Source organism: Brassica napus, unplaced genomic scaffold (genome assembly GCF_020379485.1).
Source record: "Brassica napus cultivar Da-Ae unplaced genomic scaffold, Da-Ae ScsIHWf_3070;HRSCAF=3881, whole genome shotgun sequence".
NCBI lineage: Eukaryota > Viridiplantae > Streptophyta > Magnoliopsida > Brassicales > Brassicaceae > Brassica > Brassica napus.
In genome coordinates, this window is record NW_026016306.1 from 10,959 (window position 1) to 132,173 (window position 121,215).

A 121,215-nucleotide genomic window follows, 5' to 3' on the forward strand; every position below is an offset into this window, starting at 1 on the left:
TTTTAAATTTTTATTTTGTTTTGCAGTTTAAAATGTAGTAAGATATAATAAAGTTTTATTCCAAAATATATTTTACAGTAGAAATGGAATAAGATTGACAAGGTTCTAATATATACCTAATTAAAAAAAAACAAAAAAGTATAATGCCAAAATATGGTACTTACCTCTTAAACAAAGCACATAAGCGATGAATGATCTGTTAATCAACACAAGGCCCAAGATGGTGGATCTGGTGTGGTGCCACTAACTAACTCAAGCTAGTAGTTGTAGGTTTTAGCTCCCCGCATACATATGTATGTGTATAACAATGCTTTCACATTATAATAAGATTTCGTCCCAAAATTCAGACTATGTTCTACACACATGCCTAACTGATTATTTTTTTCATTTTCGCATTTCTCTTGTAACTATAATTTTTTTTCTAACACTGGATATATTATGATATTACAAACTTAGTGAAATATTACAGACGATTTTACCGCCGACAATTCTACCTGCCTTATAAAAATTCACGTTTGACTGCATCACCTAAACCGCCTTATCGGATCCACTCTTGACAGTACTCCTTGCGCCATGCTGCAAATCTCTTGTAAGTTGTTTCTCCATTAATTCGCATAATTCTGTGTTTTCCGGGAATTGAAACTTAAAACAAATCCATTTATTCAATCAGAAATAACTATTCCAACCAGCGACTGCGTTGATAAACAAAATTGCATTTATTTTAAGTTAGTACTATTAGCTTAGCTATGCGTTTCTAAAAAACTACAGTTAATAAGATAAGCCAATAAGGATACACATTAAACCAATGATTAAGATTTTGGGAAAATTGTTTTTTTTTTATGCCAAAAAGATGATAACTATGTTCCATTAGAATAATTTCTATTTTATACCACTTTTACCTCTAATGCTCTTTAGTATTTTCGAAAATAAATAATTTTACAAACTAAAAAAAATTGGAAAAATAGTAACTTCCGATGAAAAATCCATATGAATTTAGTGGTATTTTTTTCTAGTTCTAGAAATGTTTAAATCATAATTTTAAATTATGTTCTACATAAAGTAGAATTGACATTCTACGAAGTAGATGAAACCATTTTTTGCATTGAATCTACTACGTTTAGAATATGTGATCTACGTAAATAATAGTACTCTAAAAATATTTAGAATACTCATTTTGCGGTTAACCTATCGCTCTAAAATTTCTAGAAATCAGAATCTACAGATTACTATAAATCTAAAACTTGTAGAAATCGAAATCTACATATTACTATAATTCTAAAAACTTGTAGAAAACGAATTCTACTGATTTACTGTAAAAATCAAAATCTACACATTACTATAACTCTAAAAACCTATAGAAACCAAGTTCTACAAATTTACTTTATTCTACGGATAAGAATATTCAATTCCAAAAAATATGGAAAGAAAATATTTGGAAATATTCAGTTTCCATATATGAGAAATTGATTTTTCAGAAAAAAATAAAAAAAATCATGGGAAATAAATTGTAGGTTTAGGATTTTTTATTTGAGGATTTTTAATGTTCTCTTTTATTTTAATTACTTTAATTATTTATTATATTTTAATATTTACAATTGTTTTGTTAATTGTAATTTCGAATTTATAATTGAATTTGAGGACATTATTGCCATTTTGAATATAATTAGCAATAAAATGACAAGTATCAATTCGATGGTTGATCTGAAACCTTTCAAAACCATATGGAAGATAAATATCAAAATAAATTCAACTGTGGAAACAATACTGTTCACGTTTTTCAAGAACGTGTTCGGTGAAAAAAAAAGTTTTTGTGCCATAATTTGTTTAGTGTCCTATCCGATCAACCCATGATATATTAATTATAGTTTAGTTCCACAAATTTTAATAAAACTTGATCCGGTCCATCAGAAAGAAATTATATAATAACAATAAAAAGTATTTTATATGTATAACTAAAATGATCAAATATACAAAAACAATTGTCGACAATATTTACACATAAACTCACCATGCGCAAGACGCATGTCTTATCCTAGTTGATTACTATTTCTAACCCATTGTGATAACTCATGAGTAAGACATTTCGATCACAACAACTGTCAATATTCATGCTTTAATTTAGAAGCCTAAAGAGTTTTTCTTAGGTTCACCCATAACATAATAGTCAATAAAATTTTGCCAAGTTATATTATGCTTTGTAACAAAAAATACCAAAAAAAATTTAATGTCGTTAACGCCGTCAGAAAAATCCTAAATCCTAAATATTAAACCCAAAATCTTAGGTAAATCATAAATCTTTGGATAAACCATAAACTTTTGAATAAAACCTAAATTCAAAATCCTTAGGTAAATCCTCAACCCTTGGGTAAATCCTAAACCCTTGGGTAAACTCTAAACCCTAGGATTTAAGAGTTTACCCTAAGGGTTTAGGGTTTACCCAAGAGTTTAGGATTTACCTAAAAGTTTAGTATTTAAAATTTAGAGTTTATGATTTTTCTGGCGACGTTAGCAACGTTATTTTTTTACTTTTTTAACAGTTACTATTATTCTTTTTTTTATTTTTTTACTTTTTTAATTTCAAAAATATAATACGAGTTGCCAATTTTTTGTAGGCTATTATGTTTGGAGTGAACCTCTAAGAGGTGAATCTAAGAAAAAATCAAGACAAAAAGGTATACTGATACAACCTGTCCTGGCTTAATATCATCCCACTCCTGCTTTTACATATTTAAGTAATGGTAAAATAAATTAAAATTTTATATTTGGAAATAAAATTAATATTATATATTTTAAAATATTATAATATATTGGTTTGTGATAATGTTGTCGAGGTATCATCATTAATTTTCACTATTTTTGATTTGTTTAGTATTTTCACTATTTTTAATTTTCACAAGTTTGTTTTTAAAAAACATATTTCTACATCATATAAGAAAAAAAAGTAAAAATTAGTGAAACTAAATATTCGTTAAATTTCGTAAAACATAAATTTTAGAAAATTGTAGTTTTTATAAATATTTTATATTTCTTTCTTAATGTAATACTCTTATAAGTAATTTTATATATGAAATTATTAAAATTATATATTAACATAATAACTATATAAATTATATATTTACAACTCTCTATTTATTTTGTAGATATACTTCTATTTCTATTTAAAAATAACGGAGAGGAGCAGATATCAGATTATAAAATGTTTAGTATTTGTGAGTTGTTTCGTTTTTAATTGATATTGATTTTTAATATTTGTTTAGCTCCTATAATTTACGGATATCCAGATTTTTTAGATCGAATCAAATCAGATAACGAATCAAATCAAATTTTAAGGATAAAAAATGTCCACCCCTAATCATTGTAGTTCAAAATTCAAATCCTTGTAAGCCATTCTGGTCTAAACACATGCTGTTGATACAAAAGAAATATTGGGGGGTTTGCCAAAAATGACTCAAAACTTGATTTTGAATACAAAAGTGTACAATAAATTCAATCAAATGCAAAAATAACTCAAAAGCCTAGTGAAATTACAACAGCCCCCTTATGAACAAACAATAAACATGTATTCAATTTTACCATTATAACCCTCCGTTAGAGAAGACTTCTTTGTAAGTCTTCTCTACGATGACTTCTTTATAAGTTTTCTCGTTCAGTAGATCTTAAAAATAATTTTATAAAAAATATTTTGATAGGTAAAAAAATTGAAATCATGTATTTGTTTTTTGTCAGCAAAATTGAAATCATGTAATAATAAACATTTTTCAATGGTGTAAATTTAGTTCATTTGAAATTGAATTATTTTCAACATAGATGAGTGAATGTATCTTCACTCATGAGTTATTGGTTTAGAGTTTGGTAACAAATGTTATATTATTGTATGTATCTTTAGGGTTAGATACCGAAATCTTACCTTAATTTTTTTCTTTTTCAAATTGACTTATATAAGTTTAGTAACTATCTAATAACTTGATTTATACACTTTCTAAATTTTTTTTTTTAAGTTTAAGAACATATTTTTGCATAGTTAATTGATTTTAGGGTCTGGAAAACTCACAGAAGACTTAAAAAGAAGTCTTCAGGCACATCTCGCCTAAATTTTAGTAGAATTTATGGTTTCCGCCTAAATTTTGGAATAATTTAGGTTTCCCGCCTAAATCAAAGTCTTCATAGGTCTTCCATAAGTCTTCCAGTAGTCTTCCATAAGTTTTCCAGGAGTCTTTCATAGGTCTTCTAGGAGTCTTCTAGAGAAAGTCTTCTCATGGATTAGATCTTAAAAATAATTTAATTTTTTTATAAAAAATATTATCATGGGTTAAAATTTGAAATCATAATAAATATTTTTCAATGATGTAAATTTAGTTCATCTGAAATTGAATTATTTTCAACATAGATGAGTGATTGTATATTGGCTCATGAGTCATTGGTTTAGGGTTTGGTAACATATGTTATAGTACTATATGTATCTTTAGGGTTAGATTCTGAAATATTTCCCTCATTTGTTTTTTCAAATTGACCTATATATGCTTAGTAATTATCAAATAACTTGATTTAAACACTTTTTAAGTTTTTTTTTTAAGTTTAAGAAAGTATTTTTTGCATAGTTAATTGATTTTAGGGTCTCGAAGACTCACAGAAAACTTTAAAAGAAGTCTTCAGACACATCCCACCTAAATTTTAGTAAAATTTATGGTTTCCGCCTAAATTTTGGAATAATTTAGGTTTCTCGCCTAAATCAAAGTCTTCATAAGTCTTCCAGGAGTCTTCCATAAGTCTTCCAGTAGTCTTCCATAAGTTTTCCAGGAGTCTTTCATAGGTCTTCTAGGAGTCTTCTAGAGAAAGTCTTCTCATAGATTAGATCTTAAAAATAATTTAAAATTTTTATAAAAAATATTTTCATGGGTTAAAATTTGAAATCATAATAAATATTTTTCAATGATGTAAATTTATTTCATCTGAAATTGAATTATTTTCAACATAGATGAGTGATTGTATATTGGCTCATTAGTCATTGGTTTAGGGTTTGGTAACATATGTTATAGTATTGTATGTATCTTTAGGGTTAGATTCTGAAATATTTCCTTCATTTTTTTTTTCAAATTGACCAATATATGTTTAGTAATTATCAAATAACTTGATTTAAACACTTTTTAAGTTTTTTTTTTAAGTTTAAGAAAGTATTTTTTGCATAGTTAATTGATTTTAGGGTCTCGAAGACTCACAGAAAACTTTAAAAGAAGTCTTCAGACACATCCCACCTAAATTTTAGTAAAATTTATGGTTTCCGCCTAAATTTTGGAATAATTTAGGTTTCTTCCTTAAATCAAAGTCTTCCATAAGTTTTCCAGGAGTCTTCCATAAGTCTTCGATGAGTCTTCCATAAGTCTTCTAGAAAAAGTCTTCTCATGGATTAGATCTTAAAAATAATTTAAATTTTTTATAAAAAATATTTTCATGGATTAAAATTTGTAATCATGTAATAATAAACATTTCTCAATGATGTAAATTTAGTTTATCTGAAATTGAATTATTTTCAACATAGATGAGTAAATGCAGATTGGTTCATGAGTCATTGGTTTAGGGTTTGGTAACATATATTATAGTATTGTTGGTATCTTTAGGGTTAGATTTGAAATCTTATCTTCATTTTTTTCCATTATCAAAGTCTTCCGTAAGTCTTCCAGAAGTCTTGTGGATCGAAAATATTTAACCTAATTGGAATTTTTGTCTCAGTATATAAAGAAAATTTACACATTCTCTTTCTTCCTCTCAAATAACTACAACAAAAATGTAATGTTTCTCACTACCAAACTCTTCAACATCTCTTTAATCTATTTGAGCATCAAATCACCAAACTTTATATTTATTTCTCATTTTTTTCTTATGTCTTCTCACTAATTTATATTTTTTTTACAGATTTTTCCTTACATGATTCTCATCTTTCACTCTTTCAAAGGTAGATAAATTTTGGATATGAATTTGTGTGTGTTTATATGTTAGATTCTAAAAAGCTATAAATTCAACATAGTGTGACTGTTTTGTTTATTTTGTAAGCATAAAATTTTCATTTTTAAAGTTTTTCTTTATTTTGAAGTCATTTGAATGTTTTTGAATTTGCAGGTTTTTTCCAGATCTGAGAGACTTTGAAAGACTTCTCAGATAACTCTCGGAAGACTCACGGAAGACTTCTCAGAAGCCTTCTTAAAAAGTCTTCTAATGCATTTTATGCTAGAAGACTTCCCACGAAGTCTTCCAGAATCTTCTGCCTAAAGTGGTATAAATTTTGGATATGTATTTTGTGTATTTTATATATTAGATTTTTAAAAAATTATAGATCCAACCTAATGTGACTGTTATGTTTATTATCTAAAAATTTATTTTTGAATTGTTCTCTATTTTGAAGTGATTTGAATACTTTTTTTGAATATGCAGATTTTTCAGATCTGAGATAGATTTTGAAAGACTTTTGGAATAATTCTTGGAAGACTCTCGGAAGACTCTCGAAAGATTCTCGGGAGACTCTCGGAAGACTTTCAAAAGACTCTCGGAAGACTCACGAAAGACTCTCTGAAGACTCTCTGAAGACTTCTTGGAAAATTTTCTAATGTATTTTATGTTAGAAGACTTCGTGGGAAGTCTTCAGAAAGTCTTCCAAATTCTTCTGCCTAAAGGAGTCCAAATTTATCTATGTTGAGGAATAATATCTAGCTGTGTAATAATTTTTTTATGGTGTTTTTATGATTTGTCTGTGTAATATTTAGTTGTGAATTATTTTGTAAACTTTAAGAGATGTTAATAAAAAAATGCTAAATATGTTCATGTTTTGCAAAAAATGGTTAACTTCATTAAAGTTATTGATGCAACATACCAAAAATATTTTAATTATATACCCACACATAACAAAACACAACAACAAAAAAACTTAGTAAAATTTGCTAAAACTAAGAAAAGTCTTCTAAAAAAACCTTAGTCAAATTCACAAAAGATCAAAATTGAATTTAAAGCGAAAGTTAAAATTTTAAATCTCATGGACGTTAAAAATTGTATCTTATGAGGAAGACAACACAAACATAACACATCAACTTAATAAAACAAAATCATTGGAGAAGATGAAGTCTTCTCCAAGTCATCTATGAGGAAGATTTACAGAAGACTTCTCCGTTTAGCTAGAAACATTATTAAACATCAATGTTTGTAACTTCATAATTATCACCAATTAAGTTATAAATTTGACTCAGTAACCCCAATATTGACTAATAAACATGAATTAGCAAGAAGATATTAAATATTCATTTTAATTTTGGATAAATTTGAAGTTTAATAAAAATTTACGTAGAAGATTTCTTTTGAAGTCTTCTATGGAAGACTTCAAAAGAAGTCTACTCTGTGTAGACTTCGAAAAAAGTCTTCTATTTAGGTTATTTTTACAATTGCAAATTTACGAAGGAAGACTTCTTAAAAAGTCTACTCTACAGTACAGAAGACATCTTCGAAAGTCTTCCTTTATAAATATTGACTTACATTTGAAACTGAAATTTTTTTCGAAATTCCCAGAGAAGACTTTTTCGAATAAACATGTTACTTTTGAATTTGACCGAAATTAGTCATAATTTTGACTTTTTGTAGAAGACTTATAGGGAAGTCTACCTGGAGAATACTTCAAAAGAAGTCTTCTCTAAGTCTTCCGGAAGTCTTTTCAATATTGCAAGAAGTTTGCTAGATTACTTTTGCAATTGTTTATATTTGACTTTTTGAAAGAAGATGTCAGATGACTTATTTAGAAGTTTTCTCTCACGGGCAATGGTTTGACCAAAACCCATAATTGATATTAAATGTTTTATTATTATTTTTTAATTGCAAAAGTAACCACGTAGACATCTTCCGGCATTGAGAAGACTTAGAGAAAATTTTCAGAAGGCTTCTACAAAAAGTCAAATTTCTGACCAACTTCGGTCAAATTTAAAAGTAACTTGTTTATCCGAAGAAGTTTCTCTGGGAATTTCGAAATCTTTTATTTATAAAGAAAAGTTAGAAGACTTCTCTACAAGTCTTCTATTAAAAACACACAAATGGTCAATTGCAAAAATAATCTATGCATTGACTAGAAGACTTCTAAAGAAAATATAATGTAGTTCGCGATTTCATACCTTGAATTCGTGAGATGACTTGGATGGTTTCTCCAATCACCCAGAACTTCACCACAACAGTTACGTACTCGTTAATCACCAAGAATCATGAGCTTTATGAACCTTACATAATGTGTAATCAAAATCTTCAGTTTTTTGATGAAATTTGAAAGAAAGTGTAAGATATGTGGTTTGTGTGGATAGGAAATGAGAAAGGATGAGAAAAAAATCGAAACTTTAAGGCTTTAACACTCTCAATTTGGTAGTTCATGGTTAGGTGGAGATGCTGGAAGGTGTCGGCTTTTAGGGGTTGGTGGTTGGATCGATTTTGTTTCGCATGTGACTTTACCTTGATAGCAACAAAAGGCGAGGAATGATGCTCTTCCCAAATCTGGTGTTGTGTCGTATGGATTATGTTGTCTGCTCCTTTGCTTGTCGGTGGCGGTTTAGATCCATGGCTTCTCCTCTGGGAAGAGAGGCAGAGGTTAGTAGACTCAGCCCGTCTATGGGGTGCCTTAGAACGGAGGTCTTCTCAGGCTCCGTCAGTGAAAGGTACAACGAGTTTTAGAAACTTGATGTCGTATATGGCTTCTCTGTTATAGGCTCCTCGTCCTTCCTTTCATGTTCTTCTCTTTGTTGGGCTTTGGTGTTAAATGTTTGAAACTTATTTCACTGCCATAGGACAACTAATATTTGTAAAGAATAATAAGAACATAAATTAAAATTACAATATTGAAATATTACAATACCGAAATAAAAGAATAAAGAAGAATTGCAGAGTCGAAATGGTTAATCTTTTTCCTTAAATATTTAAACACCCCGTCGTATGACAGTTTCATAACGTTCAGATTCCCAGGATACAACTGCAGCATTGTTTTTGTTTACAATCAACGAAAAACAGAATCTATCGAACATAATTTTGTGTTGTAGTCTCAGACACAAATAAAAGAAATAGTAGCATAACTACTCTGAGTGGAAGAATCTTTTGTTTCTGCGTTGTTCGTATATCTTTTCTATAATGCTAGCAAGACTTTTTATAAAAAAATAATGAGAAGCACAAGATTCTATTTTCAACACAAAAATGAAATTTTCGTGGTGCACTAATGGAGTCTTTAATTCTTGTCAATTATTATGTGAATTTATTCCACATTTTGACCAAGAAATTAAAGGGTAAATTTTTTTTATTGTTTGACCAATTCAAACTAAATATAAGTTAATGAACATATATTTTATTACTCAAAACTTGTATTATTGGTTTATACATTTTGATTGATTTAGAAATCCATACAGTATTTATAAATCCAAGGAAAATATATAAATTTTCAAATTCTCTCGGATTAGTATTTATAAATCCGAAGTTTTTCCCTCGGATTTGAGCATTTGCATTTTTAACAAAGAAATCCATGCAAATCCATTCAAATCCATTATGAAATCAAATATATTAGTAAATATGTATGATTGAATAACACTTTATTTGAATTAGCATTTATGAATCATTAAACGAATAACACATGATTTCAATACATATTTTAAAATCATAGAACCAATAACACTAGATTTAGTTTGGATTTTCAAATCCATCAAAATACACCAACCAATAATCCCCATGTATATTTGGTCCAACTAACAAATCAAAAAACCCAAATCCAAGTTCAAATATCCAATGTGTATATTTGCTACTTTATACCAGTTTCTCAAATCACCCACATTAAACCTCCATTTCTCATTCAAATAAAACTTCATTTTTGACATATGAATACACTATTCATAATGTTCAAAAAATAGTTCCAACAATCCTCCACATGAATAGAAATGACTCTAGACACTAGACAACTCGATAGACTTGACCTCCTAGACAAGACTCGACAGAACTCAACTAAGGACTTTTGAAAGTACAAATGAGAAATCTACTGCATGATGAGTTGGTGGCAATTTTTTAGCCTTGAACCAAACATTGTTAATAGCTATCGGATTTCTCGGCCAGGAGGTGGCCATGATGTCTTGAACCTTCTGGGCTTTGGTGTAAACCTAGACAATAGCTATAACACAGCTTCATTTTCTCACAGAACTAGGTTCTCTATAGTGTTCGTTTTGGCCGTGAACAGTCCTGGTTAATCATGAGTGAACTTTACAACATTTCCTTTATTCTCCTAGAAACGGCCCCATTTCACACTCACAAGGTGATTTGCCATTAGTTTTGTTTAGAGGAGTATCATGTACTACTCCATTCATATTTCAAAACAATTGAAACAAATCATTAAAAGCTAATGCTTATCTTTTATTCCTTACATGTATCACTGTTTAATCATCATTGGTACAATGTCTTGGGCAGATTTAGTTTAACTTAGTTGTCTCTTTGAACCTATTTCTTGGAATCTCCAGTCAGTTAGGTAGAGTTACCGCCAAACCTCATCTTGATTCACAGGTTACCCATTCTTTTAGATGATATAACAATTTGATCTCATGACACGCCTTTAATAAAATGATTATAGGTTGTCATCACAGTGAACATAATCTCTTGAGATTATTCGAGATCATTTGTCTAATGATTTTTGTCATTTTTTTTCGAGATACAATTAACCATTATACACAAAATTTAAATGTACGACACTAGTATTTTTTTCGGAAAAAAAAAACACATTATGATAATTATCACTAAGTTCATTTGGCTTCTTGCCAATAATTTTATATGGTAAGCAAAGCTTCCCCTACATTTTTTGAAATAACTCAAAATATGCATATTTGCATTTAACATCTCTTAAGAGTTTAGAAAGTTAATTTACAACTCCTTTAGATTTAGATGAATAAAAAGCAATTTCGAAAATTATTACAACTTTCTTATAAAATATATTTCACTCTTAGAAATTCACATTTTACATAAAACTATTTTCATAGTTCTCTCAAGTTGATCAATAAATCCAACTTATATGAAAATATACATATCATTATAAGAAATTATTTTTGCCATCAAAACTATTATATGATTATTCTCAACCATATTGATTTTATAAACTATAATATACATGTCAGTTTTAATCATATTAGTCCGAAAATTCTCACTGTTTTTGCATGTTCAATTTTTTTACGAATTGCATTTAAGCATTATTTGTTTTTGGCTAATATTGGTGCAGCTTTATCGTGCTTAGTCTCGTAATAAGACTGGACTGTTCATTAGTTTATATTATTGTTTAAAATCTTGATTTGTCTGGTAGTCAATTTTTTTTTGATTAACCAGATTTATTGTCTTCTTACGAGACCAAGAGCGATAAAGCTGCACCAATATTAGCCAAAAACGAATAATGCTAATAATCAATAAATCATGCAAATCACAAACCAAAATTACGTAAGTGCATGAGAATTATTTAAAATAATTCAACGGATCCTGCAAAAAAAAAATGTTAGCGCAAGAACACAAGCTTTACACAATATCAAAACTGGCTGGAGAAAGCAAGAACACAAGCTTTACACAATATCAAAACTGGCTGGAGAAAGCACACATCCAGATTCTGTTTCGAGACTGTCGATTAACATGTTCTTAAAAATAAAACTTTTGGCAAATACTAGTATTGTCAGTGCAAAAGCATAAACAATATTTAAAGATTTAAGAGTATATAAATCTTATTTCACAATAATAGGACAACTGATATTTGTAAAGAATAATAAGAACATAAATTAAAATTACAGTACCAAAATATAAGAATAAAGAAGAATTGCAGAGTCGAGATGATTAGTCTCTTTCTTCACAACATCCAACTCCTTTGGCAGCCACACTTCGAACTTTCAAATAATGTAGTCGATCCTACAGTAATTGTTGATCTTAGTCACTTGGAGCTCTTCGCCCTCCTTAAAAATCCTCTTCGGTAACTCCTTAGACATATCTACAAACCATGAAAAATTGTTAGTTCAACATGTTAAAGACTTAAGGTACTTAATCGTGATGTATAAGATGTTTAACAACTCGTAAAACAAATTTACTTTAAGAAACATGACAAATCGTTTTTAAAATTCTAGGTTAAGTAGAAGAAAACTTCGAATTCGTTTTAGATGAAAATCAATAGATGTAATTGAATACTTTGTGTGAAGAAAGGTGAGATTTTGACGAAATCGATGGAAGAATACTTCGTAATTCGATTAGACCCGTCCGACGAAGAGGAAGAACACTTCGATTTTGTTGTATCTTCAGTGAGATCGAAGAGGAGGATGACGAAGACGAGAGTAGATACTACGTGCAGATGAAACACCGACGAAGAACAAGGTTTCTCTCCGTTTAACCCTAAATCGCCATGGAAGAGCCACGACTCTACGATGGAGAAAACGAGGAGAAAAAGAAATTAGGGTTGCATGATGGCCGCGCTTCCCTTTTGTCTATTTTAAACTTTTTGTTTTTTTTTTTTACTTTTTAATATTTTAACATTTAAAATCTTTTATAAAAATTATAATTTATCTTTATTTTTAAATTAAGGGTAGTATATAGCATTTGCAGGAATCAAAATCCTATTTTCCTAAAACATCTTCTAAAAATTCTATTGTGATAAATTCAAGTTCAAAGTGTCCAATTTTTTTTAATTTTCCTTTAATTTTAAGCCATTGAGGCTTTTGGCTCCCGTGCTTTTCTCAAAGCTTTCAAAAGCCTTTCAACCTTCAACTGTTTCAGTTTTACCTTGAGATTTTTGTTTTTTCTCAAAGCCTCTAAACGAGATCTTTTGATAGCTTTGAGAATCTTTTTTTTTTCCTTAATTTTAAGTTTTTCTTTTCAACAAGTTAAACACTTGAACCGGATAAAATATTTAACAAAACTAAAATAAAATCCAAAAAAATCAAAAAAAATCTAGATAAATTTAATATTTTTTACTGTCTAAAAATGAATAATTTTATAATAAATTAATAAACTATATTTGTTGATAATTTTGACTGATCTTTTTGCTTAGAGGTTAGAACTACCCAAAATATTTTATAGACTTGCCATAAATAAAAAGTAGATTGAAAAAAATAGGTAATACATTTTGGAAATGAATCATAAATATATATTTATAACATTCAGCACTTTTAAATTTTTTGATGTTAATCAAGCTTTTAACTTCTTTTTTTAAGTAATAGCTACATTCTTTAAAAGTAAAATATCTACAGCTAAAATTCTAAAGCGACAATTTGGAACGAGCAACTTAGTAATTTTTATGAACGTAGTAGAATAAGTATGTTTTATTGAAATGGAAGAAAAATATGAAGTTTCGAAAATCCGAATTATTCATCTGCCATAAAATTACAAGTTCACATTTTATAAAAAAAAAAAAGTTGATTTAAAGCTCTCGGATTGTTTTAAAAAAATTATTAATGACTTAGAATAGGTTTGAAGCATCTCAATAGTTGATGTCTCTTAATAAAATATCTAAGATCAAAACAATTAGGAAGCCGTACTCATCGTTCTTTATTATTTAAATATCATAAACCCAACGGCAATGATGGTCCCACATGCCGAGAATTAAAATATCAAATCGCCTTTAGGATTGTTTCCTTATTTAAAGTCTAAAACCTATTCAACTCAAATCAGAAGAGAACACAGTACAGAGAAACACAGTGAGAAGACTCTCTAAACGATCCCGTTGAATCATGGATGCTTTTGATGCGATTCCTGATCCTGTGGTCATCGACATTCTGAACAAAGTCCGTGACGTCAAAACGCTGATACGATGTCGTTCCGTCTCGAAACGATTCAACTCGCTGGCCACTGAGTCAGGCTCGCTCCTTCTCCAACTCGATCAGATCGGAGAATCCGACTCCGAGAAAGATTCAACGATCACCAGCTTCTTCCGTTCACTGTTCAAATCCGTCAACGGTCTCTTCCCAATCTTCTCCAAACCCGCTAAACCGGCAAGAATCCTGACTCCGGTTCAGATTCTCGCCGGGTTTAACCGGATCCGGAACCTGGATGTGGAGTTTGACGGCGGAGATTTCAAGCTGGAGAAAGGCGCCGCTGTTAAGTGGAAGGCGGAGTTCGGAGAGAGTCTCAAGAGCTGCGTCATCGTCGCATTCCGTTCAGCGACGGTGAACACTTCAGCAATCGACGGCGACGCGGAGACCGATTCAGAGTTCGTCTCTAGTTTAAAGACGCGCGTGGTGTGGACGATCAGCGCGTTGATGGCGGCGTCCACGCGCCACTACCAGATGAGAGATTTGGTGAAGGAGCACAAGGAGATGGAGAAGTTGACCGTGCGCGACAGAGATGGGGAAGGTACGGTGGTGATGGACGCGGCGGGGATGAAAGAATACAGAGAGACGGAGGCGCGTGGGGATGAGAAAGTGTCGCGGGAACGCACGGTGGTTCCCAACGTGAGGATGAGTATGAGAAACGCGCCGTCGCTGAAGCTGGAGAGCGGGATTTGTTTAGAAGCGGCGACGCTCGTTGTCGTAAGGCTGCCGAGTGGTGTGGCTTCCGATGCCGACGATGCTGAGCTGGCGACGGGGGCGTTCGGTGATTGTATGTACGGAGAAGCCGTTGCGGCTTTGCTCAAGCGTAGGAGAAATGTGTTAGAGATGAATTCTTTTTAGCTTAATGGGCTTTCGTTTATCCGGCCTTTTAATGTATTTTTTGAACACACCGTACAAACCCATCTGTACTTGCTGTGGCGTACGATCAAATTATTACACTGATAGAATATGATTGTCACGTTAAATGCGTCTCAGTAGAGTACAACTACAGACAATGGTTATATTTAAGGCGTGGGTGTTATTACATGATGGAATCAACGCAAGCAATTAATAATCACGCAGATTGCGATGAGAGTCGAGAGTCAAAGTATATTGGATCCGGTTTAACCCCACTGAGGCCCGTTAGAAACGGTACACGAGGAAAAATAATTTAAATTACATATCGGACTTTCGTGAACAATAAATGTGTATATTTATCATAACAAAACATTGTTTGATATACTAACCATTGGTGGTATCATCACTAACTGATCAAACGGATGGTTATTTTTTATTTATCGGATTGTTATTTGATTATGTCACTAATACAACTTCTTAATCAAAAATTAATACCCCTATTATGAAGCAAAACAAGAATGTGGTCCTAGCTACATGACAAATATTTGTGCTAAACAGATTAAATATCTCATATATAAATATTAGAGAGTGGACTATAGCCTATAGGTGTGAATGATGCTTCAATCCAAAACTTTGATTGCATTTTAAAAGTGTTAAGCAATACAATTTACATAATTATCAGGCTTCCTCTTGTCTCACTTGCCATGGTGTTTGTCTCAGTTAAGCCTATGTATACAAAATACTTATTCAATTTACCTATAATTAAAATATGTTTCATTGTTATTTTACAAAGAAAAAAGAGAAGAGAAGTTCGTGAAAAAGGAGTAAAATGTATATTGCCTAACTTTTTCGAATGGGCTGTTAGTGCCAAAGGCCAACCCTACCCACATGATCTCAACAGTGTCGATCTCAGGAGTACAACTAAATCAAACATTATCTTCATCTAATTAACTTATAATTCCTGAAAATTAGAAAACAATATGTTTCTTTGTATAATTGTTTTTCTTCAGGATTTGATACTTAATTGTTAGATAAAAGTTGGTTTTCTAGTGCTAAAGGCCTACATCTACGGCTCTACGTTTTGTTTTTTTTTTTTTTTTTTTTTTTTTTTGCTAAATGGTAAATATCATTGCAATAATGAAGGTTTGGTTACATGTTAGTGCAACCACAATCTGCTTTTCAGCTATTCTGAAAGTTTAGAGGTGCAAAAAAGTTTAAAAAAACCTTTAAACTCCAAAGAAGTTATGTTCAAGTCTTAACCAAAACAATGGAAGCTCTGAACATAATACCAAACTAGAACAAAAGACTAACAATTGAAGTCCCCCTCCAAGCCTTCTCGTAGTACTGGAGCAACCAGAGGTAACAAGAGTAAAGCCATAAGAGAATATAGTCAGGTCTCAAAGAAGTGGCTCCAAGCAGGCATCGACGGTAACGGCTGGCTCCCATCCCGGAGCTCCGCTGGAGGAGGACGCTAACCAACAAAACTTAATTAAGCTTTCTCGGCACTTGCTAACATGTAGACCCGACTTCGACACCATTTGAAGATGAAGCAAAGGTGATGCAACTTATCATGATAACAAGACCTAACTTTTCTTTTCATCCTTTAAATTATTTGATTGTTGGGGCCTGTTAGTTTATATTGATTTTTTCCCAAGTGCATTACATTTTTCAACAAATCTATAGTGCACCTGATGAACGCAATTAGCGCATCATTGGTAAACTTAAGTGAACTAAAGTAAAAGCGGGGAATCGAGCAGGCCTATTTACCCATTTCATGTGAATTATGATGACAACAATCGAGTTTCATCATTACTCAAACTGGTGACGGCCAAGAACTCGATCTACAAAGAGAAAAAAAAAACATTTTGTTTTGGATAACACGTTAGTAAAATAAGTATATTATTGTTATTATTATTATTATCTAATACAATCTACAAGAACTTGCAACGATTGTTAGAGTTCAATAGATAATTTGCAACATGTATACATGTTTTAGTTCGGCTATGCATAATGCCCTGACAATTAAAGCAAGAGTTTCATGAAAAATGCATACTGAATTAAAGATGGAACCCGAGCTACAATCGAAAGCCGAGAAGACACACGTTACACAACATAAACTGTGAATATTCAGTTAAGGACGGATTATGTTGCGTGAGAAGCATGACACTAAATCAATATATTGTGTGTAGAGAAAAGTTTAGGAGATTACTTCCTTGTTTTATACGTAATCTAATTGTGAAAAGTAATGAAGAACAAGACCCAAAAAAACGCAAGTCTCTTAATCAATAAATAAAACTTATCTAAATCATGCAACAAATGTCAAACGTAACTGCATTAAGAGCAGAAGCCTCTAAACATCAAGTGAGAGAGATAGAGAGAAAGCAGAAATAACGTGCGACGTTTGGTAACGTTCCAGGTTGAGGATTAGAGAGCTACATAAAGAATTTTATTGAAAATTTTGTGGTTAAGTTCACTCTAAAATGGTTTAAAAGACTAGCTTAAAGTTTTTCTATTTTGTGGTTATGTGAAAAAAATTCTATCTCTAAACAAATACCATTGGACTTATTTGTTGTTGAGTTGAAGTTTGATTTGAAACTTATCATAAAATTTTCGATAATTTAAATGTTGAGATTGCAGAATACTAGAAAAACAAAACTGTTTAAAAAGGAACCACAGTTTTTTCCTAGTTTTCCGAACTTTTTTATTCGCAATGATTTTATTTCCCATTGTGAAACTATTATATCAAATAATTCATGTCCCATGCCACAATAATTTTAGCATGAACTATTCCAATTTCTTCATCACATCATCCTCATATCACATCATTCACATCCCTAAAAAGAGTTTGCACTCCTGCATTTCATTGTCATTTGGTGCTATAGTTTGGTGATATAGTTAGAAGATAGTTTAAACTGGGAGATAGCAAATGAAAATTGATAAGTGTGTGGTTGAAGATAAATAACAACAAAGGGAAGTGTGACCACACAGCTTGTGCCTACCATTGGATTAAGAAACAAGCCTCGTGCCCTTCCATTCTTTTCCTTTTTTCCCTCTTTATACTATTGTCTTTCTATTTAATATATTCATAAAATATCATGATTCTATATTGAATTTGCAAAAGTAAAGTCCACGAAACCTTTCCAACTTTAATTGTTAGAGCATTCGACTATAACCCATCATCACCCTTGTCACATTCACATGCTATTCTTTTTCCTTCTACTAATGTTAATTAACTATTTTCATCTATGAATGTACATGTACACACACAATAAAAAATCGCCAGAAAAAAACACTTTGAAATCTAATTGTGGATTTATTTATTATGGCCAGTATATTCCTCTTTTTTGGTAATTAAGATTTTTTTGGTAATTAAGATTTTCCTTTAAAATCTAGACTGGTATCTATTACATGAGTTCAATGGTGACCACATATTGATGTCACATTTTGTTTTAAGTCATCAAACAAACCCATCAATAAGCATAAATCTCAAAGTGAAATGATGAACAAATGTATGAAGAAGAAGTGGTAAGGACCATTGAATGTTTGAAAGTGAATGATTCAGTCAAGAAGCTTCTTGTTTACGATGTAATAAAGTTGTAATGAACCCATTTCACTCCTTTGACCCCATCACTACTTCTTCTTCTTGTTTGTCCACCAATTTAACATCAATTTTTATTTTTAATACCAGCATTTTACAACGACTTTTGGTATTGCACCACCCATTTTGCTTTCACTAGAAAAGGGTTTGAATAAAAAATAAAGATTTTTTTTCCTACAAGCAAAAAGCATATAGAAGCTGTCATCAGCACAGGAATTTTAAAGCCTAAAAAGAAACCTTTATAAATCCAAACATAAAAAGCTGAACTCTGCCATTGAGAGATCGATCCAAAAACCAAACAGCAAGAAAGCAAAAGCAGACAAGAAAAACAAAGAGATGATCAAAAGCAGAGATGGAAGCAGAAGATCATCTACTTCAAGCTACCCTGCAGATTTGTTGGTTTGTTTCCCTTCAAGAGCCCACTTAGCTCTTACACCTAAATCCATTTGTAGCCCATCTCGTCCCTCCATCTCCATCTCCACCACCAACCATCATCCCCACCACCGTCGCCAGCTCAGCAAACTCTCCAGCGGCGGTGGAAGAGGACATGGGAGTCCTGCTTTGTGGGCTAAACAAGCAAGCAGTAAGAACATGGGCGGTGAGGAAATAGCCGAACCAACTTCACCTAAAGTCACTTGCGCCGGTCAGATCAAAGTCCGGCCAAGAAAACGCGGCGGGAAAGGAAAGAACTGGCAAACGGTGATGGAGGAGATAGAGAGGATACATAGCAATAAATCTAAGAGCAAGTTTCTTGGTTTATTGACTTGTCTAAAGAACATCAAGTTCGACTTCAGGTGTTTTGGTGATTTCAGACATGCTGATGTCATCACTAGCGACGACGATGAAGAAGACGAAGATGATGATGAAGAAGAGAATACAAAGAATGTTTTCTCCAAATGGTTTATGGTTTTACAAGAGGAAGAGAGTAAGAGCGACGACGACAAGAACATCAAGAAGTGCGTCGTTGATGAAAACGCAGACGCAGAACCGGCGGTTCCACCGTCGAACGCGCTTTTGCTAATGAGGTGTAGATCGGCTCCGGCGAAGAGTTTGTTAGAAGAGAGAATGCAAGTGAAAACAGAGCAAGATACCAAAGAAGAAGAGGTTGGTGTGAAGAAAAATAAGAAGGATTTGAGATCACTAATGGAGGAAGAGAAGATGGAGTTAGTGTTGATGAGATACGATACCGATTATTACAGACTCTCTTCAGACATAGCTAAGGAAACTTGGGTTGTCGGAGGAGTTCAAGATCCTCTGTCTCGGAGTCGTAGCTGGAAAAGCTAGTTTTTGCCAGTTCTATTGTTACTCACAGTTAATCATCGTATTTTTAAAATATGATTAAGCTTTTTTACTATTATTTTCATTATATGTTAATTAATTTTGATTTTTTTTTGGGGTTTCTTGAATTTCCAGGGTAACTCAAATATTGTGTTTTTCTTTTCATCACGACGTTTATAATGTAATGCTGAAAATATGTACATGCTTTTATATTATGTTTACGTAACTCTATGGCTGCAACTGGAATGACATTTTTTGGAATAAAATCATTTGGAATGGATCATTCCATGGGATTCCATGAATTAGTTACCAGTTATTATGAATGTTTTCCAAAATCAATTCCACTTATTCCATTTTTGGAATGGAACAAAAAAATAAATCCTTTGTAAAAGTCATTCCTTTTATTCATGATTCTAAACCTCTGTGAATGAATGGAATGTGTGGAATCTTTATTCCATTTATAATTTCAGTTTTTATTCCATTTTTAACATCATTCCAATTTTTTCTATTCCATAAAAAATCATTCCTTTTATTCCTAACATTCCAATTAGGAATAACCAGTTGCATCCTATGTTTTATAGACAATTTTTTGTATATGGTGTTTGATCATACGTTAGGTGCATATACCATTGAAGAGGTCAATAAATGGACCATATTATAGGTAATCATATGATAAAATTATATTCAAATGACGTCGTCCAATTATAATGGACAATAATCGAGATATGTAATTTACTAATTTTCAATTAGCGACACAACTTCAAGTTTCTTCTTGCTGATAATTAATGACATCAACTGACTAACCAACGTGAGCCATGATTATGCGAGTTTCCTCGAGTTAATGGAGAAAAACACATCATGATTAGTAGAAGTCAAGAGCAGACGAATATTCACAAGAAACAAACCTATATGAACAGTGTAAAATGTCTATAAACAAATTCTCCTTCATCATCGTCTTTGTTCGTTTTGCGATAGTACTAGCAGGATACGTTTCCGACCCTAATTAGCAAAACAAGTCGAACACAATCCAATCCGAACCGATTCCTTTAAAACCGGACATTTTCATAAATAATTTAAACTTGAAAATATGAACAACTTATGAAAATAATGGGCCAAGGCCCATATAAATGGCCTATATCACACAATTGTCGTCAGTTTTATACACACGTCAGCAGTGGAATTTTCATTACAACATCTTTTGACCATTTCCACGCGCCACCGTGAGCGACCACGTGTCGACGTCATTGACTGTTTGCTTCTCACCGTCAACATTGATCATTCACATCGCAAGTTTTATGTTTTCCGTTACGAAGAAGAAAACCCTCAAAAACCCAAAAACCAGATTAAAGAAACGAGTAATCGAGAAACAAAAAAAGATCGGGGCTTTGTAGAGAAGATGAAGGCAGAGACGGTGACACTGATTCTGGTGAATCTAGCCGGAATTATGGAGAGAGCCGACGAGTCTCTGCTCCCAGGTGTATACAAAGAGGTCGGTGCAGCTCTCCACACGGATCCAACCGGGCTCGGGTCGTTGACACTGTTGCGATCCATGGTTCAAGCCGTTTGCTATCCATTAGCTGCTTACATGTCCATGCGGCATAACCGAGCTCACGTCATTGCTCTCGGTGCTTTCCTCTGGTCCGCTGCTACTTTCCTTGTCGCTTTCTCTTCCACTTTCTTCCAGGTTCTGTCTTTTTGTCTGATCCATTTGTGTTTGGGCTTAGTGAGACACGTTATGAGTTTAACTCTTGTGTCATGTCTGATCTAACAGGTAGCAGTGTCGAGAGCTTTAAATGGGATTGGTCTTGCTTTGGTGGCTCCAGCGATTCAGTCCCTTGTTGCTGACTCAACGGACGATGCTAACCGTGGGACTGCTTTTGGATGGTTACAGCTAACAGCAAACCTCGGTTCAATCATAGGCGGGCTTTGCTCTGTTTTGATAGCTCCATTAACCTTCATGGGTGTACCTGGTTGGAGAGTTGCTTTCCATATCGTAGGTGTGATCAGCGTTATAGTTGGTGTGTTAGTCAGACTTTTCGCCAATGACCCTCACTTTGTGAAGGATGGTGTTAATGTTCAACGAGTTTCAAGAAAACCTTTTTGCTCAGAGGTTAAGGATTTGGTCAGGGAAAGTGGTACTGTTGTAAAGATCCCTTCTTTTCAGATCATTGTTGCTCAGGGAGTGACCGGGTCGTTTCCTTGGTCTGCTCTATCTTTTGCACCCATGTGGTTGGAGCTTATCGGGTTCTCGCACGGGGAAACTGCAGTCTTGATGGGTTTATTCGTGGCTGCGTCTTCTCTTGGTGGGTTATTTGGTGGCAAAATGGGAGATTATCTGTCGACACGTCTTCCTAACTCAGGAAGAATCATTCTTGCACAGATTAGCTCAGCTTCAGCGATCCCGCTCGCTGCTATTCTCTTGTTGTTTTTACCTGACGATCCATCTGCTGGTGCGATCCATGGTGTGGTCTTAGTGCTATTGGGACTGTTTGTTTCTTGGAATGCTCCTGCTACCAACAAGTAAACACACACTCTTTTCTCGCTACTACGCTTTGAATACTTGTAACTTGTAAGTAACACTCTCTTCTATACTGGCAGCCCGATCTTTGCTGAGATTGTTCCAGAGAAGTCAAGAACAAGCGTCTACGCGTTAGACAAATCGTTCGAGTCCATCTTGTCATCGTTCGCTCCCCCTGTAGTTGGAATCCTGGCACAGCATGTCTATGGTTATAAACCAATCCCTCAAGGGTCATCAAGGTCAGCAGAGATAGCAACAGATAGAGAGAATGCAGCTTCGTTAGCAAAAGCTCTTTATACATCTATAGGCATCCCAATGGCGGCTTGCTGCTTCATCTACTCCTTTCTATACCGTACTTATCCTCTAGACAGAGAACGTGCTCGGATGGAGGCTTTTATAGATTCTGAGATGCGTGAACTGCTTCCGGAAAATTCAAATATAGATATCGAGTTTTCACAAGAAACCTAGTAGATAATAACATTTGCAAAATAGCTTTACAAGAGGTTTCAATATTATGTTCTTTACAATGTTAATAACTTTATACAGCAGAAAGATTGTGAGCTTATCTGCTGGGTTTTGTGGCGGAGAGCATTATGAATAGCCCGTTTCTAACACGAGTGAAGCCAACGAGTCCACCGGCTTTGCAGAGATCTTCAAGCTCACGTTCACTTAGAAAGATGTGAGAACCTGAGTATCTCATTAGTTCCTATCACCAGAATGCATAATCAGCCACGGAACACACCAACGATTGAATATTTTAAGGCTTAGAAGTAACACACACCTGGCGAAGATTCTTCAAGAAAGGGATAAAGCTGAAAGGGCCATCATAGATGAAGGTGGTGGCAACAAATACTCCACCAGGTCTAAGAACACGGCTTATCTCAGCAACCTAAAAGATCCAAAGGGAACATAAACATTGTTTTTTGCTAAATGTTTGAATTAAGATAAAAGGCTTTTACAGCTGAGGATGGCGAAGGCCAGCAATGCAAAGCAGCACCAGCATGGACTGCGTCGACTGAACCCGAAAGAAAAGGGAGTCTAGCTATGTCTGCTCGGACCAGAACAACTTTCCTAAACAAAAAAACATTACATCTGGTTTCGCAAGACAGTAATGGAAGAAAAAGGTTATAAGTACAAACTCTTTGTTAGTAAGGTTTTCTTCTTGGTTTAAGAAGTCATAGCACTGTTTTAGCATATTCTCCGAGTAATCAAGGGCGATCACCCGAGAAAAGAGCTCGCTTCTAGCGAATAGTCTCGAGAACATCCCACTTCCGCAACTGGCGTCAATGATATTGCCGCCAAAAACAGGCTTCAGGTAGTCTTTAGCCATTTCAAACTGTGAAATACAATGTTAACCATCATGAGCATATAACAAACTAACAAGTCCTTTTCGAAAAGGTGAGAGTTCTTCTCCGCCTCACCTCTTTCTCTGGTCCTGGAAAACCACCCCATATGAAGTTCTGACGCCAACCCCTCTCGTAAAGGAAGGAAACTAACGGAGTCCTATAAATCAACAACAACACCAAAGAGACTCAGTTAGAAAATAGTATAAGACTTAGAGCCTAACATTGAATCATACGGTCAACCTGAATATCTCGGTTGAAAGAGGCATTGGTTCAGTGTACTGGTTGCTTCCACTAGCAACAGCCAAATCAAGATGCGTCTCGTTACCAGAGTAACTCTTTTTACATGTATTGCATTGTAACTGAGTACTACCAGAGGCGGCAGATCCTCTGCAGCCAATATAACACAAACCTTCTCAATAACACTGAACATTATTTAAAACTTCTAAGTGAAGAGTAATGACTCTCACACTAATCCATTAGGTTTGCTAATCAATGCTAAGGAGTTATAGCATATGGGGCAAGCTAGAATGTCCTTCTCCTTCTCCACAACAGAATCCACCTGCACACCAAATCAAATCGCATCATCAAACAGATTCCTTCATCAAAAGTGGAGAGGAGTTTAGAGAGGAACGGAAGCGTAGTACACTCGAGTTCGTCTCGACGGAGATGGAGGCCGCTGATCTGGGAACGAAAACAGCGACTCTTCGAGCGGTGTACTTGAAGGAAGGTAAACGGGAACCAATCGAGAGAATCGCCGGCGTAAATCGACCGGGAACAACCGTCATCGGCATTTTCAAACCTCCGTGGCTACCTGTTGAGCACGAAGCTTCGCTAACAGAACCACAAAAAAAAAAAGTTATGAATCGAAATTTGAAATTAATCGAAATTATGTAAAAGAAAAGGCCCAATAGTCTATTAAACAAGCCCAAACAAATTTAGTTTAGGCCCATAAAGGTTTTTTATATTATTTGCATAATTGTAAGGATCAAGCAATCTTTTGAATCCGTTGTAACGTTTAAACAAAGGATCTCTCTCGCGATTTAAATATTTGTTACGAATAATCAGGGTCATGAATTGCGGATAGAGATGGCAAAAGAAGAACCTGCCCGCGGGCCAGACCCGTGTGAACTTGCTTCGGGTCGGGATTGGGTTCTAAGACACAGGCCCGAATTTTAAGCGGGCCTTGCGGGTAAGGCTTGTGCGGTTTTGGGCCAGACGCGGGATTGGCTTGATGTGTACCGCGGGACGCGCGGGGCTCCGCCAAAGACGATCTCCTCCAGCTCGATCGGTGAGAGAGATGGCGATTGGAAAGCCGATCTCTTCTAGCTCTCACCGTGAGAGAAATGGCTTCTCCTCTTCTTTGATCCGTCACTAAGCTCCACTTCTCTATGCATGTTCTTCATCTTCTCGTTTGATCCATCTCTCATCTCTTCGCTGTTTCAGCTTAATTCTTTTCTTTTGAGCCACGATTCAAGAACTAAGGGCCTTTTGATGTTGCTGATGAACATCAATGCATTCAGGTAAGGATAAAGTTTTCGATTACATGTTCTTTTGCTCATTACCGTGATTTAATTTGTAAGGACAGATAAAAATTCATTCCCTAATTCTTTATTGTGGATTACATGATCTTCAGTGAAAGAAGAACAAGATATTGGGTCTGTTTTGTCTCTAATCAACCGGCTACACAATGACCAATCGTGTAAGTTGTCCTGTCTCATTGTTATCTCTTATCAAACAGCTTCTTATCGAGAATATATGGATAATAGTTTCAAATTAAAGGATAAAATTTCGGCTTTTTTTTTAATGACCCTTTTATCCTTAGTTTCAAATTGTAGCATTTGGTGAGCTAATAAAAACGTGACAGCACGTGATCTCTGCTTTAAGAAAACGTTGGCAAAAGTCTTTATGATGGCTTTCACATGGTGTTGTGTCAGAGTAAAGAATAACCTAGTGCTTTCTTATTATTCTTTACCCCCCCAAACATACCATCATCAATTATTTTAAATTTTTCTGCTAATTATATATAATTTGAAAGTAAAATTTGTTAACCTTCATTTGACACTTGTTAAAATTCCCCAAGCGTTACATTCGATTTCTGTAAAAGTAAGCATATAAAACAGATTAAATCTGTCTCACTTTATCCGCTCTGTTGTGGATCAGAAATGTTTTGGTTAAATTAATGTTCATTTTGCAAATTATTCACAAATTTTACATAGTACAATTGTCAATAATAGCACATTTTGAAGTTTATGTCTCAAAAATAGCACTAGAAAGAGAAAGTCACAAAATGACATTCATTAAAGGGTAAAATATCCCTAATACCCTTGGTTTAAAATTAAATAAACAAACAAAAATAAATATAAATAAATAAAATGAAAATGAAAAAAAGAATTTTTTTTTTTATAGTTTCAGATTATATGTTTTCAGATTCGAAATTTTTATAATTTTTTTTTCAAATTTTTTTTTTCAAATTTTCTTTTTATAATTTAAAAATACTTTTTGAAACTTTTTAAAAAAATTTGTGCTATCCTAGTCTTTTTCTCTTTTACATATTATCATTAAAGTTAGAGTAAAAAAAAAATTTCTGTGTTATATTTTTTTTAGAAAAATCTTTTAATAGTATAAATTATATCTTATAAAGGTAAAATAATTATTTGCTAAAATAGAAATATTTTAGTTAGTGTATATATATATATATTATATTTATAAATTAGATATAATAAAAAGAAACAAATTATATAGATTTTACATTAATGATCATCGATAATAGTTCGAAATATACAAATGTGCATATATAAAAGATTGAAATATTAGGATCTACATTTTGTTTCATGGCAAAGTCTAAAACGGGACCGCGGATTTTGAATCAAATTAAACAACACAGCCTTAGGAAGAAGCTTCCAGATCAAGCGAGACCGTGAGTGGATCAAAGAAAAAGGGCAAAACCGTCATTTCACAGAGAAGTGAGAAAGAAGTTCAAGGGGGGTTGTGAAGAAAGAGAGAAGTAAAGCGTAATCTTCTTCTTCTTCTTCCTCTTCGTCTTCTTCATTTCTTCTCGAGAAATTAAAAAAAAAAAGCATCAGCCTTTAGATTCTGCTAAAAAAAACAATATGGAGAGAACCACTCCAGTGAGAAAGCCACACACATCCACCGCAGATCTACTCACTTGGTCGGAAGTTCCGCCGTCGGATTCTCCTTCCTCCGCCGCTCGCTCCGCCGTTCGATCCCACCAGGTACTCAAAGCTCATCACTTTCTATTACCCTCTTCTCTTGTTTTTTTCGGTTTTGTCTCTTATGGGTTTTGTCTGTTGTGTGTAGCCATCTGATGGGGTTAGCAAAGTTGTCTTTGGAGGTCAAGTCACTGATGAAGAAGTTGAGAGCTTGAACAAAAGGTTACAAAGTTTCCTCCTTTATCATTTGGTTTCTAATTTGATTTCTTGGCAAATTTAGTTTCTAATTTTGTGTCTAGAGTGACCCAATCATTTGAGTCTACCTTGGATTCATCTTGGGGATGTGCCTTGTTTAATGGATTCTTGATGATTTGCATTGTATAGATTCATCAATAATATTAATAGTAGATTTAGCAATGTAATGAAGTAATTTTAAAAATAAACTAGATTTTGGGGATTATTTACAGTTTGGGAAATTTTATTTAAAATAGTTATAAAAGTATTAATAACTCTATTTATATTTGTTTTGAAGTTCTTTTTTTTTTTAAATTAAAAGCTCTAATTTTGACCATATATCTAAAAATTTTAGTTCTGGACAGTGATTTATGTAAATATTTTTGAAAAATTCTTAATATTTGGACTATGGCACTGAGATTCATTGCATAGATACATAGGTTGGAGAGATGATGTCAAACTTATGAAACTGTTGTTTATCTTGGATCAGGAAGCCTTGCTCAGAACATAAGATGAAGGAGATAACTGGAAGTGGGATCTTTACTCGTAACCAAGAAGATGATGCTTCAGAGCTCTCTAGTGCTCCAGGTGGAAGGGTATATCAGGTATTATTAATCACCTTCTTTTAGAATCATGAGATGTTCTGTAATGTGTAACACTTTTATTTTAAACCTCTTTTTCAGCAAGCACTTAGTGGTATAAGCCATATATCATTTGGTGAAGAGGAGGACTTGTCTCCTAAAAAGCCTATTACTCTACCTGAGGTTGCTAAACAGCGAGAGCTAAGTGGGACAATGGAGAGCGAATCAGCTTCTAATCTTAAGAAGCAGCTCTCTGATGCTAAGTACAAAGAGATCAGTGGACAGAACATCTTCGCACCACCACCTGAGATCAAACCTCGGTCCGGAGCAACTCGTGCTTTAGCTCTTAAGGACAATTTCAACCTCGGAGCTGAATCTCAAACCGTAAGAACTTGACATCTCTAAGCAACTCTTGATATTGTTGTATATAGTTTAATTGAGAATTTTTATGTTCACTAGTCTGGTGAAGAAGACTCTTCTGTGAAGACAGCGAAGAAGATTTATGACAAGAAGTTTGCAGAGCTCTCAGGGAATGATATATTCAAGGGAGATGGTACATCATCTTGTGGCGAAAAGCAGCTGAGTGAAGCCAAGCTAAAGGAGATAGGAGGGAACAACATATTCGCAGATGGGAAGGTGGAGTCTAGAGACTATCTAGGCGGTGTCCGTAAACCACCAGGTGGTGAGACAAGCATTGCTCTCGTTTAGAATCCTCTTGACTCTTTTTTAAAACAGTGATTTATCGGTGTGTGTTCTTGTTGGTATCTCTCATACGCTTTCAGGTCAAAAGTGTGATTTGTATTATGCAGTTTCGTTGGTTTATTTTGGTTATGGTGATATAATAACTACTTATTCAGTTGTGTTTTAAAGGTCTTAGGGCTTTCTAATGTATCTCCCTTTAATACTTTAACAAGCTCTAAAAGGACAGAGGATGTTGCTTGAGTTGAAAGATATTGTTTTATCTTTTAGAAATATGAAGTTTACTATGATATTTGATTGTGGGGTTACAACATACACATGATTCACGACGCATAACTTTATTTATGATTAAAAACCTCAAAACATGAGGAGAGTTTGTTGGAAAATGAAGAGAAGATGGTAGATGCTTTTGCTACTTTGCAAAAAAGAAAAAGATCCTTTAGTTCTAAAAATAGGAAAGAGTAGTAGTTTCCAAGAAGATGAAGAGTAAGATACGAGGGACCTCTTGATAGCTTCCACGCATCACAATCGTGCTTTGAAAACCAAGTCACTTTGGCATCGCTATTTGCTTTTTTATATCTTCTGAATTTCTCTCTTGGAGTCACATATATAAAATATACATATATACAATATCAGATGTCATTTTAATGATTTTACCATCGTATTTGCATTTTATTATAATTTAAAACGGTTAACAAAGGATACTCTTTCCGTTTCTAAATTAGTGTCACTTTGACATTTTTCACACAGATTAAGAAAATAATAAAAATATATATAAGTTGTTATTAATTATACATTTCTGGTCAATAGTATTTGAGATAAATAAAATTATTTATAAAATCAATAGAATTTTTAATTAATTTTTAGTTGAAAGTAGATGTAATTTGTACTAGAATTGTAAAGTGATATTTTTTTGTAACAAGAAAAAAAATTAAAATGACATTTAATATGAAACAAAGGGAGTATGTGTTTATGAGAGCTGAAATTCCCACCGAAAGTTGGCAATTCTACCGAGAGTCGGTAATCACGGCTGACCATATAAATATATTAGATAAATTTCATATGATAGTCTTTTTTAGCATATTTTCACAAAAATAATTTTCAATAAAAAAAAACCAAAGTAAATTTTATTAAAGATAAAAATATAATTTTATTAAAGAGTAAAAATATAATTTGATCATAGGGTTAACTAATCTAAACATAATATTTAGAGTTAAGTTAAAGAATGGGGTTTTGGAATAGAATTTCAAATTTAAAAATAAAATAAAATTAAAATTAAAATTTTCCAAATAAAAATTAGCTATTTGGTCATTTTCTTTATCTATTTTTATGACAAAACTTAAAAATGATTATTTAAAAAAATTACTATATATATTAACGTTAGGTACATTTTTGTATACTTTTTACTTTTATTATAAATGTTGACAAACTATTTAGAACATATGAGATTTGGATAAATTATTTCATATACATAATTTCACGAAGAATTATTTCCATAACACTTAGGGTGTGACTGGTAACCATCATAAGAACAATATGAACGGATAGGAAAAGAATGAGTAGGAATAAAATTTTAAGAATGATGGTTTCTTATCAAAATTAATGAGGAATATATTTGTTCTATAATTCTCTACGAACAAAGAAATGAAGAGGAATGAAAAGAAAAATTCATTCCTCATGAATGGTAAAAAATTTAAGGAATATTAAGAAACATAGTGTTCCTCCTCGTTCTTTTGGTCACTAGTCACACTCTTATATGACAAACGGTTTTTACATGCACAATATCTTTGATTAACATATTCTCTCAACAACACCTTACCACAACAAACGGTTATGTCTGTATCACTTTGAAACTTGCGACAAAATTGAATCTTGTAGTGTACAAGAAATTGCAATGGGAATAGTAAAATATTTATGTTATACAAAGAATAGTTGAGTTTATTAAAAAGTATGATATAGCAAACATTTGAACAAATTTTTGGATACGTAACACATTAATAGAATTATCAAGCCATCGAGATAACTCTAAAATATGAAAAAAAAAACTCTAAAATATGAATGTACAAGCTACATTACTGTCATTACATCAAATATCACCACATAGTTTGTTTAGGAATAAATCTCATAAGTTATTTATTGGAATACTCAATAAATAGTCAATGTTGCCTTAATTAAATAAAGTTTAGAAAATGTAAGTAAGTTTGACCAATTCAAAACCTTAAAAGATCATTTATAAAGATTTTATTCTAAATCAGTTACTGTTGATTTAGTCTCAACTGATTTAGTCTTTACATCAAATCTGTAAGTAGAGAACGATTATAACGCTAAAACAGATAATTAAGGAGATATATACGTTTATTATTTATTTCTTTGAAAATAATAATAATGTTTTCACTCTCCCTACCTCCTCCTCCTTTAACTACTGTGTGGTTTTGAGCCTTTCACTTTCATTTTAACATGTTTTTACAGTAAAAGAGAGACCAAACTAAACTAGCCTACTGTTGTGATCATCATCTTCCTCCTACCTCTCTTTTATGCAAGATGGGTGAGTTTCGAAAAGCTTATGTCTCCTCGTCTCCTCTACGCACACCGTCGCAATCACCTAACTTCAGTCTTCTACGTCAAAACTACTTTCATGGAGATTTCTCTTTAAACTCGTCGTCGGATTATTCTCTGTCGAGTTCCTTCTCTAACGGGTTCTCTTCTTCCGATGACAGTTCTTCTTCTCCCTTCGCTTCACCTCCGTTCAACGGGATCATCCCTATCCACAACCACGCCACTTATCATCATCATGAGCCACTGCTTCATAAAGATCATGAGAAGAGTGTTCATGGTGATGATACGGGTCTATGCGACGATCTCTACAGCATGAAAATCACCGAGGAGACAGAAACTCACGGAGGCTTTTCATGGTTGAACAACAATCAAGATTCCGACCAAAACATAAACTACAACAAGAGAAACATGTTTGGGAACCAAACTCATGATTCCATAACCAACACTCGCCAGTTCGGTTGGCCTAGCTACTCAAACAGCAACGTTGGTAATAACAGTCCTTACATCAATGGAGGAGGAGTTAGAGAACATTCAGCTTACTACAGAACAATGTCAACATCAGACATGTCGCCATTGTTCTGCCAAGGCTCTGAACCATTTAGCTTGGATCATCAGAGAACCAAATCATTCATCTCTGACCATGGAAACACTAGTCTTCCTAACGTGTGTGACGTTCAGGGATATGTGTACTTGATGGCTAAAGACCAACACGGATGTAGATTCTTGCAGAGGATATTCGATGAAGGAACACCTGTTGACGCCTTGGTTATATTCAATGAGGTTATTCCTCATGTCGTTGAGCTTATGATGGATCCTTTTGGGAATTACTTGATGCAGAAGCTTTTAGATGTTTGTAATGAAGAACAAAGGACGCAGATTGTGCTTGTTGCTACTGCTGAGCCTGGTCAACTTATCAGGATATCTCTCAACGCATACGGGTAAAATAAAAAACTATTACATGTTATTTGTGATCATAGCCGGATCTGAGTTTTAAGGGGTCATGATTCATGAAAATTTATATGTTAATCTTAATAATTTGACAATTTGATGAATATACTTTACTTAAAAAATTTATGAGCCAAAACAAATGATTCATCCGGTTGTGATCAGAACCGACCATGATTGTGATGTTTTAGTTACGTGTAATAACCTTTGTTCCTTTTTGTTTGGTAGTACTCGAGTTGTTCAGAGATTAGTGGAAACGATTAAGACAGGAAAACAAGTTTCTCTTGTGAAATCGGCGCTGAGACCTGGCTTTCTTGATTTGATCAAGGATTTAAATGGCAACCATGTGATTCAACGTTGCTTGCAATGCCTAAGCACTGAAGATAACAAGGTCAAATCACTTTCTTTTAATCTTGATCTCAAGATCATGTACATTAGCTTAAAACCTAACTAGGAGTTGACATAGTAGATAGAACTCTTGGAGCACCTAATAGCAGTCCCTGGTTTTTTAGAGGGGTCATTGAACAAATTTTACCAAGACTGCTACAGATTTCTTGATTTTCTAACATACACTCAATAATTTTGATTTAAGATGTGTCATCGCATGACACCCCATTCACTGAATAAGTCTGCCTCTACCTAATAGGTATCTAAGAGGTCCCATATTCTAGTCCGGTTGAAAAGTTCTGGATACTCACCAAAAAAATGTTAATTTAAGATGGTTTAGACCTCGCGTTAATTATGGTTTAAAAAATATATTAATTTAAACTTTATTTCATTTTGTTTCTCGACAGTTTATCTTTGACGCAGCGACAAAGTTCTGCACTGAAATCGCAACACATCGACATGGATGTTGTGTACTCCAAAAATGCATTGCTTATTCAATGAGACAACAACGAGAGAAGCTGATTGGTGAAATCTCTAGAAACAGTCTCCTACTTGCTCAAGACCCCTTTGGGTATAAATAAATTGATCTCACTACACAAAGGAACACAAATACTCTTTTTGCATGATCGATATTTTTTTTGTGTGCAGGAATTACGCAGTACAATTCGTTATAGAGCTGAGGATACCTTCCGCGGTAGCGATGATGTTGAGTCAGTTAAAAGGGCATTACGTACAACTTTCCATGCAGAAGTTTAGTAGCCACATGGTGGAAAGATGTCTCATGCATTGTCCCGAGAGTCGTCCACAGATAGTGCGTGAGCTTGTCTCAGTTCCTCACTTTGATCACCTTCTTCAAGACCCTTACGCTAATTTCGTCATCCAAGCCGCTCTTGCTGCCACTAAGGTACTACAAACTTTACGTACCAAGTTTGATTAATTTTATTTTGGTTTGGTTTGAAGGAACTTAAACCGGGATTGAACATATTAACAGGGTCCACTTCATGCTTCACTGGTGGAAGTCATAAGACCACATGCGATTCTGCGTAATAATCCTTATTGCAAAAGGATTTTCTCGAGGAATCTATTGAAGAAGTGAAAGGATGTGTTGAGACTGTAAGTCTGTAATTTCAAGACTCTGTTGTTGTTTTCTGGTCCCAAGGCTTCGTTTTTATGAATAATCTCTCGTGAATGTGTCCAGACGCGAAGAGCTCTATGTTTTGTTTTTGTGTTCTTGTTTCTTGTTCTGTATTTTTTGCTTTGTTGTTTCTTTTGTTTTGTTGTTGTTTTTGTCTATGTTAATTTCATGTTGTAACAAAATCGGGTTTTTTTAATCCGGTTTAAGCTTTGAATAATTTTTATTAATACATAATAATTTTAATTAACTGGTGAAGCCCATTTATGGCCTCTTAAGCGTTACACACAAGGAACATTAGGGTTTTAAACAGAATACTTGAAGCCGCCTCTGTATATATATAGATAAGCTATTCCATAATGATATACTGTCGTCGTAAGCGTTTCTTATATACGATTACAACGGTTCTAAACACTGATTAGATCCCGTTTTGATGGCTTCACATGTTTCTGAGTTGAGAAATAAGGGTTAGTTTTTTCCTTTCTTTGCTTGTGGGTTGGTTTTTTTGATATAAAGATTGCCTCTTCTTTCAGCAGCAAGATCTATTCTTGTTAGCTTTGTTCTGGAGGCACATATCAATTCATCATCCTGGAGGGATTTTATAACTTTACAGAGTTATCTCTTTGCAAATACTATCCTTCTAGTTGGTACATTTTTTTTTCCAAACATTTATATCCATCACTTCCAAACAGCCCCGGCTCTTACCCATGGGTCCAAAAAAATTTTGTGTTGTTTTAAAGGTCCATTTTATTGTATTAAATTATAAAAAAACTCATAATTAAGTAAACCTAATTTATTTATTACAAGACAAAACAATAAAAAATAGGTACATTCACCATTAGTTTTGAGATATTTTTTTCTATTTGTTTCAGATAGTGTTTTGAAAACCGGACCAGACGTTGATTCGACATTGTAACTAGATCAATGGTCGGACTGGTCCAACTGGTTTAACTGGATTTTAAATTTTAATTAAATTTTATATTAAGTAACTATTATATGTATAACATAAAATTATTTTTATAAAATTTTATATAATTATTAGAATCTAAAAATGATATGAAAACAAAAATAATTTTTTTAAAAATATAAAATAATGAAAATAATTTATTTAGATACATACTTAGAAAACAATAGAATTTTTATGAAATATTTTTAAAATTTGCAGTTTTAAAAAAATACTTTAATTTGAAAAAATAGGATTTTAATATCAATCTTGATTACTGGTTTTAACGAGTTTTACTAGTTTTTGACCGGGTTTGCCAATTTAACTCAAATCCAGTTTTTAGTATAATCCCAAACCGAATAGATGGCCGAGTCACGGTCTGACTGGCCGGTTTGTTCCAGCCGGCCGGTCTGGTCTAGTTTTCAAAACACTGGTTTCAGGTTTTAGAGTTCAAGTTAAAAGAAATGCAGTGAAGAAAAATATAGAAAATATTTTTAAAAAGGTCTATATTATGTGTTTCGCTCAGGGCAATTATATTGGTTAAAACGAAAGTGCTTCCAAAACATTATCAGTGAAAATAAAAACAAAGAAAAGATACCAGAATTTATTCTGGGAATTCAATTATGTCCATGTGCCGTAACGATCGTCCCGTAGTGTCATGCCATTGCCTTACGGATGTCCAGTCAGTTGATACCCTTCAACCACATGAAGATAAGTTGTCAACACGATCAGTACATATGGTTTGTTCTCATATTAATGAGAAAGAGGCTTAAAAGGCCCATTTGTGATTTATCAAAAAAAATAGGCCCATTTGTTTAATTTGATCCAAAAAAAAAGTTTAATGTGAGACATTTAAATGTTCATAGCTCATATAAATTATTTTCACACATTACAACTTCCACATTTAGGTGTGATTTGTTCTGTTTTAATCTGATCAATCTAGCCCAAGTTGGATGGCTAGGTCTGAGCCAATCATAGCTGCTTCATTCAATCATTCTTGTATATTAAATTGTTTTTCTCAACATTTAGGAAAGAAGAAATAAATAATAAGGCGATAATTGTTCAATTAATGTTGTGGTAACATCAACTTTTTTTTTTTTGACATCAAAGAAATTTTATTATTCAATCACACCAAAGGCCTTGCTACTTGAGCTAGCCAAACAGGAGTTTCGGTACTAACGTAAACAAAAACATCAGTTCGATTACGGGCTGCTTTAGCAAAACAGTCCGCTCAGGTGTTCTTACCACGCGGTAGATACAAAATAGAGAAACTAGTAAAAAGTTTAGATTGTAACCAAATATCTTCTATCTCAGTCCCCATGGATGGCCATTCGTCCTCACATCTTATCAGCTTCAGAAGTTGTAGGTAATCCGTTTCAAAATGCATCGAGTCGAAACCACGATCCTTCAAAGTCTTCATTGCCCAAAGATGGAGACTTAATAGGAATAAACTAGGATGAGACCCGCGCCCTGCGCGGGATGAGTTTTAATTTTTAAATTTTATAATATTACATATATATTGGATAATATTGCTATTTTCCATAGGTTTTTTTAAATATTTTAAGAATTTTGCTTAGAATGCATAAGATATACGACAAAACCAAAAATATAGTAAAGAAATAATAAGTGTATTGTATTTATATAAATGATGTGGACCTTACAGCGCAGAGTGAGAGTGTCCGATCGGATCATAAATATTTGGTAGAATAGTATTACTCCATTGTCGATGGGCTTCTTTTGGATTTTTTTGAAACATTTTAATTCTTATATTGATGGGCTTATCTAAATCATATATGCTAATGGACCATTATTAATTATTAATTTTAATCTAATTACTTTTTTTTGTTGAAACACTACCTAATTTCTTCATTTTAACAAACCGATAACATTAGAACTCTTTTCTCTTGCCATCGAAAAAAACAGAAAAGGGGGTTAGGGTTCACCATGTTTGATTTCTAATTGACGATCAAAGAATTTGTGTAGCCAAACTTAGACAAACGGTTCATGTATATGAAATTGTTTTCTTCGAAGTCTGCTCCGTTCTCCTTGATGTTAATCATTCTGCGCCGGTAACCGTCTTCGACATCCCCGAGACGATGAATAGCTAATTAGCTTCTCCGCGCAAGTCTGCGTCACAGATCGGTGTTATAATATTTGACCTCGATAATCTCTCTATCTCCAACTAAACTCAAATGTTCAGGTTAGTTCCAAAATTCGTACTTTGTAATTTATTGTGTTGGACACTGGATTTTTCCAAAATGTATTTAGGTCCGTCTTCCCAGTAACTCATAATATAAAAGCCAAATGAAGTATATTAAATAATATGGAATGAAAACATTGCAAAAAGCATCATAAACAAAACTGAAACAAATTATTGCCAAAAAAAAACTTCAAGGTGCCTCGTTTCACTGAAGCTGAAATCTTTCTTCAAATCACCTGCTATGACTTCAATATGGGGTTGGTGGAATCCTGAATGTAACATATAAAACGTCCGGTATGCATAATAAGTCTATACATTGTATACACGATCACATTTTCCATTGTGTAAAAGAATGGTGGATGTTAGTACCTCATTCGGAATGCTTGAATCTCTGTAATTTCAGGTTCAATCAAAATTTTTGAGAACCCCTCAATGTTTCTCATATGCTTGAACCTACCTATATATAAAATCCCTTTATTAGCCACTCTAACAGTAATTGTTTTGGAACAAACTTAATCCTTGAAAATCTATTTTATTATTTACCTTCAGCCCGTTCAATCTGCCAGAAGTTCAAGACACATAGAACTACAGACGAAACAGTGGAGTTCCATAAATGATAAAACTCGATAGCCATATCTCCATATGCAACACACTTTATTTCATCAAACCTGTATGTCGACAAAAATATATAGTCTGAACACAAAGCAATATATTGCTCTAATTGCTTTAATAAATGAAATATTTACATAAATATAGAGAAAGTACACACCCGATATTGATCAAAGAGAAATTAATTTTATGGCTTATTCCACCATAAATGTCATCTTCATATGCCTGGAGTTCCCCTACCCCGACCAAAGCTCCATAAAGATCTAAAACATTAACACGGTAACATTGGTTTTTTAACCATTGTAAGTATCAAAACCTTATATGTTAAAAATAACTATCTTAAATTATATAAAATAACACATGTATACCTATAGAGTACATTGGGTGGGAGAGACCACGTAAGACGTTGAGAAAGTGGGCAAAACAATAGTAGTTCCCAAACATCTTTGGTTGAATTTTTGAAATAACCGACGAATTTGTCATTTCAATATGATATCGGTTCGTGCTCAACCGTATCAAACCGGAAGCATGGATCAATTTGAAATTTCGAATTTCAAACCAATCACCTTCATCCATGGTGATTTGATTTGAAGCTTCCAACTCTTCATATAGAGTTCCTTCTATTGTAGTTCCCTGTTAAAAGATAATAGAAAATAATAAATCAAACAAAGAATCTTTTTAATAAAAATATATTCAGCTAAATATTATAGTTATTATGAGAGAAAAATCAGTACAACGTCCCTTACTTTCTGATCAACCAAAACCATGGCTGATTTCTTTAACATTGTACCAGTAATTGTGACCCATTTGCTTATGAGGGTTACACAAACTGCAGGCTCACGGATGTCAAGATTCAAGTCACCCAGCAAAGTTTGGACAGACATCATCTCCGCTAGATACAATAGATTAGAATGGAGATCAGGTATTTTTTTCTAGTATAATGAGTTAGTTAGTCTGAATAGGTGACATATATATATATATATATATATATATATATTTTAAAGTACACAGCATCTTGGTGAAGCTATTTTTAGTAATTCCGTTTAATGACATTGATTGAAAATATTCGTCTTTAAAATGGTTCATAACATAATATGTCAATGCCTTTTTTATCGTACAAATTGACAATCAAAGCGATATGATCGAATTTACATTTACTTTTGGCATCAATTTAATATCGGAATTTAAATAAGAATATATTTTTGCTATTGACTATTGTAAATCATGCAAAATGATCGGCCTTGTGATAAAAAAATGCTTCTACTACAGGGAGATCTTGCTGAATTCGCTTATATGATAAGTATCTAACTCATCAGATGGTTTAATTACATTAAGACATTATACACTTCACATATATTTATATTTATATTTATATTTATATTTATATTATGTATTATGAAGTAGTCAACTCTAACAGCTTATGTTTTTTTTTCTGACAGTATTTCCCAATATTTAAAAATAAAACCCTGGTTTTATATATAGAGGGCTAAAAGGATACATGTCCTCCACAAAAAGCGCCGAAGGCTTGCTCACCAAGCAATCAATGTCAATAAAATAATTTAAAACATGTATGTTGAAAATTATCATACTGTATATATAGTAAACATAACTTTTTATGCTGCATGCATGCCGATAGACCAGACTATATATATAGGAGATGTCGAAAATTTTTCAATGAAAAATGCTAAAAACACTCTGGTCGTGATAATGTAGTTTCATTAGGGTTCACAAAATTTGTAACAATAATTTCCTCTGTAAATAAAAGTGAGAAAACTATTTGAATTTAAATATAGTGCACTTACATATTATATGTAATGTAAACTTGTATTTTATTGTCATCACTGTTATAAAATCTATTAAATACCAACTTATCTATGCATTATATTTTCTTATACAGGAATGAAAAGATAATGGAACAAATTTAAAAGAAGAACCGTGAAACGTCTACAATTCCAAGGGTGTCAAATAAGCCAAACATGTAAGTTTTCCAAATTTTCAATTGTAGATGCAGAATGAAAATATGATAAAACTACTATAGTACGACTGGTGAGTTTAAAATCCAAATATGGAACCATGTTGATAGTGAAACAATATTGTCTTGATTAGGTTTTCTGGTAGGCTATGTGAAACAATAAAACTTATTTTCTCTTCTCTGAAAAGTATTGCTGCATGCTCGTTCTCGCCATTTCCTTTCAGAAAATAGAAATCAAGCAAACTAAGGGCAATTAATATACATATAAACATAGCGAATTAAGGTTCATCTGTACTGTTTCGAGGGAAGGCTTACATTCTAGTACGTATTGATTTCATGACTCTCTGCTTCAAAACCTGTGTCACGTTTTTAGAGAAAGTGATATTAAAAAAACATTAAGAATATAGCAAATAAAAAGATGAAACAACAGACCTGGAAGCATTAGCTTAGTTCCACGAAAACTATTTTGCATTGCAGTTTTCAAACAGATTCTGGAAAACTTCCTTGAATACAACATTGAGGGTTGAATCTTGAGGTTTTTGGTCTTTATCAGTAATCAGAATTTTCAATCCCTTCCTTGACTTTACCCTTGACACAGCCACATACAATTGCCCATGTGAAAAAACAGGTCTTGGTAGAAACAAACCCACATTAGATAGTGTTTGACCCTGGCTCTTGTTGATGGTCATAGCAAAGGCCACTTTCAGGGGAAATTGCCTACGTCTCATTTTGAAAGGAAGCTTTGAATCTGAGGGCTCTATCAAGACTCGGTGTAAAAAACCGTCTCACCAACTCGAGTTCCAGTGATGATTTTCGCTTGAAGAATATGTTTAGCCAGCCCAGTAATCTGCAACCTTGTCCCATTACATTGTCCTTCTGTGGGATCCAAATTTCTAATCAGCATAACTGGTGTACCAATCCTAAGCCTTAGAGCATGATTAGGTAATCCTGATGTTTTGATACTATTCAAAAACTCTGGAGAAAAAACAGAGTCATCTTTGGATTTTAAATCAGCTGGATCAATACTATCTGAACTCAAATAAGTCCTCTCCTCACCTAATAAAGAAAAATGTGTCGTAAGAATCCTATGATACACAGTATAAAAGAACATAGTAGCAACAAAACTGATAGCTAACGTTTAATAGTGTGCAACGTCTAAAAAATTACCTGCTAGACGATCAAGCATATAGTTGTTAATAACATCAACATCTTCGTTCGTAGGACACAATATTGCTCTTTCCTGGAAAAATAATGGATCCTTCGAATCTTTGAAAGTGTTGCCATATACTTCAGAGACGATAGCTTCAATAGGATCAGTGCACTTCATAACCAGCAGATCTTTAGGAATATCAATCATAGTTTCTCCACTGTTTGGCTCGTTAATCTTTCCGTCACCTACATCCAAAATCCAGTCGGAAAATTTTTTAATCTCCTCAGCTTCTCGAGGATCTGTTTCTGAAAAGAGCCTCATATTCTTTGTCAGCTGTAACACTTTGCAATGCTTCCATAGATAAGAAGAGTTTAGCGCCGCCATGACAATATCAGCTCGGTTTCCCCTTGGAATTACTGGTAGTATTTGCCGGAAATCACCACCAAAAACAACTACTTTGCCACCAAATGGCCTTCCATCAGTAGTCTTCATAATGTCACATAAAGTACGATCCAACGCCTCAAAGCAATGTTTGCTCATCATAGGGGCTTCGTCCCAAATAATCATTGAAGCCTTCGCAACCAATTCGGCCTGATTGCTTCCAGGTTCTATATTGCAAGTGGAGAACTCATCTGGACTTATAGGAATACCAAACCTTGAATGAGCGGTCCTCCCACCTGGAAGCAATAAAGAAGCAATACCGCTAGATGCAACATTAAGAACAACATCACCCTTTGACCTTATTGCAGCTGAAAGAATATTCCATAAAAATGTTTTTCCCGTTCCTCCAAACCCATAGACAAAAAAGACTCCACCTTTACCACTCATAACCGATCCTAGAATTGCATCATAAACAGACCTTTGCTCATCAGTCAACTGTGTAATCCACTCGTCATGTTGCCCTCGCAATTCTTCTCTTGCGTAGTTTAGCTCCTCTTGTAATAGATTGTTGTCATAAACAGAATGATCAATAAAAACAGGTTTTGGCATTGTCTCCCACTTAGCCAGTGAACTATTTTTTGAACGCAGTATTTTTTCAATCAATACTAACGTTTCATTCAGCACTTCTTCCTCACTCAAAATGAGTCCTGATATGCCAATAAAAAATAGTTTGTTAGAAGACAGAATAAATGCTCATCTATATTTAAAAAAATATACTTCTTGAGCTCACCAGGATTTTTACGCTTCTTCCTCTCAATGTATAGGACATCTTCTGATAATATATCAGTGCATGATTCCCATACTAATTTCGGCATAGATAGAGACCCAGATAACAACATCTTTGCAAATAAGTGGCGCACGTACCCGCTGGAAGCCCAAAAACTGCATTCTTTTAATCCTTCAATATACTCTTTGTCGTCATCCAGCAAACCAAGCTCGTAACAGGCATCCTCATAACTGGGTAGGATTATCCCTTTAACCGTCTTGATATCATTGTAGCACCTTGGACCCTTTACCTTGTTAAGAAGAACCCTCAGAAAATAACGTGGGCCAGAACCTGGAGAAACGGGTGTTAACCTTCCAATAGCAAAACCTTTCTTTCTTGGATTCCAAACCTTTTGCTTAGCATCATAGACAAATCGGGTAGGCATTTCCACATATGTAATTTCTCTAGCTTCAGGGTATAGTTCACAACAATCAAACCAAGCTAAAAACATAGTCTTTGTAAGCTGCACTCGAGCCAATACACTTTCGACAGTATCACCATGTTTGTAGACTACTGGTTGCTCTCCCTCAAGATGAAACGTAAGCTTCTCCACAGGTGTAGAACGGTATTGCGTTGGGAATGCTAGAATCCTCCATGACGATTCGCAAGCAGATAGATATCTATTTATAAATAAACAAATGGAATTGACTTCAATTAAAGAAAATTTTATATAAAACAATATAGAAGTCACATAGAACATAAACAATATATACCTTGCATCGAAATAGTTTTTAATTTCGTCAATAGTTGGTTCCCCTCCATCTGCAGCTGTCCTATCAGCTTCTGTGGCTCTGGTATCACCTACTACATCTGCCGTGTTAGTTGATGTTCCTGCCAAAGTAGCCTCGACATTACACTTCTGAGTAACCGTTCCTGTAACACGGTCTTGGCCTTTGTTAATGTACTTAAATAAGTACTTAATAGACCGCGACTGATTACACCATTCCACATTAATATGAGCATTATACGCAAGCAATAGCTCCTTGTTGTAGGGAACCACAAACCGATTATCACATGGAATTCCTTTCTTCTCAACAGAGCACCCATTTTCTCGTCTCCTATAAACAGGATACCCTTGTTCATCCACAGTTGTCTTCTCAACATGTTTTCGAGGAAAAAATTTGCTACACTTCCCATCTTGCATACATGGAGAATCTCTATTAACCTTCCCACATGGACCATGAATCATCATGTCCTTGACAATGTCATATAATCTTGGTTCTTCGGCTTTATCAGGGATTTCAGCTGCTATGATGCGATCAATATCTTCAGCATTTGGAAGTTTGTGCTTAGAGTCCATGAACAATAGAATATGAGCATGTGGGAGTCCTCTTTTCTGAAACTCTATTGTATAGATAGCTGCCAGAAAATATTAATCAAGTTAGGAACAATAAAAGTACATAAATAGGACTTAACCTTAATCAGCAAGTACTTTAGAAAACTGTGCATAAATATTCGAAATGAAAAAAATATTAAATTTAATTAATGACATACCAGAGACTGTCTTTCCAAGAAGCTGCTTTTTTGTAAGATCATCCATCATGCTGTCAAGCTTAATTTTAAAAAGTCTACAACACAAATCTGGTCGATCCTCAGACTTGAGGTTGTACTTCTTAAAATACCTTGTTAGCTCGGGCCACTTAGGGTTACATGTGAAGGTTATAAAAAGATCTGGAAATCCAAAGTATTTGCATATAGACATGGCATCCAAATACATTTGATGCATATACCTTGGACCACCTGTGAATGATGATGGAATGATGATGCGGTTACCTTCTATAGCCACGCTAGAATTGCCATCATTTGCAGCAGCAACAAACTTGCTAAATTTCAGTGTCCGGAGATTTGACTGGTTTTTCCGAATATATCGAAGACGATGGCTCTCGATCATAGTATAGGCATCCACCAGAAACTGTTGAAGTAAACGGCGTGATAGTAGAAGGACCTGCGAACCAACCTCACGAACCATAATCCGATATGCAAAGAACTCCCTCATACTTATGTTGGGTTTTCTATTTTTTTTTAATCCCGTGAAACCATGTTGGATACCTAAGCGAAAGCCATCTTCTCCATATGGAAAAATGAGTGGATACTGAAGTGGAAGATAGCAAGGATGCAATTCATTGATCCTTTTCAGCTTACCAGAATTTTTCTCCAAAATAATATCACGCTTGTCCATATTTTCCTGAAAATCTCCAACCACTAATGCAGCTACTTCAGAAGAAGTGGGCAAATTGTAAACACGACCATCCTTTAGTCGACTGTGAATCAAAACCAGAGATAACTCTTCCCGTTCGTCTTCATTATTAAATCTGTCCTTTGCATTTCTGAAAGTCTTCACATGAACATTAGAGGCCCTTAGCATGTTCATTATCGCCTCAACCAGATCTTCTCTTATCTTGCTTCGTTCCGAATTCCCACTGGTTTGAAATGGAAAAATTACATATTACATTAGTAATTATAACATGCCAACCACACTCTAATTACGAAAGTATAAAAGAGTGACGGGAACGTGTATCTTACATACCTCAAAGCTGATATCCTATTTCGAACCTCATTTTCTGTATCATGAATATATAACTGTGAGAACTTCGCCGGTTCGGTAGGTTTAGGTTTCACACTACCAATCAAGTGAAAATTCTCTCCATGAAGTTTGAAAACCTTAGGACCTTTACCCATATTGACTGAGTTATCAATTTTTCCTCCCAGAGATGTAAAAGAAAACATCATATTTAGAGCCCTGATATTGTCCTGGTAATGCTTACTGATAGGATCATCATTTGTAAGCAGACCCTGTAGAAATTCTGGTGGTGGTTGTAGCACTGGAAGCTGAATTTTGCCTCGCATACAACACATAGTGTATACAGGTATTCTGGCATTCCTACTCTTGCTTACACGTTCATTGTACCAGAAAAGAGCCCCACACTTTGGACATTTATTAGTCAGATCACCATCATCTTTGTAATCTACAACAATTACAGTTAACAGCAAGATTAGTAAAGTTGTAAGATACAAAATTGTTTAAAAATTAGTAGTCAGATCACCATCATATTTTTGTTATCTAGAATAAAAAAGCTTGAACCTGGTCGGATCAACAACTACATTGCACGTACCTTTATCTCCTTTCTCTTTAGTGGACACTGTAGGTGCACATACTGTAACTGTTGTCTTCTTCTTTTGTAACCGAGTAGACATATCTGCAAAATCTAGATATAATAAGTTGTTCAACTTTGCCTTATTTTTTGCAAAGCCATATTCGTAGAAAACGTAGAACCTAGTCCGGTCAACAACCATATTTTTCGTACCTCTATCTCCTTTCTCTTGAGTAGAAACTGTTGGTGCAGAATCTGCAACTTTTGTCTTCTTATTTTGTAACCGACCAAACATTTCTGCTAGAGCCTTCTCAGCTTTAGACACAAGCTCAAATTTCGTCTGTGCCTGACGTTTTAGAATTTCTGAGCTGTTATCATCGCATGTATCTGAGTCTGTTCCAGTCTCCACACCATCACCACTTGAACACTCCCATAAATCATCATCATTATCTGCACCCAAAATTTCGGGAGAATTATGAAAACCCATGCCAATGTCTTACTAAATGCCTAAATAGTATTTCAAACAATTTTTTAAACTAAAAATATTAACATATTTAATTACAGACCTGAGGAGTCGGAGTCTACACTTATAGCTGATGATGATGGTCCAGGTATATCTGTAAGATTAGTTGTACCTGAGGAATGTGGACCTTCACTGCACAGTGTCTGTGTAGGATTTATCAGGCTACCAATATCAAATAGGGTTGATTGTGTTATGTTCTGAACCGAGGGAGACATCCGAATAGTATGTCCACCATGTCTATTTGAGAACTTAGTATTTCCTTTAACACTTTCTTGCTTTCTGATCAATGATGAGCTCTTCTCCCTACATGCCCTCTTCTTAGAAGGATAACCAGATTGCTCTACCGTCGACGCCATTAAATCTACGTAACATATGTGAGTCTGTAAGTTTCTCCTATTTTAAACATTTTTATCCAGTAAGTGAATTAGTTTTGTTACCTGCCGTTTGGTTAGATTGCGTTTCAATGGGATGATTCTCCATGACGGAGATATTCTGATTCTGTGTTTCATTTCGACTGCCTTGACTTGGTAATTTGTGGACATTTTGCGATTGAATCATGGAGATCCCTGTTTGATTAACCTCTTGAATATTTCGATCACCAAATTTACGTTTTTGAATTAGTCTGAGACGCCTTTGCATTCTTGCATCTTTTGTTATATTCCCATTCGAATTTGTTATGTCTTGCAGCACATTAAGATCTGGTTCTTCATTTGTGCGGTTAACTTGCAGGAAAAAAGAAAGACAACGTTTTATCAGTTATACGGAGGGAAACTTGTAACCATTCACATAATTTGGTGAAGCCCCTTGACAAAGAATTAATACCTTGTTTTCTTCTCTTAGGAGGAGGAATGCCATCACCATTTTCATTCTTTTTTTTCTTGCTGGTTCTGTTCATGTCAACCTTAGATTCTGGTTCTATGTTTCAGCAATTTGGTGTGTTGAGATATTAGTTTAATTGCTGAAGCTTTTTAGCTCTTTTATTTTGTGTTTCACAACCGGACGTAATATTTTTCAATCAACAAATATGGAAACAATACCTTAGATTATTTAGTATATGGAAAGTAAGAGCTGTTTACTCCTGCTGATATTTCACTCTGATTTCATTTCATATTGAACATTCTTCTGATAGTAAACAATGGTAATATGGTGATTAACACGTCCTAGAATTCTGCTTGTTCAAAGAAAAATTCTCTGGGATTTTTTGTTGAGCTGTATTAATAAACTCAAATTTCTACAGCGTTACGTCACAAATATGGGCTCAAAAAACAGCCTACGTCACATATACGTCAAAATATGGTATTTGATAAGCCTAAATCATAAGGTAAATACCCAATAGAGTTTCAAATAAACGATGGCCCTTAACACCCTTAATAATAAAGCCCATTATATGTCGTATCATTTTAACAAAATAAACATCTAAAATAACCAATAATACATGAAGCTTTTCGTATATCATAGCTTCTTCTGTTAACTCTTCTTCCTCGAATTTGAAAACATTATTTTATGTTTTCGAAGAACACAATTCCGAAATCCAAATCCCTTTGCGATTTTATGAAAATCTATCAACGATTTGAAGATTCTATTGAGGGAGTAGCTATTAATTCATTTTGTGTCTGTTTCGTTTATGGTTGTATCAGTATAAGCATAGAAAATTCAACGGCGTTATCCAATTGATCTTCTTTTTTTATTAAATCCTTATGCACTAATATATCTCTGTCCTCAATTGCAGCTTGGATCCATCACCTGAGAATCTTACAGTGATTCAATTGTAAATTCAGACATGGACAGAATTTGGTAAACTAAAATCTCAACCTTTTAATTTAATGACTATTGTGTTAGTTTTCTCTATACCTTTAATACTGATCTTACTAAACATTGTAGGGTAACGAAGATATGTTCTGAGTTTCTACAACCATTTTCTCCCCATTCTGAACGACAAATGTAAGTGCTTTCCATTCTACTGTTTTGTTCAGATAACTTCAAGCTACTTGCAGACCGGGAGTTATTCTTTTACTGTTAAAACCTATGGATAAGTTTTGTACTGTTACCGCAGAATCAGAATATCTCTGTCATGGAGAATCAGACGATCAGAATGGATGACATTATGGAGAAAGCAAGAAAGATATTTCCCATTCAGCTCAACTGGTGATCAAAGGTTAGTTCAAAAAAGTATATTATAGATTGAAACGTTAGGAAGGTAAATCTCGTCAGTTCGTCTGAATCAAACTTGCTCTTAATGATAGTGTAAAATATAGCTTAAAAGCGACTCAAATCAACTTAAAAACTGATTAAGCATAAGAAATAGAAACTCATAAAGAGCAGAGGCATCATATTAGTTTTCTGAATAAACTTGAACAACATATGATATGAAGCTTCAAAGAACTTCAAATCGAACTAAAATCCAAAAATTGAAAATGCAAAACGAAAATCTCAAAATAAATGAAACAAAAGCCTCTGCTCCAGCACACAAATAACCCCATCCTCACTCTAGCCACTTTTTTCGAACTTCTCTTTCTTGACCTTTATGGTACACGCCATTTTTGTAACCGAGTTCTGATCAAAAGCCTCCTCCAAATTGATGATTGGTGTCCTGGTGCGCTTTGCTGGTGTCAGATCAGTTGACCCAGATGAACCACCCTGGATCATCAAAGACCCCTATATTTAAAAAAAATTAAAAAATGAGATCCCAAGTTTATACATAATCCAAATGCACGGTACACAAACACAAAAAAGCTATAATAGGACCTCAGGTGCATCAGACTGAGTTGAAAATGTCCCAGATAGCATGTTTTCACTTCCCTAGACATATCACATAATATAGTTAAAAACTATGCATCAATAAAAAGAAAGAATTATATTTCTACTGTATAAACTGAGGTTTAACCGTAGGAGATTGGGCCGCTTCAAACTCATTTATCATTCCAAGATTTGTGATAATCTTGAGGACCTTAAATGTGTCATGCTTGTAAACAAAATTCTCCTTTTCAATCTGAATCTTGAAAAGAAAAGTTTTTCCCTTTAAATCGTTGAGAATGGGAGGCAACACATCAGGATCCTGAATCTGAAATAGTAGAAAAAAAACACCATTACCAAAGGCCATATTTACGATAATTTATAGAGAACATAAAATATTGAACATCTCTACCTCATCAGTAATAGGACCAGTGAGCTCAATACATGGTTGGCGCAGCAGTTGTAGTGCCAGATTATCAAAGAGGAGAAACTTGCAGTCCTTGGTATTGTCAAGAACAACCAAATGCAACTTGTACCTAACGATAAATAGTATTTTAGAATAAGTATTTGGAGCTCTCGATGGTCCCAAAGATATTAGTTATAATTGCATAAAATTTTAAAACATTAAACCTTGGCAATAGTTTGGGGCTGTTAGTCTTGCATTTGGGACAATAGTAATTGCATGCAAGAACATCGTGCTCATCTCCATCATCATAGTTGTCGCTAGGCACTGTAATTACCTTCTTGGCACAGACCTTGCAACTCAGGTAGTACCAACCCATGTCAGAGTCGATACCCGCAATTGTGGCCATTACAATACACTTCTCCACCTGAGTCACATTACACAAACGTGAGACGATATGGTAACATTATAGACACAAAATCAAATTGTTTTAGAAATCTCAACCTGTCTCGATTCAAGGACCTCAGCAATAGTCTTTCTAGGTGTGTGCACAAAAAAGTCATCCTTTTCAGACACAGCATTCGCCAACGCAAGCGGCTTAGAGTCAACAATAGACAATTTCAAATCATCTTTTGGTAGCCTGCATTTCACGAAATGGTTACAGATAAGAACATTTGATGTACACAAACCCCATCATTGACGTTCTTTGAAATGGTTAAGTATAAAAACATTTGGTATATACTTACAAACGTATGAAAGCTTGGACCTCAGCGATGTTCTCTGGGTTTACTGTCACATCTGAGACGTTGTATGCATTGGAGACACTACGCTCATCTGAAATTTGATTATTTTTCTTATTAGAACATTACAACCATACTATATAACAATGTCACATTAGTAAGCACACAGAACATAACAAAGTTACCTTTCCAAATTTTAATTTTGCCAAACCTCAGAACACAAATAACTGTGTTCTCAGAACGCAACTGAACTGCATCACTGATGTCCTCTGCAAACTTCCCCCATAACACCAGGGGGAGACGTTCATCCCTACACACAATACCATAAATATATAAGGTATCGATATAAAGCCACAGAATAATATAGAATATAAAGTTAAATTATATTTCTTCACTTACTCAGTATCACGCAGTTCCACAGAGATCTTCTGGGTGTCCTTACCATTGACGGACACAACTTCAATGTGGGACACTTCAACAACTTGGCCGACAACATCTAGAACAATTTCAGATTCAAAAAAATATATAGATTAGTAACTAAATAGAATTATAAAAGATTTCAAAGAAGACAGTTGTTGAATATCATTATAGTACATAACATCACTTACCAACTAAGAAGTCTGGATCGAGCTTCCCATTGAGTACAGCACGGTAATTAACCGGCTCCAATCCAGTCATGTTGTAAGGCAACGCCTCACATATCCTGACACGGGTTGTAGGAAGGAAAACCACCTTGTATGGATGTTTGGTTGTCCGATAAGAACCACTTGAATGGGTGACCGTAAAATTAATTAGGAGTTTCGTTTGTCCCTGGTGCAGCACATGGGCGAACTGGCCCACTTCATCCTTCTTCACGGTCCCATGAATCTTATCACCCTAGAGTTAAAAATGAACATAGAATAGTAAGAAACCAAGATCTATACAACAATTAACATAAGTTTTTAGCAATGTAAAACCCGTATAGGGACTTACTCTAGAATCCACGAAAACCATTTCAATAGTCTCGCCCCCGGCAGCTGAATATTGCTTCCATAGCCGAATGATTTTAACCTTAACCTTCCACATTGACTTGAAAGGTTTCAACTCAGAAATGTTGTTCATCGCAGCCATTTTTTTTTTGTGTTTTGCTCTATAGAAATGTTTATTTGATTGTAGAAATGACGTACATCCTCCTTACTGTTATATAAGAGGAAATCACAGAATTAACGTGACTTGATGCGTACTCTAAGGCAATAAATGGAATAGAAATAGATTGTCAATCACTTTGAAATCAGAGCATAATATATTCTATGTTTACCATAGAAGGTCACTGATTCACATATTCTCTATAAATGTGGTATAAACTTGCGGAATCATCATAATAATTTACCATATCTACGGGATTCCAATTGGTTTTATTTACCTAATTTAGGCAATACTTATAGATACTAACCTAAAATAAAAAAGTCCACATCGTACATATTAAACGGACGTACTTAGCAAAGTTTTTAGGCTAGATACATTGCACAATAAAATTTGGAAAACCAGAAAAAATTGAATAGTTTTTGCAATAAGTGGTTATGTTTTAAATTCTACCAATCTAAACCGTCTCTTCTTCATCGAATTGTTTATGAAGTAATTGTGCCACCTTAGAAATCATGTCTATTTTATTATAATTTAAGTTCAAAGCTCGAATTTTGAAAAACAATTGTTAAGTAAATGAAAGTAGCACATATACACATGGAAGTGGTGTCATCGAAGACCCTTATGTGAGGAGAGTTTGAAATAATAATAATTCTTGGTTGGCATGAAATTCTCTGGCTACGAACATATGTATTTCTTGGTTGTCATGAAATTCACGTTTTGGTAAATGAAATATAATAAACTCTCTGTCTACGAACATATGTATTAATGTCTTGGTTGGCATGAAATTAACGGTTTGAATTGAAATAATCAAGTCAAATAATTTTTTTATAAGGTAATGTGGGAAGAGGGGATATTATTAATTCTATTGTTTATGTCTTAGTGAGAAGAGAGTGCCGTAGGTTATAAATTTTATTATAAGGTAATGTGGGAAGTTTAGGACCACGATATATTTGGATGGGAATGGCATTTTTTGTAAATACTCTAGTGAACCTTGGGTAGTTTAATATGTTGGCTGAGAGAGAATGTGGAACTGCCACCTCAGGATGGCATCCTTGTAAATATTCTACCTTTTCAAGGTTTCTTTTTCAAATTGTTTCTTCATTAATAAGTAAGGGATATTCAACTAAACCCTTGAAATAAGTGGCCCATTTTAAGTCTCTTAACTATCTCCGATCCCAACGTAAACTAACTCCCGAATCCCTATCATTCACAGTACTAAACGATGTATGATCAGGTGTGGATGTTACACCTTTTGGCATTTTGGAACCCAAAAACATTAACCTAACTAAACATTAACAAAACAATTTAGAGATAGAGGATGTGACTAACATTTGCATATGTTCACGTTATTATAGATTTTTCAATTCGTTTAAGCCGTTTTACAAAAAAAAAGACACAGAGATTTTATTGCAACATTTTTGTTGTTGTTGTTGTTGTATCCCTATATATATAAGTAGACAAAGTTAGGTATGTTATTCTATTATATGAACCAATGCTAAGGATACTACAGTATCTATTGCATTAAAAGAATTATTTGACATAATATATGGGTGGTGCATTTATTTCACACTAACAAGTAACAACACATCGTCGCAAACCTTATTCTTGGGCCAATCCACCGTAATCTATAAGAACATATACGCTATTTAATGTTCATCGTCGTAACATTTGACCCCAAAAGAAAAAGACATTTTTAGTCGACGTAAATAGAAGAGTGAGTAGAAGTTAGAACACTTACTCACATGATTACATATATATTTTAGATACGACTAATATCTTGATTGTGACATCTATCAATCATAAAAACTCAAGAATGATCAGTTGCACATTCTAATAATTCCACATATTGATTCAATAGGTTTCCATGATTCATGGATTATGTACAACTAAAAGACAAAGGTATAATTGATAACAGAGAATTCTCGATCACTGTTATTGTAAAAACTCAATTCATGTATAATTTATAGAATGTAACAAGTAAGCGTCGACATATGATGCAGAATTCTAGAAAATGTGAACATGTTTCGAATGCTCACCAAGCGTTAGGAGCATAACACAAAACATAAACATTCAAGATTCAAGGTAATTACATAAATGAGAGAAATGTTGTCAAGACTCAAAAACCAAGAAATAAACACAAGAATCAAAGCAGGGAAATTTCAACTCAACATATACAATTTATAGTATTTAACATAGTTATAGTAATCATCAAGGTAGAATGCAAAATTCTGAAGATGTCATTTCACATGTTTATAATGATCACCGAGGGTTATGAGCCTAAAAGTAAACAGAAACAATCAAGATTCAGTGAAACTACTACCAAAATCTGCAGTCTTTCACACATGTTGATTTACAAAAGAAGAGACTCCAAGATGCATCTATTTCATAAAATGAGAGACCTTATAATACATTCAAGCACCAAACTGAAGAAATCACTGAACGTTAGCAGGAGTATAACACAAAACAGAAACATTCAAGGATTCAAAGAAACTACCACCACAATCTGCAAGAGTCTCTCACCTACATTGATCTACAATAGACTCCAAGGCACAACCATTTCACAAGCACGAAACCAAAGCTAATCGAAATACAAACATATACAATTCGAATCTAAGATAGCAATCAGCAGCGTTAATTGCAGAAATGTGAAGATGTCATTTCACATGTTTACAGTGATCACAGAGGGGTATGGTACACAAAACACAAACATTCAATATTCAAAGAAAATAATACTACAATCTGCAGTTTTCACATATGTTGATCTATAAGTAACTCAAAAATGCATCAGTTTCATAAAATAAGAGAACTTATTATACATAAAATTGCCAAACTATAAAGAGATTACTAACATTGTTTAGAATGATCACTGGATTTTAGGAGTATAACACAAAAGAGAAATATTATAATTTTCTTTTTTTAAACTACCACCACAATATGCAGGAGTCTCTCACTTACTTTGATTTCCAAGAGACTCCAACATACATTCATTTCTTAAAATGTTTTTTTTTAAGAAAAACATTTTCAGTTACTTTTCTCCAGTTTCTTTAGTTACGTGTACATCACTTTAATACTTTATAAATTTTCACAAGAGAAAAAGTCAAGAAAAGCTTATACCTGAACAGAGCATTGGCGTCATCGCGATAATGAACAAGCAAGCCCAAACCTAAACAATTGAAACTAGTCTTTACTTGCATGTATGTGTCCCCTTCTTGTGACTTTCATCAACTAAATTACAAACAAATTTGAAAAACACATACATACCTGAGAACTTCAGAAAGCATAATTACAAATAAACCTGCTACACTTCAAATGAGCACTTTCTGAAGCATTGCATACCTGAGAAAGAAAAAAACAGAATTCATTAGTCTTTACTTCACGTTGTGATATCTGTTTTCAATTATCATAAAAAGTCTTTCTATTCCGTTCATATTCTTAGGTTTATGTATCTGAGAAATTTTTATAAGCCGTAAGAGTTGGTTTCATCGTCTCTGTCTTAAGTCATTGGTGAGTTTTCCCAACCAACAAGTCAAAAGAACCAACTCAATGGGTGGTTCATACACTCTGTTTTAAGACTTGGTAGCTTTTCCATCAGACAAGCTAAACACCGATCTATAGTCTTTGTCTACAATCTTTATTGCAAGCCGTGGGTACAATCAAAGTCTGTCTAAAGACTTTTCTTAAGCCTTTTGTTAGTTCTTTTCTTAAGCCTTTTGTTAGTTTTATAAGCCGTGGCTGACTAAAGTATGCCATACTTTCCATACTTCGCTTAGGCATGCACTACCAACCAATAGTTGTGACATGAATGTCCCCAAAGAATCTCTCTTTGTCTACAGACGTTTCAAATCTCTGGGTATCTGTTTTTGATTCTCATAAAGACTTTTTATATTCCATTCATAGTCTTGAGAATTTTTTTTTAAGCCTCGGGTAAGGAATTAATTTCCAGTTCATACTCTCTGTCATAAGACTTGGTTCAAGCTGTTAGTCATTTTTCCAACTCAATTTCGGTTCATAGTTCAAGTCTTAGTTATACTTAGTTTAAGCCGTTGGTCGTTTTTTCCCATCCAACAAGCTAAACACTGACATGTAGTCTATGTCATAAAGAGTCTGTTTTGTTTCATATTATTCGTCTTTTAAGCCGTTGGTCTTTCTCTGAAGCCTTGTGTAGATATGGTTTTTGGTTCATAGTCTCTGTTTTAAGACTTTTCTAAGCTGCAGGTAGTTTGTTTCCCATCCAACAAGTAAAATAGGTTTTCCTTAAGACCTCTTTAAACTGGTGGTCACTTTTTTCATCCACTGTTAGTCGTTTCACATCCAATAAACTTAGAAGTCTAAAGGGTTTATAGTTTCTATCTTTAAGACCTTTTATAAGCCGGGGGTAATAGTAGTACTGTCCAAGTTGAGTTGAGTCTTTGTCCAAAAAAGCCTTTGTAATGCCGTGGGCAGTAGTATTGTTCTAAATACTCTTCATAAAAGCTGTTTTAACTCAATTGTTCTATAGACTTTTTCATAAGCCGTGTGTAACAAACAAGTCAAAGTCTCTGTCTAAAAACTTTTCATAAGCCGTGGGTAGATATTATCTAAAGACTCTTCATAGAAGGCAAGGTCTTTGTTTAAAGCCTTTATAAGCCGTGGGTAACTCATACTCTTTGTGTGTCTAAAGAATTTTTTTTTTTGGTAAGTTATGGACTCTTCATAGAAGTCAAGGTCTTTGTTTAAAGCCTTTATAAGCCGTGGGTAATAGTAGTATCGTCCAAGTTGAGTAGAGTCTTTGTCTACAAAAGCCTTTGTAATGCCGTGGGCAGTAGTATTGTCTAAAGAGGTTTCATAAAGCTGTCTTAACTCAATTGTTCTAAAGACTTTTTCATAAGCCGTGTGTAACAAGCAATGTCAAAAAAACTTTCATAAGCCTTTATAAGCCGTGGGTAACTCATACTCTTTGTTTTTGTCGTTTTATCCATCCAAACATTCTTACTCTTTGTGTGTCTAAAGACTTTTTTTTCTTGGTAAGTTGTTGACTTATGGGTCGTTTGATCCATCCAATGTTTCATAGTCTTTTTGTCTAAAGACTATTTTGAAAGCCACTGTACATTTCCATCTAACAGTAATAAGCCGTGGGTACCATCTCAGTCTCTGTCTAAAGACTTTTCTTAAGCTTTTTGTTATTGAGAAGAGTATGTCTTCGTCAAAGTGCCTGTCTAAAAACTTTTTCACAAGCCGTGGGTAGATATTGTCTAAAGACTCTTCATAGAAGTCAAGGTCTTTGTTTAAAGCCTTTATAAGCCGTGGGTAACTCATATTCTTTGTTTTTGTCGTTTTATCCATCCAAACATTCATAGTCTTTATGATGTTTTGTTTGTCGTTTAATCCATCGAACATTCTTACTCTTTGTGTGTCCAAAGACTTTTTTTTTTTGGTAAGTTGTGGACCTGTGGGTCATTTGATCCATCCAACGTTTCATAGTCTTTTTTGTCTAAAGACTATTTTGAAAGCCACTGGACATTTGCATCCAACAGTAATAAGCCGTGGGTACCATCTCAGTCTCTGTCTAAAGACTTTTCTTAAGCCGTTTCTTGTTGTTTATGTAAGCCGTGGGTAACTAAAGTATGTCATACTTTCCATTTTTGCACTACCATCAACCGGACAATGTTCCCATCTTTTAGACATGCACTACCACCAACCGGACAATGTCCCCCTCTTTTAGACATGCACTACCATGATTGAAAATTTTCTATGGGTCTACTAAGGCTTCAGGCAACCGGACAATGTCCCCAAATGAGAATCTGTCAGCACACTATTAGATTAGTGTCTGCTTATAATCCTTTTTTGGGGTTTGATGAAAAACCAAAACAAAGCTTCTCTGTTTTGATAAAAACCATCTCTTGGATTGGGAAAAAAACAAACAAAAAAAAAAGGAAGTAAAAAAGAGCTTATCTGTTTTGTTGCTTCAGCTGTTCGGCTCACAGATTCAAACTTGTCTTCAGTTGTTATGCCTTCTCCACATAAACACACACTGAAGAAAAGAAACAATAAAACAGAGAGACTAAAGTGAGTGAGAGAGAGAGAGAGAGAGACATTATTACTTCTACGGTTGCAAACAGCTAAAAGAACAAATTTAGAACTCAAATCTTTGTATGAATATTGATTCACCGATATATATACGCACCAACCTTTTAATTAAAGTAATCGTTCAATCTGTTCACTTTGTATGATCAATCGTAAGTCTCGATCCATGAATAAACATCAAATACCCCCCCAAATCTAAAGCACGATGAAAACTCTAGCAAAAGACAGAGAAGTTCAAGTACCTCAACGACGGTTTCACGCTGAGTCAAGCGCTTCCGTGTAGATTCAACGAACGATTCAGGAAACTTGAAACCCTAACTCACAAAATCGCAAAACAAGATAGCACGATCACATCAGTTTAAACAAGATGAGAACGAACAAGAACAAATTCGCGATCTAGAGATTAGAGAAATTGAAAATAAGACATACTAATCTAAGAATCTCACCAGTTTCTAAGAAGAACGAGAGACGAGAAGAGTATGTCTTCGTTAGCAATCGGCTCCTACTGGTATGAGATCTTCTGTTGATTCGTTGGATACTCCAATCGGACGGTCCTCCACTTTTTCACACAACTCTCAACCGTACGATTTAACTTCACCTCTCAACGGTCCGCCATATTAGATATGGGTTTCAATATGGGCCTACCGGTTTTTGAAACTAAGGTCCATAATAAGCTCATTTATTCAAATTTCAAATCTTTAAAATATACGCTCTCCTACGATATCCTATCTTATAACCTAACCACACCGACTAAAACCACATCTTCTAGAAGAAGCAACCAGTCTCAATCGAAGCTGCAATCTTCTACATAATAACGATTATATATATTGATGAGAATCCTTTTTACTTTCCTATAGCAGTCATTTTTATTAAATACTAGTGGTTTTCCGGCGCTACGCGCCGGATTCGTATGTTTTATTTTTAAATGAATTTATAATTTATTTTGTGGTTTTAGTAAAGAAAATTTATTCAAAAATATAAAAATAAAAATATGTTGAAAGAGAAAATATTTTTTCCAATCCATTTGATAGTGGTTAGCGACCGTAATATATTACTTTGTTTCAAAGTTGAGGCTAATAGAAAGGTACAAATTTCCTCATTTGTTTATCATAGTAACATAAATTGCAAACTAATCTATTTTGGTTTTCAATCTTTCAAGCAGAATTGTAAATACCACGTTTTACCTTTAAGCCAGCAAGATGCCTGAAAACTATGTACGAAGGATTTGGTATTAATATCAATGACATTGTTTTGCCCCAAGTACGACAATCTTAAAGGAATAAAGAAAAGGTTACATGGACCTTTGCCCCCAAAAAAAAAAAATGCCCAAAAAAAAAGTTACATGGACCTGACATATGAAGGTTGTCAAGAGGAAATAAGAATACTATTCCAGGCAAGCCAAGTGCTTAATTGAAACATTATATGAAATAATTGGCACTAATATTCATAACATTATAACAATTCAATAGGGGTTTAAAATACTGCATTGCAGTTGAGAAATTAGTAAGGCTGATTTAAAAAGAAAACAAAAGAACAGAAAACATTGCAATATAGTTCAATGACAACTTATTAAACGCTGGGAATTAAAGATAAAAGAAGCAGTTGTGAAACCAGACTCCAACTTTCACTTCGATCTTCTGGAGTTCAACTATTACGTGGTTTCTTTGTAGAGGTCCACAATCTTCAACAGGGGACTCCTCGAAAGGAGCGTCATCTCTTACAGCCGGACACGGACCATTATCTTTACCCCTTTCTCATTGGAGGTCTTCAACCTGCACTTCTACTGTGATTCCAAGTGGTATTGACAGAACCAGCAGTGTGACAGAGGAAGCTAATAAGCAGGATGGGTTTCATTACAAAGGTTTACCTGCGGAGGAGAGTTTAGGACAAATGAATTCAGTTCCAAAACACTCAATGATTCGAAATTTTTGACCACTGTAAATTTTTTGGGTGAAGAGGAAGAACCCTCATCAATGTTCACCAACATGAATAAAAGGAAAAACGATGGGTCTACACATAATAAAACCTTTACAAAAATGATAAAAATACTAAATGCATAAACTCTTACCCCTAGATGCAACTTGTGATGGCCTCACACTCACCGGCAAATTAGAAAAGGGTTACTGAGGCTGGATTTAGGAAAGGACGTCCTGCAATAAGGTCAAAGATTTAGTATGTAAAACTATAAATCATATTACTAATCCAGGACATGCATACCTCCAGCCAATTTTGGATTGATATTGGTAGCTGCAATAACCCGTGGTTCCACGCCGTGGATAACCAATTTATCAAGGAGTTGCATAGCACGATTGACAAAAATACTAAGACAAACGTTTACCTCCAAAACACGTCACCAACAATATCTGCAGGCAATTAAAATGGACATTTAGACAGACTACATGAAAGATATGAATGGGGAAAATAATGAACAACCTGGCAAGTCAGTGTTTGTGTTAGCCAACAACATTGAATGATCGTAAATCCCTGAACCTGAAGAGTTCCATCGGGATCAAGCCCCTGTTCTCAGGCAACTCATGAAATTTTGTCTGCTCTGTAAAACGAATTGATACATGGGAGTCTGAAAGGCGGAAGCTTTGGTTGGTCTTCGTTACATCAAACCCACTTAGATCATACAGTCTGCATTGCTTATGTTTCTAAAAGTATTGAGCCGATGTACACTGATTCAGAGATGAATCAAGGTGGACTGCGAACCATTCCACAGAGCACGTAATCAAGGTGGACTGCGAACCATTCCACAGAGCACGTAATCACCTTATTTCGGAATGAGTACATGTTATTAAAGCGAAATGAAGACCAAGATTTGTTACCTTTCTTTCTAGCAGTACCAGATGAAGCCCATCAACTCCCCACCTTTCTTCACATTTCGAGTTTTCCAGAACCCGAAAAGCCTCCTGACAACACTCTGCCTGCAGAACGGCTCCATATATTGGCATGAGCGACCAGCCTTGAGCTCAAATAAATGGAACTGTTGATTTACCATCCTCGGGGCTAACTTAAAACGATTTAGGGTTTTCTAATTAAGAATCGAGAGTTGGATTCTGATAAGCACTAACGGGCCTCGGGAGATGGTTATTGGGCTTCTGAAGTTATCAAGTCAATAAACCTTTTATTAGTCTATTTAAGTCTTCTGTATTGTACCAAAAACACTTATCGAATTACGATCACAAATTATCAAGAGGATTCCTCCTCAAGCTTTCTTTCTCCCTCTTTCTCTTCTCATCTTAACTCTTCCTCTGATCTTCTCCCCTTTCTGTTACAAATCACGATGAACCCTGATCCGGGTTTATCAATGGTATCAGAGCACAGTCATCCTCTTGACAGTGCGTTTCCGGATTCAACATCGAACTCCGAATGGAGGGATGAGATGATGGCTCTATTGATCAAATGGAGAGCTGAAGATAAAGAGCGATTCATGAAATGGAGAGCTGAAGATCAGGAGCGCCAGCTTAAATATGATAATCTGCGCCAGACATTACCGCAGATGACGATGAAGACTGATCTCGATCCGGTGGAGAAGACTCACAAACCATCGGGGAATTTCGTCGAGCAGATGGTGTGCGACCCTCCAGACAAAGCACTTGACGGAGATCGATTTGGGTTCGCGGATGGTGATTCTCAAGTTCATAACACATTTATCCCTAAAAGGTATGAAGATTTAAAACGCTATGGAGGTATCAGGTTCAGAAGGATTCCGATCAAGCTAATCTACCACAAGGCTAGGTTTAAGAAACGGAAAAGACGGCTAATAAGGGGGAAACGCGAGCTTTCGGTTTCACAAAAACTGAAGATATCAACAAACTCCTTGCGTTTGGTTGTGAAGAGTGTGAGAACGAAGAAACAGTACCACCGGAAGAAGAGAGCCACACAGATTAAACTCACAGAAGCTTGTAAGAGTTTAGGAATGTTCTGTGAATCTTCAGGTTATAGGGATACTAAAAGGCATTTTCAGATCCGTCTGGGAACAAGAAAGATCTTGGAGACAGGAGTGAAGCGAGAGACTCATCCCTTTGTGTATGGGTTTACTTCTCATACTCCTATGGATATTGATGGTCATGTTGATACGTGGATAGGAGATCAAAGTATCTTTGCTGAGGAGCTTAAGGCGCTAGATCATGATGATAATGATGCTGTGATGGAGTCTTTGCAATATGAAACGTCAGTGGTGTCTGAATTCAAGGAAATGGCCAAGTGTAAGCGCCATAAAGTTCAACAAAAGTGGGGAAAACGAGGGTTTCATAAGGTTCGGTTCAAGGTTATACTTCACCAAAGAAATAAAGTTGCAGCTGAGAAAGTTACAAAAGGTGGAGAACCTTTCAAGCTGGGAAATTCAGAATCGCTTCACACAAGAAGATCCAAATACACAAGAAGGCTCTTTGTCAAATGGTGCTACTTTAAGGCCAGGAAGCGTAAACAGTATAAAATGGGTTTTATTGCTCAGATTGAGCATGTGCTGCCTGACAGTAGTCATGAGAATCAAACGAGAGGGCAGGGAAGGAAAATTTACCCTGGTGGTTTTCAGTTTCCACAATGGCCACAATTTATCAAGAGTTGCAGTAAGATTTACCATGTTTCTGGTAGTGCTAATCTACAAACCGAAGAAACAGGGGAATCTCACAAAAGTGTCCAGTTCGAGTTGTCTCTTTTCAATGGTAAAATAAAAGGTAAACCCCCAGAAGGTGATTCAGAAAACAGAAGAGAAGCATTAGAGTATAAAGTCTCTGTTAGTGAAAATGGTGGGTCTAACTTGGAGTTGATTGGTGGAAATGGGACTGACAATTTCAGCTTCTCTATATATGTGAAGCAACAGACCGGGAGGCTTGTGAAGACTTTTTGTGGGAGACAACTTTCGGAATTTTGTTTGGCTGTTCAAGTATGGGAACCTGGTGGGAAGTCAGATAAAGATGTTCAACTTGTCGATGTTCATTATCAGTTCATCAATGGAAGAGAATGGGATTTTTTGGAGAGTGTTGAGGAATTGAGTAAGGTGGAACCAAGACCACCAGAAATGATTAAGCCCAAAAATTTGGTTTCTCTCCTTGATACTGGTGCGTTAGTGACGGAACTGATCGAGGATTGCAACACTGATGCGCTCATGGTAACGGCTTCTATCGTTCATCAACTTGAGGACAAGTTGGTTCTCCACCGGGGGAGTATTGATAAGAGGGCAGAGTTAGAAAAGAGCAAGGTTGAGCAACTGAGAGAAGTAGAAGAATGGCTTGCGCATGCATTGCAGGCTGTAAGGCAGGAAATGCAGAGAAGGGTTTATAAGAACCGGTTAAGGCTGAGAAGGGTTCTTGCTCAGGTAGGAGAACTTGAAAATCTGAGTTTGGTAGAAGCATGTGAAGGGACTTATGCAGGGATTTCCTATACGGGTGCGGCTGTTGGAGATGTATGGGATATCATAGCTCATATCAAGAAGTTCTTGGAGATTGAGAATGGGTTTGGAGTTGAGATTAATATGGGGTCGTGGAACTTTGTTACAAAAGGCGTCTGGTCGTGCTTGTGGATATCGGTGAAGTATAATATTCGTCTACGCCACTGTGTTAGAGGCGTTTGCGTTTCACGTCCATTGCGGGGGTTTCAGGTATATAAGATCAATAAGGAAGCAACTCTGAGCATAATGGATGTCAAGTTGACGATGGAGTCCTCGGGAGAGCATGTAGCTGCAATCTTCACCCACAAGCTGTTTCACTTACCGAGGCCACCCGAGTGGTATACAAAAGGAGCAACGTGGTGTTCAGTGACAAGGTTTTGGTTCAAGATATCAGGCTGCTACTATATATTCAAAGTTGAGAACCATTCAATTTCAGTCTCTACGTATGAAGCGTTTCAGTCACCAAGACCACCGGAGCTGATTCTGTTCATAGTGAGATTTAGGCAGTGGAAGTCAAAGAAGCTAGAATCCGGGGTAGTAGAGAACAAAACTCGAGCTATGTTGAGTTCAAACGACAGGACTTGGTCACAAGTGTATGGTGCTTTTCCCGGCATCATATTTTGGAGGACTTGGTGCAGGAAGCTTATTGAAGATCAGTCAAGGGTGGGCATTCTCATAGCTGAAATGGCATCACTTACCAAAGTTGCTGGAGCTGTCTTGCAAGGACTGAGTTTATGGATTCTAGCCGAAGAGCAGGTGCAAGGTGGAGGAATTGAGGAGGAGATATTGAGGATACTCAACAGGGTTACTGCTCTCCTTCTAGAGATTGCTTATGCCAACTTGAGGACAAGTCGGATCTCTAACGGGGGAGTATTGATAAGCACTAACGGGCCTCGGGAGATGGTTATTGGGCTTCTGAAGTTATCAAGTCAATAAACCTTTTATTAGTCTATTTAAGTCTTCTGTATTGTACCAAAAACACTTATCGAATTACGATCACAAATTATCAAGAGGATTCCTCCTCAAGCTTTCTTTCTCCCTCTTTCTCTTCTCATCTTAACTCTTCCTCTGATCTTCTCCCCTTTCTGTTACAAATCACGATGAACCCTGATCCGGGTTTATCAGATTCTCGGTGAAGCCTCACAGAACGGCTCCATATATCGGCATGAGCGACGATGAAAACGAAGTAAAAAGCAATGAAGCAAAAGCAGTGGGGAATGATGATTGATTGCTATAAAAACTGTTTTGCAGAAAAAACTTTGTGGGAGGTGAAGCGAAACGACAGAGGCAAGAGGCGTGGCTTGGATTCATCTCTGCACAGTTTGTTTCTGGAAAGGTAACCCTAACTTCTCGTATTGGGTTAGTGGGCTAAACTTAACACTGAAGTCCATTAAAAAGTCAAACCGAATTGAAAACACAATTTTGAGAAAAAATTTCGACAGTGTACACGTGTCCTAAAATGCCCCATCCTATATGATGAGGTGGGTGAAGGAGGAGAGAGACAAGCCTCCTTTATTGTATAAGATAATTCAATTTATCGAGTTAAAGGTCATAGTACGAAAATGAATTGAAAAGATGAGGCATGCACTTAATTAATTGTAGTCGCATGCATGGAGGAGCGGGTGTTGGGAGCTTTAAAGGCTTGTTCTCCCATCCTTCAAATTTTGTATTTGTAACCTTTATAGTATGTTATTTCTTCATATTTAATTCACAAACCTACACACAATCACTACTGATGTGCATAGTTTGTTTTATACATCCAAAAGTAGGAGTAGGAGTTGATGTGAGTATTAAAGTTGCATCGGCATTCATCGATTTATCAACCTCCTCTTGTCCAATTCTCTTTATTGACTCTCCATTTATTGGCCTCTCCCTATTTCCCAACTCTTCTTCCATTCACATACACCATTTTTATCACCATACATGAAAATTGAGGCATATACATGATGACAAAAACGCATGAGGTATACACATATATAGATGATACATCCATCCATATGACTTCACCAACGATCTTATTTTTTTCTTTTTGACGATCTACTTAAGAACATGAAGTAGTTAATGATGATAACATAATTAAAATGATGATAATGGTAGAGGAGAAAGGCAAAGAGAAAAGGAGACAGAAAAATTAGTTAGCTCTTCACATCTAAGCATTTAAATGAGCTTGGAGTTATTGAACACACCCAACTTGGAACTCACACATCATACTTCACTTTACTTACCTCTTTTTTTTCTTATTTCTCCAAAAATCAAAACTAAAATGCAATAGTCGACAGATCACTTTTATTGCCTAATAGTAAAAATCCTTATAAAATTTATAACTATACAGTTTATGTATTTTATTTTAGAATATCTAACTTATCAACCATTAATAAATTCTTATAGTATATTGGTATCTATATGAACCGGTGGAGACAATAACTCTGAAGATTTTCCTACATGAATATAAATAGAGACGATCTTTACATACTTTTCAAGTCTATCTGCTCATTTCCTCACAGGTTCAAAGAGAGATAGAGAGAGTATAAAATTTCCAAAATCACTCATTGCAACACAAAGGCTGAGGCTAATGGTTTCTCGACAAGAAGGAACCCTCTTCTCAAAAAAGAGGGGTTTAACAATCTATGGAGAAGAGTTTCACAATTCATTCAAGAAGACTAATATAGAAGATCAATCACATGGTAAACTTCAGAGCACTAGACCAAACTCAGAGAGTATGAGATCAGTTACCTTTGATTTCGAACTTCATCTCCACACTCCTCTACATTCAGATTGGCAGAAATCCATAGAGCCTAAGGTATATAATAATATATACGTAACAAATTGTATAGTATTTTTATGGATACGACGATATCTATGTGCACACAAACATGCATCTAAAACATGGATGCTCCTTATATTTTCAAGGGTATTCAAGAACATCTGAGGATCATATGACATACCACAAAAATTTGGTGGTCGTCGGACGACCTAAGATGAGCCTAGACCTTGAGCTGAGCCTTTCACCTTCTTATTCACCTCCAAAAACCAGTACAAAGATAGATGAATCCATAAATCACAGAGAGACCGTGTCACCATCCAATGGTAACAACTTGACAAGCCCGAGTAAGAAGACCACACTGTCTTGGCTTTCGTTTGACGGTGGTAATGATGTTGATCACAAGGATCAAGAGATGGTAACAAAAGTGTGCATGAAATGCCACATGCTGGTCATGCTGTCCACACCAACTCCTGTTTGTCCCAACTGCAAGTTCATGCACCCACGTGATCACAGCTCTACAAGACTGTTCAAACCACCAAATTTGCTTAGGCTCCTATGCTAGGCTCTTCAGAGTTTTTGGATATTAATGTGCGTACGGAATAGTATGAGCTGTATATACACTACAAGTACCAAAACTTTTATTCCATATGCTTCCATGAAGGATATATCCTTTCTCTTTGTTTATGCTTAAGATTTCGTAACCTAATAGTATTTGAATTGAATTTTAACTGAGATAACACGTACATGGAATGTTATAAGTCCAATACAATCCTAACTACACATTTATGGAACTGACTATATATAGTTATGTTGAAGACATACTATTGTTTGACAAGCAAACTTGAGAGTATATAATTCTGTTAAGAACCAAGTTGTTTGAATATAATTAAACAGAAGCAGGCCACGTGATGCATCATGCATGATAGGATGTGTGTCAATTAAAGAAGAAACAAAAATAAAAGATAATATGAACCAGACGAAGATGCAACAAAACTTATATAAACAGCATACAAAGGTTAGTAATCTACTGTGGTTTTTTGAAAATGCACCTATGTAGAAAAAGTTACTAGTAATCTGTTGTGGGTGCACTAATCAGATACTGACACCTGCCAACAGGTCGATGCACCAATCAAATACTGACACGTGTTAACACAAGTGGCAAACTGGCAATGCACCAATCCGCGCTCCATTAAAAATCTAGCGTAGTTTCGATATTCAAAATCGAAACCAAGAGAGGGAGATGATGATGAGAGGCAACGACGAATCGATGAGAGAGCGTCTTTCTTCATCTCGCGATCCGACGATCACTATCGATTCCGCCGTTTAGGTTAGTTCCTTCTTCTTCATCATCAGATCGGTATATATGGATTTGGTACAGTCGATGATTATAGTTTCCGAGAATCGCAGAAGGAAGGAGAGACACGGAGAGAAGTAGAAGAGTTGAGGAGAAAGCTTGCCGTGGAGAAGAAACGGATGAATCGTGTTAAGCTTTGCAGTTCGATGGAGCTTCTTCTTCTCGTCGTTCTGGTTCTGTTGCTTTCTACTTTCTTCCTACTCTTCTTTCTCCCATCTCCTTGAATTGATCAGCGTCTGTTGCTATTTCCACTTCGATCACATTATTATCATCTTATGTAGAAGGGATCGTCATCACCTCGATTACATATTCTTTGCTTTATTCTCATGTCAACTGCTGAATATTCAACAAACGTTTGTGTTTTGGAATCTTAACGATTCATTGAGAGAAGATGGCTGACTGTTGGTTCAACCGCAGCGGTTGCGGTTGCGGTTGCGGGAGTTTGCGGATGCGGGTGGTTGCGGTTTTTAGCGGTTTTAAGAGATTGTACGATTGGTTCTGCGGTTAGAAATTGGTGCGTTTGCGGGATACTTATGACTGGTTAACTACCAAATGCAGCAGCGGTTAAATAATAAATTAACAATATTTACATTTTATACAATTATAAAAATATCAAAAATAATAATATTATTATAAATATAAAAGTTATATTTAGAAAGTTATAGTTTAAATTTTTTAAAAATATAGAAAATATTTTTATTTTAAAGTTTTATAATATTAATTAAAATATAATAGATATATTTTAGCATTTTTATAATTCCAATTTATTTTTTTATTGAATATTTTTATTTTTGTATTTATATTGTTTTTGAAAAAAAAAGAATTTTTTTTTATCCTCCCGCAACTGCCCGCAACCGCAAACGCTAGCTGGAACCAGCTTTTGAATTTATGAGGTTCAGAGCGGTTTGAAGCGGTTTGGAGCGGTTTGAGCGATTGTTGCAAAACGCCGACAACTGCTACCAACCGCAAAAGCTGCGTTTGCGGGTGGTAGCGGAAAAACCAGTCATACCCGTAGTCTCCTCCGTGGCTTCTCTTCCTTTTGAAGCAACTCAGCGAATCCCAAAGCAGGCTTACAATTTTTCTATGTGCAGGCCTGAATGTAGGCCCATTAAGGCCTAATAAGCGTTGTACTAATAACAAGAGTTAGGGTTTTCGAAGCAGGAAGCTAGTGGCCGTCTCTGTATATATATAAATCAATGGTACTCCATCATCTTGTACAATCAGTCGCAAGCGTTTATGCTCCATCATCTGTAGTTCTTTGAATTATTAATTAGGTATAGTTTTTTTTTTTTTGGTTTGATGGAAGGAAGATTGCCTCTTCTTTCAGCAGCAAGTTCTGTTCTTGTTAGCTTTGTTCTGGAGGCATATATCAATTCGCCATCACGAGAGGGATTTTATAATTTTGCAGAGTTATTCCTCTGTATAATATTATCCTTCTCTTTGGTACATCTGTCTTCTTCTTCCTCCAAATATTTATAAAAGCTTTGAAATGATTCACTTATTGGTACATGGAAGACTTTCTTGCTTATTCAGAACTATGCTTTGGTCATTCTTATAATATAGACGATGCATTACTTTCTCTAAATTTTTAGAAATAAATTAGAAACTGAATTTAGTCATCTCTTAATCACACATTTTGAGCCCAACACAAACCAAAGTACTAAGCATTTAGCTAAATCCATGTTTTAGCAGTCTATGGGGTATATAGTTTAGATTAGTTTTGAAGACACTATCATCGTCTTAAAAAAGATTGAGAAATTGCAATTGATGAATACCACATAATGGATTTAAAAGGATCCCATGTTTGAAAATATTTTGCCTTTCTACATTGCGAGAAACATAATAAATAAACATGACAAATGATAACTGAATGTGAATTCACATAATAAGTTTGAAAACATGTGATATGAAGAACAAGGATAATGATCAAGAGTCCTTGATCTCAATTATAACCGAGTTTCCCACATTGGACGAAGTATGAATGCTATCTCATTAAGCAAAACCAAACATTACGCTGTTGCTTTTGTGCCTCTGTCCTAACCGAATCTAACTGATCAGGTTTAGCATACTGTACATTGATCCATGAGCTATTACCTAGCCAGGAACAAGATCAGCAATGTAGATGGCTTGCACAGATTGCTGAAACTCATCGTTCTCGATCTTAGCTTCAACGAGATCACAATCAAGAACCCAATAAGCCAGCTAGTTTCCAACTACGACTCTCTTGTACATTCGAAACCCCATTCAGACCAACGTTGGTGAGGAGCAGCTGTGTAAGACCGCAGACCAACGTCCCAAAAGCTGCTTTTGTAGCGGAGATTCTCTGTCACCGCAGTCGCAAACCAACAGACATAGTAGAGTTGTTGGATGATCAGATTCCCTAGCCTCCATCAAGGAGGCCAAAGGCAGAAGCCATCATCAGCCGCAGAGACACCGCCACATTGACGGCTCCTCTTTTTACACATGTTATGAATTGGCCAATGAAAAGAGAATGATCCTCTCATAAAACAGTTGTCGTATTCTACTGAATAGAGTTTGTCAACTTATATTTCATAAAACTTCATCTTCACAAATATGGATTATATTCTTTTTCACTGTATATAATAAAAATAGTACCCCCAAAGTAAATATAAATGTAACATCTGTAAAATGGGAACTCATGAAAGAAACTTCACCGGCGGTCTTACGTCCCCCCGGCAGCATATATTTCATCTCCCTTCTCTTTTCATCATCTTCTTCTTCCCCTGTATCGCCACCACAGTTCTGTGACTGTGAGACTTGTTTACAAAAATAAAACAAACTCTTCTCCTTTACTTCCTCTTGTTTCAGATTGATTGTCGCTTGGTAAATGGTTTTTGGCAAATGAGAAGTCTCTGATCACTACTGCTTTCAACCTCTATAACTCTAGCCTCCCACTTCAACTGCGTTGTCAAAGCTCTTGCTGCTTCCACCAGCTGCACTGTGTCACGGATTATCACCCATCCCTGCACACAAGTTTTGTTTTCTTTCTTTATTACTCCTTCCTTAACATAATAATATATGTTTTCGTGTTTTAAACATATTAAAAAAATCTTAAATTTTGATTATAAATACATTATTTTATTTCTTACAATTTTTAGCTATTCAAAATTCAATAAACACAATATACAATTTGTTATTATTACATAATAGAAAATGTAAAAAAAAATGTATATTTTTGAAATCATTTTAAAGAAAAACATGGATCATTTAAACACAATATACAATTTGTTATTATTACATAATAGAAAATGTATAATTTTGAAACCATTTAAAAAGAAAAACATGGATCATTTTAAAACCTAGCTACATAAGAAAGGATGTTCTTTCTTTCAGAGTAAAGACAATGTGTGTACCTCTGGACGAAGTAATCTATCAACCTCTGTCAATATTTGCAGAAGCGAGCATGAGCTCTTGCGCTGACTCGTCTGAAGGGATAAAAGATTGTCTGCATGGACCAGATCATATGTTCTTGGATAAGTAGGGAACGCTTCACACCTGAAGTTAATAACAAAAGATACGTGTTGAGCAAACTACTGTGCAGCGAAATAAGACCTTTTGTTATGAGTTATGACTCACCAGTCGTGTAAGACGCCAACAAAGCCTCGGTCAAGGATCATTGGGAGGTGGTTTGGTCCAGCTGTAGGGACAACATTCATGACCCATACCGATTTTTTAGCTTCCAACAAGGCGGCATTGAGCCCACCGTATTGAGCATTCATGTCCAAAACGTTTCTGAGCATGTTATAAGGAGGACACGGATCTTCATCGCCTGGTCTCTTGGGGTGGTCAGAGAATATCAGAGGAGACAAGAGAGACCAGTAGTCTCTTACGTTTGCTTTCCAGTTCGCTGCATCTTCTCCAACCTCCTCCGGGTGAAGACCTGAACCAACCAACCAACCAACCCAGGGATCAACAAAAGATGGATTCAGAAGGTAATGGTAACGAACAGTGTTCTAAAAAGGAGACTAACCATATAGTGAAAGTTCAGTTTTGTTCATATTAGACCGGCTAGGCCATCTTGTCCTGCCTTCAATGGGAATCCACCTCCGGCTACGTGTTCCACCAAGACACATCTGAAGCGGCCTGTAATAAGGAGACTCAACCTCGTGCCCTTTGCTACACACAGAAGGTCCCACCCCAGGCTTCCTGTTTATTACAACATTTCATGTAAGTAGACTTAATAAACTTAAGTTATTTCTATCTAGAATACAATATGGTGTGCAATCTTCTAAAAATTGGTTTAAGTAGCGCCTAAGCGTCTGCCTAATCGGCAAATCAAATCTAAAAATTTGGTGCAAGTGCTAAAAAAATTGGATTTTTTTTTTTAAACATTGGTGTAACTAAACTACCGCATAACAATGTCTTGAATATTGATGGTGTGTGTTACTGACCGGGAACTGTAACATTTGGTTTTGATTGCCTTTTTCCAGACAACTGTCTTGTCTTGCTGAGATAAAAGAGTCCAACAGATGCTTTCAGCAAAATCATGAACAAAGTTCCATCTCTTTATATCCTCTTTGTTACGAGCACTCGTAAGCGGAGACGTCCAAACAAAGTAACCTCCAGGCTTCAGAACCCTGTCAACTTCCACAAGGAGAAGCCCGTCTGCACACAGCGGGATTTAAACTTACATTAAAGCCAAGGTCCTCATGAGAATAATAATCATTCTTAATAGTTTACCTTTCTGGTCCCAATCAATACCACATGTTGAGCAATGCAACATATCAAAGGAAAGAGAAGGATACGGCAACTGCGTTGAAACAAAAGAAGCAATCATAGCAGGTAGACCCCTCTCAAGTGTTAGCTGAACTTGGCTACCAGAGGCTTCATAGTTTGCTATGCACATAGTCAAAAGCTGTTTTGAGAGTAGATGTGCTCCAAAGCTACCATAACCACATCCAATATCCAATATAGTCCTCACCTGAAAAACAAAAATCAAGATTAAAAAATTAACTTATAAAGAAGCTGAGCTGAGACTTTGAGAGTATGTTGTGTGACTTACACCAGCTTCAATGAAGTTATCATTCTTAATCCCAATCATCTGAGCAATCTGATGAGAATAGTCTTCAACCTCATCAAACATAGGAGACGCGGAGCGGAAAGAGATCTGATCATCATCCATCATCATCATCCTCTTGTTGATACTACCAGAAGTCAACACTTCATCAGCAGTGATCTTAACATTATGATACCATATCACATCTTTACCAGTGGGCCACCTAAGAGGAACCTTATAATCCACCGGTGGTAAAACCAAACACTCCTGTCTCGACCCACCAGGCCCGCAGAACCGATCAAGACTCTCGGAAACGTTAAAGCAAGGAACATAGTTCTCGGATTCTACACTACAATACTCCATTTCTTTCCACCTAGTGGGACCAGCAGAGATCTCACCAATATCCAACAAGTCTGACACAAGCTGCTCCTGTAATCTCCTGTAGTTATGGTACACGTGACCTCTCGAAGTGGTGGAGATGGAGATCGTCCACCAGAAGGAACCAGCCAGAGCGAGAACCACGATTAGGACCAAACTGATCTTGAGAAAGAGAAGCATCAACCTGTGTCTGGTCCTTGCGTTGTAAGGATCAGTAGATTGAGTATTGCTGTTGCTGGTAAAGAGGAAAGCAAAAGGAAACCTCAAGGTTAAGTGGCCTTCCTTTTCTGACTTGTCCTTCATTTGAGAGTCTCTGAGATCATCACTGCTGTCGGAAACTCGTACTCCTCCTGAGACGCCACGTTGCAGTGGCATTGACATTTTTAAGATCCCTGTAATAGAAAAAAACAGTAAAGATTTAAGCTTTTTTTATTGAGCTGAAGTTACTATTATATTCGCAATAAGACATGAGCAGATCCAAAAATTCTGGGTAGAGTTTTCACTTAAAACTTCTAATTTCGATTTAAGATTAGATCAGGAAAAAGTTTCGATTTTTTAATGTGGAAATTGAAATTCAATCAGAACCCAGAAAAATTGGAGGAAAACCCATCAGAGTGAACCAGAAATCGAATCGAATTGAATCAAATCAAGAAAATGAAAACAGAGCAAGGAGAAAGGTAAATCGTAAAAGAAGGAGGGAGTGAAGAAAAAGAGGAGACACACACACCTTGTTTGTTTTGGTGTTTTCTCCTTCTCCTTGGAGCAAAAGATACGCTCTGTTATTTACAAAAACGATGATATCAGATTCTTCTTTTTCTTTGAGAGCTCTCTCTCTCTCTCTCTCTCTCTCTCTCTCTCTCTCTCTATGTGTATATATATCTACGAGTTGAAACTGGACAGTGTGTGTAAGAGAGAGTGAAGCAGAAGGGGTTCGTCGTGTATGGATCCAATCTCGACAGAGCCACCCCCGTGAGGAGGACTGATTAATAAAGAAATACTTCCGTTGGCTTAGGTTACTCTCTCTCGCGCGTTGAATTTAATAAAAGGCAAATTATTCTGTGTCACTCCACTTTTGTTTTGTATTTTATTGATTTTGTGTTCTCACCGTATTTAAGGGAAAAGAAGAGAAGCTTCCTTTTGGTAAGACGTCATTAATTACTACTGACCCTCTTTCTTACTAGTACTATTTTTAATTCTAATCTCTCTCTTTTTCTTTTTTTTTTCTTTCTGTTATATTCTCTGTGTAAATAATACTTCCTACATATTTGAAAGATTAATGTTTTAAATTTATTTTTGTATATGAAAGATCCATATTTTAAATTTTAATTAATGTATTTTACTTTTAAACTAAAACACATCAATTAAAATCTAAAAATCTGAATGGTAGAATTTTGTTTTGGAAATAAATAAAATTTACAGCAAATCTAAAAGTAATAGATAAATAAATGTATTATTTTTTATTAATATGTGTAAATTCTAAAATATCAACCTTTCAAAAACAGAGGGGTGGGGGAAGCAGGGCCGTTTAATAGCACGCGCAAGTGGAGCAGTCGAACATGGCCCCGAAATATAAAAATAAAAAATTTAAGAATTTTCCAAAATATATAGATAAATTATGGTAAGAAACTTTAAAATTTTAGATATAATGCTAAATTTAGAATTTATAATTAAAAAAAACAGACAAAGTTATTAAATTTTAAAATTACTTGATAAAATGTACGATTAAATTTTTTTTTGAACATAGCGTAAAATTAATTTGAGACGGCCCTGGGGGAAGAGTTGTAACAAATTATGTTTATTGACTCTTCAATTCAGTTTCTAGTAGACAAATTAAAAATATGAAGATGCTTAGTAATATGTATTTCTCCCTATAATGTGAGAATTTTACCTTTTTAGATATCGCGATCGAATCAGTAGAAAAAATACTACTTACTTTGTGTTAGGTCTCGCCACAAGCTTTTCTAAAGGTTATTTTGTCGGTAGTTCTTGATTTTTTTTCTTTTTATTCTACCGTAGATGTAGTCATGTAGATCATTAGTTTTATTGCGTTGATGATATTTATATATGAACGTTATCAGTTTCAGTGAACATAAAACATTAAGGTTTCTTTTTGAATTATCTTTTAAAATAGTATCCATTTTAATTAGTACTATCATCGTCTAAATTATCATTTCAGCTACACTAATTTACGGCTTAATTACATTACACGGTCAGAATATGGGGGTAGAGAACAACTTGTGCATGCATGTCTCCTATTTGGTTTTTGTTTTTCAACTTAAATTTGGCTTCTTATCCGAAAATTAATGATTAAGATAAAATGAAATATTTTTATAATACCCACGATCATTTAGTATCAAACGCACTACTAGGAGAGACCAATTTGCCCATTTGTAGACGTCAGGCAACCACGATAAGGTTAAACTTGGGGTGATAAGGCCACGATGGTGGTGATATATGTTTACATTTTTGTAACTTCTTGGAAATAAAATGGTTACATTTTTGTGTATGATTGTACTCGTCGTGGGGAAAGGTACTATACGGATGGTTTGGACTAATCAAACCGTAAAAGAAAAAACGTATACATATTACGAACATAGTTGTGGATTTTATTGGAATAATGATAATTCCATGAAGAAAAGGGTATCAGGTTGCTCCAATAAAATTCCAAGATGCAAAGAGACAAGAAGATGCATAAGTATTCAACTGTTTTTAGGGAGACGTAGTGATTCTAAATTTCTAATAACAAACAAACAAAGAGATATGTAGGATTTTTCAAAAAAAAAAAAAAAAAAAAGAGATATGTAGAAGATAATAACATACAGTTTTCTTACAATATAGCCCATTCTTTTTTTCTTTTCTTTTCTTTTCAAAATTATAATAGCCCATTCTTTGACAAAAAACACACAGTTTGCCAAATTTAAATAGTAATAATTTCCTAATAAACACTACTTTGTATCTATAAGTATAGTTTCCATTTAATAAGTACAACTTAGTGAGTGAGCGAAATTAGAATTTAATAAGACTAGCGTGTAGGGTTTATAAGTGGATGGGTGAATTAATGTAATATATTTTACTACAAAAATAAAAGAAAAACTTAAGATTTATTAAAAAACAGCAATCACCATATAAATAAATGTATAAAAAGAAGATAACTGGATCCTTCGTAGAATACTAGTAGGTAAATCAGGGAAAACTAAGGCTTCGAATGGTGACTATTGTCTCGTCTCGCTCTGCTGTTAACAGTAATAAAAATATTTACATATACTATATATCTATACATTTTTATAATTGTTAGAATCGCACCGCAGTTGAACCGCTTGTCTCGCACCGCTCAAACTGCAATCACCATTTCGGAGCCTAAGTCCAATTTGAAACGCGGTTATATGTGGTGGCTCAACATTTCTAACGTGGCTGATTTGACGGTGACTGTAACTTGTAACTGTACGCCTGTATACAGAGGATCAGCGATCACATATTTTTTTAGGGTACAAGCGTAAGTATAGAACGTGGATAAGTTTAGTGCACGGTGTTCGAGCTCTTGTGTGTAACGGACCGTGACAAAGAAAACTTCACGGATCAGTTATAATCTGTTGGATCACATGTGATGTTTAGCTATGTCCCATTTTTCTTGGTTTAAATAGAACTAGATCTTGATCCGTGTTCCGCGCGGATGTTGGATTTAACTTGTGTTCAATGTAAATTTATAAACCATTGATTTTATAAAATATCCATTTATATTTTTATGTTTTGTAAAATATATTTAGAGTAGAATATATTATATTATAATATAGATGTTTGATGATAATTTTTTATCTGTACGTAATATTATATTTATAATTTTATAACTTGATGCAATTTGATGTAATTGTAATATTCATATATATTAACCTATTGATTTTTTGGTTTATTTATTTAAAAATGATTTAATTTTTTACAGTAGTTTTTATGAATTATTATTAATTTTATGATATTTGGTTTTTTTGAAAATTATATTATAGCAGATTAATATATACTATATATTACAGATTGTGTTTTTATTTTGAGCAAAAAGATATAACAATTTATTGTAATTAATTAATTTAAAATTTTGATTTTAAGTGAAATGGCAGATTTGTAAATAAGAAAGAAATGCAATGGTTAAATGTGTAAATAAAAAGAAATATTTAATATGTTATCCGTGTTTCCAAACAATTATCATTTAATCTGATATCCAAGTTTTCAAACGACAGAATCTGTAAATGAGAAAAAAATACAGTGATTAAATATGTAAATTAAAAAAATATTTAATTTGTTATCCTTGTTTCTAAACAATTTTGATTCAATATGCGATTCATTACTATATATTTATTGCAAATATCTAGGCACGAAAACCAAAACAAAAGAGGAAAAGTACCCCAAAAATGAATAAAAATTGAAGTGGTTTACTGACGAGTTTGAAGTTACTGATATTAATATGTGATTTTTATGTGACGTTAAGATTTATGAAAATTATTTTCTAACGTATTCCCAATGTATCTGGTATGTGAAGATGCAGTTTCCTGAGATGATCTGTATCAGTTCGCGAAGTACTACAAGAGGTACTACAGGCGTGTGTCATGAAGATGGAGTTTAATGGAAGTTTGGGTTTTGTGATGTGCGTGGGCTTGCTGAGCTTGGAAAAGGAAAGAGGATATGTGCTTGAAGACATATGGACGTTTTCCATAAAGCAAAACGGAGTTTGCTTGAAGATGAAGTTTTCCATAAAGAAAATGGAAAGTTACCTTAAGTGTATTTGGAAGACTTGAAGAGCAAGTTGAAGACTTGGAGAGCGAGTTAAGGACGTGGAGAGCAAGTTCTGGTCTGTTATATAAGGAGGGGCGTGCCTTATGAGAAAGCTAGACCTCAGAGAATAGAGAGAGAGAGGTTTCCTTGGTGTGTTACTGCTTGGTGTCGAAGGACATTATGAAGCATTGTCTGATGGAGTCTGATGTGGACTTAGTTTGGTGGCGTTGGAGTTGGCGCTTTGTGTGGTGGAGTTAGCCATCGTGTATAGCTCGTGTGAGCTTTGTGTGTGCTTGGGTGATCAAGCGTTTTGGTGTCACTGGTATGCATTGGGTGCTGACGTACTTGGTGAAGTACTTCAGTGGAGGTGGAAGATTGAAGCCTAGATTCAGGGGGAGTTTAGCAAAGGCGGTTTCATTGAAGAGATCTGTGAAGATTGCAGCTGTAGAAGACAGTGTGCTCCGATGCGTCGGATGGTGATCTATGCATGCGTGCTTGATTCCTAATCTTTGTAGATTGCTACTTAGAAAAGAGTGGTAAACACTAGTGTGCGTGTTGTATCATATAGCAATTGTAGGTTGCTCTTTGTTCTAAGTCAATGAAATCTGGACGAGGTCCCGGGAATGTAGGAAACGAACCCCGTTAACAAATTTTGTGTGTTTTACTTTCTGCACTTGTTTTTCGTCGCCTCATCTGCACTAACAGTATGTCTTCTTCAACAACTTGTAATTTATCAAGATTTTGTTTGTGTACATATATATTATATACACATTTTGGTTTTGGGTATGGATCTAAAACAACGTGACAATCGTGCTATAACTACAATTCATTTGGAATGCACAAATGTACTTCTACGCATAGGTTAAGGGAGAGAACAATATGAGAGATTAAGAATCTAAGCATGTAGCGATAACGTTATTTAATTATGAGTATATTATTATGTCCTAATCGTATCAGCATTAAAAAAAATGTAAATTGTGCGCCAGATCTCCATCTCTAGGTAAGTCAGCTGTACAGTTTTTTTAATGGTCTGGAGGATATCTGACGGATCAAGACTCAACCGAGTAATCTACGGAGGCTTGTTCACCGGATTGCTCGTAATAAAAGTTAGATGTTCACGTTGTATGGCCACACAATCAGTCAGTTGAACAGTTATTTGGAGATTAACGATAAACCGGTGAGAAAAGAAAATGTGATTGACTCCTTGGTCTAATCATGTAAGGTTGTGTAAATTGCGTCAAAACTATATATGAACTCCAAACTTTTATAGTTTTATGTACTTTATGTTTTTTCCTTGGGTGTAAATATATACTTTATGTTTACACAGAGCAACTTGGTATGTAGCTCATATTATATGATTTACGACCAATCACAAACCATAAGTCAAATGTTCCGGATGACTTAACCGGGTGTCGTGGATCTAATCCGAAGTTTGACTTGAAAGCAACTTTAACTTAGTTAAATATACATTGGATCTAGAAATTTTGATTATAGGTGAGTGTGGAGTCGTTGTCCTTCCATTAATGTCAGTGCCTTATTTCCTAACCTCACTATGCTTTTTTAACTCGAAATTAGTGTAAATGTACTAGCCACATTTTAACACGAAGTCAGTTTACTTTTATAGCACAAGTTACAAGTGTGCCTGGGTCAGTGTTAATTCTAATCATAGTTCTTTTTATATTATGATAGTTGTAATAATCAAGTGTATAACCGTAGATGGGGACCTGGGGGACAAAAGAAAGTATTTACGAGTACGACTTGGATAGCTAGGCCAATTCATATAAGCTGTCCGAATAAATTATACGTAACTTTTTGAATTTTCTTAGCGTGATTTTTTTTTGTCGTACTATTATTAGTCTGTTTATTTTGGTTTCATTCCCATTATTTCGTAGTTTTCCAGCGTTTTTATATTGCTTTGTGATTGGCATATTGTAAAAGCATCTCAAATGCTAAGTTTAAAGTATATTTCAATAATAAAATACATAGAAAAGTAAGAGAAATAGAAGAGATTTGTAGGAGTTTTCGTTTGGAAAAAAAAAAAGAAACTCTTAAAGACTTTGGGATACTCACTCACCTAATAGTTTAATTTCTTTAAAACTTAAATTTAGATATTAATATTTCCAAGAAAATATTTAAAAATGAAATATAAAGCTCCATAAAATGGCAAAGAAATATTTCTTCAGACGTCAAATCGTCAATGGTGCTTTCTACGCGTTTTTGTTTATGTTATGAATTAGATGTTAGCAATTATATTGTAAACTAAGGCAAAAATATGCTCTAGACATTTTATACAGTGGTTATTGTTCTTGAGTATTCAACATCACTAGTTGAATTTCAAATGAGAGAGATGATAAACAGTTGATTACAAACGGTAGGCTCCAGATATCAATGAAAATTAAGTACAAACTCGCATGGTTTGTTAAAGTTGTTCAACAACGACATTGTATCTTCTTCAAAAAATGGTAAGCTTAATATTTTACCAAAAAAAAACTCGCATGGTTTAGTTTATAAGAAAAGATTAATGGTTTTTATTATGTTTTTTTGTTGGTGTTTAAAGAAACGTTCGACTATTGTCCACCGCTACAGGGCCGGCTAAAACATAGAAGCAAGGGGGACGTGGATCCAGAACCCAATTTTTTTTACATAATTAGTGTTAAAATAAGATTTGATTTTCAAAAAAAAAAATTAAAAAGAACTTAAAATTTTTAAGTTATCCATAGAGTTTATGTAAAATTTCTTTTGAAAAACTATTTTGCCCGTGTACCCATAATTACTTGAGCCAGCCCTGCACCGCTAGAGACGTATGTTTATTATCTAGAGCTACTCATTAATTACGGGATATCTATACAAATACAAAACGAACTTATATACTTTAGTGTGCTACTTAAGAGAACCTCTAACGAGGATATTAGAACACCATTAGTGGTAGATTCTTCACCCAGTACCTTACAATTAAAAAAACTGAAAAAATCATAAAAGTATGGAAAAAAAAACAGAATTTGCAGGAAAAGAAAAAGAACGATTCTTCTTGCAGTGACATTTCTGAAGGGAAAAAAACTACTCCTTCTGTTTCCGAAAGAAGGATTTTCTAGAGTATTCATGTATTAAGAAAATAATTAATTTTTTATAATTGAATTTTTATTTATTTTACTATACATTTTCCAATAAATATCAACCAATAGTATTCAGTCAATTAAAATATTTTCAATTAATGTTTTTTAAAAGTATACAATTTTTCAACATTAACTACTAAAAGTACCTTAAATTTTTCAAAAATCTATCATTTTGGAACAAAAAATAAATCTATAAAGTCCTATTTTCAGGAACAGCTGGAGTATCAAACTAGGTGTTACCTTGTTAATGGTTCAAATTATTTTTATTTAATTTTTAGTTACATAATTTATTTATATTTTTGTAATATGTTGTTTGGTATTCTCGCGATGCTTTTAGAAAATAAAAGTTCTCAAAATTTTAATATTAAAAAAAACAAATCAAAAATCAAAAAAATCTAAATATAGAACTTTTAAAAATTTCTATAGAATTCCCATTTCCTTATGTATCTATTTTCATTGGTGCTATTTTTTATTTTTATTTTTATTTTCATTTAAATTTTAATTATATAATAAAATAATAATAATTTTTTAATCTAAATACTCAACTTGAGAATTGCTCTTAGGCATTCGTTATCTTGTGTGTGAGTGACGGACTGACGGTATGGGTCATTTTGTATTGGCTTGCACCACTTTTCAGAGTTGTGATACATTGTCCACAGTTATGATTATTTCATGCACGTCCCAGGTTTATTATTATGTGACGATACCTCGTAAAAGATAGTACATGAAACAGTATAAATCTACTTGCACTTAACAGCGCCTTTTTTTAATTTTCTTTTCCTTTTCAGAGCTGGAAAGTCGGTTTATATTCTTCTTTCTTAGGTCGGTTTCTATAATCAACCAAACCAACATTGTTTATAGAAATCATAGTGACAACTCACTTCTTACTTCCATGAGTACGACTGTACGAGTCCATGACGCGTAGACCAAGATACCCATAAATAACAAGTGAAGTTGAAAAAAAGATGAAAATATTACTTTCAACATAACATTGAAATTTTATAAATAAATAAAAACGATTTTAAGATTCGATGTTCAGGAATCCGTAGTTAGAAAGCCTTTTTTCAACAAAAAAGAAAGAATCCGTAGTTAGATTTATTTTCTTGATTAAGTATATATTTAACTAGAGATCAAAATGATCACAATTGCATGAAGGTACATTATTTATTTTATATAAAAATTTATTCCATGATTTAAACTAGAAATAGTCTAAACAGTTATACAAAAATAAAATAACCAACGAAAATATCTTTTTATAAAAAGCTTTTGCAGTTTTAGCCAATAAATTTACGGTCATGTTTTGCATAAGAAGTTTGTAATAAATCTTGATTTTTTAAACTCCTTCAATTCAATTAAAAAGTTTGACCATTAATATTTTATTTTTAAAAATTAATGGGCGTGCTATTTTAATATATGATTTACAAAAAAAATATTTCCAAAATTTACATCTAATTTCCTCTACTAATTTGGCATTACGTGCCACCACGTAAGTTCAGTCCAAAAAAAAAATGACATAAAACTAACATAACATTACAAGAAAAAAAAGAAAGAAAAGCTAGGCCGTACGTGCCTCCAAATCCACCACTCCTTTATATTTTACGATAGGGGCTAATACAATATCTTATATCAGTGGAATCACTCACTATGATATCGATATATTGTTTAATTCATAAGAAAAAATAATCAAATTTGTTGAAAATATATAGGAAGTCGTAAACACATTCACCGTCGCATGATACAACAGTTTCGGTAGGAATAAATTATTTGTGGAACAGACAAGATTGTTTCTTTTTAATGGCGACAAGATAAGAGTTATCAATAAATATAGTAGTAAGAACTGTTCGATCTAAACATAATACTAGAATCTAAAGCCGTCAGAACACAGGCTTTCATTATTGTCCACTCGAATCCAAGTTTTGTAACTCAAATGTGACATCTCTCGTTTTCAGAAGTTGATGCTTATCCAACTTTGTCCCCTCCTACATGTTTAAATTATTTAGCATTTTCCTTTTTGGACATCCTCTAATATTATACCGAGCCAAATTACTTTTCAATCGGATTCTTATATAAAATCCATTTCGAAGATGTTTATATCTTACGTCGATGGAGTAAGAAATAAAAATAAGTATAACATATATATATATATATATATATATATATATATATATATATATATATATATAAGATAAACGAGAGATGGATCATATGTCACAGAAAAATGAGATTTTAAGAAATAAACCAATAATTATGAAATGAAAGAAGTATCATCGCTTACGACACAAAGCAGTATTGATCTGTCATAAGTCTAAAAAATATGATAAATTTATAATGTCGTAGGAAAAAGATGGAAGGCATCAAATGATAAATGGTAAATGATAAATGGGGGAGAAATGGACCAAACATGATAGATATATCAAAGAAAAAGTTGCTTTTGCTAAAATCCTCTTTCGTCAAAAAAAAATCCTCAATGAATATATGAAATGAATTAGTTATTAAATAATTAACAAGAAATTCCATGTGTCTTAACATTTAGACCAAAAAAAAAAAGAAACAAAAAATTCCATGTGACTTCCTTTAGCATTGGTGGAGGTTAATATATCTCTTCAGTCTCATTCTCTCTTTCACGTCGAAAAAATATTATAGAAGGCACTGCATAGTCTCTTATAGGGGTGGGCATTTTACCCGAAATCCGAAGTGGCACCCGAACCCGATCCGAAAAACCCGAACCGAAATCCGAACCGAAGTAGCAAAATATCCGTACGGGTATTGAATTAGGAGAGATTGGATATCCGAACCCGAACGGGTAATATCCGAACCCGAATGGATATCCGAAAATAACCGAACGTATGATAATTAACCTTATATTTATAGTTTACATCTTTCATTTTATATAAAATATTTATATTGATACTACACATACTTTAAATTCATATGATATACATACAATTACGTAGAAGATGATTTGCTATTCGCTTAAAATGCATGTCAAACTTCTTATTTCAGCAATTAACAAAAAGTTACATCCAAAATTTAAAAACAATAACCAAATTAATGTCTTTTTAGTTTGAAAATGTTATGTCCAAATATATTAACCATGCAATCTATTATAAATAAAAAATAGTTAAGTGAAAAGTTATATATTTAAATACAAGAAATTTGAGAAATGAAAATTTTCATTTTTTTTTCTTCAAAATCTAAATATCCGAACCCGATCCGAAATAACCGAAACCGAACTTAAAATACCCGAACCCGACCCGAAGTACAGAAATACCCGAACGGGTTCTATACCTCTATACCGAAATACCCGAAAATCCGAAATACCCGATCCGAACCCGAACGGGTACCCGAACGCCCACCCCTAGTCTCTTATGTTACTCATGTGCACATAAAACATTTCCATGTGGATCTCCATGTATCAAAACCCTTTTTTCTATCTACACAAGCCATTAATTAATTATCGTTCAACACTAAAATATAAGGTTTTGAGTGACTCAAATAGAAACGTCTTAAAACGATTGAATCGAATATTTTTTAAAATAGACAGGTTCTGTATAGAAAAATCGGCGATTGAATATTGAAACGATATTGGTGTGATGGCATCCCTATAATTGAATGTGTATTTTGTAGGGACGGGTTTATACAAATGGAATGGAACTTAGGGAACATGTGAGAGAATTGAAGTGACAAATAAATGACTGATGAGCCATGTAAACCATATCGTGGAGTAGTTTTCAAGTGATGATATGTATACCAATATCCACATGCTTTAACCTTTTTCATATAACTTATCCTCTCTCGAATAATTGCTTCGTGACGCCATTCATGACCATGATATGACTGATAACCTACTTCGTCATTTTTGAAGAGGAAAAACAAAATATTTGAATCTGGCAGGCTACCATAGGCCCAAATTTAAATGTTGTATATGGTTTTTGAAGACTATAATGACTTGCGCCGATTGTATAGATATAGATGATATCTCATGGGCATAATGAAAAATGGGGTGAGAGAGGCTCGAACTCTCGACCTCAGGATCACTCAGTAGCTATGAGACCTACGCGCTAGCCAACTGCGCCACAACCCCCGGTGGTAAATTGTAGATTTTTAATTTAATAGATCATGTTTCTCATGCTTATTTTCATGGAAAATTGCACCCTATATACATGAAAAAACATAAATACACTAAACTAACCAAAATTCTCCCCTCTCTCTTACTTTCTCTTCTTATCTCTCTCTACTCTCTCTCCCAAAATCTATTTTTTTTTTTTTGGTTATTTGGCAAATAAGCCCTATTTTCATTTCCCAAACTAAAAAAAGATGGTAAACCACTCTCCGGCGAGGGAATGTTAAATCACCGGTGGTCATGTATTAGTGATATCTGAATGTTGTCGGATTCGAACATACCCAACCACTAGTACATGTTCATTTTCCAAACTATCTATCCATATCTTTGTTTTTTTATTTTTATTTTGGGGATATCCCGGATCTATAAAAAAATCTAGACTAATTTTTGAAGGGAGGTACAGTCCACAGATATACCCTCTTTCCTGATATGCAAATTGACTCTTTATATCTTTGCTTTGCCATGTCAATTTATATATATATATATAACTGAAGCCAAAGAAACCTAATTAAAAAGATTGCCTTTATATAAAAAGTGTTCGTCTTCTTAATAACAAAATACATGCATAACAACGATGAATACTCGGTCTCTAGGAGTCTCCGTGATGAACATATATATACAGACGGTAACTATTCGTAGTGTTTGTTCTTTTATTTCTTGAATTTTCTTAGGTAATCTTTATTCTCACCAAAACAACAAAACACACAAAGCAAAAGCAAAACTCTTGGGTAGCTCTCGGAAGCCGAGATTTCTTCATGAGTTAAAAATGAATGAAATTTCATCAATCATCATGCTATTGTATTTATCGTTCATGCACCTAACCGATCCTCAATGTTGTCTCAAACTTCGCAAACAAACAAATCTGTGTGCACTCTATATAAGTAAAAATAATTAAATAGGGATTTCGAGTTAAACCAAATATGTGAAGAAATAGAAAAGAAAAGGAGAGTGAATGATTGGAGAACAGTGAATAGAGGATGCATGTGAAATGAGTAGTCAATTTTTTCATTACATTGGTATGTGTGTCTCTCCACAATCTGTCAATTTGGTCGCCATGAAAGTTGATCCACCCTGCAGACATTTCTGCGGATATATATATATATATATATATATATATATATATTTATTCTATAGAAAAAAATTGATTAATATTTTGGTTAGATCATTTTCAATCCAACTCTAAAATATTATTTTGATATAATTTTCACACTAAACATCTTTGACACAACATTAAAAGTTATATTATTATAATGCAATACTATAACTTCACACCAAATTTGATGTAAAATATGGTATTGCACGTTACAAAATAGTATAATTTTTAATATTGAATTGAAAAATTTCAGTGTAAAAATCATAATAAATAGTGTATTGGAACTGATTTAGAGATAAAAAAAAAGAGAAAAAGACTAGGATAGCACCAAACTAAGTTTATCTTCCCAAAGTAGCATTCAAGGTTCAAAGTCACAAAAATATGTTTCATTAAAGAGGTAAATATATACTTATACCCCTTGGGTTAATTAATCCAAACCTTAGGGTTTAGAGTTAAGGGGTGGTGTTTTGGAATTAGGGGTTAAAATTTTATAAAAACAAAATACTAAAATAAAAAATAAAAATTTAAAAAACAGTTTCAAAAAGTATTTTTAAATTATAAAAAGAAATTTGAAAAAAAAAATGAAAAAAAAAATTCGAAAAAAAAAATTATAAAAATTTCAAATCTGAAACATATAATCTGAAACTATAAAAAAAAATTCTTTTTTTCATTTTTTATTTTTATTTTATTTATTTTTGTTTGTTTATTTAATTTTAAACCAAGGGTATTAGAAATATTTTACCCTTTAATGAATGTCATTTTTGTGACTTTCTCCTTCTAGTGCTATTTTTGAGACATAAACTTCAAAGGTGCTATTATTGACAATTGCCCATAAATCATCAATGCATGTATATTTTAAGTTGTAATTTATAAAATTTGAGTTTCACTGCATGTACATTTCTCCATGCATTCGGCAGATAATATAAAGAAACAAATGGGCTCTTAGTTACGCAAAGCCCAATAATACCGCTCTAACCGTCACCCATAAGCACTTCATTAACCACCGTTTCAAAATTAACAAAAGACGAACCACACGGTGGCGCCGAAGCTTCTCCCGCCACGCGCCGCCACTCCATCACCTTCTCTCTTATCTCAACTCCTCCCGCTCCGTCCATCACCTCCCTAACCACCGCCTCCACTCTCTCCCTCTTCACTTCTCCCTCGATCTCCATCCCCAACCCCCACTCCTCGCAACAAAACTTCCGATTCGTCATCTGATCGGCGAAGAACGGCCAACATATCATCGGAGCACCGGCGAACACACTCTCCATCATCGAATTCCATCCGCAGTGAGTCAAAAACCCTCCGATCGCCGGATGCGAGAGTAACTTCTCTTGAGGACACCATCCCGTAACCACCATCCCTCGATCCGCCGTCTCCGATAGAAACTCCGCCGGGAGAGTCGATCGCACCACCCAGAGAAACTCCTTCCCGCTCATCGCTAAGCCCCACGCGAACTCTAACAGCTGCTCGCTCGTCAAAACCGTTATACTCCCGAAGTTAACGTAGAGAACACTCTTCTTCTCCTTGGTGTCGAGCCAATCTAAGGATTCCGTGTCTTCTTCCCATAGATTCAATCTCAACCGTCCGATCTCGCTGTCCCGGTTAATTTCCCGGTCTTCCAAGATCGGTAACGGTCCGACCGGGTAGATCCGAGGGTGGAGAATCGATCGCAAGGATGATACGACGTCGTGTTCGAGGTTTTCGAAAGTGTTGATCATTATAGCGGAAGCGCGTTTGGATCTTTGGGTGACATGCATGATGAAATTAAGCATGAGATGTTGATGATCAGTTTTAATGATGAAGTCTGGAAAGTCCTTAAGCTGAATGGTGTTCATGGATGGTATCCAATCTATCTCCGTCTTCAAGTCACTTTCATCTAGTAGAATTTTGCATGTGTTTTAGATCATTTTAAGTGTATTTTTTTCTACTAATGCTATTATTGTTTATAAAAAGAGTCATTTAGGTAAATAACCATAGAAGAGTCGGTAATTACAAATAAACTTCATTTCTTTTAATTTTATATGATATTATTAAACTTCAATATTTACTATATACAAATTATATTATATTACATAAAACCTGATAAATTTTAGCTTAACTATCAATATTGATTGACGCATTTTTATGAATGACTAATATTTGTTTACAAATATAATAGATTTTGATTGTTACACATTTTTATAAAATACACAATAAACAGTAGTATGAATTCTAATATATAAGTCATTTTTATTATAAAATATTAAAACATCAATCTGTTTATTTTAGTTATTAACAAAAACTGTTTTGATGAAAATATTATGGATCTGATTAGGTGGTGTTATAGCCTATGCTGTTTGATTTACAATTAGACGGTAGATATTTAAATTGTGTTTTTAATTCTTTTACTGTAGATTTATTTTTTTAAAAAAATACTCAAAGTATTTAAAAAAAACTGTAAACAATCATTTTCAATATTAATATATTTCATTTTCTAATTTTAGCTATTAATTTATTTTTAAAAAATATGATTACTTTTTAAAAAATTAAGTCCACAACTTTTACAACCCTTTCTAATAAATACCTATCTTACAATTAAAAAGTGAACTTTATTTAAAAAAATACTCATTACAACTTTATAGAAAAAGCTTTTATGAGATAATGTTTTATTCTTTTATTTTTTTGAAACTTGAAAATGTTATATTGTAAAATAGAGGTTCGAGGAAAACTAAGTATGAGCTAGAGATGTCAAGTTGACAAAAAAAGCTAGAGATGTCTTAAGAAAATTTTCAAAACAAAATGATATAAACCAAGTCGAGATGCAAGGTACCTTTTACAGGAATGATCCCTTTCTCCATGAGTTTTTGATAGTGGAGATACAACATAAGTGCTGTAGCACTGTTCGTCCAAAGCAGAACAACCGGAATCTCAAGCTTCTCCGCTGCGTCAATCGTGAAACTCATGGAAGCGTCAGAGACAATACAGCTAACCGGCGGTACATCAGAACCGGAGTTTAAACGGGTGAGGAGATCTTTGAATGGAGATAAACAGTTGTTCCTGGTGGAGTCTATAAGCTTAAGCATGTCCTGCTTAGCGTCGACGTCGGTCCAAGGAAGACCATCCGGGATAGTCTCGAAGCGAAAGGAGGCGAGACCGTCGAGAGCGTGAGGGCCACGTGATCGGAGGATGCGGCGGTGGTTGTAGTCGGTGTTGACAAAGGTGACGTGGAAGCCTCTGGCGTGAAGAAGCTTGGCTACTTTCAGCATGGGGTTGATGTGGCCTTGTGCTGGATAAGGTATGCAAACTGCATGTCGGTTCGGTAAGGGAGAAACAGCTTGTGGCTCCATTTTTATTGTTTTTTAGCTTGTTGTATAACTTGTTAAGAAGAGAAAGACACTTGTGATGGATGATACTAGACTGTGGAGTAGTCCTCGTTCTTATTATATAGTACAAAATCTTGTAATTTTATGTACATGATATTTATAAACAGCTGTTAACGTTTATTTCCATCTTCGAGGTTATTTTTAACTTCTGTAAAAGATATGCATTCATCGATTCATTTAGCACTTTGGACGTAGTTTAACCTGCTTAAGTAGGATGGATATCTTAAAAGATACTATTTTAACTGAATTACCCAGAGTATCTATATACGTCAGTGTCTACATACCACTGGATCCACGTAACTATTTCTCTTAATCCGTTTAGTCTTGTCTAACTGTGTAATTGGTTGGTTTGCAGGTGTTATTGTATATTACATGAAGAGAATGTGTTGGGTGCAATGTTCAGTATTGGGATGAACTTCGCACAGCTGAATCATGGGAACAGATTGAGCTCACTGTTTGGAGTCTTCTTAACTCCTACTGATGTTCTTACATTGAAGAATTCTTCTTACTTTATTGTTTTATAATTGATAGAAAACACAGTTTATAGTTTATACATACTTATGTGATTAATTAATTAATTAACTATGAGAACTAGTTTTTTTTTAGAATTTCAAGTGTTTGCTATTGGCTCTATGAATGGTTTGCATATAAGAAAATTTCATGAAGTTTAATTATACAAAACTTATTTTGTTGTAATCGTAAATTCGTAACTTATATTGTAAGTTATTCATATGATTACAACTTGCAAGATAAGCTCATGGATCACATCATTAACAAACGAACAAAAATACCTAAAATCAAGTAGAATTTCAGATAAGAATTAACAATTAAAAACAAAATTATTGGTGGTGGAGGTTGTGGAGCCGAAAGCGTTTCTCAAGCTAACAAACAAATTGTGTAAATTTATTATTTTGTGCCACTGAAAGTAACAATTTTCATGATCGCTTATACTTTGACCCTTGCGAAAAAATATTATTCTAAATTTGGATCTCATTTTCACATTGGTCGGTGGTGGTCCGGGTGGATTGTAATAAACTATGAGGCTAAGGTCAGATGTATTTGCTAACTCCTCCACCCCCCCCCCCCCCCCCCCCCCCCCCCCCACCCCCCCACCCCCCCCCCCCCCCCCCCCCCCCAATTTTCTTACATTAATTTTATTTTAAAAGCTTACTTTCATAGTCAATTCTGATTACTTTTTGTTATACATTTTGGATTCTTCGGTAGAAAATACGAATAACAAAAGAAACAAAAGAGCAAGCAAATGGTATAATATACATGTATTCTTGTTGTTTGAAATTTTGTTTCTTACGTTTAGCAAAGGGTTTATTCAGAGTCGATAGTGCATGTTGGAAAACATTAAATTTGTGGACGTTGGTAAATCCACGGGATGAGCCGTTGGACATTAGACACAAACAAAACTATATGTTTAGAAAACATGCTTCACAATTATGTTCAAGTGTTGGGAGTATAATCTTCAACCTGCAATACATACCATACGAGAGACCGGCTAAACCCTAGCAAGTATCAAATGTCATGGCTTCAAGAGACGCCTTCACCGCTTAACCATGTCAACTTGTAAAGCATGCCTTCTTCCGAGACATGAAGCACGCATATACTATCAAAGAAATTATTGGGTTGGCCAAAGCTAGTAATATCATGTTTCACTAATAAACTAAGAAAAATAAAAAAACTAGCGAAGAAGTAAGATAAGAAAAAACATAATCATGGATCAGAATAATTGTGGTTGAATATAGTAAACAAAACCGTAAAGGGCAAAGACAAAACTTATTCTCTAGTAATCCCACCCCAAAAAAGTTTTCGTGTAAACTAATCAATAGAGACACGGTTGACTTAAATTTCGATTATCAAATAAACACTTCGGGTCAAATACAACATCATATATAATTAGGTAACAATATATCAAACAAATCTCGTAGACATCGCCTATAATAACGTTTCTATGATTTGGAGAATAGACAATAATATTCACATAACCGAAGTTTTAAATTTTCTAAAAGACATATTAGTACTAGTCACGATATTATATGTAACAAGTTGGAGAAGAAATAGTCCTTTGGATCCCCTGACATGCTCACAACACATGTGTGCCCTCTGAGCTGTCTTCGTTTTTGCTAAACCAACTTGCTTCCATTATTGTACTATTTCTATCAATCTAATAACTTTAAAATGGTAGATTTGCTAATAGCCTAATACTATTTACAACTCTTGAAAACTAGACTTTAGACCCAACATATTTTAATTCAGTGTCGGGGAAATTTTGATTTTTCATGTACCAATAGTAGTAAAATTTCATTACCATTTATTTGTTAACTGACCAATTTTTAAAATAGTAATCCTTGAGAAATTTGGTACTAAAATCATCTTCAAAGTATTTGTTTATTTTTTCTCTAAAAAATATTAAATGCATAGCAGTACATATGTATAGATAAATACTCCATCCGTTCTATAAAAATTAAAATCCTAAAAGAGATGTTTCACAAAATTAAATTATTAATATTTTTTATAAATTTAATTTATTTAATAATAGAAAATTATAACATTTTAAAAAATTAATTGAGTTTATTGAATTATATTGAGTTATCAAAAAACAAATTGAGTTATCACTGGTTTAATTTTATTAAAGGTTTGATATTCACAGAAAATAATGTATTTATGATATAAAATTAATTAATTTTTTAAATATGTGTGAACAATTCAGAAAATTATCAAATACAGAAACGAATTAAAAAAATCTTACCATTTCAAGGTTTATTTTTAATTTATTAAAAAAAAAAGAGGATAAAAACAGGCCAGAAGATACTTTGCCCTTTATAAAGCAAAAGAACCCAACGGCCCATATTCACCACTGCTTCCAACATTCACTCGTCTCCTCTAAAACTCATTCATCGCCTCATTAAAAACACACATTTCATTTTCATTCATCCTCTCGCTTCTGACCTGACCTGACCTAAATCATCATCATCGAAAATGGTTTCCGCGCGTGAGGAGTTCGTGTACATGGCCAAGCTCGCCGAGCAAGCCGAGCGCTACGAGGAGATGGTGGAGTTCATGGAGAAAGTGTCCGCCTCCGTCGACGGCGACGAGCTCACCGTCGAGGAGCGTAACCTCCTCTCCGTCGCCTACAAGAACGTGATCGGCGCGCGGCGCGCCTCGTGGCGCATCATATCGTCGATCGAGCAGAAGGAGGAGAGCCGCGGCAACGACGACCACGTGGCGGCGATCCGCGATTACAGGGGGAAGATCGAGACGGAGCTCACGGGGATCTGCGAGGGGATACTGAAGCTGCTGGACTCGAGGCTGGTCCCCGCCGCAGCGTCGGGGGACTCGAAGGTGTTTTATCTGAAGATGAAGGGGGATTACCATAGGTACTTGGCTGAGTTTAAGACCGGTCAAGAGAGGAAAGACGCCGCTGAGAATACTCTCTCCGCTTACAAATCTGCTCAGGTATTCTCTCATCTAATCTGCTTCGTGGATTAGATTCGATTGTTTTAGGAATTTGCATCTTCTAGAATGATTGAGTTGGCTATGAACAAGATTAGCGCGGATTTGAACCGAACCAAACCAAGCCAAACCAATTTTTTTGGTTTTTTGGTTTAGAGTTCCGGTTAAGTTCGGCAAATTTTTTTTATCGGTTAGTTCAGTTATTGAAAAGTTAATCTAAACCAAATTATATCGATTTTAATTAAATTTTGAAAAAAAATAATTAAAATTTGATCCAAACTAATTAAAATTTCTACTAAAACTAACTGAAATAACCAAAATTATTGGAGCTTTTAGTCAAATTTAAACCAAATATCTAATTGAATTAACTGAAAATCGAATCGCTTGAACCGAACCGGGGCCAAAACAAGATCTCTGAGCTTGCCTTTGTTTATATGTGACTCTCTCTCGTGACAGGATATTGCGAATGCAGAGCTCGCTCCAACTCACCCAATCCGTCTAGGTCTGGCATTGAACTTCTCTGTGTTCTACTACGAGATCTTAAACTCTCCTGATCGTGCCTGCAGCCTCGCTAAACAGGTACTTGCCTTCGCTCAATATCCCTAGCAACTCATCATAAACACTTTGCTAAAGACATAATCTTCGTTGTGGTTGTTGTATTGCTATCATCAAGGCCTTTGATGACGCGATTGCGGAGTTGGACACTCTAGGTGAAGAGTCGTACAAAGACAGCACCTTGATCATGCAGCTTCTCCGTGACAACCTCACTCTCTGGACATCCGACATGCAGGTAAGAATCCTTTGAAAGTTTTCTTCTGTTATCGCAATTTTCATGGGCTAAAGTCTTATGTTTGGTGGGATTGTATTTATCAGGATGATGCTGCGGATGAGGAGATCAAGGAAGAGTCAGCTCCAAAGCCAGCTGAGGAACAGCAGTAATCAAATCTTTTTGACTGAACTGCTGTTTTCTAGGGGTTTGGAACTTTTATTCATTCATCGTAATCCCTAGCAAGTTGAACCATCAGTCATCACCTTTTATCTCTTTGCCTGATTTTCTCCTCTTTTTTTTTTTTGTTGTTGTTCTGTCTTTTTCTTTTGTCTTCTTGGATATGTCTATTTCAGTGTCTGCAATCGAACCTTGCTTTGTGTGTTTCTAATCAATTTGAAAGGCTCTGTCCTTATCTTGTTCTCAAATTTAAAAAATGGGACTTGTTTATTTGACGGTGTCAAGCGAATTACTTTACCAATTAAAGGGGTCTGAAATCAATTATCCATTTTGATTAAATGAAAAGAACTTTAGAATAAGTATAGAAACACTCGTTATTGGTTTTACATGAAAGAAAAAATAAAGCGAAACGCTCACGATTTCGTCAGGGTTGAAGTTTCAACGGAAAATGAAAGCACCAGTGCAGAAAAAATCAACCAAAGGAACAGCGAAGTGATTGGTATAGCTAGATATCCAATCAATACATTTACTTTACCAAGAAGGAATCAATCAAAGCATTAGTCTGTCTTTGTTCCCTATGCAATTTGATCTAGTAAAGAAGAAGAAGAGATGATCAAGAAAAGTGTAATCCTTTCTTTTCCTTCTGTTTTTCTAACATGAACATAACAAAGTAATTTGTGAGGTTTAAAAAAAAAACAAATCATCATCCACCCCTAATGATGTACAAAAAGAACAAAGGGAATTTCATCCTGACGATCAAAACGACGACGTATTAAAAATTCGGACCGACAAGGAGTTTGCATCTCTGATCAGATCAGTGACCTTTAAATTTAGGGCTAGGAAGCGGCACCGTCGTCGGAGATCCAGGAAACCTTAACTGACTTGACGATGGCGATAACAGTAAGCTCGGCGAGAGTAATCCGTAAGGTGATTTCGGCGAGCTTAAACATCCAAACGACTGCTGCGCCGGAGCCGACTGAGGATGGGGAGGGCGGCTGTTGATTTCCGGCGGCGGAGCGTTTTCCTGTTGCTGTTGTTGATACCATCGAGGCGAGACCAAAGGAGCTAACGGCGATGGTCCAGACAACATCGAGTTCTGAAGGTACCGCATGTAGGAGGAGACCGGAGATTCCGCCGCCGCGTGAACCGGAGGAAGCGGAGGGAGAGGAGAAAGCGGCGCTGTCGGTCTCGGGACAAACCCCCCGCTCCAGTTACGATGAGCGTCGTTTAGCAAGCCAGGAGGGCGGTTGATAACGTGAGCTAAAGGAGGAGGACGGATCCTGTGTAGACGCGAACTCTGCTGAGGCCTAGGGTGGTGAATCGGCGGAGGAGCAGAGATCCGTTCGTGCGCAGGCGAGCCGGTGAGTTTCTGAACAACGTCTCTGAAATCGCTCTTGCTGATGTTGTAAACAGGAGGCTGGTGCTGGTGGAGGTTCCCGTGGTTAATTGGCGGTTGCTGCGGAGGAGGAGGAAGCGGTTGGTGACTAGTTTCTTGATTCACGGCGGCGGAGACGGACGAGGAGGAGGAGGCTACTGTTGGTTTTGATATCTTATGAGAAAGCTTATTGAGTTGTCTCAGGTAATGATGATCTCTGTTCCCTCCTGTATTGTTGTTACCAGTACTACTCGTTGCGGTGGCTGATACGGCGGAAGAGTCGCGGGAGGAGTTGCAGCTCTTATCCATCTTATAACAAAATCGAGTTCGTCTCTCTATTATAAGCTTCGGTTTTGTTTTTTTTCTCTTCCAGATTTGGTAGAGAGATATAATGGAGAAGACAAAGGAAATGAAATTGTTTTTTTTTTTTCTGATTGAAAGATATTTATAACAAGAAGAAAACAAAATGGTTTTAAATTGTAATAATTAGGCTTTAATTGGATTTTTCTAGAATAAGATGAAAATGAAATTATTTGTCTTTTGTATATGGATTTTCTCAATTGAAGTTTTAAAATTTATATATTCTACTCTGGATCAATTGTAATTGTATTTAGTTTTGTCTGCATTTAAGTTAGTTGTAACTGTTTATGGAAAAGCAAAAACAAATGTTGTGATTATGATATTCTTGATTATTTGGCAAATGTCATTCATATTTTTTTTTTCTAATAGAACGGTGTAACTCAAGCATCTAGCTACCTAGTGTGAATTCAAACAAAAGTCACTAAACATTTTGACTCGTGATATTAAATAAAATATGGAATATATCAAATGTTATTTATTTTTTTGTATAGTTAACAAATAATAAATTATATGTAGAATTAACAAATAATCTTATCCGATACAAAATAAATAGTGTCGAATACTCATTGAGAAATATTGATTTCAAATGTGATACAGCATAATTGTTACTAGATTTTAGTTAGTTAATTTCACCTAAATAAATCCAGTTATACGTCAGAGGAATCTGTAACTTCTGGAGTCATTTTACCCCAAATAAATTCGTATTTTCAAAAGAATATCAGTCTATTCAAATAAGTGAAATAAAAGAATAATACAAATGTCTTGGGTTAACGGTTCGGGTTATTCAACGGCCCATTTTGGTCAAAAGCCTCTAAAGTATTACCGAAAACGACAATCATACGGCCTTTAATCATGAGCTGTTTATTATCTACTTCTCACTCCACAGCAATCCCCCCATCCAAGTCGGCAATACGACTTATCCAACGGCTGTAAGCACGAAACAGACAGCTATCACGTGACTTTTAGCCATTTTTTGTTTTTTTTTCAGTCTGCCTATAAATTAGTTACACTGTTAATATCTTATTAAGGCATAATTATTAAGATTTCTCAGTTGAGTCTTTAAAAGTGTGAATACACATTTTTTTTTATACTTAAATTTATGAATCTCTTGCAAGCTTGAAATTTCAAAGCTTTTATTGGAGATTGGTTCGGCAAATATCTTTTTGGGATCATGAATGTTTGAAATGTTTTGTTTTGTTTTGTTAAAATCTCTTATATACTAAAGCACAAGTCACCTTTCCAATTAAATTTTGACACATTGAAAAACATTTCAATTTTTTTAAAAAAAAATCAGTTAAGCAAGATAATGATCTAAAAAATAATAGCGTATAACAATTTTTCAAACACAATCTACAACCCACGATCTTTATCATTTCCCACTATCTTTTGCTTTTCTATATTTTTCTATATTTTTAGATTGGATAAACAAATATCAGAGGAACTTCTCATCTATCTAAAACAGAGTATGAAAGATCTATGATCTTAATGCAAATTTGGGGTCGTATGGAATGTCCCGAGCCCGTGCTGAAATTGATCTGTAAGAAACAAATATCAATAAAGCATATTTGATATTTCTCAGTGGAGCTATCTTGTTTGGCAAAACATCCTTCAACGAACCGGTTTACAGTTAGAAAGGTTCAAGAAAGAGTGGATATGGTGAATCTGAATTGGAGGAGACTTGACTCCAACAAAGACTTTAGGAAAAAAAGAAAGAAAGAGGACGAAAATAGAAAGCATACACAAATGCAGATGAAGACGTGGAACATCTTTGATAAAAGGTAAATGTGCATCTATTAATTCACCAAGATCATATTGTTGAATTGTTTTCCTACTGTACAATAGGTTTACAATTGTTTTTCTACTGTACATAAAAAAAAGGTTTACATCAAAATGTAAACTAAAACATCCTTTAATATGATATCCTGAGTACTTTGACACTCTTTTCTTTATAGGTTTAATGTTTCAGTCAGATATTAAGTAATCAATAGCGAGAGGGACACAAAGAGTTGAAGATGACAATGCCACATAAAAGCTGATTAAATTTTAGGATACACACAAATAAATATTAGCAGGTAGACGTTTATATTACTGCAATCTTTCCAATACACAATGTTTTCTTTTAGATGTTTGAAATATTAATACACAACACAATGATCAGAATTTATTTTTCAACTCTATTGTATTCTCTTAACTACCATGAATAATAGGAAGATCAATGATTTTATATATTCTGTAAGGCAATGTTTTGAAGCTTTTGTTCTTGATGTACACATCTCTTTCTTATAAATCGAAGTTATTTTATACATGCGTTTTAGTCATATGAAACAAAATATTTTATATGGAAAAATATTCCCATGCGAAGCATGGAGTTAATACTAGTCCTAAAATAAAGCATGATGAGTTTAGTTATTCTTGCAAAGATAAAGCCTGGGGTTGATAGCTAACTCGTATGCATTTGTCACCTGAAACGTATCATTCAATAATTTAAATTTAATTAGTTTTAATTGGAAACGTTATATAGAAACATTAATTTTATATTTTTTCTGTTTCGTATTAAGTATCATTTTACTTTTAAAATTTTATTTTATTATAAGTGTCATTTTACCAATGTTTTTAGAATCGGATCGGACCTGCCGGCCGGACCGGTCCAACCGTGAATTGGTTAGTAAAACGAGTCTGGGTTTAATAAAAAAAACTTGACTTAAATTAAACCGTCAAAAGCAGTAAAAAAACGGCAAAATCGGTACTTCGGGTCAATAGAAAAACCTGGTTCAACCAAATACTGAACATAAATTAATCAATTTAGATGCACAAATGGTAACTTTTTATTTGATTCCCGATTTTTAATTTTACCTTTATAAACCTAAATAGTTTCTTTCCTTTTATTTAATTTTCTTTTCACATGTGTTTCCTTTTCATTACACATACATATAGTGAAACCTCTATAAATTAATAATATTGAAATTACACCAAAACTATAATTTTTTATTAATTCATAGAGATATCAATTTATCGATATACTAATTGAACCAAAAACTCGATTTGAGACTATAAAATTATATTATTTTATAGAGATTTTAGTGTATATTAATTTATAAAGTATTAATTTAAAGAGATTATATAAACATTCCGTGTTATATATTTAGTACTCGTACACGTTGATTTAGTATTAGTATGCATTGTTTATATTTTTTTAACTTTAACTAGTTATATAAACAATAGTGGTCACAATTACTTTAAATATTTCTCAGGGTATTTTCACTTTTGTCACATTGTTACATATATACATATATTTAAAATATATATTAAATGAACCCGGTTGAACCGGTTGGAGCAATTTGACCAGTCATCCAGTAACAATGCCGAGTCCGTGACCGGTCCGGTTCTTAAAACATTGCATTTTACATTTCCAATGCAAATATTACATAATTTTCTTACTCTTTCCGTATCACTTTAAGTGGTTTTTAAGGTTTTTGCACATCGATTAAAAAAAATACAAACTTTTATACAATTTATCTTGGTTACATAAAAAAATCATTATATGAAATTAATTAAACCAATACAAAATTCAGTATTTGCAATTAGTCACAAAGTTCAAACGGTAATAAATTCAATCTAGAATAATGACAACATCAATTATTTTGAAACAGTTTTTTTCCTTTAAATACCACTTAAAGTGATATGGAGAGAGTATTGTTTATCATTTTTAATTCATTAATTAATATAAATAAAAAGTTATATTAAATAGAAAAAATAGATAATTAACAGTTTTTTAATTCGTGTGTGTATTACTCTCTAAGTTTCATAATAAGTGTCACTTTACTTATTTTGTTTCAAAATAAGTATATTTTACAATTTCAATGTAAATTTATACTTATTTTTTTATCCTTTTGAATAACCAATAAATTTTTATTTAAAGCATTTTCATTTAATTAATTGTACACTAAATAGAGATATATATTTTTTTTTTTTTGATGAAATTTAAAATTTATTGATCCATCGGGAAATAATGTTATGTACAAGGTACAAATATTGAACTAAGTTTCCTCTATGCTATGGTATGATAAATAAAGAATGATCTGATCTAGAGAGTGGCCTCGAACCATCGCGTTAATAGTCCTCCGTATTTGTGGTCCGGTTTATATCGAAGGGAGACAATCCTATTTCTCATGGCTTTGTCAATCCTTCTTCTCATCTGATCAGTACTCATACCAGGCTGTTGGTGGCGCCTAGCATTCCTCTCCCTCCATACATGATAGACTGTACTCTGGAATAACATTCTTGCAAGTATGGTATCCAATCTCTTATCGGTCATACGCTGCAATCGAGTAATGGTCCACTGCCAATCTGGATTGATTCCATTTCCAACAAGCCGGCGTGCAAGCACTTCCCAAACTGTGTATGAATATGGACAGGAAAAATAAAGATGATCTCTAGTCTCGTCTCTTTCTCCACAGAACACACATCCCTGCACCATCCCCCACTGTCTCATTCTATCCCCTGTAGACAATCTGTTCTTGATAGCTAACCAAAGGATGAAGGCGTACCTTGGAACGCCTTGTGGCAACCAAACCACTTTGCTCCAAGGAACTTTATCTCTTTTAACCCGCACTTGATCCCAAGTTCTTGATGCTGAGAATGTAGGCAAGTAATCATCCTCCCCATTCTTCCATAGTACTATATCAGTACCATTCTCAGGTTTAGGAGGAGTGATTGCCAAGATGCTGCGATATAGCTCCTGAAAACGTCGACATCTCTGCCCTCTGACGGCCCAACCCTCCATGTTCACAGCATCACTTACTCGAGCATGTCGTAAAACTCCAAGATAAGTGGTTCCAGTTGCGCCTGTGATATCGATCAAACGTCCCTTCTCCGTCCAGTTATCAAACCAAAAGTGGCATTTCTGGCCGTCTCTAATGTCAATTCTAAGAAAATCATATGCCTCATTCCTTAACTTCAGCAATTTCCTCCATATCCAGGAACCTTTAGAATCATCTCTAACATCCCAGAAAGAATTATACTTGAGGAGATAATGCGTTACCCAGCTTACCCAGAGAGATGACGATTGAGTGAATATTCGCCATATGAGCTTCATAGCAAATGCCTTGGCTGAATCCCGCAACTTTCGGATCCCTAGTCCCCCCTCCTCCTTCGGAAAACAAAGATCCTCCCAGCTCACCTTTGCCTTGTGAGTTTGTGTAGGCGATCCAGACCATAGAAAAGCGCTACACATACTCTCAATAGTGTCAAGACACTTGGCAGGTAAGATGAATGCAGAACTCCAAAAATTAACAGTACTAGAGATGACTGATTTTATAAGTTGTAATCTGCCTGCAAATGAGAGAGCTCTGTTAGACCAGCTAAGCATCCTCCCTCGAATCTTGTCTATCAGTGGCTCATAGTCATGACTAGTAAGAGATTTCGTAGTCAGTGGCATGCCCAAATAACGGATAGGCAACGTTCCAACTCCAATACTCAAAGCCGCTGCCGCGTCTAGAAGTGGATTCAGATTATTTCCGGAAGCATAGAGTGAAGATTTAGCTACATTGATGCGCAAACCTGACATGCGTGCAAATCGGTTCATGACTCCAATGATTCCCAAGAGCGACTCTGGCGTGCCATTGGTGAAAACCAGTATGTCATCGGCAAAACCAGTAAATAGAGATATATTAGTCTATTACTCTCTCCGTTTCAAATTATTTGTTGTTCTAGAGAAAAAATTTCGTCACAAAATAAGTGGTCGTTTTAAAGTTTCAAGATATAATTTATTAATATTAATCCCCTATTAATTTTCTTATTGGTTAAAATATGATTAGGTGTATAGGTATGATGTTTTTCTAGTAAAAATATACAAAATTAAATGTTTTTTTAATATATGTGTACAAACCTAAAATGACAATAAAATCGAACCGTAGGAAATATACAATTTTCATATTTTTCGTGAAAAATGTCAAAATGACAATGAAACATAAAGCGTATGAAACTGAAAAACATTTGCGACTAGTTACGTAATTTCAGTAAATACTATGCTAAGTTCTACATTACCGAGGTGTTTGGTAGTGACTAGTAAGCCATATCCATCTCTTAATTTTAAAATGACATTTCCTATATATTATTTGAGAAGTATTGCAACATTTTTTGTACCCACATGTCATCACTAGAATGATTTTTAGAATCCTTAGAAAAATAGGTTGGTCCATCTAAATATATAATAAGCTTTTTATTAAAACACAATAAATACATTATTAATGTGCTTCATTATTTTCTTAAATAAAATTACGAAATTGCCTAATGTGGCTAAAATATTTATATGACAATTAATTATTTTGAATAATAAAGATTTAATAAAAATAAGTGTGTATTATAATTATATTTATTTAATTTTAAGCTATTAAAATAAATTAAACAATCATAGTAACCATATAATAAAAATTAAAAAAATTATTTATATATTATATTTTGAATTTTTAAAAATGAGTATAAATTACTAAAATTGTTAAAAGTTTCACATTCAAATTTTGTGATCTGTGATTTAAAACTTTTGTTATGCATGATACAAATAATTAAAAAATTATATAAGTTGAAAGTTTCATTTAATAAGTATCAAAAATAAAAGATATATAAATATATGTATCATTTTAAATTAAACTATATGCCATATAAAAATACATAAATATCTTAATTTTGAAATTTACTTTGAACATTTTTTTGATAAAAAATTTGAAAAAATATGGACATCTTAATTTTTAAAAATATTATAAATTACTTAAACCATTAATCCCACAGTGAAAATTTTGTTATCACTAATTTAGACTTTTTGCTATAACAGATACAAATACAAATGATAAAAATATGAGCAAAAAGCATCATCTAATAAATAGTTATATTAAAATATACCATATATATGTTACTATCATTTAAATTTAATTATATTTCATATCAAATAGAAAAAATATTTGTTCGATTTATAAAATTTATTTATATGTTTGCACCAATTTAAATATATAAGTAGTAGATAATGACTTTTTAATTATTCAATATATATTTATTATTTCATAATATGTTATAAACATATAATATATAAAATAATTTATATATATAATGTTCATCCCGTGCAAGATGCGGGTCTTAACCTAGTATGGTAGTATAATACATGGATTATGATACTTTGTTTTGGATATCTTTAGATTGTATGAGTTTGACCAGATCAATCCCGTTTATCATTTATAATATTTGGTTACATCTTTCTTTAAAATCAACTTGTCGGGTTCTGTAGAATATATGGTTTTTTAACAAAAGAAAAAGTCTACTTGTTTCGTGTTACGCAAACATTTGACGGCAAAAAAATATACATATTATAGAAAGTTTTGGAGCATTTCCAACCCAATGTCACTTTTTCTTATAAAATAAAGTAAAAAAAAAATATAGAGTAAAAAATACTACAATTCTATTCTATTTATAACTCATAATAAAATTTATTCAATTAATGGAGTAATCTATTTTCAATTTGCTCATTACTCCATTATGGAGTAGAAAATGCAGTAAGATTTGACCATTTTTACTTCATATTTTTTTTTATTTAAAAAAAAAAAAAATATGGAGTTTTATATTAAATATTCTTTTAGGTGCTTATGACATTTATCTGAAAAGTAAAACGGTTAAGATTTCTTTTTGTATAATTCCGGGTAACCATTAATAAAATTCATACAACCGACATATAAATTTTGGAACCTTTGATTCATTCATACAATTTTTCTTTGGACAATCCATATAATTTTATTTTTTGCACTGTTTTTGGTACCATTCTTGTGTGTATTACTACTCCATCCGTTTCATAAAGTTACATATTCTAGAGAAAATATTTGTTTCAAAAAAATCAATTTTTTAACATTTTCAATGAATGTTGTATTAACTAATTGCAAAAATTATACAAAAATTAGGATAATCACAAAATTATACAAATTTAATGTGTTTTATTCAAATGTGTGAAAAATCTAAAATGCAACATTTTGAAATGGATGGAGTATTTATGAAGAATTTGAAAACAAAACATTCTTTTGTTTTCTATGTTGAAAACATTATTTAAAGCATTATTTCTACCAAGAAAAAGTAATTGGATAAAGGCAAAACATAATATGGGGGGGCTCATGAGTAATTAAAGTGCATTTTGTACAAGTTCCCACGTAAACGTACTCTCTTGGTGCGTGGTCTGAACTCTTTTGTGTTTGATTGTCAACAAGACTCGCCATTTGAGCCAGGAAGGTTTCTTCTGAAGCATTAAAAAAAGAAGGTTTCTTCTAAACATCTTATTGATAGCGCCGAAACTAACAGTTCAAGTCTTGCTTCCAATTTGGGTCACGGAGGTGTGTCCTAGCCCTTAACAAGCCGAGAAGGCCAGAACCAAAAAACTGTTACCCTAAACTTGCAATGCTAAACCCAACTATGAGATGGTTTTCTTTATGGTAAACTAAAAGCTTTTACAACAAATCAAAAGGAAATAGAGAATGAAAAGACACTGCCATTCATAACTGCTTTATGTGAGTTATTCTTTTATGGCTGGTTGATTATCAACCTGAGTCGCCTTATGGTTTTATTTGCACTATGATAAAAAAAATTCCATAAGTATTCCTTAATTAATCTGCATAATTTGGTTTTTCCAAAACTTCATGTGTTAGAAGCATTAATAAACTCTCATTCAAAACTATGGACTAAATGGGTTTCCATGCACGAGTTATATGAGTGTTAGATTGGGATTACGAGACCATTATGAGTGTTTGATGTAACTAGAGATCTTTTGTTACTAAATCATATCATTAACTCCAAGATGCATACAAAGTACAAGCCAGGGACAATCACCAAACCCACAAACACACCCAAACAAGAACATACATTCTCTACATCCACAGATATTCTTTAGCATTATAAAAGAAGACATCATCAAAGGCAAACACATGACAAGTGAGGGTAGATAAGAACCAAGTGGACAAAGAAAACACGATCTACTCAATCATAAACTTCTTCCTGATCTCAGTGACGAACTTAATAACCTTCTCAGAATCAGGCAAGGACTTAGCCACGCTCTCCCTCTGCATACACGTTTTAGCCCAAGCGATCAGTTTCGGACACTCTGACTCGATGTTCAAGTTACCATACTTCTCGCATGCATGGAACCACGAGTAGAACCCAATCAATCCAATGTCTACGTAGCCAAAGTCATCACCACCAAAGTAAGTTTTGTCTCTAAGCTCAGATTCAAGTGTCTTGAGCAACTCAATAAACTCTTTCTTGCCAGTCTCTTGTTCCTCACCCTTGGTCCACCACACCTTCCTCTGGGCATCATACATCTAACAACACAACATGCAACTATGTCAGAAACAGGGACTGATTTTTAATTTAGAGAGTTATAAAACATTTTTAATAAGTAAAACTGATTTGATGATAATTTTTATGACATATATATATATTATGTGAAAGAAATATAAGCTTAATATGGAAAAAAACTAAAATGGGGATATAAGCTCCCCTTAGAGTGTCCATGTAGGCACAAAAAATCGTCCAATCGGAGAGTCCGAAGTTGCCACGTCATCTCATTTATTTTTTTGTAAAAAATGAAAAAACAATGCAAAGGTAAGGATCGAACCCGGGTAAGTATGACATAAATATAAGACGTATACCACTAAGCCATTGAAACTTTCTTGGACACATATACAAGAATCACTAAATATGTAATCACACTCTTATGTACATTTTCAATAATATGGATTCAACTTTCAAGACTCCGATACTTTGTTTTGTAAAAAAAATAAGTAAGTGACTAAGCTAATATATTCTTTGAAAGTGTGAGAACATTGACAAATATGAAAAAGAAAAGATTTTTATTTTCGTGACAAAGTTAACAATTTTATAAAAGTAAGTTTAACATATAAATTTTCGTGACAAATATGAAAAAGCATAGATTTTTGTACAATTTTGACAAAACAACTTAAAACATAGTTCTCTAATGTCTTAATAAAATATTATTTAAGGGTGCAATAATTAAATATATCAATTCAATAAATTTTGTAATTTATAGACAAAACAATAACACAACAAATTTTGAAACATTTGTTTAACCTATCGATTTTTTTTCATGAGAATCCAACTAAACAAGATAAAAAACAATTAGATTTATTTAATTACCATTTTATTCAATTTTGATTAATTTCAAATTGTAATAATGTATCTTTTTGAAGTTACAAAAAAATAATGTTCTTTCTTTATTACACTAGCATTATATATAGATTCCATATACACAAATAAATATAATATAACAACATAAACTTGCTTTCCCCGATTCATATGAAAACTTTTAAAGTTATCCACCAAAGCACATTAATTAAATCAATCAAATTGTTAGAATACAACAAATTAATATATAATTTTATTTTAAATTAAATTATTTAAAAAGTGCATTTTCATTAAAAACAAAATAATAAATAAGTAAAACTGATTTGATGATAATTTTTATGACATATATATTATGTGAAAGAAATATAAGCTTAATATGGAAAAAATCTTAAATATAAAAAACTCTAAAATTAACAAAAAAACTAATAAAAATTAAACTATGATATCAATTGAAAGTTTCTATGATAATATTAATAAAATATTTAAGCGATAATTAGACAAATTTGATTTTTTTTTCCACCCAAAAGTTTATTATTAATTAGGATCATTTATTTCAAGATGTTTAAGAAATGATGGACTTAAATGATATATGAACTATGAATAGTAATACTTTGTAAAACTGACTTAGATAACACATATGCACATCATTTTCAGTCTTTTTTGATGCCTAAATTCAATTTCTTCAGAGCAGTTATTCCACAAGAGATCGTATGAGATATTGTTTTGATATTCAGATTTGTTTCTTGACTGTTAAGAAGATTGATAACTAAAAAATACCTCATTCGAATATGATATGTCTATAACCGTGTCCCCAACATGAGACAAGTTTGTTTTAAAAGTAAATAATTTTATTTTTCTTATATTATATAATAAATATATATTATTTACTGATAATAAAAATATAGTTATTCATTTATCACAAATAACTATGCAAATATGTGAATCAAGTAGAACAATGAAACAACATAATGATTTCCACAAAAAAAATTTAAAAAATATATTTATGTTATGTAGTCTTATTTTATATTCTTTAAATAATGTAATACAATATTATACATTTTTTTTTTCAAAATTGAGAAATACATATAATATCTTATCCGCGCGTAGCGCGGTTAAAAAATCTAGTTGTAATAAGATTTGTATTCTTTTTTCAATACAAAGCTAAAAAACATTAAAATAAGGGTTACAACTACACATGGTGTGAGATTTAACATAAACACACAAAAAAAAAAGATAATTAGAGAGAAAACAAAAAGACATTCCATTTTTTTTAACACAACTTCCATTAATAAAAGTTAGGTGGAGGAATTAAATTCCTCAACTATAGCCATTTAAATTTACAGAACGACACCTAATCAAAAAAGTAGAGGACCAGGAAGACAATACATGCAATCTTTCAATTTTAATATACAACACATGCAATCTCTCAATTCTAAATCAGCTAAACTGAGTGTGTGTGTGTGTGTTTTTTTCTTGGCGGAAAATATATTTAGGATTTTCACACAAATCATGTTCTTTTACTGATGGAGGAAGGTCTGTTATAGAGGAGACTGAACACATATCATGTTGATAATGTGATCAGTTCATGTGGATACATATAGATTGTTTCATCAATAATAAATTAGGGTAAGAGCTAAGAACCAACCTGGATTTTCCTGCGATCACACATATGTCACGACACGTAGGGACAGACTATGATCGTAACGTGATACATACACAGTTGACAAAAAAACACGCAGTCTTGAGTCTTGACACACACACATAGAGATCAGCAGTATAGAAACAAGAGATTATTTTTTTCATTTAAAATTGTATCTAGAAGTCTCTATATAGACCTACCAAATTACAATACGATTTATTGAAACATCGAGTGAACTCACATACTGTACATCGTGGCATTTACTTCTATCTACTAACTCGTTACATGATTTTCTATAATATTTGTTCAAAAATGATTTGAGGCGTCAAATTCCGAGACAACTTCAGCATATTTTCGGTAATTATATATTCAAGGGAGTAACTATATTATATGTATATACATTTTATAAAGAAGGAAATTAAACAACTATATATCTAATATAAAAATAGGTAAAATATGATATATTGTTGTGAATTTTGTTCGACTAATTAGTTTGAGTATGAATAACTTTTCTTGTCATCAATTTCAATAAATTCTACAGAATCTGAAATCAAACATATCTATATGTTGTATATAAATAAATGAATATGTATGTCATATGTAAGAGTGGCTATAAAATACATGTTCAAATCTTTAAAAAAAACTACATGTTCAAAGAGGAGAATCAATCGCTAATGGTGATGATTGGTTCGACTGTGGCTTAAAAAATTTAACTGTAGATGTTTAGCTGTAGATAAATTGGTTGTAGCTGTAAAGTTGTTACTGTAGACTTTTTCTGCAGAGACTTTTACTGTAGTTAAATTTGTTGTAGCTGTAAGTTATAGGCTGTAGATATTTTAAAATAAAATATATGAAATATGTGTTGTATATATAAAATTATTATTTTATATGAATTAAAATAATTTATGCTAATATTTTTGTTTATAAATTATCAAAATTTGTTGAAATTTTAAAAGTGATATGTAAATAATATTTATATTATTTAAATATCTTAATAATTAAAAAAACACTCAAATTCAAAATTAAAATATTTATAAAAGTTTTTATTATGATTATATAATTTATTTGATATTATAGATATCTTTTTTTACATTTTACAGATTCTACAGCTTATAAAAATATGATGTAGCATTTTTGCCTAAAATACATAATAAAAAGTTTTGCTTTATTTTTTTTGCTGTAGCTTTAAAAATAAAGCTAAAGCATGATTGGTAAAATTAAATAAAAACTTGATGTAGACATTAATTTTTAAAAGTAAAGCTAAAGAATAATTTATATTAATATTTTTGTTTATAAATTATCAAAATTTGTTGTAATTTTAAAAGTGATATGTAAATAATATTTATATTATTTAAATATCTTAATAATTAAAAAAACACTCAAATTCAAAATTAAAATATTTATAAAAGTTTTTATTATGATTATATAATTTATTTGATATTATAGATATCTTTTTTTACATTTTACAGATTCTACAGCTTATAAAAATATGATGTAGCATTTTTGCCTAAAATACATAATAAAAAGTTTTGCTTTATTTTTTTGCTGTAGCTTTAAAAATAAAGCTAAAGCATGATTGGTAAAATTAAATAAAAACTTGATGTAGACATTAATTTTTAAAAGTAAAGCTAAAGAATAATTTATATTAATATTTTTGTTTATAAATTATCAAAATTTGTTGTAATTTTAAAAGTGATATGTAAATAATATTTATATTATTTAAATATCTTAATAATTAAAAAAACACTCAAATTCAAAATTAAAATATTTATAAAAGTTTTTATTATGATTATATAATTTATTTGATATTATAGATATCTTTTTTTACATTTTACAGATTCTACAGCTTATAAAAATATGATGTAGCATTTTTGCCTAAAATACATAATAAAAAGTTTTGCTTTATTTTTTTTTGCTGTAGCTTTAAAAATAATGCTAAAGCATGATTGGTAAAATTAAATAAAAACTTGATGTAGACATTAATTTTTAAAAGTAAAGCTAAAGCATGATTGGTAAAATTTAGTGATTTAAAACCCAACCAATCACCCCCAATGTAGTAATGTGAAATGCGAGTGCTTATGTATAAGCTTACGTATACGTACTTCAGAACCAATAAGAGTAGGATAAAAGATCGTAATCAAAACTGATTGCTTCAGAACCAATAAGAAGATATGATAAAATATTCCTCCAATACAAGCCAAAACTCTGAGATGTGTCCAGTAATCAGTATGCTACATTTGAAACCGCAACAACGTGGACGTATATCCATAAATGATACATTTTCATGTAGAAAAATCCAAGTTAAAAGGGGTTTGAAGTTTTTGTTTTTGTATTAAGAATAAATAAAAAAATGTTTTTAGCCGATTCAGGAACATCGTCTGCTTCTGAAAACCAACATCAAGATGTAATTGCGGGGTCTAAAATGCTTCAGTATTTTTCATGAAATCAATTAGCAGTTGCATTCTTTAGTGGTCCACTAATTAGAAGGAAAATATCATTTAAATTCTGAGTTTGTCACCGGATGATAATTGCTTCAACAACAAAAAAACTAGTTGATAATCGGAAGAAGACAACAAAAAGAAGCAGGAAAATAAGAGTAGGACCCATTCCCATAACAGATATCACATGACATGAGAGATATTTTGGGTTTCAACTTTCCAAGGGCAAAATTTCTTCTAAGAACCTTCTCTTGATCTCTTTGCAGCTCATACATAGCTCGCAGAGGTATTTGTAATATAGTCTTTCGATTTTAACTCCCTTCAAATATAATTATATATTTTTTATTTTTATTTTTGATAGAAATATCAAATACATTTTCCTATTGTATAGAGAAAAATTTCAAATAAATGTCTCTAGCTAGACAGTCGAGTTTGCTGTAATATTTTAGCTAGAAAGTTCAAGATATGCAATGGACCACTGTTAGAGGTTACAAATACCATTGTCGTTTCAAGAGAACAGACCATATCCTTTAACATTTTACCAAAAAAAAAAACAGCCCTTCTCTTAAAATATTTTAGATGATTGCTTAGGACGGTGGCAAGAGCTGACCGATGCGGGTAGCCTTAGTCTCTTCTGTATAAAATGATATATCATAGCTTGTTTTGTTACAGCAATTTTAATATGAAAGATCTTTTTCAGAAAAAAAAAATTGAACAAATTGTATGAGTGGTTTTTCTTCATAAAACTGGTTATGCTTAATTTTTTTCTAAACGGGGCTGTACACTATATAACCTTACATTTCTTATCAATTAGGAAAACAGCCTCGGTATAGTTTATATAAATACACACCTTCTTGGTGGAGAGTACACGATTGCAATTTTTCCAAATAACACTACATAAAAAATTGATATTTTAAAATTTTCACACATATTAAAAAAAAATTAACTATGTACTTTTTATTTGGTTTTACCAATAAAGTTTTACTATTTATATTTTTATATTTTAATTTATGTTTTAATTTTAAAAACAAATGCATTAATTATATTTAAAACATCAAATTTTCAAATACAAAAGCAAAATCTAAAATATGAATCATTCAAAATCTAAAAGTTACATAATTATTTTAGTTTATAGTTGAAGTAAATTGTATAAATTGCATTTTCTTCAGTCCGCACAAAAATATTGTTCCCCCCTTTTTTTTTTTTTTTTTTTGAAACACTTATTGTTCCCCCCTTATTAATCATTTTTAATACCATAATCACTCAACATTATATTACTTACATAATCAAACTTTTCAGAAGTAATACGGCGTTTTTACAATGTACGTAACTCTTTCTATTTTTGTCAGCTTGTAATTAAGAGATACGAGCCTGGGACCAGAGGCGTGCCTACAGTGTATTGAAAAAGGCATTCGCCTTAGGCCCTCGAATAATATTACGTTTTTAGGGCCCCAAAATTTAAAATAATTTCTAGTTTAGTTGGTTAAATTTATTTCTAAAAAAAACTTTCCATGAGAATCGAATAACTCAATTTTTAAATCCATATATTTTTTTCTTATAGGACATAACATAGCATATTTACGTAATAAACTTATTTTTGTAAGTATTAAACTTATGTATTTCGTGAAGGTGATATATCGTATTAGAAATTTTTTTTTTTATAGTTGTATATAATTTTTTTTTTTAAACTTGCCTTAGTTCATAAAACCCTTCGCACGGCACTGCCTGGGACTAATGCATGACAATCCCTGATGCAACACCTCTCTCGTTATGTAGACTGTTAACATTTGCAAAACCCTAAATAAATAAAAATGTGAGATTAACACAAAGCTTTTTTTTTTGTCAAAATGTGAATTAACACAAAGCTTGCTTCATTAAATCATCATTACTCATGAACGTTCCATGGAAACCGTAAGGCACTCTCGAAGGAAGCGTAACCGTAGCTTCAAGCTTCATACTCACGGCGTTAATGATCTGTAGCTCCGATTTCACTTTCTCCTCGTCGTGAACAAACACCATAATGTAACCACAGTCTTCTCCATAACCAGAAACCTCTGGCAGAAACAGAGGCTCTCCTCCGTATTTTCCATCTCCGTAAACATATTTTTGAACATCTCCGGTCGATAAGTCCACTTTAGCAAAACCGGACACTTTAGGCCACGGTTCGGTTATAGCAAGGTAAGCAAACCGGGTTTTTCTACCTAAAAGATTCCGGTTTACCATACCAGCTTCAAGATTTAATTCTTCGGAGATAATAACCGGTCGACGTGTAGATTCCCCTGTTTTCAGGTTTAGTCTTATCTCCGACAAAACACTCTGAAGTGTTTTTTTTTTTTGAACTTAATTTCATATTAAATGCATAAGGAACAAAACATAATACAAGCCAAAAGACTAAAGTTTTCCGAGCTCAGCCGAACCCAATTAAGTTTACCCAAATCAAATATCATAATAGCCCGTTAGTTTAGAAATAGCCCAAAACCCCGTAGAAAGAAGAAACGCAAAAGGTTATTTTTTCAGTCGATGGTTTCGAAGGTGATGAGTACGAAGGTGAAGGTGGAGCCTTAAGCAAGCCAAAGTTGCATCATTCTGGAGGAGAGTTGTGGGTTGTTGTTTCTGTAGCTCAAGATCCGATCGCGAATCTGTCGATCAATCATCCTCAGAAGAGCATCAACGGAACGGAAAGCATTGCGGTGGAGTCTGCCGTTGCGTTCTTGCCAAATCCAGTATATGCAGCACTGCCAGGTGAGTAGTGTAAGTCGTCCTTTCCAGTTCCTGCTGTTTAAGGCTTGTAGTTGGGTTGTAACACAAGTCCATTGTTGTTCAGGGTTCAGACCAGTGCGGATGGCGAGGAGGGACCACAAGTTCCACGAGAAGGGACAACTGAAGAAAAGGTGGTCGCGCGACTCAGGACTGGTGTTACAGAGCAAACAATTCGGTGAAGTTTGTAGTCCCCATCTAAGTAGACGGTCTCGAGTGGGACAGCGGTTGAGGATGAAGAGCCAGCAGAGGAAAGAGTGCTTTGGAATACCCCCAGTGATCCAGATAATATTCTCCCAAGGAACAACAGCACCATGAGTAGTTAAGCAGTTGTAAACCTGACCCGTGGAGTAGAGTGATGATATTTTGCCCTCCACCTCCCATTCATAGTGATCTTCCTCTGGTGACAGTGCAACGGTCGTGAGAAAGACGTGTAACACTCTGAAGTGTTTCGTCGTGTTCTTTGAAAACTGAGTCAGGTGGCGTCATGCATGACCCTACCACGACAACCTCGTCTGTGTCTGGCTCCTCCCAAGCGTTCCAGAGATGGAAACAGAAGCAATCAGGCACTTCGATCCATAGAATTAACGAGGCATCTTTATCGTATTTGTTCAAAACACCAAATCTTGATCTCTTCTCCTTGTCGTAAACCACAGGAGAGACACCTCTGACCATCTCGGCTAATCTGAACACCACTTGTTGGTCTGGAATCACCACGAAGTTCTCAGTGATCGCGAAGTCGTGGATCATCGTCGGTTCATCAAGTGGAATCTCGACGTCTGGAGATTTCTCACCGTTGGACGTGAACTGTAAACCCAAAGCCCATAACACAAGCTTTGGAGACAAAGGCCCAGTCATCTGCATCACCCTTCAACGGTAACAAAAGCACAGATCATGTGACGCCTAAAGGTAGTCTTCGTACGGGACATACAGCTAAGGAAATACAGCTATCAAACCGTTTTGAAACCTTAGGATTGTGTGCTGTCACATGCTGAGCTGTGCTCTCCTTTGTCTCTACATGAGTACATGTTTTCCCTATATAATGTACTCTATTGTAATCGATGAACCTAAGTTGAAAACCCTAATAAGAAAGTTATCTTCTTCACAAAGAAACCCTATTTCTCACCAAGCTTACATGGTATCAGAGCCATGGATGGTGATCCTTATACCTCTCCTTTGACAATCACTCAGTGTGTTACTCTAAAACTCAATGATTCAAACTATCTTTCCTGGAAATTTCAGTTCGAGCAATTCCTCAACAGTCAGTCTCTTCTCGGTCATGTCAACGGCAGCACTCCTCGCCCACCTCCGATTCTCACCACCGTGAATGGCGAACAAACTACAGAGACCGCAAATCCTGAGTACGCTCAATGGGTCCGTACTGATCAACGTATCATGGCTTGGTTGGTCGGATCCTTGTCTGAAACAGTCATCAGTAGTGTTTACGGTCTCCGTTCTTCTCAAGAGCTGTGGTACTATCTCGCACAGAAATACAACCGCGTTTCTCCGACAAGAAAGCTCGACCTCCAGAGTCGAATCCAGACAACAAAGAAGGGCTCTCGGACTCTCTCTGTTTATCTCGCTGAAATCAAGTCGCTTTGCGACCAACTGGACTCGATTGGTGCGCCGTTGTCTGAGCAAGAGAAGATCTATGGCGTTCTGCGTGGACTTGGGAGAGAGTACGAGTCGATCTCTACTGTCATTGAGAGCTCAATGGATGCTTTTCCGGGTCCTAACTACGATGATGTTGTTTTTAAGCTTATCAGCTTTAACGACAAGTTAGCTACCTACGAAGCTCCAACAGACGTCTCTATCAACCAAGCCTTCTACACTAACAGAGGGGGATACTCTTCTCGCGGTAGAGGTCGTGGTGGTTCTCGTGGCAGAGGTAACTATTCCACCCAAGGTCGTGGCTTTCATCAACAGATCAGTCAGTCTTCTGGACGGGGTTCCTCTTCTGCGCCTGATAACCGTCCAACCTGTCAGATCTGTCACAAGTTTGGCCATCCAGCCTATAAGTGTTACAAACGCTTCGATCACTCTTACCAAGCAGAGGAGTACCACACCGCTTTGGCTGCTATGCGTGCCCAAGACACCCGCTACGACTCTGGTCAGGAATGGTACGCGGACTCTGGAGCAACTGCTCACATCACCAACAACGTCTCTCAGCTTCAGTCTTCACAGGCCTATACTGGAGATGACACTGTGTTGGTTGGTAACGGTGAGTGTGTGCCTATAACACACGTTGGTACTGCTATGTTGCCTAGTCTTCAAGGTAATCTTCCCCTTAAAGATGTTCTTATCTGTCCTGCAATGACTAAATCACTTCTGTCTGTCTCAAAACTTACGGCTGATTATCCCTGTTCAATTGAGTTCGATGCTGATAGTGTTATTGTGAAGGACAAACAGACAAGGCAGCTACTAACCAAAGGAGTTAGACAAAAAGATCTGTACGTATTGGAGAACCTGAAGTTCATGGCCTTCTATTCTCACAGACAGCAGGCTGCAAGTGGTGATGTGTGGCACATGAGGCTAGGTCACCCCCACCATGAAGTTCTCCAGCGTCTTGCATCAAATAAAGCCATCATCATCAATAATCTCAGTCGTCAGCTCTGTGAGGCGTGTCAACTGGGCAAGTCTAGTCGTTTACCGTTTTCTAGTTCTGAGTTTGTAGCTTCCCGTCCCTTAGAGAGAGTGCATTGTGACCTCTGGGGGCCTTCTCCAGTTGTGTCTACACAAGGGTTTCGGTTTTATGCAGTTTTTGTAGATCATTTCTCAAGATATACTTGGATGTACCCTTTGAGAATGAAATCAGACTTCTTTACTACATTCTTGAGCTTCCAGAACTTAGTAGAAAGACAACTTGACAGCAAAATACAAGTGTTTCAAAGTGATGGTGGTGGAGAGTTTATTAGCAAACAACTGCTCAATCATTTTGCGTCTTGTGGGATCAAACAACATCTTTCCTGTCCTTATACCCCACAACAAAACGGTCTCGCTGAGAGGAAGCACCGTTATGTTACTGAGTTGGGGCTATCACTTATGTTTCAAAGTAAGGTTCCTCACCAGTTGTGGGTCGAAGCGTTTCTCACTGCTACATATCTCGGCAATTTGATGCCATCTTCGGTGTTACCTGAAAAGAAAAGCCCCTATGAAATGCTTGTTGGCAAACCTCCGGTTTATTCCTCTCTGCGTGTGTTTGGAACAAGCTGCTATCCGTTTCTCAGGCCTTATGGAAAGAATAAGTTTGATCCGAAAAGTCTACACTGTGTCTTTCTTGGTTACAGTGAGAAGCATAAGGGATATAGATGTTTACATCCACCGTCTGCTAGAGTTTATATCAGTCGCCATGTTCTTTTTGAAGAAAACAAGTTTCCATATGAAAAGGAGTTTCAGTCGTTCCTTTCATCACTGGACACTCCTCTTCTCTCAAGTTGGCGTTCTGAACATGTTACAGCTAAGGAACAGGTGGTTGATCAACCGGCTGCTGAAGAGTTTATCCCTCCCCCAAGGAAAACTCAAGCCCCACCTCCTGTTTCCCCTGCATCTGCAGCATCTATCTTTTCTGATGAGGATTTCCCTCCTCTGCCTTCGCCTCCTGTGTCTCCAGTTCAACAAGAAGTTGTGCAACCTGCACCAGTTCATCAAATGGTCACTCGAGCCAAAGATGGGATCAGGAAACCTAACCCAAAGTATGCGTTGGTCACTGTAAAATCTCTCTACCCTGAACCGAAGACTCTTGCTGCAGCTCTCAAGGATCCACACTGGACCAATGCAATGCAGCATGAGAAAAACAATATGGATATCACTCATACGTGGGATCTAGTTCCCCCTGATCCCACCATTCAACCAATTAGCAGTGGATGGGTACATAAGTCGAAGCTAAACGCAGATGGAACCTTGAACAAGCGCAAATCAAGACTAGTAGCTCGAGGAAACGAGCAATCTGAGGGTATTGACTTTGTTGAGACCTACAGCCCGGTGGTACGTACAGCAACAATACGCTCAGTGCTACACATTGCGACAGTTAAGGGTTGGAAAATCAAACAACTAGATGTAGAAAATGCTTTTCTCCACGGGGATCTCAAGGAGACTGTGTATATGAAGCAGCCTCCGGGGCTAGAAGATAAAGAAAAGCCTCATCACCTTTGTAAGCTACGCAAAGCTATCTACGGACTTCGCCAGTCTCCACGTGCTTGGTTTGATAAGTTCAGTACCTTCTTACTGGAGTTTGGGTTTAAATGCACTCATGGCGATCCTTCTCTGTTCGTGTATCTCCATGGAGACGATGTTATCTACCTCCTGCTCTACGTGGATGATATGCTGTTAACAGGAAACAATGAGAAGTTGATTGAGAAGCTAATGGTAACGCTGAACACTACTTTCCGGATGAAAGACATGGGCTCAGTGCATTACTTCCTTGGCATACAAGTCCAAGCACACACTGATGGCTTGTTTCTTTGTCAAGAAAGATATACACTTGATCTCCTAGAGGCTGCAGGAATGTCAGATTGCGCTCCAATGCCAACTCCGTTACCAATACAGTTAGACAAGGTACCTGGCAACGACAAGCTGTTCTCTGAGCCGACATATTTTCGAAGCTTAGCGGGTAAGCTCCAGTATCTGACTCTGACAAGGCCAGATATTCAGTATGCAGTAAACTACGTGTGCCAGAAGATGCACTCTCCAACAGTTGCTGATTTCTCCAACCTAAAGAGAATACTGCGTTACCTCAAAGGGACATGCCGCCTTGGTCTGAATATCAACGCACAAACTGGCTTTCTTCTGTATGGCTTCAGTGACAGTGACTGGGCTGGCTGCAAAGACACTCGCCGGTCCACAGGTGGTCTCTGTACGTTCCTCGGCTCCAACATAATCTCGTGGTCTGCAAAGAGGCACCCAACTGTGTCAAGGTCTTCAACAGAAGCAGAGTACCGCACTCTGTCCATCACAGCGACTGAACTCAAGTGGATAGCGTCCTTACTTGGTGAGATGGGGATCTCTCTTCCTGATACACCTGAGTTGTTCTGTGATAACCTCTCTGCTGTCTACTTGACTGCTAATCCAGCTCTTCACAACAGAAGCAAGCATTTTGACACAGACTTTCATTATGTACGCGAGAGGGTTGCTCTGGGTGCTCTCGTCGTCAGTCAGGTCCCTGCGGTTCTTCAACTTGCTGATATCTTCACCAAGTCGCTTCCGCAACAACCTTTCTTTGCCTTGCGCGACAAACTTGGGATCAGTAAGCCTCCTGCTCCAAGTTTGAGGGGGTGTGTAAACCCAAAGCCCATAACACAAGCTTTGGAGACAAAGGCCCAGTCATCTGCATCACCCTTCAACGGTAACAAAAGCACAGATCATGTGACGCCTAAAGGTAGTCTTCGTACGGGACATACAGCTAAGGAAATACAGCTATCAAACCGTTTTGAAACCTTAGGATTGTGTGCTGTCACATGCTGAGCTGTGCTCTCCTTTGTCTCTACATGAGTACATGTTTTCCCTATATAATGTACTCTATTGTAATCGATGAACCTAAGTTGAAAACCCTAATAAGAAAGTTATCTTCTTCACAAAGAAACCCTATTTCTCACCAAGCTTACATGAACCTGAAGTATTTTAAGTAAGGCTTTGATACGACGTCGTAGCTGAGAGCGAATAGTTCTCCGGTTTCCGGGTCGAGTTTCGGGTGGGCGATCATTGTGGTTTTGAGCTGACCGTTGAAATCGTACCGACCCGAAGTTCTTAAATCTCCGGTTTGGGTGATTATTACATGGTATGGTAAATCGTCTTCTGACATGGCTAAGAGATAACCGTTGAAATAGATTAAACCGGTATTAGCCACACCGAGTCCGCGGGTCGTGTCGATTAACCCGGATAGCCCTCGGGCGTTGAAGAGCATGAGCTTGGCGATACCCAAGTGTCCGTGAAGCTCTCCAATTGCTTTGGGGAAGATAGATCGACCGAGTTCTCGCTCTTGAACCAACCGGTTTGTTTCGGTGAACCGGCAAGAATAGCTAACTGAACCGTTATTGAACCGGACAGCGTGTACCATACCGTCTCCATCGAATAAATGGTGGCCGGAGATTGGTTTGTGAAGCGGGTTGGCTCCGTTTCTGACGTAAACTCCTTGAATACACTCTGGCAACGTTCCGGTCACCGGAAGGTTATGTTGGACTGGTTGCTCCGGGACCGGGAAGAAGTTTCCGGCTATTTGTACGGCGGGGTCAGCCGTTTTAGGGAGCGGATGATGGCGGCGCTCGTAGGAGACCATGGCGTTCTCCACCGCGTTTAAAATCGTAGCGGCGGTTCTCTGTGCTTGGTTCGTCGTGTTAGGAATCAAGGATGCGACGTCTTTACATAGTTTCTTCCAAGAAATTGGTTTATACGTAGCCGGAGGTTGGAGAGACGAGGAGATGGGAAATGTTTTGTTGACGGGGTAAGAAACAGAGCAAGGGGTTGGTTTCTTGTTTCTGAGTGTTGACGAAGAGGAGAATGATAGAGATTTAAGATGGGGTCTCGAAGCAGAAGAAGTAGAAGCCATGGTCGATTGATCCTGTCGTGTTTTGATAAAACGCTGCGTTTATAGGTTTTGTATTGGTTTCTTCATTACCAGGTTTGTGTGTTTATTTTTATTTCGTGAGAGAATGAGAGATGTATGTATATTGCGGAAACAAAGGCAGGAGGTTCTCTGTATATATATAAGGAAGAAAGATGGGTGTTATCGCATCTTTGCTACTCAATTTTACATGTCTTAAAAGAAAAACTAAGAAAACAACCACCTAAAGATTTTTTTTTTTTTTTTTTGGGGGGGGGGGGGGGGGGGGGGGGTCAATTTTTAAGAAAATTGGACAAGATTCTTCATTTCTCTGCATAACTTACATTTTATTATATACTACACTTATTAAATACATAGGATAGAACAATCAGTTCATAGCAATAATATATAGCATGAGGAAGGGGTGGTTCATATTCATAATACATGTAGGAGGATAATGATGGTTGAATCAATTTATAGCAATAATACATAGCATGAGGAAGGAGTTGGTTTATACCCATAATACATGGAAGGAGGATAATGACGGTTGCATGCATTTTTGGAGAAACACATTGGACATACTAAAATGTGGCATACTATACTACACATTGTTGCATAAGATAGTATAATCAAAGTGACATATAGAAAGAAAATTAAGTGTGGTGGACATACCACATATATAAACTGACAAGTTTCTTTGGCTTTCAATTTAAAACCAATTGAGTGGATTTATCCAAGTCTCTTATATATTATTCAAGTTTCATCCATATTTCTAATGTGAGATCTTCTTTCCAACACTCTCCCTCGATATAATGGTACGTATTACCATTAATCTCGCAGAATCTATCATACCCCATCAGAGACAATTATGCTTTATTTTTTCTAGCAATTTCGGAGGAACTGAGCTTTCTATGGACCATTAGCTAATGAGTTGATCGGACTACTTTCCGGGTTAAAACATATTACAATATCTTATTATCTACTGCTCTAGTCAACTCAATCAAAATAAAAAGAGGGGAAGAAAGAAGGGCGAGAAAAGATGAGAATGATGAAGAGAAGATGAGAAGGACAAGTAGAAGACCGAGGAGGGTAAAAGGAATGAAAAGAAGGTGGAGAAACATGGAAGATGGAGAGAGAGGTAGAGAGAGAGAGAGAGGTAGAGAGAGAGAGAGAGAGAGAGAGAGAGAGAGAGAGAGAGAGAGAGAGAGAGAGAGAGCATTTAGTATACTATTATATATTTTGTAACTATTTAGTACTATAGCATGTGAAAGTATATATTTTGTTTCGATTGTATATTTCGACAAGTGGTGTGTACATTTTGAAAGGTTGAGTTACAACATTATGGATTCAAATATATCGAAGTTCTCGAACGTAGTTTTTGAATAATTATGCGAATTTTCTGTAATCTATATGGTTAAATATGATTTCCAATGTAAAATTAAAATTAAACTATACTATATAAATATTTAATATAATATAGCTTTAAAACACTACTAATTATATTTTAGAGTGGTATTATATTCTATATAAATGATATAGAACAAAATAAAATATTTTCATTCAAACATATTATATCCTTATAAGAAATATATATCCGTTTTATAAAAAAAAGTTATGATGTACGTGTAAAAATAATGTTTTTCATGTATGATTGATTAGCTGTTTCAAAAAGTTGTTGTGAAGACATTAAAATCAATTAATATGATATGGGGTGAACAATCTTAATAACATACTAGATTTTGACCCGCGCTTAAAAGCGCGGGTTATTTTTCAGTTGATAAAAGTATATGATATGAATTAGTATTTTAGTTTTGTTATATATTATTATGTTACAAAATTTTATTATGTCAAAAAAAATTATTATTATGTAATTATATTTTTAATCGTTTGATTACTTTTTTCAAAAAAAATTATATGGATTGATCAGATTCAGTGCGTCTATTATTTTAAAATAAATTATTTTCAATTAGATAAGAACAATACTTTTATATTAAGTTTGGACCCGTCGTCGAACCAGTAAACACGATGACTTGTGCATAAGCTGGTTTAGATTTAATGAAAACTCGTTAATTTAAAGCATGCAAACTTCGAAAAAACATGCAATCAAGTGTGACCCGGCATTTGGTTTACATGGTAGGAAAAAAATAATCTTCAATAATATTTTAAGAGATGAATGAAACTTCTAATATATTAATGTAATAAAAAATAATTTAACGTAAATATATATAATTTTGTTTTAACAAATGATTTGCTAAAGTGTTTTTTTATTAAATTTGATTTTGTAAATATTTAGAATTATATAATCTAAGATGACATGATATAATATGCTGTATGATATATGCTTTCATTTTAATAATTGATATCTAAATATTATATATCCATCTTTGAGCATAATATATGATGTATATAACGTTATTGAACAACAACAATAACATTGGATGATAATAAGAAAAATAATTAGAGAAGTGTATCATACAAAATGAAAAATAATAATAGGATTTATTTAAATTATTTAAATTATTTATAGTTATTGTAGTTAATGGTAGGATAAAAAATAAAGAGTTTTATATAGATGTTATAAATTCTTTTATAAATATTTTTAAAAATATTTTCTTTTAATAATATAAATTTTCAATCGCATCTATAATATATTCTTATCAAAAATCATCATAACAATATATTTAGAATATATATATTTAGAATATATTGTTAAACTAAATTAGAGAAATATAAGGTAATTGATTATTGCATAGTTAGAGAAATATAAGGTAATTGACTATTGCATAGTTAGAGAACTATAAGGTGAGATCAAAAAAATAGTTAAGCTTAATGAAAGGGTCCAACAACTTTTCATAGGTAGATTTTTTAAAACTCCTTCCCTTTTAATAGTATAGATTACAAAACAAACAAAATAAAAGAGAGGATAGATGCAAATTTTTGCTTCCAAATTTACATGGGCAATTTCGTCTAAAAAATGCATTAATATATAACATATTATAGCACTTGGTTTGTTATGTGTATGGAGTGAATTATTATTTTTAGGTTATGAAATGTAATTTCTCATAATATAAACGTCTATGGTTCCTCGGTCCACTTATACCCAACAAATTCATAATGAAAATCCAATTATATGAAATAAATTTGTTTATAACTTAAGAGAAAAATACAGTAGACATGACAAACAAGGGATGCATGTTTATATGTTTGCATTATTCTTAGAGATTAACAAATTATAGGGTTTAAGTAACCCAATAACATTAAGTATATGTGGTCATGTAGATATACATAGACAATGATAGAACTACTTGCGGAGGAGATGAGGTTAGCTGACCCCGTATTTTTTATTTGTTGTTGTTTATAGTGAAAGCTTGTTAGGGTAAAATGAAAAATTGGTTAATTCATGTATATTGACTTTTTATTTAAAGTTAATATCTATATTGTTATACCTCTTTTAATATTACTATATAGCTGTATATATTAGCACTGACCCCCATGAAAATAATTCTTACTTCTGCCACTGAATATAGAGTTATGTTTTAGATTTCACTCGAATATTTGAAGAAAAAATTTATCCTCATTGTTAGACTTGAAACTTCGATTTTTTTAGAAATAAATATATATTTTGTATAAATCTTTGCGTTGTGCAAACGGAAGTTACGTGAATTATTTATACACCATGAGCAAAAAAGGTTTTGTTATGCCCGAAAAACCTTAGTGCATGATTAACCCTGGTTTTTTAGCCGAAGTTCTTAATTCATGATTTGATATTTTTTTTATTTTTTTTTTACACTTTTTGGTTTAGAGACGGCTTTTATATCTCCTATTTAAGAAAATGTTCTTAATTTTTCTTAGTTAAAATCTAAGAAAAGTTAAGAACCGTCTCTTAGCCGAAATTAAGAATCTCAGTTAAGAGACTGAGTTAATGATGGTCTTAAGAGGTCCTTTGGCAAAAAAAAGAGAACCTAAGAGGTCATAAAGATTCTTTGATTGCTTGTTATATACTCTTTATGTTTCTAAATAAGTGTCACTTTAACATTTTTTTTGTTACATAAAAAATATCATTCTGTAATTCTAATGTAATTTATAATTAATTTTAACTAAATATTAATTAAAATGCAATAAAAAAAGAAAAGTTTTTTGCATTAATTAACTTGATCTTATAAATAAATTTGTTTTTCTCAAATAATAAGGTTAACTGTTGTAATTAATGAAAACATAAATACATCTATTATTTTTTTAATATGTGTGAAAAATGCCTAAGTGATATTCTTTATGTAACCGGAGTAAAGTTTTGTGTCAAAGGGTT

The 121,215-nt window shown here is 34.3% G+C and overlaps 15 protein-coding genes and 5 long non-coding RNA genes across 24 annotated transcripts; 10 read left to right on the forward strand and 10 right to left on the reverse strand.

Moving 5' to 3' along the window:
- Positions 1–13,531: 13,531 nt before the first annotated feature.
- On the forward strand, positions 13,532–14,791 carry LOC106422771 (F-box protein AUF1). The gene has a single exon (XM_013863570.3). It carries the CDS (start codon positions 13,728–13,730, stop codon positions 14,664–14,666), a length of 939 nt encoding a protein of 312 aa, XP_013719024.1. The 5' UTR covers positions 13,532–13,727; the 3' UTR covers positions 14,667–14,791.
- Positions 14,792–18,327: 3,536 nt separating this feature from the next.
- LOC106422782 lies at positions 18,328–19,760 on the forward strand. The gene has a single exon (XM_013863581.3). It carries the CDS (start codon positions 18,598–18,600, stop codon positions 19,543–19,545), a length of 948 nt encoding a protein of 315 aa, XP_013719035.1. The 5' UTR covers positions 18,328–18,597; the 3' UTR covers positions 19,546–19,760.
- Positions 19,761–20,651: 891 nt separating this feature from the next.
- Positions 20,652–22,590, forward strand: LOC106397821 (tetracycline resistance protein, class B-like). Its single transcript, XM_013838446.3, has 3 exons — positions 20,652–21,223; positions 21,311–22,059; positions 22,138–22,590. Exons 1-3 carry the CDS (start codon positions 20,936–20,938, stop codon positions 22,523–22,525), a joined length of 1,425 nt encoding a protein of 474 aa, XP_013693900.1. The 5' UTR covers positions 20,652–20,935; the 3' UTR covers positions 22,526–22,590.
- LOC106397829 (uncharacterized methyltransferase At1g78140, chloroplastic-like) lies at positions 22,467–24,285 on the reverse strand. Its single transcript, XM_013838455.3, has 8 exons — positions 24,048–24,285; positions 23,871–23,962; positions 23,644–23,790; positions 23,479–23,560; positions 23,197–23,393; positions 23,017–23,128; positions 22,839–22,946; positions 22,467–22,763 (listed from the first exon to the last, which is right to left on the reverse strand). The coding sequence occupies exons 1-8, from the start codon at positions 24,192–24,194 to the stop codon at positions 22,620–22,622; spliced, it is 1,029 nt and encodes a 342-aa protein (XP_013693909.1). The 5' UTR covers positions 24,195–24,285; the 3' UTR covers positions 22,467–22,619.
- Positions 24,286–26,327: 2,042 nt separating this feature from the next.
- Positions 26,328–28,244, forward strand: BNAA02G18790D. Its single transcript, XM_013838463.3, has 5 exons — positions 26,328–26,636; positions 26,722–26,795; positions 27,298–27,412; positions 27,491–27,772; positions 27,848–28,244. Exons 1-5 carry the CDS (start codon positions 26,514–26,516, stop codon positions 28,094–28,096), a joined length of 843 nt encoding a protein of 280 aa, XP_013693917.1. The 5' UTR covers positions 26,328–26,513; the 3' UTR covers positions 28,097–28,244.
- A 2,002-nt stretch (positions 28,245–30,246) lies between these two features.
- LOC106422793 (putative pumilio homolog 7, chloroplastic) lies at positions 30,247–33,291 on the forward strand. The gene is made up of 5 exons (XM_013863593.3): positions 30,247–31,581; positions 31,817–31,979; positions 32,383–32,546; positions 32,624–32,879; positions 32,967–33,291. Exons 1-5 carry the CDS (start codon positions 30,629–30,631, stop codon positions 33,069–33,071), a joined length of 1,641 nt encoding a protein of 546 aa, XP_013719047.1. The 5' UTR covers positions 30,247–30,628; the 3' UTR covers positions 33,072–33,291.
- Positions 33,292–35,514: 2,223 nt separating this feature from the next.
- Positions 35,515–45,976, reverse strand: LOC111213609. 2 transcript variants are annotated; one of them, XM_048774303.1, is made up of 4 exons: positions 41,902–45,976; positions 39,264–41,808; positions 39,147–39,187; positions 35,515–39,048 (listed from the first exon to the last, which is right to left on the reverse strand). In XM_048774303.1, exons 1-2 carry the CDS (start codon positions 42,486–42,488, stop codon positions 41,058–41,060), a joined length of 1,338 nt encoding a protein of 445 aa, XP_048630260.1. In that variant the 5' UTR covers positions 42,489–45,976; the 3' UTR covers positions 35,515–39,048; positions 39,147–39,187; positions 39,264–41,057. The 2 variants fall into 2 exon arrangements, with proteins under 2 accessions (XP_048630260.1, XP_048630259.1); XM_048774302.1 differs by having other exon boundaries at positions 39,264–45,976.
- Positions 45,977–46,250: 274 nt separating this feature from the next.
- LOC111200479 lies at positions 46,251–50,194 on the forward strand. Of its 2 annotated transcripts, none has more exons than XR_007335190.1 (4): positions 46,251–46,597; positions 46,685–46,744; positions 46,857–46,958; positions 49,101–50,194. It is a non-coding gene; the product is annotated as an uncharacterized LOC111200479 (long non-coding RNA). The 2 variants fall into 2 exon arrangements; XR_007335189.1 differs by having other exon boundaries at positions 46,252–46,597; positions 49,093–50,194.
- Positions 47,106–49,169, reverse strand: LOC106422803. The gene is made up of 9 exons (XM_048774304.1): positions 49,079–49,169; positions 48,865–48,989; positions 48,686–48,773; positions 48,444–48,579; positions 48,167–48,366; positions 47,949–48,072; positions 47,688–47,864; positions 47,549–47,602; positions 47,106–47,458 (listed from the first exon to the last, which is right to left on the reverse strand). Exons 5-9 carry the CDS (start codon positions 48,346–48,348, stop codon positions 47,291–47,293), a joined length of 705 nt encoding a protein of 234 aa, XP_048630261.1. The 5' UTR covers positions 48,349–48,366; positions 48,444–48,579; positions 48,686–48,773; positions 48,865–48,989; positions 49,079–49,169; the 3' UTR covers positions 47,106–47,290.
- A 1,641-nt stretch (positions 50,195–51,835) lies between the features above and the next one.
- Positions 51,836–56,242, reverse strand: LOC106422809. The gene is made up of 3 exons (XR_002659422.2): positions 56,110–56,242; positions 53,066–55,814; positions 51,836–52,967 (listed from the first exon to the last, which is right to left on the reverse strand). It is a non-coding gene; the product is annotated as an uncharacterized LOC106422809 (long non-coding RNA).
- A 1,028-nt stretch (positions 56,243–57,270) lies between these two features.
- Positions 57,271–58,923, reverse strand: LOC106366230. 3 transcript variants are annotated; one of them, XR_007335188.1, is made up of 4 exons: positions 58,696–58,923; positions 58,085–58,571; positions 57,936–58,017; positions 57,271–57,734 (listed from the first exon to the last, which is right to left on the reverse strand). It is a non-coding gene; the product is annotated as an uncharacterized LOC106366230 (long non-coding RNA). The 3 variants fall into 3 exon arrangements; XR_007335187.1 differs by having other exon boundaries at positions 58,085–58,608; positions 58,696–58,838; XR_002662136.2 differs by lacking the exon at positions 58,696–58,923 and having other exon boundaries at positions 58,085–58,230; positions 58,301–58,541.
- Positions 58,924–63,571: 4,648 nt separating this feature from the next.
- On the forward strand, positions 63,572–64,758 carry LOC106422821. The gene is made up of 2 exons (XM_013863623.3): positions 63,572–64,046; positions 64,168–64,758. Exons 1-2 carry the CDS (start codon positions 63,835–63,837, stop codon positions 64,586–64,588), a joined length of 633 nt encoding a protein of 210 aa, XP_013719077.1. The 5' UTR covers positions 63,572–63,834; the 3' UTR covers positions 64,589–64,758.
- Positions 64,759–66,594: 1,836 nt separating this feature from the next.
- Positions 66,595–68,157, forward strand: LOC125603034. Its single transcript, XR_007335186.1, has 2 exons — positions 66,595–67,355; positions 67,439–68,157. It is a non-coding gene; the product is annotated as an uncharacterized LOC125603034 (long non-coding RNA).
- On the reverse strand, positions 67,900–71,851 carry LOC106397848 (probable pectin methyltransferase QUA2). The gene is made up of 8 exons (XM_013838471.3): positions 71,503–71,851; positions 70,404–71,167; positions 70,082–70,322; positions 69,793–70,006; positions 69,372–69,547; positions 68,978–69,281; positions 68,755–68,896; positions 67,900–68,364 (listed from the first exon to the last, which is right to left on the reverse strand). The coding sequence occupies exons 2-8, from the start codon at positions 71,154–71,156 to the stop codon at positions 68,206–68,208; spliced, it is 1,989 nt and encodes a 662-aa protein (XP_013693925.1). The 5' UTR covers positions 71,157–71,167; positions 71,503–71,851; the 3' UTR covers positions 67,900–68,205.
- Positions 71,852–84,703: 12,852 nt separating this feature from the next.
- Positions 84,704–87,811, reverse strand: LOC106397855 (UDP-glycosyltransferase 85A4-like). The gene is made up of 2 exons (XM_013838477.3): positions 86,678–87,811; positions 84,704–85,744 (listed from the first exon to the last, which is right to left on the reverse strand). Exons 1-2 carry the CDS (start codon positions 87,192–87,194, stop codon positions 84,837–84,839), a joined length of 1,425 nt encoding a protein of 474 aa, XP_013693931.1. The 5' UTR covers positions 87,195–87,811; the 3' UTR covers positions 84,704–84,836.
- Positions 87,812–90,068: 2,257 nt separating this feature from the next.
- Positions 90,069–91,913, forward strand: LOC106397868 (14-3-3-like protein GF14 omega). The gene is made up of 4 exons (XM_013838496.3): positions 90,069–90,695; positions 91,149–91,271; positions 91,366–91,482; positions 91,566–91,913. The coding sequence occupies exons 1-4, from the start codon at positions 90,219–90,221 to the stop codon at positions 91,629–91,631; spliced, it is 783 nt and encodes a 260-aa protein (XP_013693950.1). The 5' UTR covers positions 90,069–90,218; the 3' UTR covers positions 91,632–91,913.
- A 335-nt stretch (positions 91,914–92,248) lies between these two features.
- On the reverse strand, positions 92,249–93,451 carry LOC106397861 (VQ motif-containing protein 9). Its single transcript, XM_013838489.3, has one exon. The coding sequence runs from the start codon at positions 93,320–93,322 to the stop codon at positions 92,453–92,455; it is 870 nt and encodes a 289-aa protein (XP_013693943.1). The 5' UTR covers positions 93,323–93,451; the 3' UTR covers positions 92,249–92,452.
- Positions 93,452–94,580: 1,129 nt separating this feature from the next.
- LOC125603036 lies at positions 94,581–95,678 on the forward strand. The gene is made up of 2 exons (XR_007335193.1): positions 94,581–95,151; positions 95,326–95,678. It is a non-coding gene; the product is annotated as an uncharacterized LOC125603036 (long non-coding RNA).
- Positions 95,679–102,165: 6,487 nt separating this feature from the next.
- LOC106397877 (glutathione S-transferase U19-like) lies at positions 102,166–102,741 on the reverse strand. Its single transcript, XM_013838506.3, has one exon. The coding sequence runs from the start codon at positions 102,715–102,717 to the stop codon at positions 102,373–102,375; it is 345 nt and encodes a 114-aa protein (XP_013693960.1). The 5' UTR covers positions 102,718–102,741; the 3' UTR covers positions 102,166–102,372.
- Positions 102,742–115,970: 13,229 nt separating this feature from the next.
- On the reverse strand, positions 115,971–116,915 carry LOC106397892 (9-cis-epoxycarotenoid dioxygenase NCED9, chloroplastic-like). Its single transcript, XM_022706880.1, has one exon. It carries the CDS (start codon positions 116,913–116,915, stop codon positions 115,971–115,973), a length of 945 nt encoding a protein of 314 aa, XP_022562601.1.
- Positions 116,916–121,215: the final 4,300 nt, after the last annotated feature.

Excerpts from the sequence above, each read along its gene's own strand:
- LOC111213609 (XM_048774302.1), bottom strand. The coding sequence starts at position 42,488 with ATGGACTCTAAGCACAAACTTCCAAATGCTGAAGATATTGATCGCATC.
- LOC106397868 (XM_013838496.3), top strand. The coding sequence starts at position 90,219 with ATGGTTTCCGCGCGTGAGGAGTTCGTGTACATGGCCAAGCTCGCCGAG. Across the intron at positions 90,696-91,148 it reads CCGCTTACAAATCTGCTCAG|GATATTGCGAATGCAGAGCT; the intron begins GTATTCTCTCAT and ends CTCTCGTGACAG. Across the intron at positions 91,272-91,365 it reads CCTGCAGCCTCGCTAAACAG|GCCTTTGATGACGCGATTGC; the intron begins GTACTTGCCTTC and ends GCTATCATCAAG.
- LOC106397861 (XM_013838489.3), bottom strand. The coding sequence starts at position 93,322 with ATGGATAAGAGCTGCAACTCCTCCCGCGACTCTTCCGCCGTATCAGCC.
- LOC106397821 (XM_013838446.3), top strand. The coding sequence starts at position 20,936 with ATGAAGGCAGAGACGGTGACACTGATTCTGGTGAATCTAGCCGGAATT. Across the intron at positions 21,224-21,310 it reads TCTCTTCCACTTTCTTCCAG|GTAGCAGTGTCGAGAGCTTT; the intron begins GTTCTGTCTTTT and ends CTGATCTAACAG. Across the intron at positions 22,060-22,137 it reads AATGCTCCTGCTACCAACAA|CCCGATCTTTGCTGAGATTG; the intron begins GTAAACACACAC and ends CTATACTGGCAG.
- LOC106422771 (XM_013863570.3), top strand. The coding sequence starts at position 13,728 with ATGGATGCTTTTGATGCGATTCCTGATCCTGTGGTCATCGACATTCTG.
- LOC106422803 (XM_048774304.1), bottom strand. The coding sequence starts at position 48,348 with ATGGCCACAATTGCGGGTATCGACTCTGACATGGGTTGGTACTACCTG. Across the intron at positions 48,073-48,166 it reads AGCCCCAAACTATTGCCAAG|GTACAAGTTGCATTTGGTTG; the intron begins GTTTAATGTTTT and ends ATTTATCGTTAG. Across the intron at positions 47,459-47,548 it reads CTCAGTCTGATGCACCTGAG|GGGTCTTTGATGATCCAGGG; the intron begins GTCCTATTATAG and ends TTTTAAATATAG.
- LOC106397848 (XM_013838471.3), bottom strand. The coding sequence starts at position 71,156 with ATGTCAATGCCACTGCAACGTGGCGTCTCAGGAGGAGTACGAGTTTCC. Across the intron at positions 70,323-70,403 it reads ATAACTTCATTGAAGCTGGT|GTGAGGACTATATTGGATAT; the intron begins GTAAGTCACACA and ends TTTGTTTTTCAG. Across the intron at positions 69,282-69,371 it reads AACTGAACTTTCACTATATG|GTCTTCACCCGGAGGAGGTT; the intron begins GTTAGTCTCCTT and ends TGGTTGGTTCAG.
- LOC106397877 (XM_013838506.3), bottom strand. The coding sequence starts at position 102,717 with ATGTATGATGCCCAGAGGAAGGTGTGGTGGACCAAGGGTGAGGAACAA.
- LOC106422793 (XM_013863593.3), top strand. The coding sequence starts at position 30,629 with ATGGGTGAGTTTCGAAAAGCTTATGTCTCCTCGTCTCCTCTACGCACA. Across the intron at positions 31,980-32,382 it reads TAAGCACTGAAGATAACAAG|TTTATCTTTGACGCAGCGAC; the intron begins GTCAAATCACTT and ends GTTTCTCGACAG. Across the intron at positions 32,880-32,966 it reads CCGCTCTTGCTGCCACTAAG|GGTCCACTTCATGCTTCACT; the intron begins GTACTACAAACT and ends ACATATTAACAG.
- LOC106397829 (XM_013838455.3), bottom strand. The coding sequence starts at position 24,194 with ATGCCGATGACGGTTGTTCCCGGTCGATTTACGCCGGCGATTCTCTCG. Across the intron at positions 23,129-23,196 it reads GAAAACCTTACTAACAAAGA|GAAAGTTGTTCTGGTCCGAG; the intron begins GTTTGTACTTAT and ends TTTTTTGTTTAG. Across the intron at positions 22,947-23,016 it reads GGCCTTCGCCATCCTCAGCT|GTTGCTGAGATAAGCCGTGT; the intron begins GTAAAAGCCTTT and ends TGGATCTTTTAG.
- LOC106422782 (XM_013863581.3), top strand. The coding sequence starts at position 18,598 with ATGATCAAAAGCAGAGATGGAAGCAGAAGATCATCTACTTCAAGCTAC.
- LOC106397892 (XM_022706880.1), bottom strand. The coding sequence starts at position 116,915 with ATGGCTTCTACTTCTTCTGCTTCGAGACCCCATCTTAAATCTCTATCA.
- LOC106422821 (XM_013863623.3), top strand. The coding sequence starts at position 63,835 with ATGGTTTCTCGACAAGAAGGAACCCTCTTCTCAAAAAAGAGGGGTTTA. Across the intron at positions 64,047-64,167 it reads CTACATTCAGATTGGCAGAA|TCAAGGGTATTCAAGAACAT; the intron begins ATCCATAGAGCC and ends CTCCTTATATTT.
- BNAA02G18790D (XM_013838463.3), top strand. The coding sequence starts at position 26,514 with ATGGAGAGAACCACTCCAGTGAGAAAGCCACACACATCCACCGCAGAT. Across the intron at positions 27,413-27,490 it reads CAGGTGGAAGGGTATATCAG|CAAGCACTTAGTGGTATAAG; the intron begins GTATTATTAATC and ends CCTCTTTTTCAG. Across the intron at positions 27,773-27,847 it reads TCGGAGCTGAATCTCAAACC|TCTGGTGAAGAAGACTCTTC; the intron begins GTAAGAACTTGA and ends TATGTTCACTAG.
- LOC106397855 (XM_013838477.3), bottom strand. The coding sequence starts at position 87,194 with ATGGAGCCACAAGCTGTTTCTCCCTTACCGAACCGACATGCAGTTTGC. Across the intron at positions 85,745-86,677 it reads AGGGATCATTCCTGTAAAAG|ATGAAAGTGACTTGAAGACG; the intron begins GTACCTTGCATC and ends AAATTCTACTAG.